General features: G+C 41.3%; 3 protein-coding genes across 19 annotated transcripts; 2 read left to right on the top strand and 1 right to left on the bottom strand.

The window, feature by feature from the left end:
- Window positions 1–8,535: 8,535 nt before the first annotated feature.
- On the bottom strand, window positions 8,536–33,658 carry ARMT1 (acidic residue methyltransferase 1). 5 transcript variants are annotated; one of them, XM_055535986.1, is made up of 6 exons: window positions 33,520–33,658; window positions 29,561–29,666; window positions 28,861–29,105; window positions 22,247–22,412; window positions 21,433–21,472; window positions 13,661–14,295 (listed from the first exon to the last, which is right to left on the bottom strand). In XM_055535986.1, the coding sequence occupies exons 1-6, from the start codon at window positions 33,558–33,560 to the stop codon at window positions 14,288–14,290; spliced, it is 606 nt and encodes a 201-aa protein (XP_055391961.1). In that variant the 5' UTR covers window positions 33,561–33,658; the 3' UTR covers window positions 13,661–14,287. The 5 variants fall into 5 exon arrangements, with proteins under 5 accessions (XP_055391963.1, XP_055391961.1, XP_055391962.1 ...); XM_055535987.1 differs by having other exon boundaries at window positions 13,661–14,292; XM_055535988.1 differs by lacking the exons at window positions 21,433–21,472; window positions 22,247–22,412 and adding an exon at window positions 8,536–8,614 and having other exon boundaries at window positions 14,176–14,295.
- Window positions 33,545–68,226, top strand: RMND1 (required for meiotic nuclear division 1 homolog). Of its 9 annotated transcripts, none has more exons than XM_055535977.1 (13): window positions 33,582–33,658; window positions 37,583–37,636; window positions 38,777–39,291; window positions 46,618–46,726; window positions 48,882–48,957; window positions 51,506–51,545; window positions 53,546–53,646; window positions 55,562–55,668; window positions 56,604–56,668; window positions 57,407–57,483; window positions 59,828–59,948; window positions 67,406–67,522; window positions 68,009–68,226. In XM_055535977.1, the coding sequence occupies exons 3-13, from the start codon at window positions 38,785–38,787 to the stop codon at window positions 68,048–68,050; spliced, it is 1,362 nt and encodes a 453-aa protein (XP_055391952.1). In that variant the 5' UTR covers window positions 33,582–33,658; window positions 37,583–37,636; window positions 38,777–38,784; the 3' UTR covers window positions 68,051–68,226. The 9 variants fall into 9 exon arrangements, with proteins under 9 accessions (XP_055391959.1, XP_055391952.1, XP_055391955.1 ...); XM_055535975.1 differs by lacking the exon at window positions 33,582–33,658 and adding an exon at window positions 33,973–34,103; XM_055535978.1 differs by lacking the exon at window positions 33,582–33,658 and adding an exon at window positions 36,579–36,648.
- Window positions 68,227–78,746: 10,520 nt separating this feature from the next.
- On the top strand, window positions 78,747–107,957 carry ZBTB2 (zinc finger and BTB domain containing 2). 5 transcript variants are annotated; one of them, XM_055535969.1, is made up of 3 exons: window positions 78,747–78,882; window positions 98,965–99,149; window positions 105,182–107,957. In XM_055535969.1, the coding sequence occupies exons 2-3, from the start codon at window positions 98,977–98,979 to the stop codon at window positions 106,551–106,553; spliced, it is 1,545 nt and encodes a 514-aa protein (XP_055391944.1). In that variant the 5' UTR covers window positions 78,747–78,882; window positions 98,965–98,976; the 3' UTR covers window positions 106,554–107,957. The 5 variants fall into 5 exon arrangements, with proteins under 5 accessions (XP_055391944.1, XP_055391945.1, XP_055391947.1 ...); XM_055535970.1 differs by lacking the exon at window positions 78,747–78,882 and adding an exon at window positions 79,303–79,425; XM_055535972.1 differs by lacking the exon at window positions 78,747–78,882 and adding an exon at window positions 93,025–93,097.
- Window positions 107,958–108,672: the final 715 nt, after the last annotated feature.

The raw sequence follows: 108,672 nt of genomic DNA, 5'->3' as shown, positions 1-108,672 counted from the left end.
GGGGGACGGGGAGATTTGGAGATGGAATCCACTGGAATCTGAGGTTACCAGCCAGGCTGAAAGCCCAGTGAGGCCTGAAGGGCAGTGAGGAGATAAAGCAGAAGGAGGAGGAAAGAGAGTTCAGTTTAGGACACATTTAGCCTGAGGTGCTGATAGGGGTAGGCAAACAAATATTTTGTAGTTTGGGAACGGGAAGCCCTGGGCATGTCCAGCTTAAAGCAGAATTTCCACCTCATTCTTCTATCATGTTACTATCCTGAAATATGTTTAGAAACCTGGCATGCTGAGACAGACGTTCAATAAACATGATATCTGAGACAAGATTGAAATGCCTCATCAGTAGCTCTGGGAAGACATTAAGATCTGTATCTCTGGCACTTGGGCTTTTATTTTGGAACTTTCTTGGGGTTTTGGAAGTTTATTTCTCTGGTTTCTTATGTTTGTTTGCTTGTTTGTCTTGCAAATATACAAGCTTCTCATAGGAAAAATCTATAATAAGATAACTTTGGGGACTTTCAATGTGTTTAGAAACCTGTCCAGAAAGCAGTCCTATAACATTTTATTTGTCTTAAGATTTTTTTCAAAGGTTATGTTTGATTTAAATATTTTCCTCAACGGCTGAATGAAAGGTTGCCAAATGCTGCAAACTGCTTTAGATATCCAATACAAGATAGATGCCTTGGTGAAAGACAGACCACCAAAATCTAATACGTTTATCCTTCAAGTGACCACATTTAAAGGTTTTTTCAACCATTCTCGGTCCTTTCTTAGACTTGTTTCAGTTGTTTTGCTGATTTCTATTTTATCTCTCTAATAATTAGTCCTTTTAAAAATTAATTTTTATTGGAGTATAATTGCTTTACAATGTGTTAATTTCTACTATACAGCAAAGTGAATCAGCTATATGTATACATATAATTAGTCCTTCTTTAGGAATGATTATCATTTTACTAATTCATCCTGAAGCAAATCCCTGTCCCTTATTTGTTCTAGTCTGAAAACACTCTCTCACTGTCACTTCCAAAGATCTTTATAAAGTTTCATACCATTTATTTTTAAAGTCTGTTTTCTTTTCCCAATACTTAAAACTGTTTCCAACATATTTTTTACCTAAAATAAATGTGATCCATTTTATAACTTTATGATAGGCTAAGCTTAGAAACTACTGAGAGCTCACTTTATAAAAAACAACCAATTCAAGGACCTTCGGTTTCAGCATTAAAACCAATGACAGACTGCTCTTTTTAATAAAAAAGTAAAATCCTTATTCAAAACTTAAAGTGCTTTAAAAAATATTTTAGCCAGGTAAAAAGAAGGTTCTGGAAAACACCCATGATAAATATATATTTTCCAGACTCACGTGATTTTCATTTGATTTTAAATTCAACATATTTTATTGATAATTCAATTTTAATCTGTATTTTTTCAACTAATCAAAAAGATTCACTGTACATAATGCCATCCTCCAAGGCCTTGCTGAAGCAATTTTTCAGTTGTAAAGTTGCAAGCTTAAAAGAGTTTAATATTTTAGGAAAAATTTGGAGGGATTAATCAGGCAATCAATGTTAATATTTTTCTACCCCAAGGGGAGAATGAACTTACTGGCAGATCGTCAGAAGAACCACCTCATCATGTGTCTCTTTATAGGAAAAGTGTCAACCAGTCAGAAGGATTTATGAAGTCTGAGATGAAGCAAGAGCCTAAGGCCCTCTTTTGCTCTCTCCTCCACATTCCCTTTGCAGCTATGGGTCTTTTCGTAAGGTCTTTCACTTTTGGCGTTAGTGTTCCAGAAAGAGTTAGGAGTCAGGATTCTTAAGAAAGTGGTTTACTTAGGAGTGCTCCTAGGACAAGGAGGCAAAGAAAACAGGACAGAAGAGAACAAGCTACTCAAGCATGTAGCTGAGCCCGGAAACTAACTTCCCACTTTGATGCCAGGGGACTGGCTCTTTGTACCTGTTACCTCCTCCCCCTGCCCCATCCCCAGATCCAGTCTCAAGTCAGCTATCCATTGGCAGGAGGTCAAGTCTCCAGCAAAATGGACAGGATTTCACAGCTGACAAAGCAACTGTTGGGGGGAAAGGGAGATCTCAGCTAAGAAAAGGGATTCCAGAAAGGATCACATCTTCAAATGCACGATGCAGTTTTGGAAATAACTCTTCAGTCTTTCTCCTTTCTCCTTTCTTGTTATCGATTGTCTTAGACTGGGTTTTAAGGAGCTTTTTTTCTGGGGGGGGCGGTGTTTTTTTTTAATCTGGGCTTTTATACCAACCAGTCTGCTTCTAATCCATTTTCAAGCCAACACAAGAATTACTTTTTTTTTTTAACTGCAATCTGATGATTCCCTTGTTCTAAAACTTCAAGGAAATCCCACTGTTTACAGGACTCGAGGAAGAGTTCTTAACGTCAGACTTTTTTTTATACTTTTCATAGGTTTGTTATTTTTCCTTCTCAAATCAACTTCTCTGGGTATTATTGTCCTCTTATTACAGGTGTAGAAACTAAAGCTCAGAGAGAGAGCTTGCTCACAACATAAATGTCAGTACAGAGCCTCCCTGGGGCTCGGTGGGAAAGAATCCACCTGCCAATGCAGGAGACATTGGTTCAATTCCTGAACCTGCTACATGCGGTGGAGCAGCAAAGCCTGTGCCCCACAGCTGTTGAGCCTGTGCTCTAGCGTCCAGGAGCCGCAACTCCTGAGCCCACTTGCCCTAGAGCCTGTGCTCTGCAACAAGAGAACCACTGCAGTCAGAAGCCAGAGCCCCGCAACTAGAGAGTAGCTCCTGCTCGCGGTAATTAGAGAAAAGCCCACAGGCAGCAACCAAGACCCAGCACAGCCAAATAAATAAATACAAATTTTAAAATAAATGAATAAAATCGGCTTAAAAAATAATTGGCAGTACAGGTTTTTCAAGTGAGGTCTCTCTGTCTCCAAGTTTGCTACTCTTTGTAATAGATATTATCTAACAGTCAGCATTTCTCAAAAGTTGAACTCATCCACTCTGTCCACTGTGTTTCTCCTGTGCAACCTACCTACAGTTAAGGCTGCTGTGTATGGTTGATCAGGCTGTACACTGCTCAAGGGCAACACATTTTAAGGGGTACTCTTTGAAGCAGAGACATTTATGCTATTTGGAAATATCTTTGTATTTTTATCACACTTTAAAATTTTTTGAAGATGGGAGTTTTGTACATTTATTATGAGAGTTATTTCAACTGATAGAAGTAAAATGTCCTTTTAAAAGATTAGATATGTACTAGCTACTTTGGTCTATGAAGGAGAACTTTGATAAGTGAATAATACCTAAAACAGCTTGGGTTTCTAAATAAGAAGCTTGTTTTCTGACACACTGATCAGTTGTATATTTAAGTTTTACAAATACAGTCAGTCCTATTTGTAGATTCCATATCTGCAAATTCACCTATGTACTGAAATTTATTCACAACCCGAAAATCAATACACATGGAGCTTTCTCAGTCATTCACAGACATGCACAGAGTGGTGAAATATTTGAATTAATGGCAAGGCTATGCTCTGTCTTCTTGTTTCAGCCCTCAGACTGTAAATAAGTGTTATTTCTGTGATCTATTTAGTTCCACTTTTTTTTTTTTTGCATTTTTGTGCGTTGTGTATGTGTATATGTGTGACTTTGTTATTTTAAATGGCTTCCAGACATAGTGCTGAAGTGCTTTTTAGTGTTCTTAAGCCGATAAGGCTGTGACGTGCCTCACAGAGAAAACAGCATTTTAGATAAGCTTCATTTAGACATGAACTACAGAGTTACCCAAGGCTGTTGGCCATGAGTTCAATGTAATGATTCAATAATATATATTAAAGTGTCTCTAAACAGAAATGCACGCAAAACAAGGTCATATATTGATCAGTTAATGAAAATGCTGTGACGAAATACTCATGGAAACCTAAGCCTATATTTTCCCTGGGAGCAGTGGATCAGTATTTGCTAATTCAATGTTTAAAATGACTTTATAGACTATAACTACTGTGAAAAACAAACTGAATTCCACTGAATTGATCAGTGATTAAATTTGACACTCACACTGCAGTTTATATCATCTGCTGTTTGTTTTTGAATGGTATCTTGTAGTTTTTGATTAAAATCTACATTTTCATTATGACAACTGTCATTAAATAATTTATATTTAATAATGCAATAATTAAATAGGATAAGTCAAATGTACTTTCTGCCAATTCAGTTACATGACCATGTGATATGAATTTTTTAATAATATATTCTTGTTAAAAAATTATTCATCTGAAGTAAAAATAGATTTTCCATAATACTCTATAGGTATAAAGTTTTCAAAATTTATCATACATGATGACATGATGAAAAAAAAATCTGTGAATCCTTGTTATTTTTTTTTCTCATATATTTTTTAGTCTACCTATATTTTAAACTCTTTGGGGATGAAAAAGTGAAACAAAGAATAAAAATGAGTTCAAATATTTGCAGCATTTATCACGTCTTCTAAAAACCAGGCCAAATGTTGCTTCAAAAAATAATAACTTTTAAGTGCATTTGTTCTGTGTTTATTTGGCATGATTTTAAAAATAAAATGGGTGTTACCAACAAAATAATGCAGGGATAAAAATTTACTGTGCATGAAAGCATCAAAGAGATTATGAAATTCTTTGAAGAAAAAGCAATGGTGTTTATGAAAATATTTCTGGTAGTTACACAGCAATATAATCTCTAAAAGAGAGATTTATGATGCTGAAAGAGTATCACTGCTGTAATCACTTCAGTTAGATATATTGCTTTTAAAATTAGTTAGATATATTGCTAAAAAATTTTTTTAAATCTACATATAGCTGGCAGATTTTTCTCAGATAAAAACAGCCCTCCTTCTTGGTAGCTGGAAGTAGCAGACTGATTACCCAGTGAAGCTCTGTAGGGTCAAGCATTTTTCTTGCTTTAATGAAATTGGCAATCAGTAGATACATCTTTGATTGAAATCAGATTATAAATGAGATCTAGTTCTTTTCATATATACGGGGAAGAAAGCACCAGTAAAGTATAAACTTGTGTAAGAAATCTTGTCCTTTTTTAAAAAAGTACCAAAAGTCCTTGAATTTATCTCTGGCCTTGGAGGCTTTCAAACAAGGGTGAATGGACAGACCCTGGAATCAATCTGCCTAGGATAAAATTCTGGCTCTGCCACTTCGAGCTTTGTTTTGAACTTGGGCTAATTCCTCTACCTCCTTGGGCTTATTTCCTCATCTGTATTATAGGGGTAATAATAATTCTTAATCCATGGAGTTGTGGCAAGGATTACATAAGTTAATACATGGTTAGATAACATGACTGATTCAATGGACATGAATTTGAGCAAACTCTGGGAGATAGTGATGGACAGGGAAGCCTGGTGTGCTGCAGTCCATGGGGTTGCTAAGAGTCCGACATGACTTAGCAACTGAACAACAAAATGCCTAGTATAGAACCTGGGACAAAGTACAAAATAACTGTTAGTTCTTGGCATTATTTTTCTAAAATACAGAGAAGAACATTCCCCCACAAGCCACTGCAAAAAAGGACTGGAAAAGCAAAGGGTTTACACTTATGCTAAATTACTCAGAACTTTGGAAGACCATTGGCTTAATTTTTTTTTTCACTACTCAGCATATAAGAATAAATTCTTAAAGCATTTTCATTTCTTTTGGAAATTTTGAATTTTAGAAAGGGGTTGTAGGTAGAAACAACAGAGGCACCTCATTTCTAAGAACTTAGAAATCAATTGACCTCAAGATATGGAAGCAATCAAAATGTCCATCAACAGATGAATGGATAAAGAAGATGTCATATATATAAAGTTTATATATGCTGCTGCTGCTGCTAAGTCGCTTCAGTCATGTCCGACTCTGTGCAACTCCATAGACAGCAGCCCACCAGGCTCTCCCGTCCCTGGGACTCTCCAGGCAAGAACACTGGAGTGGGTTGCAATTTCCTTCTCCAATGCATGAAAGTGAAAAGTGAAAGTGAAGTCACTCAGTCGTGTCTGACTCTTAGCGACCCCGTGGACTGCAGCCTTCCAGGCTCCTCCATCCATGGGATTTTCCAGGCAAGAGTACTGGAGTGGGGTGCCATTGCCTTCTCCAAGTTTATATATATGTGTGCATATAAATATATACAAATTTTGTATGTTTATATATATTTATTTATACAATGGAATACTGCTCAATCAAAAAAAAAAGACTGAAATTTTGCCATTTGTGGCAACATGGATGAACTTGGGGGGCATGATGCTACGTGAAATAAGTCAGAAAAAGACAAATACTATGTAATATCATTTATATGTGGAATCTAAAAAACACAACAAACTAGTGAATATAACAAAAAAAGAGGTAGACTCACAGATATAGGAAACAAATTAGTGGTTCCCAGCGGGTAGAGGGAAGTGGGAAGGGACAAAAGAAGGGTAGGAGATTAAGAGGTACAAGTCATTAGGTATAAAATAGGCTGCAAGGTTATCATTGTTCAACACAGGGAATTTAGCCAGACTTCAAGTGGAGTGAAAGGCAAAGTGAAAGTGTTAGTCACTCCATTGTATCCGACTCTTTGCGACCCCATCGACGGTCCCAGCCGGCCAGACTCCTCTGTCCATAGAGTTCTCCAGGCGAGAATACTAGAACGGGTTGCCATTTCCCATTTCAGAAAATCTTCCCCACCCACGGATTGAACCAAGGTCTCTGGCATTGCAGGTGGAGTCTTTACCATCTGAGCCACCAGGGCTTCATAAATGGAGCATAAGCTTTAAAAATTGTGACTCACTATATTGTACACCTGTAACTTATATAATGTTACTGCATACTAATTATAGTTCAATTTTTAAAAAAATCAGTTAGCCTCATGTGATTAAACCAAAGCAGAGATACGCAAAACCCCTTATAAGGACACTATTTTCCCAGCCAAGACAGACTGTAACTTAATTGAAAATAGTAACAGATATGAAGAACATGGTAACCACAAGAGAGGTTATTAATAATCCCACAGAAGCTCAGGAGAAGACAGTGAACCCCAAATGTCATGCCCATTTGATGGCTTTATTTCTCATCTAAGTTAATAAATAGGTTTTCAAGGTTTTAGAGTTCAAGAGTCTAACCTCACCACCTACAAACCTATGGACACCAAGTACCTCCCAGAGACCTGGCCTTCTCTCAGGACCATCATTCATCCATAGGACCTGTCGGGTGCTGAACGCAACAGAACCCTGTTGTCACAGTTCTGTTTAGTCAGGATCACTCTGAGGCTTCCCTCATAGGTCAGTTGGTAAAGAATCTGCTGCAGTGCAGGAAACCCGAGTTCGATTCCTGGGTCGGGAAGATCCTCTGGAGAAGGAAATGGCAACCCACTCTAGTATTCTTGCCTGGAGAATTCCATGGACAGAGGAGCCTGGCGGGCTACAGTCTATGGGGTCTCAAGAGTTGGACATGACTGAGTGACTAAGGCTTACACACTCCAAGACAGCTATGAAAATATGAATGCAGTACTTTGGGAGTTTTTGCTCCCATGTGTTGAAGTTCTTGAAGCACCAATGTTAAATATTCCATCAAAAATTATGATAATTTACCAAACAAATGTTCCATGAAAAAAAAAAATTGACCTTCAAAAGCAAATGTGGCTTCTAAATTAAGCAAAACCCCAGCTTCTTCTGGATCTTTAAAATGTCTTTATTATTTTGGAAAATCTTATGGCTTTGGGTGGGGGAGTGTGGGATTTTCCTGACCCCATTTTAGACATGCTTTGGGTTTCTTTTAAAATGATGCCAACTTTCTTTCAAAAAGCAACAAATAATTCTTGCTAATAAAAAGTTTATAAAAGTGGAGTGGAAAGGCTGTTCCTTTTACGCTCTGGGCCTTCAGTATCGATTCTAACTTCCTGCTGAGGTTTTCTCAAAAGTATTCAAAAACATTTCAATGATTTTTCTGATTCAGACCAGGCTAGATTTTATTACCAATTCGATTTAGCCAACCTTATGCATACATATAAAGTTATCCTCATCTACTTTTCTCAACAACATCATAAAAATAAATGAGTCTAATTTTTGGAAAAAGATTATAATCTTCTGCTGATTCACAGATTTGACCTCAATTAAAATACCCTCTTTATAAGCTTGCATTGTGAGTCGTAAACTACCTTGGTCTATAAAACCCCCTCTAATAAAAGAGAAAGAGAAGGAAGCAAGTTACAGGAAGTTGAGTCTTTGCCTAACCATTTTTTAAAGAAATGAACTCCTCAGCCTTTTCAAAGACAGATGTCTCTTGAGGTGGTTCTGAAATACTGATTTATGAGTTTAAACTGCCTTTATTTCATTTGGTAAATTAGCCACAATTACTTAATACCTGCTCTTGATACAGAGTGGTGATCAGACTATTCAGTGAATTCGAAAGAATAAAAAGTATGTAGGTCTAATCTTGAGGACTTTCTGGTTAACAAGGAATGATGAGTTGCAGAAAAGAGAAAAACCATAAAACACAAACCACAGTTAGTCACCAAGCAATACTGCAAACATGGTATGTCCTCAACGCTGGAGTCATAAACATATTTGATGGTAGGTTGGGAAAGACTGCCCTAGGCAGGTGAGTCTTCCCAGAACTCTGAAAGGTAAAGTGAGAAAAAGTCAGAATTATCCCAATTCCTTAGCACATCAGGCTTCAGCCATTTTGTAACATACGTGTGAGCAGAACTCCCTGAGTCAGTCCTCACACATCTCAGTGTTCACACACAGTCACAAACACTCAGACATAAATTCAGGCTGATTTGTCCCAAGATGAAAACATAAACACAAGGCCCAGATTTATGTTTTCCAGTTTTTATATCGTGATCATGTATGTGTCCCGGACAGGCTAGCTGTCCACCAAACCTGGTTAGGTGTAACTTTGAATTTCTGGCCTTTGGTATGTGGGCAGAAGTAAAGTATATCACCCTCAGGTTTGGTCCATTAAAACCTCCTGTGTGATGCTGTATGCTCTCTCTTCCTCTGTCTTCTGGCTAAATCCTGAAATCTGAATGAGCTCCAAAACCACAAATTGAACGAGGTAGAACCTCCATCAGCCTGGATTCCTGAATGTCTGCAGAGAACAGATCACCCCATCACCTCCCTGCCACACATTCCAGCTAATTGGACTTCCCTTTTGTTAAGCTGTTGAGCTTTGGGTATTTACCTGTTATAGCCAGCATAACCTTACCTATAAAATGTCTAATATTTGAAAACAAAAACAGATATGTAATCCTGATGAATTTTGATGGGAAGATTAGAAATTTATGAAAGAAGATGTATTATGAATTTATTTTCATTTTTAAAAGTAAAAAATGAACCATTTGAATGGCAAATAAAACAAAAACTCTAAGTGTAGATATAGTTAGAGGAAAACACAAAATGATACAATTATTTGAGGGGGAGAATTTTTTTATCTGGGTCAGATCTGTAACACAACTAGCTGTGCCCACCCGCTGCCCCCTCCCCTGCCCCTCTCCCACCAATGCCCTGGGGCCAAAATAGTTTCTGTCTAAGCCTCTTTATTCACTAAATAAGTTTTGAGAGTAAGGTTTCCCACACAGTAATCCTGCTCCTCTTCTTTTTCCTGTGTCACACCTCACTCCAGTGAAATTTTACAAGGAAGCAAATACGTAAAACAGATCATCTTGGCTCTGCTCTTGTTCAGCTGGCAGTTGAAAACACGGCTCCATGCCCAAACTGCTCCTGGTACTCCTGGAAACACCTTAACAAAGCCCCAGGGGTTTTTAGAAGTACAGTTTGAAAGCCACAGCTTACATTAATTCAACTGCAAAGTATTAGGTACAGTCAGACCAAGTATCCTTAGTTTCCAGAATTTATATTGCCCTCATTGTTGGTCAGTTTACCTGTATTTTTAGAAATTATTTTCCAACCTATGTAAACTCTTAAGACAGTAAACACCATTTTCCTCCAAAATATTTCTTTACATTCATCTTTCTTCCATTTTTCTGTCATCAGCCGAGTTCAGGCCCACATTACATGACTCCTTTGCCTCAGTTTCTCCCTGCTCTCCCACATCCATCCACACACAGAGTGTATTCTCTGTCCATGGGTAAAGAAGAGTTTATCCTCTGTCCGTGGTTAAAGAAGGTCCAAGATCAGATCTGCCTGTTCAAATGGCTGTCCCTGACCACTCTGTATGAAATAGGCTCTTCTCCTTGATGTCAAAAATATATCACCTCCTGACATCAAACCACTCCTGGGCTTGCTTGTTTCCCCTCACTTGGATTGTAAACTCTGGGAGGATAAGGATTTTATTCTGTTCATGACTTCATCCCAACACCTAAAACAGTGCATAGCACATATTTATGGCTCAGCAAATGATTCTCAGAGTGAATAAAGGAAGCAATTCCCTCAGAGATTCGACTCAAAACCGTTCAACTCTGCTCAATATTATGTGCCAGCCTGGATGGGAGGAGGGTTTGAGGGAGGAGAGGTCCATGTATATGTATGGCTGAGTCTCTTTGCTGTTCACCCGAAACTACCACAATGTTGTTAATTGGCTGTACCTTAGAACAAAATGTTTTTGGTGTTAAAAAATATGGAAAGAAATAAAGTTTTGCTATAAGAAAAAAGACCCATTCAGATCCCAACATTATTAATGCACAGCTCCCTTTTGCTGCCTTATTTCCTGTCTCAGAATCTCCTGGATGACTCTCCAGGAATCACAATCTCCATGTTGACTCTCATAGCAACATGCATGAATCTCAAAGGCGTTATGTTGGGTGAAGAAGCCAACCTCGAAAGGTTTGTATTGTATGATCCCATCTATATGACATTCTCAAAAGGACAAAACTACAGGACAAAGAACAAGATCTGTGGTTCCAAGAGTTAGGAGTTGGAGTAAAGCTGAATATAGAGGAACAGCGCGAGGGAGTTTGGGGGAGATGGAATTGTTCTGTGTGTTGATTATGGTGGTGGTCATGGATCTATACATGTCCTGAAATTCTTAGACTTGTACTTCAAAGGAAAGAAAGTTGGCTATAATTTTTAAAATAAAATAAATAAATATGCAAAAAATATTGTTTAGTCCTTTGGACCCTAAGATCCAGAGAAACTGAGTTTTTGCTGTTCCTACATCTTGCTCTGACTTTCCTGTCCTCTCCCATCCTCTTGTGAAACCTCCATTATTTCTATCACCTCCTTTCTGTCTCTCCCTACCCAGACTCTCCACATTGAAAATTTCCTACCACAAAACTGGGTTTCCCTGATAGATCAGTTGGTAAAGAATCTGCCTGTAATGCAGGAGACCCCAGTTAGATTCCTGGGTTGGGAAGATCCCCTGGAGAAGGGATAGGCTACCCACTCCAGTATTCTTGGGTTTCCCTGGTGGCTCAACTGGTAAAGAATCCTCCTGCAATGTGGGAGATCTGGGTTCGATCCCTGGGTTGGGAAGATTCCCTGGAGAAGGGAACTGCTACCTACTCCAGTATTCTGGCCTGGAGAATTCCATGGATTGTATAGTCCATGGGGTCCCAAAGAGTTGGACACAACTGAACGACTTTCACTCACACTCACCACAAAACTGCCAGATTGATTTTTCTAACACATGCTTTTTCCCACTTCCCTCTTCAGAAACTCTCAATGGCTCCATATTGCCTATAGCAGTAGTTTCCAAGACTCTTTCTCCTTTTTGCCAATGAATCTTTGTTCAATTGGAAACTTTTTCAGGAGTCCTGTGTGTAGAACAGACCAATTTGGGGATTTCCTTGGTTCACCTAGCTGACAAAGGGTGGGGTTCTAGAACCCTACTCAAGTGCCTCCCAGGACCTCCCTGGTGGTCAAGTGACTAAGACTTCACGCTCCCAATGCAGGGAGCCTGGGTTCGATCCCTGGTCAGGGTCCTAAATCTCACATGCCACAAAGATCCAACATTCTGCGTGTGCCAACTAAGATCCAGCACAGCCAAATAAATAAATAAATAATAAATATTGTAAAATAAGCAAAATAAAATCACAAGTCAATGCATTTATAGCATATACAAAAGAGTGCCTCCCCATCGCTCCTTTCTTACACCCAAGCCCAAGTCCCAAAGTACCTCCCCAGAACCCCAAGGGCTCTCAGAAGCACAGGTTGAGAACTGTGATCAATAGAACAAAGTCTAACTTTTAGGGAGACACTTCTGATCTCTGAGAAACCTCACTATTGTCCTGAAGAATTTATGGGACCATACAAAGAACAGGAGACTTTAGAGCTTTTGGGTTCAAGCCCCAATCCAGACACTTACTAGCTGTGTTGAACCTTGTTGAACCTCTTTCACCCTTCGATCAAGTTAAGGTAATAATAACCTATTTCATAACGCTCTTATGTTGATGTGGCATAGTATGTGAATTCTTTGGTAAAGTACAAAGTGCTTTGTAAAATGTATGAGTAAATGTAATGTAATGAGCAAAATGTGGAGTATTATTATTATGAGAGGCAGTGTACGTGGTGGCAAAAAGTATGGATTTGGGCCTATCTACCTTGTTCAAATGCAGGTCCTGTTACTTGCTACCACTGGCAAATTTCTTATTCTCTCAGAATCTTATATCTTGTGTGTAAAATTAAACATTTTTAGCATCACTTCCAGACATGAAAATCTCCAGAGGAAGACAAGGGCTACTTCCTTCCTTAAGCCCCCTTTTAAGCACAATCATTGGAAAAGGGAGTGGTACCAATACAGCAAAGGTTCAAATAAGAAGATGGCTGTGCCAGGAAAAAGGAAGGAAAAATGACTTTTGTACTGTCTTTCAACAGTCTCAGCTTCAGTTTCTACTTCTGGAGTCCTGTTGCTCAGTCAGACTTCTAAATGTAGAAAAATATTCCTTCATTCCATAAAGAATTTCTGTCTATAGTGCCAGCAGTCTACATAAGGGAATTTTTCAATCAATTCTTTTAACTGAAAATAAATTGCATCCTTCAGTTCTTGCTCATCAACATATTTAATTATATTCTCATGATTTGTCTTAAATTCCAAAATGGTTAAGCTTGCAAAAGCACTTTGTCATATTCAGTAGGTAATTGACCTGCCTGATATGGAGGTGGGAGTTAACCATCTTACAGACAGGGATCAAAGGGAAGTTAGTCTTTCAATGGGTTATACAGAAATTAATAGAAAAAGAGTTTTCCATGAAGAAAAAAATGACATATATATTAACAAGTAGGAAGAAGGACTCTTGAAAGTACTTTGCACAGCAAGGAGATCAAATCAGTCAATCCTAAAGGAAATCAACTCTGTATTGTATTGTATGTATTGGATGTATATCTGTATGTATTGGAAGGACTGATGCTGAAGCTGAAACTCCCAATAATTTGGCCACCTGATGTCAAGAGCCCACTCCTTGGAAAAGACCCTGATGCTGGGAAAGACTGAAGGCAGAAGGAGAAGGGGCCAACAGAGAATGAGATGGTTGTATGGCATCATCAACTCAATGGACATGAGTTTGTGCAAACTCTGGGAAATAGTGAAGGACAGGGAAGTCTGTCATCCTGCAGTCCATGGGATCACAAAGAGTCAGATATGACTAAACAACAAAGAAAGAAAGAAGTAGAATTTTCCACAAAGGTAAAATGCCAGTGTTTGTGCAAGAGTAAATAGGATTATCCTGCTTTGGTGCACGGCAGAAAAAACAATTAGATCAGAAAATCATGGAGCTAAAAGGAAGTTTATTGCTTATATTTGAGAACATTAAGTAACAGAATAATTGAGTGCCAGCTAAAAACTACATAATTAATTAGTAACAGAACTGGGACTGAAATTCAGATTCCTTGTCCAAGTTACCTTCTCTGAACAAGAACCCAACTCAATAAGGAAAGGTATCTGATGTGTCTCCTCTCAGATCATCATTATTAGGGTTTCAGCAGTTTAAATAACACTCCATTTGGGAACTGATGAGAAAGGAAATAGAAATAAAGAATCAAGGCATAATCTTACAGGTTGATATAAAACTATGGTTTGCTTAATTTTAAACAACTTGTCCATAATGCTATCAAAGATGAGGCAAGAGTTGGAATAGTTTATCCGAACAGATTTGGGATTTCACCAAGACAGCAAAACAGTTTTTATATCATCCCTTTGGTTGAAAGAATAAGCCAGTTCATTCTCGATAAATCACTTCCATCTGGTCATAAGAATAATTTCCCTTCAAAAGAACTACCCACTGGTTTTCAGCTGGTTGGTGGCCTGAAACATGAGAGGCATCCTTTTCATCACTGGATTTGCTGATGTTCAGCTCTTTGCACCAAGAGAAGGCTTCCTTTCTCAATGTGGTGTTCAGCCTACTGTAAAATTCCATAAATTCATAAGCATCCAAATGATACAAAATATAATGATACAAGAAAACAATCCCCATTCCCACCCGCCCTTGTTTTAGATGATTATTTAAAAACATTATCTTTCACTGGATTTTTTCCTTTTCCTCCCGAGACTTCAACATATTAATAACTCACAATGTGGCTGATCATCCACACAATCTCCTGGCTCAAATTGTCATGGATGGTATATATTTACTCATTTTTAAAAAGAATTTAATTACATGGTTACAAATTACGGGAAAGGCATAGTAACCTGAAATAAAAGCCATACTTGATTTGTGGAGCCCAATAGATCGGAGCTTGAATTTTGTCTCTGCCATTGACTAGTTGAGTAGCCTTGTGCCCAGTTACTTGAAATCACTGAGACCTGGTGGTCCTATATAAATAATGGAATAAAAATCTTTGCCTCTGGGATTTTTATGAAGATATCATGCCACATTATGAGTAAAGCACTTAATCCTGTGCCTGGAACATAGTGCTCCATAAATGGTATCTTTTTTTTATTATGGGCTTCCCTGATGGCTCCAGAGAAGGCAATGGCACCCCACTCCAGTACTCTTGCCTGGAAAATCCCATGGATGGAGGAGACTGGTAGGCTGCAGTCCATGGGGTCGCTAAGAGTCGGACACAACTGAGCGACTTCATTTTCACTTTTCACTTTCATTGGAGAAGGAAATGGCAACCCACTCCAGTGTTCTTGCCTGGAGAATCCCAGGGAAGGGGGAGCCTGTTGGGCTGCTGTCTACGGGGTCGCACAGAGTCGGACACGACTGAAGTGACTTAGCAGCTGGTGGCTCAGATGGTAAAGCATCTGCCTGCAATGTGAGAGACCTGGATTCGATCCCTAGGTTGGAAAGATCCCCTGGAGAAGCAAATGGCAATCCACTCCACTATTCTTGTCTGGAAAATCCCATGGAAGGAGGAGCCTGGTAAGCTACAGTCCCTGGGGTCACAAAGGGTCAAACAAGACTGAGCAACTCACTTTCATTTTTCTGATTACAATGCATCTATAACATGCTTGCTATTCACTGATTGTCAGTCATTATTATAAAATTGGGAATACTTGTCAAAGAAATTTTGTTAAATTCTGCTTCTTGCTTCATATTTTAAACAGCTCTTTCTGATTTCTGATTTTTAAGATCTGTAAAACATTTTAAGGTGAGTTCTAAATAGGAAAACATTCCAAATACTTTTTCATTTTTTTTAATTAAAAAAAAACAAACAAACACACACACACACACACACACACAAAAGCCTTGTACTGATAGATTAAGGATGACTCATTCCATGTGCAAATGTGAAATCTTTTCTTTCTCATTAAGGACCCCTGGAAGAAATCAAGCTGGACAGTAGAAGAATTATATTAAGTGAAGTCTGAAATGGGAAGAAAAAACACAGTATGATGTATCTCCTCTTCACTTCAAAAACAAAATCATGAAAATAAACCCACTCATGTCTTTCACCAACTTTATGAAAAAGAAAGAAAGAAAACTGAGGTAAAAGTTAAAAAAAAAAAAAAAACGAGAGCATGTATTGTTAACTTTTTTGGGTCATGAACTTCTCCAAATAAAACATCTAAATTTTTGATGTAATAATAAAGCAATAATTCAAGCTAGTGGAAGCAACCATAATGTAATATGAAAAGACTTGTGATTTTTGCAGGTGACAAAAGCACAGATACTGCAAATATTGCTGAAATTTACAGCCAATAATCAATACTGAAGGAAATACTACTTTTCAATTAGAGATTAATAAAAAGAAAGATGAAATTTTTTTTCAACCAAACTTACAGGTCACCTGAATTCTATCCCTGAAACCCTTGAATCCCAGTTGCAGAATTTCTGCACTGGGGATATACGAAGCCCAATGTTTATCTTCTTAAATGTAAGATAGAATTGAAATATTAGCTCCTTTAAATTTTCTGAATTATGGTAAAAATTAACTTGCTGTTACAGTTAAGAAAACCAGTACAGTTTTGCTTCTTCAAGCAAAGTTTAAGTGAAATGAAAAGCAATTCTTTTTATTCTCTTACAAAGTTTTTTCTAGTGTGACTTTTCTATGTTGTTGCTGCTGCTGCTGCTCCTGCTGCTAAGTCGCTTCAGTCATGTCCGACTCTGTGAGACCCCATAGATGGCAGCCCACCAGGCTCCCCTGTCCCTGGGATTCTCCAGGCAAGAACAATGAAACACTATTTCTTTTCTCCACTTTTTCAGAATTTTATTTTCAAATTCACCTATGTTGATATACTTCTATGATTAACCACAGTAACATTTGGTTACAAACATTACATGTAACAAAATTTTAGCCAAGAAAGGAATGAGGATACAGTTTTGTTGTCATTGACCTTACTGTGTTTTACCAAATCCTTGTTCCAGGATAATGATTTTAAAGTTGAAACCACAAGAATGTGTGTAGTCAACAATGAAAATTATACTCTGCCAGTTTTTCTTCCTGAAATCTCTGTACTAAATAGTACAGAAGAAAAATCCAGCCACTTTCCAATGCTAATGGATCTCCCCCTTGTGCCTAAACTTTGTATTGAACTCAAGCAGGATTGAAAGTCATCAGCATATATTGTGAATTTTTTAACGAAAGGCAAAAAGTGACTTTGCTTCTCATATAAAGCAATTACTCATTGTTGAGAGTTTGGGCCTAAAAGCTAAATACAAGCCTAAGAGAAGCAATTATTTCAAAGGACTAGAATAATTGGGTGGCTTCAAGCAATTCTCAGTAACTGAAGACTTGCAAATCTTGGTACTGGTTGTCTGAAGATGTTCCTATCAGCTTCCTTAATGATAGCAAAGATTTTGGACAATCTATATAGCAAAATAAAATACAATCTAGCTATATCATGAAATGTTTGCAGTCATTAAAAATCACATTTTGAAGAATTAACAAATGGGAAACTGGGCACAATATAATATTGAAGGTATAAAGCAGTATTCAAAGATGCATACACTTGTGCAAAACTCCCAATTATATAACATGGATTTCTTTATTCATTTAACAAGTACTAACTGATTTCATTGATTAGACTTTCAAGTAGACCCATTTCATCCTTCAGATTTCAATTTAAATAGCATCACATCAGGGAGATAAGAAAATTACTTCAAAGGCTAGAATTTGTCACCTACCAGCCACTCACTGAACAGCTACCCCGTACTCAGTATTCTGTGTGAGGGGAAACACGGCGGACACAGTCAGTGGCTGCCCCTCAAAAATGTACAACTAATGGAAATCAACATTTTAGAAGTGTCTTCCATAAGAACAGATTTTCCTTTCTATATTTTAAAAGGTCTGAGAGTGGGGAAAATGTGACCCAGCAAAGAAGAGCAGGAAGGTAGAACAAGGTCAATGGTGGTCTCTGATGAGATGGCTGAGAGTACATGAGGCTCCTTGTAATTTAAAGATGAAGGGAAGAGGTCAGGGTTCATGGAATATTCAGGCGGCCTCTAGGGGGTGCCAGACTGTTGATAGCTTTCAGCATGACTCCCCAGGGAATCTGGCTTTGCGATTGAATGTAGTTCAAGTTGACCAGAAATAACTTCTCCTTTTCCAGTAAAATTGTGAGAATGTGACTTAGGTCATGGATTTAATAGGAGACCAAGGATTGTAAATCAAATATTTATGAGTCCCAGATCACTGTTGATCAATATGAGTCCCAGGTCATCCTGCTATCCAAAAGTCTTCCATTCCTCTACCAGGAAAAAATTATGACAAATGAGGGCTTCCCTGGTGGCTCAGAGAAAAAGAATCTGCCTGCAATGCAGAAGACTGAGGTTCACACTCTGGGTCAGGAAGATGCTCTAAAGAAGGACATGGCAACCCACTCCAGTATTCTTGCCTAGAGAATACCATGGACAGAGGAGCCTGGTGGGCTATAGGCTATGGGGCCACAAAGAATCGGACATAACTGAGTGACTGAACACAATATCAATTATTTAAAAACGGGGGAAAATTTTTTTTTGAACAGTACAAACCTGCTTTTTCTTAGAAATGTAAAAAATATGTCTAGGCATGGAGAAACACCAAAATCTTAACAGGAGTACTGGTGGTGGTGGAATAATGTCATCATTTTTCTCATTTTCCCCCCGCCTTACTCACTTTCTGTAATGTCAAGGTATCGTATCAAGTATCAAGGTATCATACTGTGAATGTCAGACACTGCATGGGCACTTTACCAAGGTAATAAAGCACGCATGTGTAGAAGTAGTCAGTCTCCTAGATGCCCCACACCCCAACTCAGTCCAGCAAAAATAGTCAAGAGAAGAGGGGAGAAAGTTTTGTGGAGTTAGAGGCTTGAGAACAAGACTCAGTGAGGGCTTGGGCAGAGAGAGTTATTAGGAAAATGAGCAGGAGAGGCAATTTTAATAAATCTAACTCTGAATTGTATTTTCAATTCACCCTAGGATTTTCTTAAAACCTAAGTAGAGTTTGAACTACATTGGTATTGCCTTTTGCAGTGGGAATTTCTTTTCTAGAAATAAAACTTTGAAGTTGAATAACGTGGATTCTGGCCATTAAAGAGTTCAATAGGATTACTGCATTTGTATCAAACACCAAAATGCCACCTCAAATCCGAGAGGTGGGTCATCCCAAGAAATCTTGTTCATTTGCTGTTTAATCAAAAAGTAACATAAATCCATGGAGTATATGTGTGCATGAGTGCTCCTCTGTACCTATGCCAAACACACAGATGCTCAGTTGTGTCTGACTCTGCGACCCCATGGACTAGGACCTGCCAGGCTTCTCTGTCCATGGAGTTTTCCAGGTAAGAATACTGGAATGGGTTGCCATTTCCTGCTCCAGGGGAATCTTCCCAGGCCAGGGATCAAACCTGTTTCCTGTCTCCTTCATTGGCAGATGGACTCTACCACTGGCCCGTGTGTGATATAACCACCATTTTCTACCTACCTATTTACCTACCCTTCTTCCACATTTTTATTGTAATATACCTATAAGATACTGGATCTGTCTTGTAATATACCTGTAAGATACTGGATCTATATCTTGCTGGAAAAGTGTTGCATGAAATTTACAGACTGCTTTATCCTGGAGTTACTTCATCCTTAACCAAGTATGTTACTGTTAAGCAGTGGAAGCAATTGAAGATGCTATTTCGGGAATGTTTTCCAAGACCACTGAGCTCTTCAGTGGAAAATTCACCCTCAGTTGACCTCAGAGCCTCAGCCTCCTCCTACATGCTCCTCTGTACCTATGCCAAACACACAGAGGCCAAACTTGCTGGGGCAGAAACAGGTGGGGGACAGGGAGAAGACTCTAGGCAGAGAGCCCTGTCTTTTAGGCTGGATGAAAATGGTCTGAAAGTAGACTGTGGTCATGGTGGCATAACTGTGAAAATACTAAATCTTAACAGGAACACTGGGGGTGGTGTACTAGGGGTACACTTTATAGAGTTCATCTTTAATCTTCCTTTCTTGCCCTTCCTCCACTGAAAGATAAAACTGATGAGATTTTTTATACAATTTACAATTCATTTTATTATTCTGGTGCAAGAAAACATGTCCAGATTTATTTTCAATTTCAGTTGCAAAACAAACTGACCTGAAATTTACAGTGATCGCCAATAAATGTGTAAGATTATAAAAAGTGAATTAACTCATTGGTAGTACAAAGTCTACACAGAAGAATCTTTCCTATCTAATGGATTTTTTTTAAGACTGCACAGCAATTCTGTTCATTTAAAACACATATGTGTTAAAATAATGTATTTCAGCTGATTATGGATATCACAAACAGAATGTAAAGATATTACATTTCCTCAAGTACTGTTTTATTCTGTTCAATTTTGAGTTTCCAACCTCCCTTTCCACAGATCAAAATATAAATGTGTGCAAATGATAAATATGGAAATGAAAATCCAGTAACAAAATTAAAAATTCTAATAACTTATGAGGTAAGTTTTACTTTCACGTATTCAGGTATCCATTAAGAAATGCCCCTCTTTACAAAGCATATTTAAGATGTATATTATATTATCACTGAGCCCTTAGAGCCCCAAATCAAGTAAAATTTCATGCCTCCTAGAATATTAAATACCATGCAGCATTGTATTTTTTAAAATGTTAACTTATAAAGCAGAATTGACTTCTATTTCTGCCTAATTAAGTTCATTAAAACCATCTGAAATGATACCTTTGACTTGAAATAAGTTACTGAAATTCCAACATCAGTGTTAAGTTATCTGTAACCAGTGCACCTAGCCCCAAAACAATGTAGTGGGGCTAAGCGTTCAAATGAGAAAGCATCGGAGAGTGTACAAATCACCACCGAGAAGCCAAGCTTCCCAGAGGTTTGTTGGGGCTGCCGAGTGTCGGTCAGATCTTTCTACACAACTGAAAGTTCCTACACCAAGTCAGAGTGGACCATCAAACTGAAACACTCCGTATTTCCCAGTGGTCAGCCAGTTGGGCTCAGAAGCTGTGAGCTGTTCACCTTGCCCGGGCTGCAGACCAACCTGAACCTCAGCCTTTAATGTTCTGATGCTGCACAGAGGTGCAGGGTGGAAGCCACTCAACGCCTCATGAAATGGAACGGTAAACTCCCATCTTCTGTCACCCATCAGCTTCCTATAATTCAAGTCACCCTTGAAGAAAATTAAATGAGCCTTTTGTAGTGCAGCATGTAAATCAGGAGCGACCTGAGACATTGCACTGAATTCATGAGGCAGAGTCCAAAATATATGATCGAGGTAAACCCATCTGCCCGTTTTAATATGGTCTTCCCAGTCAACCCCACATTGGGACACCCACTTATTATTAGAATGCTTTAGTTGTTTGATTATCCAATTAAAATCGTGTAGAGTAGTATCAGAAACAAACCATGGAATCGTTTTCCCATAAAAATGGATTTTAGTTGCCAGTTTAGAGGACAACAAGAAGTCAGCTAATACTAAGTCTGTAATAAGTTCAAACCCAGAATTATCCAGAACAATATCCACTCGAGTAACAGATTCTTTTTCTCTTGTTTTCTTGCAATTGCTTAGCAATGACCAAAGACGATCCATGTCGTTCACTAAAATGAAAGGTTTTAGGTCTTCCAATGAATTCATTATATTGGTCTTCTGAGAAATATGTTCCCCACCTGATAGAGACAGATCACACTTATTTCCCCACAGTGAAATCTGAAAAAGAAAAAGCACAATACATGTACCCTTCTTTTGAATAACCAATAAAAAAAACTCTATTACGTAGGACATAATGGGAGGAGGGGTGGCTAAAAATGTTCATAAAATTCATTTCTACAAAACTCAATATAAAATGTCCATCCAATCTACATTTTCTCTAATAATGCTGAATAAAAAAGCTGTGGCCTCTACTTTCAAAGCATATCCAGAATCTGGTGACCTGTACCACCTCTGATGCTATCAGCTTGGTCCAGACCTGAGTCGTTTCAGTAACAAAACTACCTATTTCTACCCTTGTGCCTTCAGTCTATTCGCAGAAGTAATTCTTGACCTAAGTCATGTTGTGTTACTCCTCTGATTAAAACCTTCTAACAGCTTCTCATTTCAGCATGAGTAAAAACCAAAGTCCTTGCCTTTGCTTCAATGCACCCTGGCTTCTATGGGGGGGTCCCTGCAGCCCCTCTCCTCTCTGCTCCTCATTTCCTGAAGCCTCTTCCCCCACAGTGTCTCCCTGCTGTTAAATGTATACCAGTTTACTTTTCAACTGTTTAAATAAACAGACAGACTCAGGAGAGTTACGTTTTTCTTAGGTCAATATTATTTGATCTCTCATTAGACAACATGAATATGTAGCCACGGAACATACATCACCACTGGTCAAAGTCAACTTGAGAGTAAAAGTTGCTAAGAAATTAGAAATCTACACATAAATGATCAAAATTTGTCATTAGAATAATTAAATATTAGAATAATAAAAATTATTATATTTACCTGAAGAACTTTAAAAAATTCATTTTTCAGTTGATTTTCATCTAGGTCTTCAATAGTTTTCCTCAACTCTTGCAGATGAGTACATAAGGCAATGACAGATTCCTGAGATTCGAAGAAATTTTGGTCTTTCAATTCTTTAAATATATCAAAGTCATTGATTGGTGGACTAAAACAGGAAAAAAATAATAAGTGAAACATTTCTATAACTCTGTATCTTTTTTAAACATTTGAGTAATTGCAGTTTTTTAAAGGAAAGAGAATAGTAGCAACCCATCCAAAAAATTAGTGGTGATTTTTATTAGGTATAACACAGACAAGTTACACAAAAATAATCAATTTACATTAACGAAATAAAATTAAATAAATTATGCAAAAATAAATACCCAAACTCATTTTAATTAGTTGTCAAATATACTGGAAGTATTAAATAATTATAGGGACTGTATCCATAATTATTTATCCAGTGGGTTTTTAGGAAAAAGGGGAAAGAGAAACAGAATTTCATGACAGTTGCTTTAGTTTAACAAACATTTTTACGGGTGCTCAGTGTGGCTCAGGCTCCAAATAACAAACATATGGATATAAACAGAAAAGTTGAATATAATACAGTAATTGTGAAGGAGTCAAACACAGAACATTACAGGAACCCAATGACTACTTGCTATAAAGCAGACAGCACTAATGTAAATCTTATTGTAATGACAACTTTTGATCATTTATGTGTAGATTTCTAATTTCTTAGCAACTTTTACTCCCAAGTTGACTTTGACCAATGGTGATGTATGTTCCACGTCTACATATTCATGTTGTCTAATGAGAGATCAAATAATATTGACATAAGAAACACGTAACTCAGAAGGTATACATACTAGCATAACAGACTTTACAGAATCTGATCTTCAAAATTAGCTACTTTTTCCAGGGGTCTTCTACCTTAGGATAAAAAGGCAATATGGCAGATGCAATGGGATTCATTAAAATTAAAATCAAAATCAAAAACACACCAGAATTTACACACCCCAGTGATGGCTGCCTCCCTCCAGATAGTGAGTCAGCCTGGAAAGCTACACCCTTAGTCCAAGAATGCTGCCATTGCTCGAAGCACTTTTGGAATTCCTCTTTGGGGATTTTCCTCAGAACCTGTTATTAAATGTCCTGTCGAAAACGACGAGTATTTTCATGCTTTGGAGTTAACTTGTTTTTGGAAACAGCCAAAAGTCACTCACAGCAATTTCAGTAGAATGAAGCATGTAGATCAAATGGAATAAAACATTTTTGGTCAGAAATGAGGAGTGACTAAATAATAATGAGACTAATCTCGTTTTGAGGTTTGTCAACTGGCTCTGAAAGAAGTTCAAAGAATTAAAAGACTTTTTTAGCAATGGCAGCATTGCTGAAATGAATCAGTCTCTCAAGGTGAGGTAAAGGGATCAATGTATTTGGATGCATGGGTTCCACTGTGGTGGTCAGCAAACTGCAGCTTGCAGGCCCTCTCTGGCCCACTACCTGTCCTGTATGATCTGCAAGCTCAGAATGGCTTTTTTGAAGAGTTGAAAAAAAATGGAAAAAGATTTTGTGATACACGAAATTCCAAGTTCAGGGTCCATAACTCTGCTGTTCCTTCAGAACACAACCACATTCACTTACATACTGCCTACGGCTGCTCTGGCACGGCTGAAGCTGAGGCGTCTGAGAGCCTAGAATACTGACCGACTGGCCCTTTCCAGGAAAACCTGCAGACCCTCGTTTGGCCTCGTGGCACTGATTGTGGGATTTCTGCTCCCCAGCCAGGAACTGAACCTGGACCCCTGCATTGGAAGTGCAGAGGCTTAACCAGTGGACTGCCGGGGAAACCCCTTGAGACTTGCTCCTTACACTTTAAGAGAGCAAACTCACATAGCTATAAATGATTTCAGAGAACTTAAAATGTTTGCCACTTTAGAATCTACTAGAGCTGTATGCATTGGCAACCCACTCCAGTGTTCTTGCCCGGAGAATCCCAGGGACAGGGGAGCCTGGTGGCTTCCGTCTATGGGGTCGCACAAAGTCGGACACGACTGAAGCGACTTAGCAGCAGCAGCAGCAGCAGCAGAGCTGTATGTGTGTACACACTTGACCCAGGGGTTCACTCCTAAGTATATACCCAACAGAAATACACACAGATGTTCACCAAGAATATGTGTTTGAATGTTTGGGATCCAAAGGCAGCGTGTGGGGGCCTAAATCTGCCTTTTGATCTGACCACTAGGGACACAGCATATTCCAGTAAAGACTGCTGAATACTTAAGAAATATGTACTATTCAGCATGTATATCACACTTTAATAAAAGCTTAAAAATGTCTGCCATTTTCTTCGTATTTTCATTTTTCAGTATCTGAAGCATACTTAAATTTTACATATAGCTAAAACTTTGAATCTTAATTTAATTTGCAGACTATTCAACCACTTAACTCTAAAAAACCCAAACTATACATCTTGACAAAGAAAATTCAAAATATGTTTCAGTGTAAGGGGCAAAGTCATCAGAAACATATCTTAAACCTAACGTGTACTTTCTGTGCATGTGTGCTAAGTTCCTTCAGTGGTGCCTGACTTTTTTTGATCCTATGGATTATAGTCCACCAGGCTCCTCTGTCCATGGAATTCTCCAGGCAAGAATCCTGGAATGGGTTGCCATTTCCTCCTCCAGGGGATCCTCCCGACTCAGGGATCGAACCTCCATCTCTTACATCCCCTTCATAGGCAGGTGGGTTCTTTACCACTAGTGCCACCTGGGAAGCCCCTATGTGTGCTTTGGGATCCTGTAAAAGCTAGAAAGATACCCTGGTGTCTCAGAGGTTAAAGCGTCTGCCTGGAATGCGGGAGACCTGGGTTTGATCCCTGGGTCGGGAAGATCCCCTGGAGAAGGAAATGGCAACCCACTCCAGTACTCTTGCCTGGAGAATCCCATGGAGGGAAGAGCCTGGTAGGCTACAGTCCATGGGGTCGCAAAGAGTTGGACACGACTGAGCGACTTTCCTTTCCTTTGGTTACTCGGGATGGGTCACTGACCCAGGATAGGAATTCTTCATATAAGAAACCTAACAAGTTGGACACTTAAAAACTACTTCAAGGGCAGGGATAAATTAGGAGTATTTGTATGCAGGTCAAGAAGCAACAGTTAAAACTGGACATGGAACAACAGACTGGTTCCAAATAGGAAAAGGAGTATGTCAAGGCTGTATATTGTCACCCTGCTTATTTAACATATATGCAGAGTACTTCATGAGAAACGCTGGGCTAGAAGAAGCACAAGCTGGAATCAAGATTGCCGGGAGAAATATCAATCACCTCAGATATGCAGATGACACCACCCTTATGGCAGAAAGTGAAGAGGAACTCAAAAGCCTCTTGATGAAAGTGAAAGTGGAGAGTGAAAAAGTTGGCTTAAAGCTCAACATTCAGAAAATGAAGATCATGGCATCCGGTCCCATCACTTCATGGGAAATAGATGGGCAAACAGTGGAAACAGTGTCAGACTTTATTTTTTTGGGCTCCAAAATCACTACAGATGGTGACTGCAGCCATGAAATTAAAAGACGCTTACTCCTTGGAAGGAAAGTTATGACCAACCTAGATAGCATATTCAAAAGCAGAGACATTACTTTGCCAACAAAGGTTCGTCTAGTCAAGGCTATGGTTTTTCCAGTGGTCATGCATGGATGTGAGAGTTGGACTGTGAAGAAGGCTGAGCGCTGAAGAATTGATGCTTTTGAACTGTGATGTTGGAGAAGACTCCTGAGAGTCCCTTGGACTGCAAGGAGATCCAACCAGTCCATTCTGAAGGAGATGAGCCCTGGGATTTCTTTGGAAGGAATGATGCTAAAGCTGAAACTCCAGTACTTTGGCCACCTCATGCGAAGAGTTGACTCATTAGAAAAGACTGTGATGCTAGGAGGGATTGGGGGCAGGAGGAGAAGGGGACGACAGAGGATGAGATGGCTGGATGGCATCACTGACTCGATGGACGTGGGTCTGGGTGAACTCCGGGAGTTGGTGATGGACAGGGAGGCCTGGCGTGCTGCGATTCATGGGGTCGCAAAGAGTTGGACACGACTGAGCGACTGAACTGAACTGAACTGACTGATATGATGATGATGCCAGCTTTTGTCTCTCTAGATAAGAACTTTGTCCTGATTTTCACACTGACCTAGGCAGCTGAGTGGTGTGAAGGGGATACATACAGGATTTGAGCAAAATAGACTTGGATTCAAATACAGGCTCTCCTGAGTGACTTGAGCTACTTGATTAAACTTGAGTCAGACACGACTGAGCGACTGAACTGAACTGATGGGATTAACAGATACTTCTACTATACATAAAATAGATAAGCAACAAGGATTTACAGTATAGCACAGGGAACTATAGTCAATATCTTATAATAACCTATAATGGAAAATAATCTAATATATGTATATACATATACACACACACATACACACATACACAGAAATATCTGAATCACTTTGCTGTATATCTGAAACTAACACAATATTATAAACCACTGTACTTCGATTAAAAAAACAACTACTTCAGTGCTAGTTCCGCTGTAGGACAGCCCTTCTTTGTACTACCTGTAACCTGAGTATCAGACAAATACCTAGATCTTCAAATATTTGCCTAAGAAATCCCCTTAGGAGAGTTCCACACCCCTGACTCACTAATATTCTCCTTTCTGAACTTCAAGCTAAATGTTGCCTTTTATCTATCCCTTTTATCAAGCTATTCCTGGACCAATGGTTAGCAGTACAGGCTGGGCAGAATCTCTCTGGAGCATGGAAAGAAAAATCTATGTACAGGCCCCACCACGGACAAATAACACCATTAGGATTTAATATAACAATTTCAAAATCTGCATATTTAAAAACAAACCAAAAAACTTTTGCCCAACTGGGTGACAAACAGCTAGGTTTGTAAGCTTCTGGCCTAGATTTTTCACTCTGAATTGGATCCACCTCCAAAAACAGAAACAGCATTCCTTTTACTTCTCTAACGTTTGAACTCCTCCAAGCCTATTCAGGGTGCCACTCAGTGTTTCAACACTTCAGCAGCTTTGTCTGATACATGCATATTTTCCAGAGTTATGAAACCATCACCCGGAACATCAGACTAACCCTAGTCCTGAAAAGATATCCAAATGCACTACTTGTTTGAGGAGGGGGCTTATCTGATTTGCACAGACCAGGCTCCAATACTGGTTCTACCAGTTACTCACCACGCAGCCTCGGAAAAGATACTAATCTCTCTGAGCCTCAGTTTCCTCCACTGTAAAATGGAAACCATAACACCTATGTCACTGGGTTGCAAAATAATGAGAACTGAGCTGGTATTCAGTACATGACAGAGTCTAGTGCTTGCTAGTCTTTTGCTTGGGTCTGTGTGCCAGGTAATATGCTGTATTTTTAGTGAGTGTATTCTGCTTTTAAAGCACAAGACCTAAAACACACTTATTCAGCAAATACTAAAATAAGTGTGACCTTATAATAATTTATAAAGATTAAAACAGAAAAAAAAATAGACTCAAGTTTACGCATGTTTCCCTAAGTAATCTTTTTATTTTACTTTCAGTGCTGGTTTAAGTGTCTTCAAGTATCCTATGCTATGTTGAGGAATGGATACCAAAGGATTCCTCTTACCCAGCAAATCTGTATTTCTGTAACCTGTGAGCTAAAAGTATGATCCACATTACATTTTCTTCTGCTCCGTAAAGCAGTTCTCTATCATAATTTTCCTAGGGAAAAATTAATTAGTGTAAATAACTATAAAAAGTTATTCTGGAACATGTGTTTAACTTTTTGAGTCCTTTACTAATCTAGCCATTAAAAACAAGAGTGGAAAATTAAGATAGTGCATCAGAACAATGCAGTTCTGTTGACTGTTCTGTTGATTTCTTTTAGCAAATTAATTCTGACATATTATCTATTTTTAAAAACTAAACATATGCTTACTTTGTCCGTCTTGATTTTTTACATAAATAATTATTTCAAATTAACATTTTTTTGCTTATTAAGAACAATTTGTTGTATTCTTCAAATTAAATTTGAAGAATAATTTTTTATTTTTATATAGCTTTTAACTAATTAAAAGTTCTTATAAGAACTTTTTTATAATTAAATTTAATTATAAAAATTAAAAATTATAATTTATAAATTATTAATTATAAAAAATTAAACTTTTTATAATTAGTTCCTACTTCAGATATTCAATCTTAGGTCTATTCTAAGCAAGTGGATAATAACTGCCAATAATCAATTACAACAATAACATTTGCAGAAATATCTAACAGCACCATTAATATCTGCTGAACTGAATTCAGGCTTCATTTGGCTTTTATTTTAAAAATTACCATTTTAGTCACAGCCCTGGTCGACACCATGGCTGCAGCCTCGTGATATCCTCAACAGAGAACCCAGCTGAGCCATGCCCAGACTCCTGACCTATGAAAACTCTGAAATAAAAATATGTCTTGTTTTAAAAAATAAATAAATAAATAAAAAAAATAAAAATTACCATTTTATAATTTTAAACAAAGCATAAATTATCTACATTTGTTATTTGATGGTTACAAACTTACCTTTGGATAATTGCTTCATGAATTCTACGATACATGTAGCATTCTACAAATAGCCACGGTGAGAGAAACCACCTTGGTTTCCCATCACTTTCACTTAAAAGACTCTGTTGATATTCTAGGTACTGATTCCATATGTCAGTATCAACAAACTTTTCAACCAAAGGAACAATCGGTTTATCTGTTTGCAATTCGTTCCGTAATTTTGAAAGAAGAGAAATTGCTTTCTTTTCAGCTTCCAGGCCTTTCTGTAAAAATATGGGCGGGGGGCAGTTTATATATATATATAATATATACACACACGTGTACGAGTAGTCTACACTAAAATCAGTTTATATGAAATTATCTTATCTATAACTATAAATATATATATATGTACACACATATATGCATAATTCCTCTAGGGTAACAAATTTTTATGGATCTAAATTTAAGAAGGAAAAAATAAAACATTTCAAAACTACAATTTATGTCTTTCACAAATGAATAAACATTTAAATTTAGAATTCTTAAGTTGAAAAATCAAAGAACACAAACAGATCTCATTTCGACATTATCTTGCCTTACCTAGTCTGCCTTTTTTTTGAAGTTTCATGTTATGAACTTATCTCCAGGTGAAATGACCATTACCACATACGGAAAACTGCTTATTGTGTTTGTTAGACTTAAACACAAAAGAATTACGTAAAAACACAATTCTTACCTCTCCATGTTTCTCGAAAAATTCACTTTTATGTCGATGCAATGTATCAATAGCTTTGGTTAAGATCTGGGGTGATCTGTCTTTAACTGAAAGATATGCAAATGATCTAGAAAAGAGTCACACACACAGCAGATTATTCAGTAGCATTCACACTAGAAGACTGTCATCTTTCAGTTTTTGGAACACCTCATCTAAATTTAAATTCTTTTGCAAACAACTCCTGTAAAGTAAACCAGCATTGCCCAACTCCTGGAGCAACTCAAGAAAATCGGAAAACCTCTCTGAGAGTGTTAGTTGCTCAGATGTGTCTGATTCTTTGCAACCCCATGGACTGTAGGCTCTGTCCATGAGATTCTCCAGACAAGAATACTGGAGTGGTTAAGCCATTCCCTTCTCCAGGGGATCTTACCCACCCAGGGATCAAACCTGGGTCTCCCACATTGCAGCCAGATTCTTTACCATCTGAGCCACTAGGGAAGCCTGGAAAACCTCTCTGGTGTATCATAAAAACTAAGCATGGTTTGTGCCTCAAATCTCAGACTATTCCCTAGAGTGTTTAATCATTCTTATCCTTCTTATTGTATTCCTTTTCTTCTCCTTAACCAGAAACTAGTCTAACAAAGTGGTAAGACAGAAACAGAATTATCCTAAAAGTCAAATAGGCTTTCCTCCTAGGTTTATTATTTACTAAATGACCTTTCCTACCTAGAAAGGTGAGGCAATGGATGTGAAACTGCCTGAACCACTTTGCAGTGCAGAAGTATGCAGGGCAAGACATTTACACCCCTGCTTCTCCTTGTCTATATTCCCAGCCAACATTAATTCTTTTCAAAGGTTTTTCTTGCTGCCTTCTTTGCTTCCCCAGTAACTCCTTCCATCCTCTCTGACCCTAAGCAAAATTAAGGCAAGTTACCATCTTGCTTTCCCAACCAGAAAATGAGAGATTTTTTTAGAAGTGTCAGAGAATGAAGAAAGCTGGAGATGAGGAAAAATCTGAGTATACCTGAATCAAAAATTAAAGATATTCTTGATTTTAGCCATACAAAAATCAAGATTTACAGATTATCATTGTATGTATTATTAGTTTAAGGAAATACATGGTCCGGAGAGAAAAAAAATTTAGCACTGTGAAGTTTTTAAATAGAAAGCACAAAACAACTTATCAGTTCATTTATGTCTTCAGATCACCAGAGACAACGTAAAAACAAAGACAGTTGCAATACTTCTGCCCAACTCTCCTATGCTAACTTAAATCTGGGATCATCACACTTGTAAAATCTCAAATATCTTATTCCAATTTTCAAAAATAGGATTATATGTCCTGAGTATTTCTTCAAGAGCCTTCCTCAAATGTGAACCATAAAGCTTAAAGGAAAAAAATTGCAAAAATGTTTTCTGATTCTGTGGGTTTTACAGTGAACGGGTTTTAATATCCATGAAATGAAATGAAGTCGCTTCAGTCGTGTCCTACTCTCTGCGACCCCATGGACTGTAGCCTGCCAGGCTCTTCTGCCCATGGGATTTTCCAGGCAAGAATACTGGAGCTGGTTGCCATTTCCTTCTCCATTGGATCTTCCACACCCAGGGATTGAACCTAGGTCTCTCACATTGCAGGCAGACTCTTTACCGTCTGAGCCACCAGGGAATAGTAACTGCTCTGATCAGAATTTAACTTTTAACAATTACTACTGCTGCTGCTGGTCCTAAGTCACTTCAGTCGTGTCCGACTCTGTGCAACCCCATAGAGGGCAGCCCACCAGGGGCCCCCTTCCCTGGGATTCTCCAGGCAAGAATACTGGAGTGGGTTGCCATTTTCTTCTCCAATGTATGAAAGTGAAAAGTGAAAGTGAAGTTGCTCAGTAGTGTCAGACTCTTAGCGACCCCATGGACTGCAGCCTACCAGGCTCCTCTGTCCATGGGATTTTCCAGGCAAGAGTACTGGAGTGGGTTGCCATTGCCTTCTCCGAACAATTACTACTAAGTCCTTGGAAAAACTGAAAGAACACTAAATCAATTGACATTTGAATTTTCCAAAGCAGCAGATACAAAAAGTGACAGTTCTTTGAGATTTTACTTAGTTAAGTGTTAAGTAACTCAGTCGTGTCTGACTCTTCGACCCCATAAACTAGGCTCCTCTGTCCATGGACTTCTTCAGGCAAGAATACTAGAGTGGGTGCCATTCCCTTCTCCACGCTGCTGCTGCTGCTAAGTCGATTCAGTCCTGTCCGACTCTGTGCGACCCCATAGACGGCAGCCCACCAGGCTCCCCTGTCCCTGGGATTCTCCAGGCAAGAATACTAGAGTGGGTGCCATTCCCTTCTCCACGCTGCTGCTGCTGCTAAGTCGATTCAGTCCTGTCCGACTCTGTGCGACCCCATAGACGGCAGCCCACCAGGCTCCCCTGTCCCTGGGATTCTCCAGGCAAGAACACTGGAGTGGGTTGCCATTTCTTTCTCCAATGTATGAAAGTGAAAAGTGAAAGTGAAGTTGCTCAGTCGTGTCAGACTCTTAGCGACCCCATGGACTGCAGCCCACCAGGCTCCTCCATCCATGGGATTTTCCAGGCAAGAGTACTGGAGTGGGGTGCCATCGCCTTCTCCGCCCTTCTCCATGGGATCTTCCCAATTCAAACCCAGATCCCCTGCATTGCAGGCGGATTCTTCACCATCTGAGCCACCAGGGAAACAACTAGAAAGTATTGCTATTTTTCTAGCTACTGCATTTCCTCATAGGTTTATATCTCCAAGAGTAACGTCTCAGGTCCAGGGACTTGGATGAAGGCAGATATACCTAGGACTCAAAATTTAACGATGCAGACACTCCCTATATTTGCCTGAAGGTGAGTACAATCTTAAATTCAGGGCCTAAGGTGCTTCTCTAACCTCAATCCATTGCTGGTACGGTCAATTTTTTCCAAGTGTTCTTGAGTTTTGCAATATTTTGCAGTAAGGACACAACTCAAATGTAAATTGGGCCTTCCAATTTGTATTAACAGGTATATCTGTATGCAATCTTTGACTTTTAAAAAAGCAAGACGGTACAGTCGTATCCGACTCTTTGCGACCCCATGGATGGTAACCTACCAAGCTCCGCGGTCCGTGGGATTTTCCAGGCAAGAATACTGGAGTGGGCTGCCATTTCCTTCTCCAGGGTATCTTCCCAACCCAGGGATCGAACCCGGGTCTCCTGCATTGCAGACAGACGCTTTACCGTCTGGGCCACTAGTTAACAGATACATTTGTATGCAATCTATGACTTTTAAAAAAGCAAGACGGTACAGGTACAATGGGATTACAAATTATAATGGGATTACAAATTAATCCGATTAGCGAAAGGAAGAAACATACTTCTCTATAGATCTCAGATCCCTAACTTTTGCAGAGAGCTTTAAGCATCCCCCTCAAAAGGTAGGTTTATTAAATATGGTTAGAGGCACGCGCTGCAACACTTCTGAAAGGGGGCATAACACGCTCAAGACAGTCATGCGTGAGTTAAAAAACAATAATAATAAACAGTATCGAACCACTTTAAAGACGCATTAACTGTTCGATACAAATTAATGCAAGGCAACCAACATCCCCGAACCGTCACTTGTAGAGAGAGGTAGGGGTAAACCGAGATTTCCAGTCGGGATTCGCAGTCCGTTCCCGTGTAGGCAGGCAAGAAGCCACGAATCACACCGCAAGAAGGAAGCTGCAAAGACAGTCCGAGCCTGGAGCCCGGCGAGCGGCCGCCTAGCCCTCGCCTCCCCGTGAGCCGTTATAAACCGAGCCGTGGCCCCAAGGGAAGCGGAACCCGGCGGCGGACTGGAACTCGCTGGCGGCGGAGGAGCAGGCGCTTCCAGCCCGCCTCCGCTTCCCTCCCCCAGTACCCACAGGTTCCCCACGAGGCTCAGCTTTCCGCTGCAGCGGGGAGAAGGAAAAGGAGCCGAGAGAGTGGCCGAGGAAAGCGACACAAACCCTACGTCCCGCGCAGACAGAGACGCCGGAGGCCCCGCCATCGCCGGATTCCGCGCTCCTGACTCCGACGCTCGGGTCTCACCCGCCGCAGGAGAGGAGGCGGTGCTCGCGCGAGGGAGGAGCCGAGAAAGCGAGGGAGGTGGGTTAAAAAAAACACTTTTGAATGAGGAAACTTTATTTGGTGCCTGGCTAAGAGACAAACAATGGCCGGCTCAAGGACCCGGAGATATCTTCCGGGGACGAAGGCGGGGACAGCTGAGGGCGACGAGAGGAGCGGAATCAGGAAGCGGGCGGAAGGCGGAAGCAAGCAGGGACCGGGACGTCTCAGAGACCAGGGAGCGGCTCGGGTCGCGGCGGCACGGGTCACGTGGTCCTGCGGTCACGTGGACAGGGCGACTCACGCTCCGCTGGGGCCTGGAGCCCTGTGCGCCTGCGCAGTGCCGGGCGCTTGTTGGTACACCGGTCGGGATTGGGACTGGCTGCGGGGAGCGCGCCGGGCTGCGGTTGCTGCTCGGTCTCTTGTCTGCGGCCGAGCCGCGGAAGCTCGCGCGCCCTGCGCATCCATCTTCTCGTCCAGCCGAGAGGTTAGTGCACTGCCTTGTTCTCCGAGCTTGTATGGTCCCGCACAGCGGTGCCCGCCTTTGCTGCCCGCCGCCCTGAATGTCTTGGGTCACATGTTTCACCGGGACCGCGGAGGTCCCCTGCCTGTTACGGTGATCTTTGGTCGACTTAGTTGGAAGTAAAAAGCATTCCATCCATAACACATATGAATCCTTTTTTTGAGCCAGTGCACAGCGGTAACTGCAAAGATCATTTTGAGCAGCTTAAGGAGTTGGAAGGCATGCTCCCAGATTAGCGCCTCTTAGCCATTGAATTGTAGCCTAGTTGATACAGTTTTCTTAGTTGGTGTGTTCTTAGAAGTAGGAAATGCATCCAAGAAATTGCATATTTAGGGATGCATGTTTCTGAATATTTCATTCAGAAAATATGAGTTGCATACGTACTGTGTGCTGGGCACTCTGGTCACAGTAGACACAGCTGAACAGAAGGCAACTCTATCCTCAAGGAGCTTATATGCCACAGGAGAGAGAGACAAAAATCTTTCCTCTTCTGTTTCTTCCCGTTATAGCATTGTGACTACTTACTGTATATTTTGTAGCATCAAGACTATATATTATAGCATTGTGACTATTTATTGTATGTTAGTGGTTTACCGCATATATTATCTGTCATCCCCACTGTGATGTAAGTTTCAAAAGACAGGGATTTTTGTCTATTTGATTTTCAGCTGTGTTAGCAAATAGAACAATGTCTGGCACATGGCAGGAACTCAGTTCATAACTTGTGTGAGTTAATAAAGTAAGAACACGAAGTATTAGTAAATGATGTTAAATGCAGTGAAGAAATAGAAAGTGGAGAAAGCTAGTGCTGCTGTCCTTTTTTTTTTTTTTTTCCCTTCTTTTTAATGATTCTTTTTGCCTATGCTGGGTCTTTGTTTGGGCTCCTCAACTTCTTTTCCCTGCAGCATGTGGGATCTTAGTTCCCTTATCAGGAATCGAACCCAAGTGTTCTGTATTGCAAGATGGATTCTTAACCACTGGACCACCAGGGAAGTCTCTGGTGTGCATTTTGAATGAAGTGGTCCAGGAAGATGTCACTGCCTAGGAGGCATTTGAGCAGAGGTCTGAAGGAGGTGAGGGAATAAATAGGTTTACAGACACCTGGGAGAAGAGTATAAGGGTAGTAAGTGCACAGATCCAGATGCCAGAGTGACTGGAGCAAAAGGAGTGAGGGGGAAAAAGCTGTAGGAGACATTAGAGTCATGATAAAGGCCAGAGAAGGGAGGACCATGCAGTCCACGTTAAGGTCTTTGGCTTTTATTTCAAGTGAAGTGTGAGGCCATCATTAAACTTTACAAAGATGGAAGATAGAATCTGACTTTGTAAATTAGTAAATTTGGCTGCAATATTCAGAAGAATGTGAAGAACAGAAGCTGGGAACCCAATGTGGATGCTGTGACAGTAATCCCTGAGCAAAACAGCAGCAGGGACCAGGGTGGTGGCCAGGTTGTCGAGGACCGGTCGGAGCCAAGCCAGTGAGACTTGCTGCCGGACTGGGTATGGAGAAGGAAGAGAAGCGCCCAGGTGGCCTGCAGGTGAGGGGCCTTAGCAAATATAGGATGTATTTGCTGCTTCACGAGTCTGGGGAGACTGTGGGAAGAGTAGGATTTGCAGGAAGATTTCAGAAGCTCAGTTTTGAGCCTGTTACAGTTTTCATGCTTGTCAGAGTAGTTTAGGGATAAATATTTGCTATTTATCAGTGTGTAGGTAACTATATCAAACTGTGAGATTTGGAGGAGATCAATGGGAGCTGGGAATGGAGAGGAAATGTGGCCCAAATTCTGAGCTTTGGTGCGTTACATTCTTGGAATGGGAAACCAGCAGGAGAGACAGAGGTGCACCCGGTGAGGATGAAAAGTGGCGAGTGAGGTAGGGGGTGGAGTGGTCCGCTGTATCCCATGTTGCTGGTCAGTGAGGGAAAACGAAGGCTGAGAAGTCTGATGCAGAGGTCATTGCTGGCCTTGACAAATGGGTTTTGGGAAAGTGTTAGCAATGAAAGCCTGATTGGAGCGGGTTCAGGGATATCAGAGAAGAGGCAATGAAGACAGGGAATAAAACTGCTTTTTTAAAGATATTTTAAAAGGGGCAGGTTCTGCCTCCCAAATACCACAGGGACTCATCCTTGTCCTCATCCTTTTAAAGGGAGATAACATATATGCAGTGATTTCAGTGTCTCCTTTGGAATTAGAAAGGCCAGGGACTTGCTTCCAGCTCTGCGTTGCTGACTATAAGCAGTCCGCCCCAGTAAGCCTCCGTTTCCCCTGTGAAGTACCTCACAGGATTGTTGTGAGGTGAAGCAGAGGATTTGCTGGGTACCAAGTACTCAGGCAGCAGTGTCTTAGTCTCTGTCAGTTCCTCCTCTACATTTTAACTGCAATTATGTTTCTTAGATGTGTATCTGACTGTGTGCATCTTTCGTGAAAAGCTCTGCCTTCTCCCTGGTGGTGGAAGCTCGTTAGCATCAGTACTCAGGATCCAGCCGCTTCTGCCTCCCCTGGAGCTGCACGCTGTTTGTCAAGTGAACTGTGTACCTGGTGGGGGTGGAGGGTGGTGACTTGTTGATCCCTCTGCCCTTTTGAAACCCAGTTCAAATGTCACCTCTGATAAGCCCCATCCACCCACAGCCAGAGGTTCCTTTCTCTGCACCTGAGAGCAATTGATAGGTAACTCTGTTATGTACTCATCACAGTATACTTCCCCCACTAAAGGGTGAGTACTGAGATTGTTGTTACATATCTGTATTTCCAGCCCCTAGCATGTTACTTTGTTAAACAGTTGTTATTGATTTCCTACCACTGCTGCTGCTAAGTCGCTTCAGTCTGTCGGACTCTGTGTGGCCCCATAGACTACTACAAGCTTACTCTTTTTTTACCTGCTATGGGATCTTAGTTCCCCAACTAGGGATCCAACCTGTGCCCCTTTCCACTGAAGTGTGGAGTCTTAACCACTGGATGGCCAGGGAAGTCCCTCCAGGCTTACTTTTAAAGAACAAATGTTTTAAACTGTGTAAATAAAAGGGGAGATTATTTATGTACAGTATTTCTATTGGGTGTGTGTGTATGTGTGTCTCACAACCTTTAGTTCTACTGCCATGCCCAGCCCCACCCTGAAAAGCATGTTCCCCTTCAAGAATCAGCTTGAATCTTTCTGGGAACCTTTCCTGACTCTACGTGTAGACTTAGGAGCCTTCTATTGTAGTTCTTTGGTGGGGCCTAGGGCTGCTCCACTCAGTTATAATGAGGCGTTTGCACAGTTCCCTGACCAGGAATCAAACCCATGCCTTCTGCAGTGGCAGGGCAGTCTTAACCACTGGACAGCCAGGAAAATCCCTGAATACATTTTGAATAAAGGGGTTTAGAAGTACTAGTTTCATTTTAAATAGTTGATATGCTAGTAAAGTAAATGAAGAGATCCTCATTACTCTTTTTTTTTTTTTTTTTGAGGTCCTTTTCATGTCCTTGTAACCCTCCAGAAAGAAGGCCAGAAGTTGACTACAGGTGATGGAAACATTAAAATTTATTTTTTTAACCTTTCAGTAGGCTTCAGTTGGAGAAGGAAATCGCAACCCACTCCAGTATTCTTGCCTGGAGAATCCCATGGACAGAGGAGCCTGGCAGGCTATAGTCCGTGGGGTCACAAAGAGTCGGACACGGCTGAGTGACTAACAACAACACACTTCAGTAGGATGTATCTGTTTTGCAAATTGCTTTACAGAAATATACCTGTTACCCAGGAAAACATTATGTGTGTTTTTTTAATTAATTTATTTTTTAATTGAAGGATAATTGCTTTACAGAATTTTGTTGTTTTCTGTCAAACATCAACATGAATCAACCATAGATGTACATATGTCCCCTCCCTCTTGAACCTCCCTCCCGCCTCCGGCCCCATCCCACCCCTCTAGGTTGATACACAGCCCTTGTTTGAGTTTCCTGAGTCATACAGCAAATTCCCATTGGCTGTCTATTTCACATATGGTAATGTAAGTTTCTGTGTTACTCTCTCCACACATCTCACCCTCTCTCGCCTCCCCTCCCCCCATGTCCATAGGTCTGTTCTCTATGTCTGTTTTTCCATTGCTGCTGCTGCTAAGTCACTTCAGTCATGTCCAACTCTGTGTGACCCCATAGATGGCAGCCCACCAGGCTCCCCCGTCCCTGGGATTCTCCAGGCAAGAACACTGGAGTGGGTTGTCATTTCCTTCTCCAATGCATGAAAGTGAAAAGTGAAAGGGAAGTCGCTCAGTCGTGTCCGACTCTTAGCAACCCCATGGACTGCAGCCTACCAGGCTCCTCTGTCCATGGGATTTGCCAAGCAAGAGTACTGGAGTGGGGTGCCATTGCCTTCTCCATTGCTGCCCTGCAAATAAATTCATCAGTACCATCTTTCTAGATTCCATATATATATATATGTTAGTATATGATATTTATCTTTCTCTTTCTGGCTTACTTCACTCTGTATAATAGGCTCTAGATTGATCCACCTCATTAGAACTGATTCAAATGCCTTTTTATGGCTGAGTAATAGTCCATTGTGTATATATACCACAACTTCTTTATCCATTCATCTTGTATGTATTTTTTTAAGTTGTTTTTTTTTTATTTTCTCAACTTGAACTTTGAATTCTTGTCTTTTAGCTTGGGTTATGGTAATGTCAGCCAGACTTCTCAGAGCCCTGGCTGGATCTCGCCATATTTTGTCAAAAGCATGTCAGTGCCAAAGACTTATTCATCAAATGTTAAAACCACTTAAGGAATTTGAGACTGCAGCACGCACAGCCCTGACAAGAAATCAGAACTTGGATTTGTTCTTTCCTGATGCAGCAACTGGTGGTTTGAATAAGTCTCAGATCCTGCGGATGAACCAGAAAATATCAAATACAAATGTACTCCCTCCATTCAACACTGCGTGTTGCCAAGATGGAAAAGCTCACCTTCCAACCAGGAACTCTGTCAGTACTCACAGGAAAGTGACTCACAAACCAAATCTGCTAGGTTCTAAGTGGTTTATAAAAATATTAAAGAGACATTCCTCATCTGTGTCCACGGAAACAGTTTCTAAACAAGACTTTCCGCAAATCAAGAGACCACTGAAAGCTTCGAGGACCAGGCAGCCGTCTAGGACCAATCTTCCAGTTCTGCCTGTGAACGAGGTAAAAACACGGGTGGTGGTAGCGCCTCTGTTCTCTGATGGTCTCCCTGAACCCCTGTGTGTCCCAGCTCGGCCTCCCTGCCAGCATAGGAGAGCACCTGCTCAATGCTGCTTTCAGGGTCTTTGAAGCTTAGTAGCACAACCTATTGGAGAAGTCGATGGCACCCCACTCCAGTACTCTTGCCTGGAAAATCCCATGGACAGAGAAGCCTGGTAGGCTGCAGTCCATGAGGTTGCTAAGAGTTGGATACGACTGAGCGACTTTACTTTCACTTTTCACTTTCATGCATTGGAAAAGGAAATGGCAACCCACTCCAGTGTTCTTGCCTGGAGAATCCCAGGGACGGGGGAACCTGGTGGGCTTCTGTCGGTGGGGTCACACAGTCAGACATGACTGAAGTGACTTAGCAGCAGCAGCACAACCTGTTACCTCCAAAAGGAATCAGCATCGTAATTGGAGGAATTAGTGGTAGATATAAAGGGCTTCCCAGGTGGCTCAGTGGTGAAGAACCCACCTGCCAATGCAGGCGACACGGGTTTGATCCCTGGGTTGGGACAGTTCTTGGAGGAGGAAATGGCAGCCCACTCCAGCATTCTTGCCTGGCAAATCCCATGGACCGAGAAACGTGGCAGGCTACAGTCCATGGGGTCACAAAGAGTTGGACGTGACTGAGCAGCTGAGCACGCACTCACCATATGTATAAAGGCAAAATAGAGGCAATTAAATATAAAAAATGTAGTTTATAAAAGGATTAGTTAGTGGCCTAAGGAAATTTTGGAAAAGATTAGTATTAAGTTCACTTTAGGAATAGTGCTATTAAAAAGCCCCCACTTAAAAAAAAAAAGTCAAACTGTAGAAATTCTATATTAAGTTTAAGAAAAAAATTTTAAGTTAACTGTGTAGACAGGTAAGCACTTCTAAGCTGATGATGACTGCGTGGGAGCAGGTGGCAAAGGACGTGGCAAGTTAGAATTGAAAAAGCAGAGTCAAGGTCTTTGCTTTTTATCCTTTGAAGGTTGAAGGGGGTCCCTGTTATGAGGTTTATGGGAATTTCTCTACAATTTGCTTTTCCCCACTAAATGGTAAATATTTAAGGTGAAGATCAAGCCCTTCATTAACCTGTGTATCTTGCATGATACTTAAAACTATTCCTGATACTTAATAAATGTTTATTAAACTGAAAAGGATGGAAGAGAAGCAAAGGAATCTTAGCTGTCTGTAGTCATCAACATTAAAAATAGGAGTGTCGAATATTTAAAATTTAATGAGACATTCTGAATCTATCAGAAAACAGATTAGGGTCGAAACAGGTTAAAATTTCGATTTTGAGAAGTAGACCTTGAGCATTTAATTTGGTGGGTTTTTTTGTGTTTTTTTTTGTGTTTTTTTTTTTACTGTGAGGTTGACTTCCTTTAAAAATGTGTACAGGCCTTCTTGTCATATCCTCAGGTTGTAGAGTTAGGGGCTGATTAGTGTTAGTCACTGAGTCGTGTCTGACTCTTCGTGACTCTGAGGACTGTAGCCCGCCAGGCTCCTCTGTCCATAGCCTAGCCCAGGCAAGGATACTGGAGTGGGTTGCCATTCCCTTTGACATGGGATCTTCCTGACCCAGGGATGGAATCTGGTGTCCTACATTGCAACTTCTTTACCATCTGAGCCACCAGAGCTCGTAAATGATTTTTATTTTGGATTCTAGCTTTGTTTACATTATTGTTTTGTTTCTTTCAAACCCAGGATATAAAGGGTGGGAGTTTGGGATTCATTATACTCTCACCCTTTTCTTTGTAGCTCTTGAGTTTTTAATTACATTGTTTCACTATGTGATCATCTGGGAAATTTAGCGTGTAAGTAACTGAAAGAAAATTAAGTGTAGAAACCTGAATTATAGCAGATCAAAAAAGGAGGATCAAGTCCCTTTTTTCTTTTGTTATATCTGGCAACCCAGAGCAGGATCAAGTGTCGAATGAAAGAAAGTCTGGCAGAGTCAGAGATGTCACTTTTTTTTTTTTAATATTTGTTGGTTGTAAATTATCAAAGAGACATGATTTCTTTGGGTTGTCCATGGACTTGAAAGCAATTTTCCTAAATTCCGTTTTTTATTTTTCTTTAGAATTTTTTTTTTTTCTGTTTCCAGGAAAGGATTTGAAGTAGATTTTCAAAATTTAGTGCTTCCATTGAGGTAATAAAAGCATTACATTTAAAACAGAGCAAGCAGCTGACATGAACAGAGAAAGAGATATTATCAGATACCTGATATGCATAATCCAGTTGAATGTTTAGTTCTGAGAAGCCCAGTGATTAAGGAAAAAGCAGGAATCCTCCTGGGTTGTACATTTCATGTTGTCTAACAAGAGAAAAAGAAAAACATAAGAATGTCTTGCGAGAAATAACTTTTTTTCCATCACCAAATTTAAGGCATCATTTGTTTCCCGGGCCCTGACGTAGGACATGTTACATAATGTAGTAGCTGTGACTTCAGTTTGAGTTTTGCAAAAACAGAAACAGTATGTTGTTTCTCTGGAAGCACAGGAAAATAATAGAAAATCTTTTCTAAGAGGTTTTCTGAAGTGATCTGAGGGACTGTGATTTTGGAGCATTATTTTCTAATGATTTTAAAGGTGAACATAAACCATAGGTAATAGACGCCCAGGGCTGCAGACTAGCTTTTGTCTGCCCCGAGTATTTGTCTGCCCCGAGTAGTGGGCCCCTCCATTTTCTCGTGGGCATCACGGGGCTGGCCAGTCCCCTGTGGTGGTGGAGCCCTTACCTGCACTCTGGACTGAGTCAGGAAAGGACTCTACTTTGTACCAGAAAGAGACACGCTTTGTCTCGTTCCCCACGCGTGTACCTGAACTCACCCTCTACCCGCGGCCGCACGCAAGCACCTGAAACGGACTGCATGAGCCTACTTACTTACCTTCTATGTCGGCGTCAGCGCTTCACCTGGTCCCATTTGCAGAGATCCTGCCCTGTTAAGAGATTCAGCCTACATCCCATTGGCTCATCATTTATCATGACAGGGACAGTGCTCCTGGGTGGTCTGTCCTGTTTTGGAGGAGGACGATGCTTGAGGGTGAGGGCCTCCCTGAGCGGCGTGGACGCTGGCTGAGGGGGGACACCCAGTGGTGGCCTTCAGGCTAGCACCGCAGTGTGTTGTGAGATTAACTAGTGGGTGGTTAGTAGTTATTTTTCCCCACTTCGGTTTGCTTGTGTAATGAAATAGAATCAATGCGTCACTCACGATCAAGGTACACACAGTTCTGTGATGTGTTCGTGTCAGTTATTGGTGTGGGTGCCTGTGTATGGTGTGTATGTGAAAGGGCTTCTTTGGGTTGTACAACTCACCATGGGTTGTAGTCAAAAAGCTTAAAAGCTGAAGCCTTATACTGTGCTGTGCTGTGCTTAGTTGCTCAGGCATGTCTGACTCTTTGCAAGGCTATGGACTGTGGCCTGCCAGGCTCCTCTGTCCATGGGGATTCTCCAGGCAAAGATACTGGAGGGGGTTGCCATGCCCTCCTCCAGGGGATCTTCCCAACCCAGGGATCGGAATCAGGTCTCCCGCTTTGCAGGCAGATTCTTTACCATCTGAGCCACCAGAGAAGGCCATAAGAAGCTTTATAGTAGTAATGTAAAATATATCCGTTTTATAACTTTGACCTGTAATCTGTACTTGATCTTAGCCAAAAGGCTGCGAAGCGATCACCTATAATCTGTATATAACAGGAAAACGTACATTTTTTACCCCCTAGTAACATAGAAGTAAGATTACCAAAGAAAAAAAACCTTAATTTTTTTTCAGTAAAAGAACGTGAATAAAAATAAACTTTCTTTTTCAAGAAAAGTATTCCGTCAGAGTGTGTGATATTCTAAAACAAGAATCATATATAAATTTCTAGCCCCATCTGCTGGAATATGTTTTCTGTGACCAGAAGAATGAAACACTAGACACACAGTGGTTTTCTTGGCTTTGGTTTGGTTTTTGTTTGTTTAACATTTTAAAATAGAAAGGCTTAAATTTAAGTCATAAATCCAAGAACAATTTTAGGTTGGTTTGACACATTTATTTAAGAACAAGTTGTTGGTCCCCATCCTAGAACCTGGAGTTTGCTATACGTTAGTATTTGTATTTGATGCCCCAAAAAGAATGGTTTATTATTTTAAAAAATCCAGAAAAAGACATGTCTGAAAGTGAAAACTTCTGGCAGAGTAAAAGCATCTTTAAATGATGGGGGTGGTTAACGTGGAGATGACACATACTCTTTCCCTTTACCAAATGGATTTAAATACAGTCTTGAAATCAAAAAGCAAAGGAAATAAAACTCCCCAAAGATAGGTCTAACAGGTCAAATTGGTAAACCTTGTGAATCATTTATTCATAGAAGATTCGTAACTTAAACCGACTCAAGTCCCAGATGTTTAAGGAGGATACAGAAAGTAGCGTGGCGAGCCATAGAGGTTACGTAATGTTAGCTGAGCCATAGGCTGCGTGACACTGGCTGGAACTTTGAGCCAAACTAAATAGGAGATGGCGAGAGAAGGGAAGGTGACCATCTTCAGCAAATCTGCAAAGATCCTTGGAATGACTAAGTAAAAACAGACTGTGTTTAAAAATTTATAACCTGACTCTTTGGAGCTCAGCACATATTTTCTCATGGAAGTAGTGACTGAGTGCTTTGACTTATGCCATTTTTGAGAATGTAAAACAGTGTAAGTTTTTTTTTTTCTTCTTCTGTTTTTTTAGCACAGATGGGCCTGATCAAAAACAAACGTGATGGCGAAGCAGGCGAGAGACAGGAGGGAGTGGGAGGGACAGTGTCAACCGAAGAACCCGGGCCCCTCCTCGACCCTGGTCAGTTACTGCCAGGTGCGAAAGATGCTAGAAGTCTGGATGTTGTGTCAAATGGCAACTTGTTGTTGATAATTTGTTGAGACCTTGAACACACTATGTGGGTGACTCTTAAGTTGGATAGTTCTCCCCAGCTGCCAGCATAAGGCTCTGATGCTAGAGACAGCCAGCCAGTGCCATTTCCAGTACAGTAATGGAAAGACCCTCCACTGGACTAGCTGGTGATCTTCTCCTTATCTCCTGTCTCCTCCTTCATGCGTCCTGCTCTTCCCACTGCAGCCTAAACTAAGCACATCAGCTCTAGCGGCCCAAGAAGGAACTCTGACGTCAACTGGATGCCCTGGGATTTTGTGTAGCAACCTTTTGAAGTTTGTCAGGTTTTGCAGAGTAGAGCTTGCCTGCTGTGGCCTTTCCTGAGGCCTCTTACCTGGGGGGATTCCTTTCTTTCAGTCACCTTAATCTCATATCCTGCCAGCTCCTCTTAACTCCACAGAGCCTTAAAAGAACAACTAGTGCCCGCCGTTCTAAATCTTAAGCACAGAACCTGTGTCTGGACTCCAGTAAGCAGCTTTCATCTGACCGTACGAATGCGTGTGTTTTTGTCACGGTGCCTTCTTACGTCTGTAATGACTGGGAATCAGGCTCATCAGATACGTGCAACTGGAGGGTCCCACATCCATATATCTCACATTTGGCAACAATTTCAGCTTTTTTTCCCTAACTGAGTGAAAATCAATAAGAACACTGTTTTTCTTCTGAGTGGATAGTTTACTGATTTTAGGTTTTTCAGGTCCTCCATGTATTCTTCTGGTGCTTTTTAAACCACACGTTAGAACAGATGGAAGAGGCAAAGCAGAGTGAAGTCATTTCTTGAGAAGGGGCCAGGAGTTAGGTAACAAAAGTAGGAGGAAGGAAGGAATGTATGTGCTACTTTTCTTAAATTGCATACTAGGAATGTAACAGAAAGGGAAAGAAATTAGGAGCCAAGATGAGTAAATCTTAGGAATAAATTTTGATGTAATGACTCATAAAACTCTTTTGACCAACACTGGGCCAAAGCACCATATGTACCAAAGACAGTAGACTCACTAATGTTCTGACAGGTGGATACTAAAATATAAAATTATGAACAAATGAAAATCCAGATGTAAACTACTTGATAGACTTTTTAACCCCCTTGCATTTTGATGCTTTAAGCATATATGTCCCCGGTGGCTCAGACAGTAAAGAATCTGCCTGCGATGTAGAAGCCCCGAGTTCTATCCCTGGATCAGGAAGATCCCCAGAGAAGCGAATGGCAACCCACTACAGTATTCTTGCCTGGAGAATCCCATGGACAGAGGAACCTGACGGGGCTATAGCCCATGAGGTGGCAAAGAGCTGGACACAGTTAAGTGACTAACACAAACGTGTATATCTGTGCTCTAATTACAGCTGTAACAAATGTTGAACATTTGTGCTTGTCATGGTTCTGAGCAGTTGACATTCATCAGCTTGTGTAAACTTCACAACAACCTTGTTACTCTGATTTTTTTTTTTTTTTAATGAATCTAATTCTGTGCCTGACCTCTTAGCACCTCTACCTCTGCCCGTAGCTTTTGAATTTTATTGACCACATTCAATGGTGAGGAATTTATTTTACATTCTATGTAGTGACCCAGCATACCTACATAGACATATATGTGAAAGAAAACATCATAAAAGTTACCCTGACTATGAATTATGGACTCTAATATTTTCTATTTCATTCTATTTTTTTTTAAGCAGGTTTGGGCCAACTAAATCAACATCAGGAGTCACTGATAGCTTGTGACCTACAGATGGACAAAAACACTGTGTGCTGGGCCATATGCTTGCCATGCGTGTACTGTACAGACACAACATAAATACCTACATGTACACACAAGTGAGAATCCTAGTGCAGAAGCCAAAGCACTCACCTCCAAACCTGCATTCATTCTCAGATTTGGAGAACTTTCAACCAGAGTGAAGTTAACCAGAGCAAAAACATCTGTAATTCCTTTGTAGAAACAGACTAATCTCTGCCTGTTCAAGGCTAGTGGCAGATTACCAAATGACCTCAAATAATAATGCTGCTGGGAGCAAGAGCCATGGAAACTCAAGGTTGGACAGACTTTAAATAGCATTTCATCCCGGCGCCCATAGAATCCCTTAATCCTCTCTCTATCTTTTGTTCAGTCTGCGCTTGAAGCACAACCGGTGGGGTTGGTTCCATTTTCATCTAGGCCATTTCATCTTTTTGACTAGCAGGAGAAAGTTCTTGCATAGGTTGAGCTGAAATCTGCCTCCCTGTGATGTCTTGTTCTCCGTCTTTCTCACATCCCTTGTCCGAATCTTTGAGATGCTTGGAGAAAAGGCTCGCCTGCCAGCTTTGCAGCACAGAGTCCTCCTCCCTGTAGCGTGACAGCCCTGTCAGGCGCCTCTTAGTAACCCATGTCATGCTCCTCTCCCTGGTGCAGGACCTGATGCAATGCACTGCGTTTGCAACCGCAGATGAGTACCATCTTGGAAGCCTCTCTCAAGATCTGACGTCCCATGGATACGTTGAAGTGACAAGCTTGCCTCGAGGTACATCTCCTTGAACCAGGGGCCAAGTATGTTAAAATGTATTAGAAAGTAATTTTCCTATGATAACTGTCTGAAATACATGTTTGTTTAGGTTTCATTTTCATTTTAAACAACAGTATCATAAAAGGGGTGTTAAATCTCTTTATGCAGATGACAAAGATAAGATTAAAATCAGTATGGTTTATTCAGCTTTATTTATAGAATCAGTCTTATTTGGGGTGATCAAAGGCCATGCCACTTCATTTCTGTCACATTTAAAAGTTATTAGTATTACAGAAGAACCATAAAATTAATAGAAATATTTAAAACTAACAGAATTAGTTAAAAGATAAACACAATATTTAAAAGGAGAATTAAACTGAGGGTTGTAGGGTAGTGTGAGGAACACTTTGAGAAATACATGAAAAAATAAGTGACTTGGAACACTTTGGAAAATTCATGAATTGACCTCAAAGTAGCAAAAATAGTAGGTGGAAAACCTCGCTGCTACAGAGAAAATTTTTGAAAGTCACTGCCTGTAAGAAACAGTTGAAATGTCATGGTGCTCTTTGGCCTTGATGATCTGACCAGACTATTTGGTGGCAGAAAGAAATATAACTGACTTAGAAAAACAGCTGTGTCCAGGGCCCCCGAGATGAAAACTTGCCCTGGGGTCTTCTTGGCTGATTGCAGAGGCTGTCAGCAGTGAGGTCTTGTGCCTCACAGACTTGGCTTCTCACACCATGCCCTGGATCTTGCCGGTTTCATTTGTGGTGTTCTCCACTGTACGTGCGAACCTTGCCCTCCCTCCATCGATGTAGTATCAGTACTCAGGGAAGTGTGAGTGCGCCGAAGTTTAGGATTTGGTCTCCACCTGAATCCTCCATTCCCCGACCTCGATCAGGAACTCTAAAGATTTGAGGATCCTAAGTTTAGGCCAAGAAATTAGACAGCAATTTGCATATTAATATTAGTATGTTTATTAATTGATAGATTAATGTGTTACTTATCATTTATGATAGAATATTTATTTATAGTAAATACTACTAAAATAATATACAAAGTAACTACTTATGGGTGAATATTTATATATGTATATATTTATATTTAAAATGTTAAAATATTTTAATAGCTACCGATGACTGCTGGGGTGGTTCTTGTGATTGACTTTGAAATCAGATGTGTTTTAAAATGGCAGGTGTCTTTGTCTCTGTGTGTTTTCTATTTTCCACACTTTCTACAATATAATTTAAAATTCAGCAAAATTTTGAGCAATTTGAGAATATTAAAACTATATTATTAATAAAATTATAAAGGAAGAGAATATATTGGTCCTCAACTTTTATTTCCAATTATTTATAAAAAGTTTAATTCTTTTTAAATTGAAGTACAGTTGATTTCCAGTGTGTTAATTTCAGCTGCAGAGCAAAGTGATTCCATTTTATATTCTTTTTCTATTATGGTTTATCTTAGGATATTGGACATAGTTCCCTGTGTTATTTGGTAGGACCTTGTTCTTTATTCCTTCTGTATAGAATAGTTTGCATCTGCTAACCCCAGGCTCCCAATCCATCCCTCCTTCACCCCACTCCCAAATTCTTGAACCATAGTCGTACTGGAGCTGACACTTTAATAATTATCAACTGGACTAGTGATTACTGAATCAAAATGGGCAAGAATGAGTTTTAAATAGCTCTAATAATAGTGTCGGAGAAGGCAATGGCACCCCACTGCAGTACTCTTGCCTGGAAAATCCCATGGATACAGGAGCCTGGAAGGCTGCTGTGGGTTGGACACGACTGAGCGACCTCACCTTCACTTTTCACTCTCATGCATTGGAGAAGGAAATGGCAACCCACTGCAGTGTTCTTGCCTGGAGAATCCCAGGGACGGGGGAGCCTGGTGAGCTGCCGTCTATGGGGTCGCACAGTCGGACACGACTGAAGGGACTTAGCAGCAATAATAGTGTCACAGGTTGTTGAATATTTTGTTCAAGTAATTTCCTGTGGTCTTCTCATTTTATCATGTTAAATACTTTCAGAAACCTTAGTAGAAAGTGTGACTGTGTTGCAGAGCACTTCATGGTGTGTGGAGAAATGATCACAAGCACTTTGTTGAAGGTGACCCTGAAACCAGGTGTCACCTTGTGACATAGCTTTTTGCTCTTTTATCACAGATGCAGCAAACATTCTGGTGATGGGTGTGGAAAATTCTGCAAAAGAAGGTGATCCTGGTACAATATTCTTCTTCAGGTAAGACAGGAGAGCAACCGCAGTGGGAGGTGGGCTGTGTGGCCAGGTAATGTGGTCCTTAAAGATGCAGGTATACCTCATCTCTTAGCAGTAAATGTGTTCAGGATTTGTGATTAAAATTTATCCTTTGGCTGTTATTTGAGTAGGAGAGTTTGTTAGTTTTAGGCATCTGCTGGTAAATCCTCTTATAAAGCAAAGAATTCCCCACCCTGCCCCAGGGAAGATATCAGGGGTTTTTCATTCCTTGTGTTCTAAGTTAACTTTCAGCATGTCATCTTTGTATCATCTGTGCACGTCATTTATACCATGCATGATTCATGACAGTAAAGGGTGCACTTAACATGTTATCAGAAGAGAGCCTTGGACAAGGCTAAAGCAGGAACCACTGTTGGAAATAATGGAGCTCTGCAGGATGCAGGGATGGAGGGAACCGATGGCCTCCCCCACGTTCTGGCCTGCCTGAGAGCAAGAGGCTGAAGGAGGCTCAGGTTGAGGTCATCAACAGAGGCCCACTCGGGTAACTTGGAGTGTGCTTATCTTTATATATAAATCTGGGTTTTCATTTACTGAGAACATGTAAGCATGGTGTTTCCCATTCAGCTTCAGGGCTCCTTCTCACGTATACATGCTACCTGCCCTGCTGTCTTTTCTTCCTTGCCATTTTCTTCCTTTTCTTTCTTCTTCCTCTGAAACTCTTCAGCTAAAGTTTTAGACCACCTTACCTCTCCAGAGACTTCAGCCTGGGACCCTGCCTCACATACATGCATTCCTTTTCTCTAAAGGTTGTTTTAACACCAAATACTCTGGAGCAGCTGAGTAGGCATGGTGATGATAGTAGAAACCATTTAAAATCATCTCATGTTATCCTCGCAACACTTGAAGAGGGTCTTCCCCCACCCCCCCATTTTGCAGCTGAGGAAACCAAGGGTCAGAGGGATTGAAGTGAATTACCCACAGTCAAGGGACTGATAAGTGGCAGGACAGAAATACATGGAGCATCCATAAAAATACAGACTTTGGTGAAGTTTCTTTGGTCTTAGTTCTTACAATTGCTGATAACTGGCAGCCCTGTCTTTGTGTCTGTGGGTGATTCATAATTGGGTTCAGCATTTAGTCTGAGTAGAATCACATCCGTTTGACTCGAGTGAGGAATTTGGATTTCTGAGGCACCCTAGGTCAATGCCATCCAGTAGAAATACAATGCAGGCCACAAGTGCAAGCCATGTACATAATGATACATTTTTTAATAGCCTCATCTTTAATTAAAAAAAATAAGATGAGTTTAATTTTGAATAGCACTAATAAGAACATCATATATTACCTAAAATTAATTTTACTGGTGCATTTTATATAATCCAGCATATTGAAACTATTATCATTTCTACATATAACCAGTCCACAATTGATGAGATTTATATTCTCCTTTTCTTACCAAGTCTGTGAAACCTGGCACGTGTTTTCCACTTACTGCAGCTCTCAGTTTGGACCAGGCCTGTGTGAGGTGCCTGTTAGTTACACGTGGTCACACAGGGCTTGAGCCCCATACCCTGCAGTTCCTGCGACCTCTCGTCTGCCTGGAGGCGCTTCTCCGAGCTAGTGCTCTGGCTGCTTCAGTACCTTCTCCAGTCAGCGTCCTGAGACCCTACCCTGGCCTTTTGCCACAGCTCACTCACTGCCTTGTCTCACTGCCTGACTTCTTACCCCACCACCAGTCTGTCTGTCTGCATCTCTGTAGGCAGGATAATTTGACAGTAGGTAATTCTGATCACTACACTACCCTGCTTAAAATTCCACAGGATTTGACCAAACTCCTGATCACAGCAGGAAGTTCCTTCCAGGGTTGTCTCTTACCACCTTTGTCTCTACCCGCCCTCATCCACAGCCACTCACACCACTAGCTCTTTTTTCTGCGACATCGCATTCCTGCCTCACACCTTCTCCCGGAGCTGGGGTGTTTCCTCTGCTGTATCTCCTCCTCTCATTTTCTCGTTCAGCTTTGCTAGTCTTGTACGAACGGTGTCCCTCCAGTGTGCACCCACGTAGATCCTTCAACTCTTAGAACTCAGATTGCCAAGAAGTTCTTTGTATTGGGTTGGCCAAGAAGTTCTTTGGGGTTTTTCCATAAGGTGTTACTGATGTATATGTCTGGCCGAGTCCCTTTGCTGTCCACCTGAAACTGTTCCAGCATTGTTTGTTAATCGGCTATACCCCAATACAAAATAAAGAATTTAGAATTTTTTTAAAAAATTGAATCAGGTTATGAAACAACCTAGATACGTGAAATTATGTAGTATTACAATAATTGTTACTCTGCAAACCACTTGAGAAATCCATGAATTTTTGAGAGGCCAAGTTTTTTAATCAAAAGTTCAAAAAATAGCTTTTGTTTATCATATCCATCCAGGGGCCATCATGTCAAATCCATAATAAATCATATTTTTTTAAATTGGCATTCTAGATACATTCTAGAAGCTACCTAAAGCATGGCTCTGTGTGTGGCCCTGAAGAATGTATTCCACCTTTAACCAAGTTTATTCTTTTAAATCAGGGAAGGAGCTGCTGTGTTCTGGAATGTGAAAGACCAAACTGTAAGTATAAATACAGTGCGAAAGCATTAAAACTTAGTTTTCTGAGAATAAATTGTTAAGTAGCCCTCAATAACCGGAGCCATTGGATGATAAAATGACAGGTCATCTTCAGTTTCTTTGCTCAGCATTTCGTGATGTTGATCCTAACACTGTCGTCTTCCAAAATTGTCATTTTGACTACAGGTTACCTACATTTTCCGTTCTCTGGGCACACACTGATTTGTGGGGAATCAGAAGAATCCCTGCTACACTGCAGATAGAAGAAGTGTACTTCTCACATGATAGCCTACAAATGAGTAGTGTTCACACAGTTAACTGGAAGCTGGCTGCCCTGAGTTTTATTTTAGATCAAGATCAAGTTTTCTAGAACATTTTCACTCACTGGAATTCATTTCTTTAATATCCCAATCAGGATTTGTTTAATACGGCCTTTTCAGAGGCAGTTTGGTAATACACATCAAAACTTTATGTTTAACTCAGCAATTTTACATCTAGAAAGTTATCCAAAGAAAATAATCACATTATAGGTGATGAATGATATACAGAAATGTTCAACACATTATTTACAATAGCAAAAATGAGAAATAACCAAAACACATAAAAAGAGAAAGCTTGTTAAGTAGATCTGTAGAATAAAATCTACTGTCCATCAGGTAGAATCTAGCGCTTAAAAGTCATGTGGGGAAGAAAGCCTGTTCCTGGGGATTGCCTGGTAGGCTTCCCTGGTGGCTCAGATGGTAAAGAATCCACCTGCAATGTGGGAGACCTGAGTTCGATCCCTGGGTTGGGAAGATCCCCTGGAGGAGGGCATGGTAACCCATTCCTGTATTCTTGCCTGGAGAATCCCCATGGACAGAGGAGCCTGGCAGGCTACAGCCTGTGGGATCTCAAAGAGCTGGACAAGACTGAGCAACTAAGCACAGCACAGCACATGATACAGTTAAATTAAAAGAGCAGGTTACAAACTATAACCGATATAATACCAGAGCTGTACTAAAAGTGTGCTTCGTACAATCCCAGCTTTACTAAAAGGAGGTACCCACACATATAGCAGGTGGGAAGAAAGACTGAGGAGAAAAGAAACTGAGGAGTGGTTTCCTGGAGAAAGGAAATATAGGCGAGCAATAGATGTAAGAAAAATGTAACCCAAAATGGCTATTTGAAGTTGCAAAGATGTAAAAGGCTGACAATACTCAGTAATTTTTTAAGAATGCTTTAGTAAATCTTTGGATTCTAAAACTGGAAATCCCGCCTGCCACAACTAAAAAGAGAAAGATTCCACATGCTGCAACTATCGATCCCGTGTGCCACAGTGAAGAGTGCCATCCTGCGTGTGTGTCTTTTGATCTAACAGATCCTGAAGAAGTATTTCCACAGGCCCCGAAGATACTTGCATCAGGCTGGTGCCTGTGACATTGTGTTAGTGGAGAGGAGAAAAAAGTCCCCCATGAATGGATGTTTAGAATGGTTAAATCAGTTGTGGTTCCTCCATTAAGGAGAATAGCATTGAAAATGTTTGTATGTACAGTACCATCCCATTTATATAAAAAGCAAACTAAACATACATATATTTACATGTAGGGGGACGTCTGGAAGGATATGCACCGAGTTTAATCATGATTACCTTCGGGGATTAGGAATGCAGGAGAATAGAGAGATTATCACTTTCTATTACTGTGTTGTTTAAATTTTTACAGGTGTTTTACTTAAACATTTTTTGTGTGTGTGACAGTTTAAAGAAAACAAGCCGTAATGTTGCCATGTTTCCTCTGGGCTGTGGGAGATTGGTTGTTTCTGTTTTCCTCTTTAAGGGCCCCTGTGTTTTCCAAATGTAACAACAAATGGATGTATCCTTCCAGTTAGTTTAGCCTCACCATGAGTTTGCTTTTTCCTTAAAACCTGAAGAACAAAACAAACATCATTAAATGTAATTTTTAAAATGTTATAACCTTCACTGAGGGGGTCAGGATAATTTCAGGTTAATCTTCCTTTTCTTCTAGATGAAGCATGTGATGCAAGTTCTAGAAAAACACGAAATTCAGCCCTATGAAATTGCGTTGGTTCACTGGGAAAATGAAGAGCTTAACTACACAAAAACAGAGTAAGCACCTTTTTATCAAATTTATGAAACAAGCACTTGAAATAACTAGGGAAAGCAGTAGAGAAGATCAAGTCTTTATAAATTTGGAGACAAATTTTGAGAAAAAAAGTTACTAATACAAACAGAAAGCCAAAGCAATTAATATTAGTGGACAGACAATTTTTTAACTTCTCAGGCTACCCATAAACTAAAACAAGTAGATAGTATAACCCCAAAATAATGTTTCCTAAATAGCCGAAATCAGTAAAAAGTAGTGTGCCTTCGTCAGAATGAAACTGTCAAATTATTCTAGTAGCTTTTTTTTCTTATGTAAATTCTTTTTGCCTTTTTCCTGTTGATTTTGAGTATAAAAAGTATTAAGTATAATGAGGGGATGCTGTAAGGGAACCACTCACAGGAATGGAGGTACCTGTAAGAAGTGGGGGCCTGCTGTACCTGCTCAGGTCAAAGGTATGGGGAGACAGCATCCTGGCTGATTTTCCTGTCCCAGCAAGGGTGCAAAAATGGGGAGAGATGTTAGGGTGGAGAGAGCAGGCAGTGGGAACAGGATTAAAAGGTCTTTATTCTCAAGGAGGTCCCTACCTAGTGGAATGTGAGAGTTGGGGGGAAAGTCTTGGTGCTGAGCAAGGAAGCAACACAATCAGAGCTTTAGGGAAATTTGGAAGAGACACCAGCTATAGAGAGAGTAGATGGGCTAAGAGCAAGTGCTAATTGCCAGCAATGAGCTTTCCTGTATCATTTTATCTGACATAGTCACGGGGATTGTGGCAAACCAGCTTTCAGGTGAGATTCAGAGACGCTGGGCACCTGACTTATGAGTGAGGACCCAGGCCCACGGTGGGTGCAGAAGACAGCGATGGTGTGAGCCGGGGACGTGACAGATGAGGAGCCAGTAGAATTGTTGCTCATTTTATTCATCATTAAGCCCAAGGCCTTGTGGTCACGTTTCCCAGCAGTTCCCCTCCCATAGTCGTCCTCCAGACCGCACTGTGACTTACTAGGCATTATCCCCCACCCACCTGTAGGTGTGCACACATGCACACCCATCTCACAGTCTCTAGAGATTCAAGTGCTTGGCTCTGGATCCTGGAGTCAGATTTGGTTTCATCAAGAGACTATCCTTGCCTCCACCAATGCAGTGAGTGTGTGAGTCCTTTCTGTGACCCAGCTGCCTACTGTCTCACTGTGTGGGCCGAGCTCCTTCATAAAGCATCTCATCAGCTCTGCCCTCTGTCTCGTGTCTTCTGTTTTTCCCCCACCTGAGGCGTTTATAGTGGATTCTGCCCCCTCCCTCCCTCCTCATCCAGCTCTCTTTGTCCATCTCTTCTGGTCTTTCATCTCTCGCGAAGGTTTAGCCTGTCCTTTTCCTCTTTGCTTATGATGCTTATATCCCCAAATTCCCTTCCTTCCCTACCTCCCCAGTCATTCCAGAATTGTCTACATATGCATCTTAATTTTTCATAACTGCCCGGTCTCCCTCCACATCCCCACCACATTAGCATCATTTTAGATTATACTGTGTATAGTTAGACATTCAGCATTTCTTCACTTAACAAGTTATTGTAACCATTTTCCCTTTTCTACTAAATATCCTTTCAAAACACGCGTGTTTACTTTTGTGCCGAATTCCTGTAGATGAACTGTTCTTGCACACTCAGTTTCTTTCCTGACTTCTTACTGTTAAACATTTGACCATAAAAAGTTGTCTGTACACAGATCTTTCTTTGCATCTTTCATTATTTCCTTAGGATAAATTCCTAGAAGTGGAATTACTTGGATCATAGGGTATGAGAACATTTGTGAGACTCTTGATACAAGTTGCCAAAATGACCTCTAGAAAGATTATAAGGTGACTTTTTCGGAAGAGAGAAAGTACTTTTCAAGATTTAGAAAATGCTTTTTCTTTTTTCCTTAGGGGGCAGTCAAAACTTCACAGAGGGGAAATCCGGTTAAATTCAGAGCTGGATTTAGATGATGCCATTCTAGAGAAATTTGCTTTCTCGAATGCCCTTTGCCTCTCAGGTAAGTTACTGCTACTTATCAGAGAAGGTATCACATAGTGTTCATTTCATCCAGGAAGTTAAAAGATTTAGTAGACTTTGTCCTGTTTTCACAGAGTACTTCAGCAAGGCCTTATAATTCCTATTTCTTTTTTTATTCCAAAAGAATATATATATAGAGAGAGAGTATAAAATACAGTATCCATGCTACAGTTATACGTTCCTTATTCATTGTATTGATAAAGCTTACCTGTCCAAAAATACTTTTATATTATTGTTGTTGCTGCTCTTATCATCACTCCCTTTGTTCTCTCCACTTCTGTCTGAGATTGCTGGTCTTAGGCTGTCTCTAATCCAGGCAGAGAAAGCTCAGTCTTGTGTGATTGGGCACAGGCCTCTTTGTAGAAAAGTACACCCTGGTTTCTCACAATAATGGGACAGAGGGTCACAGTGGCTCTCAGTTTTTCTGGAAAGATCCATACACCTGTATGAAACTGCAGAGGTTCTCCAAGAAAGGTTCCTGCCACCAGTCTATACCAGGCTGCTCGTGCATACCAGCCAGGAGGCCTTAGGACTTCTGAGCTATACCCGCTGCCCAGAGGAGCGGAAGGGAAGGCCAAGAGAGTCTGGTTCCTGCCCCAGCTAAAGAGCCACCCTTCATTCCAGGGCGTAGCTCATCCTCTGGGCTTCTGAGATGCAGTATGAGAAAATCAGAGATTTTACTCAGTGTAGCTTTGATCTGCCATCAGAGCTTGGAAACTGACTCACTTTCTTCTAACTCTTTCTACGTATTGCCCTCTTTTGTAATATAATACGTAACTGTTCTAAAATGTCAGTTTCATATTTTTGGCCATCTGCTTCTTAAACTATTGTTAAATGGCAGTGAAGGTACTATGCAGTTTTGCATTTTGTAGAAATGTGATGATAAATGTTCAATTGTTAATCTTTTTTCTCTAGTAAAACTTGCTATCTGGGAAGCATCACTGGATAAATTTGTTGAATCTATTCAGTCGATTCCAGAGGTAATTATACCAATTTTATGCTTGTTTTCAAGGATTGAGTTCTATTGGGGAAAAATACAAATTTCACACTATAATGATGAATTTAGAAGTACAACAGACTAGTAATGAATGGTAAAAAGCTACACTGAATTTAAGCAGGGAAAAAAAAAATCCAGTTACATATAAAATTATAAAGTAAGAAACCTTTTAAAACTTAAAATTCAAATTTTGTGTGTTTATTAGTTGCTCAGTCATGTCTGACTCTTTGTGACTCCGTGGGCTTGTTGCCCACCAGGCTCCTCTATCTAAGGAATTTTTCAGGCAGGAACCAACCCAGGAATTGAACCTGTGTCTCCTGCATTAGCAGGCAGATTCTTCATCACTGAGCCATCTGGGAAGCCAAAATTCAAAATAGCTTTCATTTATGGTATACTTTTAATGTAACTGAATTGAAATGAAATGTTTCCTGTCAAGGAAATTGTGACCACTTTTCTCGATTCAAGAAACAAATGTTTTGACAAGTTATGAGAAAAGTAGCAGCATGAAAAATGTGTCTATAGTTATACCAGAATTTCAAATTACATATGTTAAAAATCATGCCTGCTGTAATTTACTTTGTTTTTACTATGGAGGAATAGTCATACTTGGGAAAAGAGCCCCTGGTTTTTCAGTAAGAGATTAGGAATGTACATCATAGAACATGCTAGTGAGAAGGGACACGTGTGTATGTATGTATGTATTTCTCCCCCTCCCAAATAGGCTTTAAAAGCTGGGAAGAAAGTGAAACTATCTCATGAAGAAGTTATGCAGAAAATGGGTGAACTCTTTGCCCTAAGGTAAAATTTTCTCTGTAAGTGATATACTTCATATATTCATATATTTAACAATCAGCAGAAAATATCCCCTCACAGTCAAGAGCAAGCATTTGTACCTTAATGGGAATTGCAGCTGTTTTTATTTCATTCGTTATAAGCATGAACAACTCTGACCCATTAGAAGCAGCTGGGCTGTGTTAGGACTTTACTGGAAGAAATTCTGCCTGTGCAAGAGAGACCACAATTAATCTACAATAAACCTCCATCAGAGAGCACAGTAGGTGTTCTCTGGAGGTGGAAAGACACATTCTAGGATTTGAACAATGGGAATTCTCAGTACAAGTCTGTCACTGCATCATAACTCTGAATAGACCAAATTGCTACAGCAAAATGATGTATCATCTTTCGCTGACTCTGAGACACCATAAGATGCCATAGGAAAGTGAAAATGCTACCAGCTAGCATATGAGACAATGCTTTTTTAATCACAATTTTAATTTTGCGCTTCCTGAACTAGCTCTTTTAGTCTTATTTAGATGTAGATTTATCACATTTTATGTATTCCCAGGCATACATAAAAAGGAAAACATGAGGGAAGTAAGCTGTCTAAAGCAATGGCAGCTGAGTCCCAACTGCCACCTGTAAGACATCATCACTTTTAAAGATGCCTCCGTTTTCAGAGATGTTAAAAATGGGAAGAACAGTGTCTTAAAACTGATGAAATACAATAGTGCATCATTTAAAGTTAAGTTAAATTAAAAAGCCTTCAGTTTATTCTTGTAGTTTCCCTAGGATTTATGGAGTGAAACATCCTGAATTTTGGTGTTTTTCTCACCAGGCAGCATTCTCGGTGCTTCGGCCCTTCTGTGTGTGGGATGAGTGACTGGGGTTTGTTAGTAGTGTCCCTAAGGGTTGTTGTTCCACGTTTTCCTTAGATATTAAAACTTGGCCTGGTGAGGAGAAGGGGGCCAGCGTTCCATCACCCATGCCTTCCTCACAGCTCAGGGACCCTAACTCAGGACACCCACAAAAATAAAAACCCCTATGTCAGGAGCATCCTGCAGCCCATGTAAAGCCTCGAGCTCGCTAAGAAGTGGGATACAGAGACTTCTCTCTCCTCTGCTCTTAATGATGCGAGCAGAATTCCATATAGTGAGTTACTATATCAAAACTCAAAAATTAGGACTAAATATGTTTAGGTTTGTGAATAGTTTCTATAGGGCCTTACTGTTCTTATCCTAAGTTTTCTTCTTTTTACAGTAAGAGTGCTTATGTGTTATTCAAAGGAATATGGTGAGTCTATGAAAAGATATAGTAGAAATGTGGCAGGTTATATCGGGTGAGAAATTAAGTCATAAATTACAGATGTGGTACGATCCCAACTTGTAGACAAATAGCATAAATATTCATATGCATCTTGATGTGTATACATACTACCACACATGTAGGTGTGTGTGCACATGTGTGTGCAAAGAAGCAGATCCTGAAGGACAACAGCAGGCTGTTGGCAGGGCCTAAAGGAGTTGAGTTGTGGTGTTAGGGTAAAGGGCCTACCAGTGTTTTCTGAGTTCTTCTCCAGGGTTTTTCTTTTTTATAGTGAAAAACTATTTATGTGTTACTTCTACAATGTAAATTTTCTTTTAAAAACAAGCTCAGGCTTCATATGTAAAAGGGTAGAAATAGAGAATTTGCTTATCCAGTGTTTGATCAAACACTGGAAGGATACTGAGGAAACCAGTAGTCATATGAATACCTATCCACACACACCCATGCGTGCATGTGTAACAAACTTGAATGAGAAAAGAAGCTTCAGATTTTTTTACATTGGGTTTTCTTTTATCTGCTTCATAACTGTCAGTGTAAATATTGAATTAATTGGAAATTTTTTTGTTTACATGTTTCTCAGAAGTATTAAAAGAATCAGCATTCAAAACTGTTTTTATAAAATGCCATACAAATAAATTAAACATATTTACAAAACAGAAATAAATTCACAGACACAGAAAACAAACTTGTGGTTACCAGTGGGGATGGGGGAGATAAATTAGGAGTTTGGGATTAACATATGCACACTGCTGTATATAAAATAGGTAAACAGCAAGCTCCTACTGTGTAGCATAGGAACTGTACTCAATATCTTGTAATAACCTATAATGGAAAAGAACTGAAAGAGAATATATATATAGAGAGAGATATATGTATCTGTGTATGTATAATTGAATCACTTTGCTGTACCCTTGAAACTAACAACATTGTAAATTAACTACAATCAATGAAAAAATATCTCCAAAAAAGAAAGAAAATAGAGACCATGATTTTTTAATTCAAGATACAAATTAAAAGTTATGATTTTTCTTTTTTTAAGACACCATATAAACTTGAGTTCAGACTTCTTGATCACTCCTGATTTCTACTGGGACAGAGAAAATCTGGAAGAACTTTATGATAAAACTTGTCGGTTCCTCAGCATTACTCGTAGAGTTAAGGTATGTATTTTGCACTTCTATTGAGAGAGAAAGACACAACGTCACCTCTAAGTTGTATGACAGTGTGAAGAGAATTTTTTAATTACGTAAACTGCTTTTGGAGAAGTGTCTCTTTTGACTTCTAGACAGATCTCTAGATTTCCTGCTCTCGTCCTGTGTACAGTTTTCAGCTTTCACGTCAGAGGATATTCTGAATTTTACTCTAGAGGCTCAGTAAGACTGGTGAGAGTCTGGAGGCCTAGTAGTCCAGTAGGAAGTTTCTCATCAAGTTTCAAGCAAGAGTTTGTGAGGTCCAGAACTTTACTGGCAACAGCGAGAATAAGAATGAAACTTTTAAAAGAATCCTTTAAGACAGATGAAGTGGTCGGTATGGGGAGGCCAGGGAGAGAGTCAAGTAAGGATGACTGGTGTTTGCTGTGGGCAACAGGTAGAAAGATGGCAGACGTAGAAAGGTTGGGGGGAGGAGGAGGAGCCACGTTTGAGGTATGTGGAGAGCACAATAGCAAGAGAACAGCCAGTTAGAACTGTCATAAGAGCATTTAGAAGCATGGGAGCAAAGTTGAGGAGAGAGGCAGCTGATGCAATGATGGACGTGGGTGGAGGTGGTCATGACGGAGGTAAGCCCCACGGCCGGAGAGAGTAGAAAACACACTGGACGTTGGTATCGTGTGCGCGCGTAGTCCTGCGACATTTAATCACGTGTAGATCCAGGTGACCACAAGGTCTGGATACAGGTCTGTCCTGTGACCACAAAGAACTGCCTTGCCTCCTTATAGTAACACCACCATCTCTCCCCCACCGTCCCTAACCCTGGGCAGTGACTAATCTATTCCCCAGCTCTGTAATTTTGTCATTTTGGGATTGTTATATAAATAGAACCGTACCGTGTGTCTTTTAAGATGGGCTTTTTTCAATGAGTGTAACACCCTTGAGATCCCTCCAAGTCATTGTCTGTATCAACCCCTGCCTTCCTATGAGCTACCTAGACATTTGGAGGGGGTTCCATTTTGATTCATCTGTATCATTTTTTAGTATGTCTCTCTGCATAGGTATTTGGTGGTTGCTCTAGGTAATCCATTATGCGTACCTTTATCACAATCCACTCTTTTCAACATTTCGCCAGATTAAATCCTGTAGGGAAACTGTACATGTATATCCCTCTACTCTCCACTTTGAGAACTTCATCAATGTTTTAGTTTTTGCTTCGACCATCAGCATAATTCAGAAGACTCAAGAGGAGAAGGAAATTCTCTCATATTTACTCATATTTTATTCTTTCCTTTGTTCTTTTTTTTTCTTCAGTGATGTTCTAAGATTTCTTTTTCTGTTGTTTGCTTTCTAATTCAAGAACATTCTTTAGCCATTCTTTCAGGGTAAGTCTGCGAAAGCATAGTCTCTCTAGTTTTTCTTCATCTGAGAATACCTAGACTTCCCCTTCATTCCTGAAGGATCTTTTTTTCCCTGGTTGAAGGATTCCAAGTGACAATTCTTTTCTTTCAACACCTAAAAATTACTGTCCCACTTTCTTCTGGCCTTCATGGTTTGAGAAATCTGCTCTGTCTCTGATAATCTCAGATCTTTAGTTATACTCCAGTGAGTCTTTGGGGCTCTCTTCTCTTTTTTTCTAATCTTTTCAACAAATGGTGCTAGAACAATTGGATAGCCGTATGTTAAAAAAAAAAATGAGCCCTAGTCTTGTCTTTACACCATTTCTAAATGAATTAGAGTCCTTTAAATATAAAAGGTAAAATTATAAAAGCTCAGAACGAAAATATAGGGAAAAAGGCCTCATGACCTTGGGGAAGGCAAAGATCTGTTAGGACCAAAAAAAAAAAATCATGAACCTTACAGAAAGAATTTGATAAGTTGAACTTCATCAAATCTAAAACTACTGGTCTTTGAAAGACACTCTTTAGAACATGAAAGGGCAGGGACTTCCCTGGTGGTCCAGTGGCTAAGACTCCATGCTGCCCATGCAGGGGGTCTGGGTTGGATCCCTGGTCAAGGAACTCGATTCCACATGCTACAACTAGAGTCTGCATGCTGCAGCTGAAAATCCCTCTTGCCTCTGTGAAGACTGATAATCCCACATGCCCCAGCTAAGTCCGGGTGCAGCCATATAAATAAACATTTTTTAATTAAAAAATAATATGAAACGGCAGATCACAAATATATTGAGAATATTTCCTCCCACAGGTTGGAAGGAAATATTCTCAATATATAACCTGACAAAAGACTTGTCCAGAATTCTTTCCGCTTGAAAAGACAACTCGGGTTTTTAAATGGGCAAAAAGATGTGAACTGACATCTCACAAAATATGTGAGTGTTCAAACGAACGTGAGAAGATGCTCAGTGTTACTGTGCGTCAGGGAAAGTGCAGATGAAACGTGCAGCGGCTGTCACCACACACGCAGTAGAACGGCTAAAATTAAAATACTGCCAATCCCACGTGTCAGGAGGGATGTGGAGCAAATGGAAGTTTCATACGTGACTTGTGAGCATATACATTGGTACAACCGCTCTCCAGAACAGCCTGGCATTTCCTCAGAAATTTAATCGTGTTAACTGTATGATCCAACGATTCGATCCTGAGTATTTATTCACGAGAAATGAAGACATATATGCTTACATTGATTTGTACCTGCATCTTCATAGCAGTTTTAGTCATAATAGCCAAAAACTGAAAACAATGAAATGGCCACTAATAGGTGAATGGATAAAGAAACTGCGGGATAGCCATGCGGTGGAATACCACTCAGCAGTAAAAAGCAATTACCGATCCATGCAACAGCATGGATGAATATCAGGATCATTATGCTGAGCGAGAAGAATCTAGACACAACAGAATACATGCTACTATATTTATAGGAAATTCTAGAAAGACCAACCTGTAGTTACAGAAAATAGATTAGTGGTTCCCTGGAGCCGTAGATTTCAAAGGGGCACAGGCATTTGGGTGATGGAAATGTCACTTCAGTACTTCTATGGTTATATATCTGTCAGAAGTCTTCAAACTGTATATGCTTAGAATGGAGACAAGGGCACTTTATTGTATGTAAATTATGCCTCAAGGAAAATTTGGAAATAAAGCCTCTTTTGAGAATTCTTTAATGACATTAAACAAAAGCATCAACCTTGCTGAGCAGCAGTACTTACTGGGGACGAACTTGAAAGTGCTCAAGAGTTACAGCTCTTAGATGTCTCCCCTTGTCCTCTGGGAATGAATATGTTTGGTGGAACCCTGACTGTTGGGACGAAGTGTACAGATTATTGCCACCAAGCAAATGTAGACCTTTTCTGATAAGCAGCCTGTAGTGCTGAGTTGGGGTCAGTAACAGTTGCTGAGCAATAACGAAGATAAACCAGCTGCGTGGCTAGTGTGAACTCAGACATCCTACTCCCAGCCCTTCATTCTGTTTCCTTCCTCACATCTTGGCATCCTTTGATATTGATGCCTGCGGTGTCCTTCGCATGTCCCTCGTGGACAGGAGTACGGGAAAAGAGCCTAGGATCAGTCACTAACAATGAACGTGGTTTGAGCAGGAAGCATCCTGCGTGTGTAGCCCAGAGGAGAAGCAGAAAGACAGGAATGTCTTTTAGGAACTTGGGATGAACACTACATTCAACATGAAAGTCACAGCCGAAGATGAGAAATGTCAACACAGGATCAATCATGAATGTAGATGTGAAGTGACGAATCAGCTAGCTGGAAGAAGATCACAGAGCCAAGTAGGAAGGGAAACCCTGGAGAAACTGCCTCTGCATCTTCACCAAGCAGCCGGAGTGGATATCCTAAGAGGGCACCAGGGCTCACCAGGGACGCTACTCCTCTGAGTGGGTAGGCTTCCTCCATGCCCACTGTAGGGAAGTCGACTCTGCAGTCCAGGAGCAGGTGGGCAGGGTCCCTTCAGTCCCACTACTGGAAGAGTCCTGGAACATGTCCATTCTGTGGTATTTTTAAGAAAAAAAAATTTATGTGAGCTCTATGCAGCTATAATGCTGATTTCTGAATCCTTAACCAAGTACCCAGGAGAATGTATGCATTGCACTTAAATCAGTGCTGTAAACAAGTGGAAAATAATTCGGGTAGTGTCCTGAAGAATAAAAATAAAAATATGTTTAAATTTGGCACCACCTGCCTCTCTGCTTCTGCAGTACTTTGTTTGCATTCCTTGGGAGCTTCCCTGGTGGCTCAGATGGTAAATAATCTGCCTGCAATGAGGGAGACCCAGGTTCGATCCCTGGGTCGGGAAGATCCCCTGGAGAAGGGAATAGCAACCCACTCCAGTGTTCTTGCCTGGAGAATCCCGTGGACAGAAGAGCCTGGAGGGCTACAGTCATTGGGGTTGCAGAGTTGGACATGACTGAGCGACTAACACACTTTCTTGGGGGCAGCAGTTCACACACCAGGTCATATAGGTTTGGTTCCTGGTAAGAACCCCCTTCCCACCTTCCCAGTGTAGTTCCTCGAGGCAAGGAGAGAGCACATCCTAGTGTGTCTGCCTCTTCTGACAAGGATGTTAATTTAAACTCCATCTAAACTTAATCACGTCCCTTGGACTGCAAGGAGATCCAACCAGTCCATTCTGAAGGAGATGAGCCCTGGGATTTCTTTGGAAGGAATGATGCTAAAGCTGAAACTCCAGTACTTTGGCCACCTCATGCGAAGAGTTGACTCACTGGAAAAGACTCTGATGCTGGGAGGGATTGGGGGCAGGAGGAAAAGGGGACGACAGAGGATGAGATGGCTGGATGGCATCACCGACTCAATGGACCTGAGTTTGAGTGAACTCCGGGAGTTGGTGATGGACAGGGAGGCCTGGCGTGCTGCGATTCATGGGGTCGCAGAGAGTCAGACACGACTGAGCGACTGAACTGAACTGAAACTTAATCACCACCCCCAAAGACCTCATCTCTGGATACCATCACATTGGAGGTTAGGGCTTCAGCATGAATTTGAGGGGACAAACCATCCTACCCATATTACCAGTGGTCCCCGGAAGTCCACTTTAATTTTTCTTTAGAAGCTAAAGGACTTCCCTAGAGGTCCAGTGGTTAAGACTGAGCTTCCTCTGCAGGGGGCACAGGTTTGATTCCTGGTCGGGGAGCTAAGATCCTACATGTTGCAGGGCAAGTAAGCCCACACAGTACAGCAGCTGAGTCTGTGTTCTGCCAACAAGAGAAGGCTATGTGCACACTAAAACTGAAGCAAGTCTGAGCGCTGCCACAAAGACCTAGTGTGGTCAAAATGAAAAGAGTTAATGCTGCTTTTAAAAAAACTGTAGTTTGAGAAATGCTAAATTTAAGACCCAAGAAGGAAACCAATAAGATGGTGTTTTATAGACAGAAATTCAGGCGGAGCAGTTTAAAAGGGAAGCATTGTGTTTACAAATAGGTTTTGAAATGTTTGCCAAAATTTTGGTGATATCTTTAATAAAGATGTTTGTCTCTAACATCCAAAGAAATAAATAACAGTAAAGCAAGAAATTCAGACAGAGGAGAAATTGAGACTTTTATATTTGACTTATCAAAAAAGTTTTTCTTAAATCAGTCTTTCTTAAAATGTGGGATACATACACTTGTATAAGAGATGAACTTAGGTAACATATGGAGCCTGAAATAACATGTAAGCATGGAAGCAAGTAACACTTGTGTTCCATGTTGAAGAGAAACACTCTAGTTTGGCTTTCATGTCTCTTGACTGGCCCTCTGATGTGTAAGCTCACACTTCCCAAGCATCAGGCCCAACTTTGTGCAGCCAACACCATTTCACATCATGCAGATTTTCTGGGTTTTTTTTGGCAATGATAGTTTCCTTCTGAAATAAACAGAATTTCTAAGTCTTTGACTTGAATGCAGTTGGCTAATGTGTATCACAGAAGCAGTGATGGTGGGATGGAAACGACCCAAGTCCAGGAGACATCTCCACAGACCATCTGGGCACGATCATGCAGAGTGCAGAGCTGGAAGGCAGGAGGGACAAGATCAGGACTCTGGGAACTGTCATCCACATTCAAGGGGAGGTCCGAGAAGTCTCAGAAAAGAAGATTGTCGGAGGCAGAATTTGGTCCCTAGAGGAAAAAAGCCAAAAGGAAGCATGTTTCCAGGTGTTCTCAAACACTTTGAGTTAATTGAGGTCTTGTAATCTAACCAAGAAAGGGTGTTAAAGTTACTCATGAGACATCTGAAAGTTTCAGGGGAGTTGAGGTAATATCTACAACTTCTAAGGGCTAAACTGGGTGCTGAGGAAGTGGAGGAAGAAAATGTCTTTAGTCAGAGTTGAAGGAAAATAGAAGAGGTTGGGTCAGCATTTTGAAAAGAGAAGCAAGCTTAAGGCTGAGCATATTTATAGACCAAGATCAGGCCGCCAGTAGCAATAGGAAGAGGAAGGAGGCGGCACTGTTCTAAACATTTATACAAAGTGGCAACTGCGGGGTGCCCAGGGAGTCTGGAGGAGTGGGCAAGCGCGTGTTACCAGTGTGGCTCCAGGTGTTCCCCGTCAGTGCTGTCGCGTCCTCTTCTTTGTGACCCCATGGACTGTAGCTCACCAGGCTTCTTTCCATGGAATTTTGCAGGCAAGAATACCGGAGTGGGTTGCCATTTCCTACTCTGGCGTTCACTCTCACGGTTTAATGTTCTGTGCAAAATCGTGGTAAATACGGTGCACTAGCACATTTCAGTCAACCCAGACACGCATCTGTGATTTGTCTCGAATTTCCACCGACCATACCTGCACTCTCGGCATATGTAACTCAGAAATTATCAAGTGGAATCCAAAAACTATTTTTTAAAATTTGTCTTCCAGGCTCTGTAATTTCCAAAGGAAAGTGAGCTAGATTAAGGAAATATACCTTGTCAGCGGTCACATTCAAGGCTTTAATCCAAGAGTCTGTTTTCTGTGACCCTCAACCAGCCTGTAGGGTATCAGAAGGCAGAACCTAGAGCGTCTGCAGTTAAGCGTTAAGAGCAGTGCCATCTAGCGGTGATGTGTAGCAGGTCAAGTTTTGCGTTCGGGAATTTTTGACAGTGGGACTTAGAACAGTTTTAATATTGTAGATGGTAATCATTGTTTTTGCCATCTTCAGGCCATACTAAAAGAATCATATTTCAAGTTTTCTTTTATTAACTGATTAAAATTTACCAAGGGCAGTGATGAAAAACTAGGACTCAAAAACTTTTACATCTTCCATCAAAATCTTCCGAATATAAGAGCTTTGGTATGCCAACTATTTTTTGCAGTCACATCTGTGCATTACAAAATGTCCTGGTGGATTCACAGAAAGGAGACAGGTAGCACTGGCAGGTTGCCTTTGGAGAGAGCTGAGGAGCCAGAATCGAAGGGATGATTTCTCACCGCATACCTATTTGAAACTCGGAAATCTGAAGCAGGCAACTGTTATCTTCAGTGAGTTCGTTTAAATACACAGGGTACTTTCTGAGATTTTTACTGCTGCAGGTCATGAATGAAAAGCTTCAGCACTGCATGGAGCTAACAGATCTGATGCGGAATCACCTGACGGAGAAGAGGGCACTCCGCCTGGAATGGATGATTGTCATCCTTATTACCATAGAGGTAAGTTAAAACTTTCTTGAAAGCAACTTGACAGAAGATAATAGCAGGAAAGAACATGACTTTGTCCTAAATACTTAAAGTCTGTTTGCAAATGAGGCAAGTTGCAAGTGACTGTGGTAATATGTTGAAAATGCATTTAAGTATTATTTTTGGAAAAGTTCCACATTTTATCTGGCTGTGCTGCGTGGCTTGTGGGATCTTAGTTCCCTGACCAGGGACTGAAAACAGGCCACGGCAGTCAAAGTGCCAAATTGTAACCACTGGATTGCCAGTAAACTCCCTCATTCTGAGACGGCATTTAGAGTTCTCAATGTAAATGTGTAACATACAGCCCAGCAGCAAGTGCTTATGCCTCAGATGTGCAGCTGCCCAGTGGGATAGACAAAGTTGTTCTTATTCCAGGAGCGTTTCTCATTAATCACAATCAGAAAAGTCATCTTAAGTCTGTACCAGCGATTTGTCCTAATACTTCTTTTTATTTGTAAGGTACTGTTTGAACTGGGACGAGTATTTTTTCTGATTAAGTGATGACCAAAGGAAAAGTATCGTTGCAAGAGATACTCGAGTTCTACAATCAAACATTAAGTATTCATCTGCTGAGATATCTTTTAATAGCTATTTTTTTTCTTAAATCAAGGAATTGTTACAATGATCTTTTTCAGTTTCTAGTATTGCTGCTTGAATAAAAACTATGAAGAACCCAGCATCTGGGTCTATAACACTGATAATTTGAAAGGATGTTATGTATTTTAAAGAGCTTTGGATAATCTTGGTAAATTTGGGCATTACTCCTAACCTACCCCAAGGAGTCCCAATCTTGGCCCTAAGAAAACGTAACAAAAACTCCAGTTCTGAAATACAGAAGATAGGCTTTAATGGCAGAAATTAACTTTCCATCCTGTTTTTATGTAGCATAATGAGTCTGCTCACTGGCACTTTCCTTTTATTAATCCATACTTTCCATCCTTTCACTACCAAGTTAGTCAAAATATCCTTCCCACAGAGGAACTTTTTCTCACTCTTTAGGGGAATTTAAAATACCAGGTACAAAGATTTTAATATTTATATGCTATCTTGAACTGATAAAAGTCCTTTTTATCTTCAGCTTATGTTTATGCATATTCCCGCCTGCCCTACTACCCTCTCCATCACATGAATTTAATGTTTTTTTTTCATGTTATATACATATCCAGAGTATTACTATTCTAAATTGGGACACTGTCACTTTAGGGCTTAACTGCTACACAGTATGCAAGAGAATACACATGTATCTGACCCTCACTGATGAGTAATATTTGCTGGAATAGTGTAGAGTTGCCTATCCTGGTGTGTCTCAGGGCACTGCAGGTATCAGTCTTGAGTACCACTAAGTGCCTATGCCAGGGGTACCCAAGGACTTTCCAAGCAACATGGACATAGATAGTTCAAGAACTGCTTTCTAGATCAGGTTCCACACATAAGTACATTCATAAAAATGTTGCACCTATGCTTACACCTCTAAGGAGTTTATTGAGCCTGCTTTCCATTTTCCCATCTCACAATGTACAGAAGGCATCTCACCCCTCTTCATTTTAGTTTGATCCACTATATTTTAAAATCTTTACGTATATTTAACCTGCATTTAAGGACTTCCCTAGTGGCTCAGCAGTAAAGAATCCACCTGCGATGCAGGAGAAGTGGGTTCGATCCTGGGTCAGGAAAGATCCCCTAAATAAGGAGATGGCAACCCACTCCAGTATTCTTGCCTAGGAAATGCCATGGACAGAGGAGCCTGGTGGGCTACAGTCCATGGTGTTGCAGGAGTCTGGACAGGACTTAAGTGATTAAACCACCATCGTCAACCTGCATTTAAAAATTCTTTATAAAGCCAAACAAGGTGTTTTTGAAAAAACATTGATTGGGTTATCTCTATACTCTTTGTTTCAATCGAAATGCAAAATATTAAAATGGTCTGTTTCAAATGTAAAGTCTTATAAGAGATTCATTTCCATTTCAATGTAACCATAGAGACAGACAGACACTGGGAAGAAAAGAGAGAATGTAGAAACTGTTTATGATTGCCCTATGTCATTTTTGTACATAAACCATGATTACGCTGAAAAAAAAAAAAGAAAAAGCCAAACAAGGACAATTTGGAATACTGGTCAACAGAACTTTCTTTAATGGAAACCATGTTATCCATCCCTCCATCCCCCATTAAGAGGACACTTTCAATAAAAACTTTCCCTTAAGTATCCATGTGTACAATTTGGGTCAAGTGTGTAATAAAATTTTAGTTAACAACAAAGAAAGCACAAACATTTAGTGCATTATGGCCATGGCAAATTAAAATTTAACACTTCAATTTATACACAGTTACAAAAAACGAGATAACAAAACCTTCAAACATAAAAATTTATTAGGATAACATTTTGTGGGGGAAGTATAACACAAATACAGTCTTTCAAGAAAAAGGAACATTTAATCACTTCTGTTTAAATGGATCATGATGGACATCATTATGGTATTAAATTCCACTAAAACATTAAAGATTGATGTTATAATCTATATTATTTATTATATGACTTATAATAGTATTTTTTAAATATCAATATTCATGTCAGAAATTATATCTTTTCAAGTATTTAAATTTATGATAAAAGCTTCAACCTAAGTTATTAGGAGTTTTTAAATTATTTTAGGTTTAATACAAGCAAAATAGTTTTTGAAGATCACAGCTTCTCTCAGAACAAAATGTCCATGAGATTATACTAGAATATTGAGAGCCTAAAAAATATTGATAATATTCATCAGTGGCTCTGGAAGCACTCCTCAAAAATGGCACCAAATTTCTGTCACAGAAGCTCGGTGGTTAAGACTCACCTGGGTCTGAGTCCTCAGGCCACACCACCTAGCAGCAGCATCATGCTGGGCGAATCACGGAGCCTGTCTGGGCCTCTCTCACTTGTAAAATGGCTGTAACAGTAGCGCTACCTCACAGGGCTGCTGTGAGGGTTAACGGAGTTAACCAACCTCAAGCTATGAGAGTTAACTGCTAGCACATCTGGGTAAAAACCCACATAAGACCCTGAGATTAAATGAAGAATGACTCAAAGCCCCAGCATCCCCCTCGGAACCCTTGGTTAAGGAACATGTCCGAAGCTTAAAGTGCAAGCTGCGTCCACATAAAGTGCTTCATTTAAATACAAAGCAGTATCTTCACTGTTTAAAATAAACTGTCTCTTCCATGCAAACCCAAAAAGACCTTTTCAACTCTACTCATCTTACATATACCAGGTGGTATTCTAAATTTTTGACAAAAATCAACCATATTCATTTATTTTTAATGGTTGTCTACCCCTTAAGAGCAGTTTTCCCAAATAGGGTCCTCAGGCTTTCACAATGAGTGATTCCTGTGTTCCACAATCAGAACCAGGTTGCTGCTGGGAATTTTTTTTTTTTTTTTTTTTTTAACTCCTCCAAGGAAGAAATCCTTAGGCTCACTCAACTCAGAGCCACTAAGTTAGAGCCTAGTTATTAATTTCTACTCAGGTTTATAGATAGATTTTAAGTAACTGCATCTCAAAGACTTGATTCTCCAATCCAACCCATTTTCTCAATAGATAGATTTTAAGTAACTGAATCTCAGAAGACTTGATTCTCCAATCCAACCCATTTTCTCATGCTATCTCCTGCCTTTATCAAGTGTGTGTGTGAGAGAGAGAGGTGTGCTAGGAGAAGGTGGTTAAAGATGAGAGAGAGAGGGAGGTTTTATGAATACTTCCAATCCAAATCTGTTTTTACTTTTTGGCTCCCTCCATTGCTTCTGAATTGCCATTTTTTAAGGAACAGATAAGGTCACTATTCCAAACTCTCTTTCCTCAGCAGAGCTCTCCTCCCACAGGCTTAACAGAACTTTTCAAAGGCCACATTTTTACTCCTTTTGCACAATTTGAAAGAAACATTTCCTTAAAACAGATTTAAACATTTCCTTCCAAACAAAATGTTTCAACATCCCCTTATAACAACAGGCTGGAAAGCATGGGTGCAAGCCTGTAAAGCTTACAAAGCTAGTCATTCTTGCACAAATTCACCCAGGACTTATTCGAAAGTTATGACATGCAACTCTGGACTCCCATATACAGTGATAAAACATTAAGGGCCCTACTTCCATTTCCATGAAGGCAGCAGGTAACAACTAAGCAATCTGCTTACCCTATGAAGAAATCTATAGAAGAGATGGTATGAAAAGCTAAGAAAGGGGAACACAATATCTACATCAACTGAAGAACTTCAAATTTTACTTCAGATTTAGACCTCACTATGTGAATTGAAAAACTCCAAACAGAAGACTGTGGGTTAAGTATAAAATTTGACTTTTAATTTAGCTTCTATACATGAGACTTGCAAATCTGCTTGTCATCAGTTTTTTAAAACACCACTAACAGAAAAGTTCAGACCTGGGACTTCCCTGGCGGTCCTCCCACACAGGTCTGATCCCCAGTGGGGAAGCCAAGAAGACCCCACATGCCTGCGGTGGGGTGTAACAAGTTATCAAATACCTGATGCCTCACTAATGAAATCTGAGCTGTAAACCTCAAATTTTCTTCATGTGGCCCTTTTAGATCCTGTGTTCCCTGGCCCTGGGGGATCCTGGGAGGCAGCCAGGCTTTCAGCCTTAAGCTGGGGAAGGCCTGGGCAAAGCAGCCAGCTGTTACCTACCTTCACACCACATTTTGTAAATTAATGATGTTTTAACAGCCACTTTTTCTCAAATTAGGACTGTGCTACAACTCTACCGATCTGTAAAAAAAATTTCCCCTAAACCAACCAGCTTCATAAATAAGATGATACACAGACAGTTGTCACCAACTGGGGGAGCAGTTTTTCCCTATAAATTTCATCACTGACTTCACTTTCAAACATAAAAACTCCAGTCACACAACAATTCTATAAGCAAAAATTCAGACTTGCATTTTTTTGTTTTTTTAAAAGAAACATTTCAAAACCAACATCTTTAAAAATCAGTTGTACTATTAATATGTTACAACTTTTTATGACTCACACAGCTGGCTGAAATCAGTCTCAAAAGACTACATGATTCCATTTATATAACATACTAGAAAAGTGATGAAGGAGAAATCAGTGCTGCCAGGGAGGAGTAAGAATGGAGGAGGTTAGCATGTAAAAGGACTGACTGGGGGGGGGGGGTGGTTTCTAAAGAGAGAGAACTGCCCCGTATCCTGAGTGGGTTTACACAAATGTAGACAAACTTCACAGACCTGTACACCAAAGAGGGGAGGGGGGGCAGTTACCTTTACTGTAAGATAACTCAAATTTTTTTCAAATCAGTGATTATTTTAAAACTTATTAATGGTCCTATCATTTACTAAGGCATTGTGCGAAGTCCCCTTAAACACATATTTTTACACTCACACAACCCTGTATTATCATCCCTATTTTAACAAAACAAAAAACTGAGGCTCAGACATTAAATGCATAGGACATCAAAGGCCAGGCTGTGTAAGGGACAGAGTATGATTCCAACCCAGATCTGACTCCAAAGTCTAAATATTCTTTACCACAGTAACGTATACTCCCTTCTGTCTATTCGTAAATACCAATCACTCTCTCCCCCAATGTCAGGCAGCTATTAAGGTTTCTCCTATAAACATGCAGATGAACAAAACATGACTCTGTAGCAGCACTGTCCAACAGAATTTTCTGTGACAAATGTTCAATATCTGTGTGGTCCAATATGGTAGCCTTTGTGCCCATGTGACTATTGAAGCGCATGTGGTATGGTGACCTTAACCTACATGGCCACATTTAGCTAGGAGCTATTGAAATGGACAGCAAAGTTCTAGAGAAGTAATTTACCAAGAGCAGGCATGCTCTTGGTAAGAAGCAACTTATCAAAATATGATGCCAACTTGCCAACCATAAAACAATTCAGGCAGATGTATACTGAAGAATGCACAACCCCATACACCTCATAAAACCCTATCTTCTCTTTGAAACATCCACTCACTCTTTCAGTTTCAACACCAGCTTCACCGTGCCAGCAGAGCACCCTGCACCTTGTGTATTAAGTATATGATTGTATTCTCCCCACTGAACTGTGGGTATCTAAAGAACAGAGCCGGCGACTGACATATACACAAGCCATATGTGCCACCTATATCCAGAAGCTTTCTACATTTTTCATTCAGTTCTGGTGGGAGAAATTATCACCGTGGGTCCCTTCAACTACAAAGTCAGTTCTGCAGGTACTTGAGCACCAGCAGTATGTATGAAAGAAGTCCCTGTAAGAATCCTACAGTGTGACGGGGGATACGACACGTAGGTAAACAGACACCAAGAAGAGTAATTACAGGGGTATGCACAATCAGTGCTTTAGGGCAGAATTCAAGGGTCAGATGCCCTGGTTATAAACTGCAAAGCGGTCTAAGAAGAAAAAAGCCACTATCCAATTCTGTAAGAGCAAAAGTGTTAAGATGATTTACTATATCCCCATGTATTAGAAAAGCCTAATGGATTAAAAAAAAAAAAATTCAATGCAGGCCTTGGTAATTTCTCCGGGCTTCACTCACACTAGCAACGTCAGGTCCTCACCCAACTCCTATACCAGTAAGCCAAAACCAGTCTTAGAACAAAGCACTTTAGGCCAAAAGTTTCCATGAAAACGTCACAGCAGAAAAACACAATATAGTCTTCTTTACATGCACACCCTGATTATCCTTTAGTTTTAACATTGTCTTTTAGGTCCTGGAAATGTGCTAACTGGAAGTTACCCAGCACAGTCTCACAGTCAGTAATACAAGAGATAACAGTAAAGTAGTTCAAATTCATTTAGTAAATTTTCTGTTTCCTCTAAAATCAGCTGGGATGGGGGTACTGGTATGAGCAGCCTGCAAATCCATAAAGACATCAAGCATTATTCAGAGGCCAAATAAATTGAAAATATAACCACAATCGCATATAAGGGTTCAAGCTGGAAAACTAGAGAACACAAGTTCTACACTATAAACTCTTTAGGCAAGGTTTTTTTTTTAAAAAAGGCAGCCAATTTTCTCACCTCTATCAACACACAGATTATTATTTTCTCATGACAAAAGTAAGAGAAAATCTGTTTAGTTTTCCTAGATTGAATGGACTTGACTAATTGCTTGTGACTCTTTCCTCAAATTTTAAGAGTGAGGAAGGAGCGAGACTAGATGCCCTCAGAGAAAACCCTGCCTTTATTGTTACTTACAGACCGACTTCAGCAGGAACTCGGGTTCATCCTGATCCATCCATAAACAGGAGAAATACAGAACTGTGGTAATTATTAAAATGTCATAAATTCTGTGATACTCTTCCCTTTGGCTGTGGGCTGGACCAAGTGACCTGATTTTAACTAACAGCCTGTGGCAGGCTTGATGTGGTTTCCTCTTTACTCTTGCTTGGGTCCCTGGCTTTGGGGGAAGCCAACCACCACCCTGTCAACAGGACACTCAAGCAGCCCAACACAGAACTGAGAACTACCAAGCACTAACCGGCTTGAGTGTGAGCCACCTCAGAAGCAGATCCTCAGTCAACACCCTGACATTAAAAAAAGCCAAACACACCTCATCAAAGACCCTGACCCAGAACTACCTAAACTAAAGTACTCTCAAGATTCCTGACCCACAGCAATTCGGAGATAAACAAATATTTACTATTTTAAACCACTAAGATTTGGGGTAATCTGTAACAGAAACTAATACTAAAAACTAAAATATTAGTGTTTTTCAAACTGTGCACCCTGATCCATTTGTGATTTATGAAATCAATTTAAAGCACCGTAATCGGCTATTTTTTACAAAAAATCTAACAGAAAAGGCAGAAGAATATATACTCAAAATAACAAGTACTATTTCCTAAAAACTGTTTCTTTACAAATATGTGTATTATTGTTATTTAGTCGCTAAGTCATGCCCAACTCTCTGCAACCCTACGGACTGTGGCATGCCAGGCTCCTCGGTCCATGGGGTGGGTTGCCATTTCCTTCTTCAGGGGATCTTAAACAACCCAGGGATTGACCAGTGGTCTCCTGCATTGGCAGGCAGATTCTTTACCATTGAGCCACCTGGGAAACCCATTATGTGTATACCAGGTAGCACTTAACAAAATTTATTTCTTAGACCCACAACCGAAAAAGTTTGAAACCCACGTGCCTACAATAATAGATTTTAAACAACAACAAAAAAATTCCTAAAGTATAGGGAATCCTTGAAGAAATATAGTCTCAATAACAACCAACTATAAAATAAGCATTTTCTATAAACGTTTTAACAAAAACAAAATAGGAGACACTCAAAATACATTTTTCTGACTGATATGTTAAGCCTGTAAACACAGAAGGTGTGGTATCTACCCTAGCCTTATAAATCTAGCACATAAAAAAGTATATTGTTTTTCTAATTTAAGAGATTACCCATGGGACATCCTTCAAAAAAGTGTGCAATAAAAAAGCTTTGGGATCTATCCACATGTACTATTTCCTCTTAATATTACTTTCATCCTCAGTGTTAAAGGAAAATCTATCTTCAACTTGAGTGCACACAAATTTCTGCCCCACCCCCTGGAAAAAAAAGTGAAATACAGTACTATTAAATTGCTCTCTGCCCACTGTCTCACTGGAACTATTCTCTTCAGAACACAATCAAGTGTATTATTTCTCTGGTTGCACCTCAGTATAACATATACCAAAACTTTTAGCAACACAAGAGTATGCAGAATATTTATGCATAACTTCTGATGAATCCATTCAGATTATTTTCTTGCACTGTGATTTTCTTTGAGGTAAAATGTGTGAAATTATTTTTGAAACCCTAATTGGCCAAATTTATTTTCAAAATGCAAAATAAATCAGTACACAAAGTAAACAGATGACTTATTTAACTCAGGGCATTCATGGCTCTCCCACAACCAGACTGACAGCTTCCCTGACCTAATCCTGACATACACTACACTAACCCTTCTCTGCAAGAACTATGTTTGCTCCCCAACCTTTGCATTTGAGTCCATCTAAATGTTTCTACTTCAACCAGTTGCAGAAAACAAATATAATCTGTATATTTTCCTTTTAATGCTAACACTTGATGATGATGACTAAAAAATAATTGGCATATTTGGCAAAATCCAAGTACCTATGATTATGCCTTCAAAGAACTAGCAACAAAGCAGTCCACTTCTAAGTCAAGAGCAGCATCTTTGAAAGATAAGACTAGGATGCTCCTGACAGCACCTTCTCTAGGAAGAAGATTCAGAATAAGCCCTGAATTTATTTCTATACAACTATATGGAGTAATACTGGGAAACTATCTGTTGATCTTGAGAATAAGCTTTGTTACTCTGACTGAAGGCCAAATACCTGAGACACATTGGCAAGTTTCTGCCCAATGGCTTCATCTGAAACTTTAGCATTAATTTTGTCCAGTTTTTTCTTTTTCTTAAATCAGTTCACTCTCCCTGTGAGCACTCATCAGACCATAAATTTGAAAGTTCAGTCTTATAGTATTAAGAAACCAAGATCAAAATCACTTTAGTTTCCAAATGAGATGAAACAGATTTCAACTGCAGAGCCTATCCCAGGACCCCACATGCCAGTCTAACGGCCAACTTTTGATGTTTAAGTGATAGTGCACCAGAAATACTTACACCAGGGTCAGAATTCAGTTTTGCAAGGCAAACATTTAGCCACTCACCGAGTCATTTATCTAGCTGATCAAAGAATGAGAAAGGTCAAGGCAGGTATGTACTAAATCTATTACTCACTTTTGGACCACTGAAGTTATACAGCTGTGTATCGTCTTCAAGAAAGAAGAAATTAGTCATCAGTAGCAACAGGTACAACCCGGTTACCAAATCACACTCAGCAGGGACACTTCTGTATGTTAAATTAATTCTGTATTAAGATAGTAAGCTTGCCTCAAGTATTTTGTGAACAGGGCACTGTGTGTAGGTCTCGCTACATAAAATAAACCAAAATGAGTTCCACATCAAATCAAGGAGCTTATAATCAGGAAAGCATGCTTTAAAACCAAAAAGAAGCCTAGGGAACTGCTGCCTCCATTTCCAAACAGATGAAGCCATAGTCTTAAGTCTTCAAACTCCTAGACATGTAAAAGAAATCATTAAATGCATTCCTCAAAGGACAACATCATACTTCTACAGATACAAATAAAATTCTAGCAAAAGGGCAATGACGCAAAAGTAAATCTTAAAATGTTAAAAATCACCATCAAACAATATTAAATTCCATGCCTGTCTAGTTGCCATGTTTCAGGAACTCCCTGTTAAAAAGATTTCAGGACCTCTAATAAATTTGACAGAATGGCCAACTCTAGAATCCACTCGAACAGTATCTCAGAGACCAAAAGTTAAGAATCTAAATAGTTCCTAAGTAACAAACATGCTTTGCAGACTTCGATTTTTCTGCAGACTTCGATTTTTCTGGACCAAAGCTTCACCAGCTAAAACCCAACTGCTGCCACAAGCATCAAGTTAAATCCTAACAGAAACGTCTCACACTCAACCGGTAAGGAAGCAGTTCTATCTCCAGACACACCACAAACAAGCATTTCTATTCCACCTTGACTTCCTGACTACCACTGGCGATCTTTTTTAAAAAAAAAAAAAGAGTATTAATAATTCCACAATGAGCTCCTTGATTCATTCTCAAGTCCGTTGCAAGACTTAAGGTTTAAAACGTATGCTAATTCGGGGAGAAGAGGGACAAAGGTGCGGGCAGAGAGATGTCAAGCAGGCCGCTCGCAGAAGGATCCTAGCATGAGTTCTCCGAGCCTTCCCGGAGCATCTCCAGGAGCGTCCTACCTAACGCTTTATGTAAACATGGGGCTTGTGACTCAAGCCTCCAGCCCCAATAGGTGGAGAGAAGTTTCCTCGCCTCGGCTGCACATGGTTTGCAGAAGTTTGGCTGGAGCGTAGCGCGGAGCCTGGGTGGGAGCGGCAGCGTACTTAGTGCTGCAGGCGGCGGCGGCGGCGGCGGCGGCAGAGCAGCAGGAGGCGGAGGCGGGCGGGGGGAGGGGAGGCGGCTGGTGGGGGGGGGCGGAGGGGGCTCTTGCCGCCACAGCTCTCTCGCCGCCTCTCCCCCCCGGCGGGAGCCGCTCTCAGCCTCTTTGCACTAGTCGCTCCGCTCTCTCGGTCATGTGACCTTAACGTAACCGGACAGGAAAAGCCCCGCCGCCGCCGCGCCGGAGACACCGACCGCGGCGGCAGCAGCAGCAGCAGCGAGAGGCAGAAGCGGCGGCGGCGGCGGGGAGCACGGCCAAGGCTGCCCAGCGGTGCCTCCTCCACACCGCCCTCCCTCCCCGCCGCAGCAGCACCGGCGACAGGTAAGCGCGCACCGCCGCCACCTCCCGGGGCCGGTGCCCACGTGCCGCCCCCACAGCCCAGGCTCCGGGAAGGCGGAGGGCGGGGGCCACCGGAGCGCGCAAACGGTTCCGGCAGCGGCGGTGGCAACAAAGAAGACGAATGACCCCCACCTCCCAGTCCCGGGGCTTCGGGTGAAGGCAGGCGGAGGGCCCGGGCCACACGGGGACCCGGTTCTGGGAAGCGAGGGCGAGGGGGCACCTCGCGGGAGCGGGGGCGGCGGCGCCTGGCGCCGGGGCTCTGGCCGCCTGACAAAACCATCCCCCGGAGCCAGGCGGCGGCGAGTCGGCGGCGGCTCCATCCGGGGCTTTGCGGGAGGGGGAGGGGACGGAAGCCGAGAGGGCGGGCGGCGGAGCGGAGGAGGGAGGGAGGAAGGGGAGGGGGGCGATTCGCGTTCCGTTCCCCGTCGCCGGTCCCTCCCTTCCCACCGCCACCGCGAAGCGCGTCCCGAACGGCGGCGGCCGGTGAGCGTCCCGCGCTGGAGCCCCGAGAGGCGGGCCCGTCAGGTGCGTAATCCTTCCGACGCCTCGCCGCCGCCTCCTGTTGCCGCCGCTGCCGCTGCTTCTTCAGCGGCAAGGCCGCGAGCTGCGGAAGTGGGTTTGGGGGAGGGGAGCGGGGAGGGAGGGGGAGGGGAGGGATCCGGTCGGACCGGAGCAGGCCCGGCCTCTCTGGCGCTTCTCCCAGCTGCAGCGGCTCCTACAGCTGCTGCCGCTACTGCTGCGGCTCCGCCTCCCCGCTCGCGGGCGGGGGCGCGCACGCGCGCTTCCGGCCTCCTCGGGTCTCGCGCTGTCTCCCGCTCTCGCGCGCGCTCTTCCCCTCGCCCTGTCTGGCCACCTCCCCGCCCCCGGCGCCGAGCTGTTGCGCCGGCCGGGGCGTTGCGCACGGCGTAGGCGTCGGCATTGTGTTAAACTCCGCGGGACTTGGGCGAGCGCGCGCGCGCACGCGGGACTGAGGGTGGCGGAGAGCGTGAGGCGCGGCCGAAGTGCGTCGCTCCTCCTCTCCCCTCCCCTCTCCTCCATCTCCCTCGGGGCTGGGGGCGGGGCCTGAGTGCCCGGCGCCGCGGCCCCGCCGGGCCCTCCTCCGGTCCGGGCGGTCCCGCCCCGGCCCGGCCCCCGCCTCTTGAGGCGGGGCGGAGCGAGGCTGACTGGGCGGCCGTTGGGCCGCTCTCGGGCGGGCGGGGAATGCGGGCCTCCTTGGGCGCTGCCCGGTGCCGCCCGTTGCGGCGTCTGCAGCCGGTGTGGGCTCGCTGAGCGGCGGCCTCGAGCTTCCGCTCCACGGGCGATCTGCGCCACGGATAAGCCGAGACTCGCCCAGGGCTGCGCTGTGGTTTCTTGGCTGCTTGGCCTTGGGCCGTGAGACCCGCCTCCGAGCCGCGCTCCCCGCAGATGGGGCCCTCACGCCCGAATAGAGCTCCGCGGAGGGGAGGTTGGGGCTCGGAGGCTGCTTGCCGGGGCCAGAGTCGTTTTCTCTGTGTGGCGAAACCCCCAAACCATGAATTTTTAAACAAGGCTGCATAGACTGGTAATGGCCGAAAATGCTTTAAGAAGCAACGTTGTTGTCACTTTTAGCTGGTAATGAATTAAGAGGGCAATGAAGAAGGCAAGGGCAGCAGAGCAGGCAAGAAAGTGATTGGGTGGAGTGAAAATGCAGTTACTGCTACGCCATTTACTGCACGAACTTCATCTGCTGAACTCCTAATTATGCCCTAGGGAAATAACCCAGGCCCGTTGCTCCCCCCGCTGTCTGCAGTGTTCTTTAACTCTTCATCTTACAGCCCACTTAGAGTGTGACTCTCAAAAGTCTAGTCGTTTTCATAGGTTATTGTTTTAGTAAAATAAAGCATTAAAAGATCGGTGCCCCGGGGCTCAAGCAGAACTCTAAGGTGCTCTGGATTTCCTTAAATGGGCTGCCCAGTCCTCTCTAGGAGGGATCATCTGTTTTGACCCTAATGGGTCACTGAAGTAGGGTGTAAATACCAACATCATTTTTAGTCTGAGGGGCTTGACATTTTAATAGAAAATCAGAATTAAATTTTAAACCCTCATTTCTCTGATTTATTACAAACCAAAATTAATTGTTAAAGTACCTTTTTATTTTGCATTCCAAGTAATCTTGTGTGTCTAGGGCGTTTTCAAACTGCTAAAAGTAATTTTAAAGATGCTTGTGACTAATACTACATTCCTTTAAACTGGGCGTTTCTCACTTAATTTGTGGTTTGTAGAAGTTTGTTTTCTAGCCAAAGAATTGACCTGTTACTGAAACCATCGCAAGATCTCAAAGTACAAGAAGTGGTATACCAGAGGTATTGGTGTCACAAGCAGTCAACAGTGGAGTCCTGGTACAGGGTGGCAGATAACCACCGCTAAAACTTTGCTGCACAGACCAGCTGCCTGCTTGCCCATTTTAAAACTTCTCTTCAAAAAGAGTGTAAATAAATTGTGCTCCCCAAACTCTTCTACTGGAATCCTCCAGCAGCAGAGAATAAACACTAGATGTATTACGTCACAGAATAAATCTGCCACCATGACCATTTCTTTTTTCTCTGATGATTAATAGGAACTTTGCACTATCTTCCAAAACCTGCACTTTTGTAATGTAAAAATTTTATTAAATAATATAAAATTGTATTTACCCAAAGAAGATATGTTACCCTGTATACATGGCCCTGTATAGGGAGATGTGCTTTCCCCGTCTTTGGAATCATGGACCTAGAAGCAGGGCATGAAGGAAACAGCTAAGGCTGGCATACAGCCTTTGCTTGGGATCAGCTTTGTTGATGTTGGAGACTCTCCTGCCATTTCTTGACCTGTGTCTTGCAGCTTCACCCCTGGACCTACTTGCCTTTCTCTTGAGTAACTTTGAACCTTTGAACAAGCAGTGCATTGCCACGCCTTCACAGTTAGGGAGGAACTGCTGGTCAGCTGGAGACTTTACCATAAGTTTCAAAATACACCTGACAAAGGGGCATTTGTTACTTTTCCTACTTCTATATGATCTTTGGGTCATAAAGCATGGCCCTGAAAATCAAAAAGAGAATTGCAAATTGTTTTTTCCTTGAAGGAAAAAAAAACTTTTAACATTCTAACCATTAAATCAACACTTACTAACCTTTTTAATGCTCAAGTAGGTTATAATTTTTATTACCAAATTCAAGATAAATAATTAAATATTACTTTGAATACACAGTAATAAGAGTCAGTGTTTTACAGTGCTAATATGCCCTTAAGAGAGGAGTCAGTAGCCATAGAGAGATCACTTATGAGGAGTTGGCTGTCCAAGAAAGATGGTTAAGACCTTTTTCTTTTTGTTTTTTCTTTTTTTTTTTTAACGCAAAGGCCAAATTTGAGACTTGCATTTTAGGCTCAAATGCATAATCTTCTGCTCACATGCATCAGGTTTGTTTGCGTCATGTGATATTCACACATCAATAAAACTGCAGAAAGATAAGAATTTGTAAAGCACATTACTGTATCTGGCTAAGTACTGATCAAACAAATTTTTTCCTTTACAAGACAACTTTCATGTACAGTTTCTTTAGTGTGCACTCCTGAGTTCTGCATGAAGCAAGGGTAAACATCAAAACTGTGTGAGAACAATATCAACATATACACACGTTTTCCTACACACCACCTAGTCATTTAGATTCTCCAAGTCCCTAACGTGATTCTGAACAGGGATTGTCTTAAATGCGGTCTGCCATCCCCTGTGAATCCCTAGGATCTTTTTTCACGTTCCGAGAGGTCAAAGCTATTTTCATATTGGTACTAAGATGTTACTGGCCTTTTTCACTGTTGACAAAATGTGTCAACACTGGGGAAGTCTGCATAATTCAAATGAGCTGACATTTTCCAAATGACCAGTGGATGACATTGTCTTGAATGGGTAAAAGATTGATTCAAAGTGCAAGACACAACAATGAATTTTACCATAGTAGAGCAGGAGAATTTCATTCATTGATATACTTTAAGATCCCACAACTAACCTTTAAGAAACTACTGCTTGTCAAGTTTTGGTGTAATATCAAAGAATAATATCCACAATTACCTGAAAAGGCTATTAAATGCTTCTTTTTTATTTTCAACTGCGTATGTGTGTGAGACTCGATTTTCTTTAATACTCAACCAAAACAGACATAACAGAATAACTGGAGAAGCAGGGTAAATGCAGAATCCAATTGTCTTCTATCAGAGATTTGTAAAAATACAAAAAGATACCACTTCAAATTAAAAAAAAAGCCACTTCACTTTTTTTATTCTTTTGGAAAATATAATTTTTTTTTTCCCCACAAAAATGTGTTGTTTATATTAATGTGCAATGGGCTTATTATTGGTATGTCTGATTGAATTAATATTTTTAAATTTCTCAGTTTTAATTTCTAATATAAATATCAATACTTATTTTCCATATAAACAAAAGCTCTTTGATGTACTCAGTAATTATAAAGAGTATGAAGGTTCCTGATGCCAAAAATTTGAGAAACCTTGAAATAAAATAGTGAAGTAAATTATTCCATTAAGACTGATCTACAAATACATTTGGAGCTCCTTTCTGAGGAGGTATATATTCTGAACTATCCCTATAGGTGATTCTATTTTCCTCAGATTTCCTCAGATTATATTTCCTAGTCATGATACAGCATATGAAAAAGAATGGCAGTCTACTTTGGGATTACTAGAAGCAAATTAAATTAGGTTTTAAATTTTGCTGCATGGTCATATTAGGTTTCCTTAAAGTTGATTGTAGCATAATACCTTTAGAACTATCTCTTTAATATCAACTCTTTATCAGCATAAATCTCTGACCTGCTTCTCCTTGATACCCAAACCATCCATGAACTGCCTCCTTCTGACCTTAACTTATACTCAAATTAAAAACTAATTTTAATGTTCACTTAAGCAAAATACAATTTTAAAGAAATATTTTACAAGTGCCTTGCTATTCAAAGTCAAAATAAGTGCCATTGGTTAGTGTATGTCCCCTCTTTTTGTAATTTCTATGGTGGATTAACTAAAGAACTCTTAAGAAAAATATGCCAGTCTGTCACCACAACTAAATAAGATACATTTCCTAGCCTTGAAATACAGTTTTAAAATATATTAAAATTCAAACAGCTAGCCGCATTCAAGTTTACTTTATAGGCCTTCAAATATTAATTATTAATAATACTAATTGAAAAAGCTATTTTTTTCCTCCTGGTAAGTGGTCTAAACTACTTGAAAGAATCAATCTTACTTGTGGATAGTGCTTTTCTGTTACTGATGTGTCCTGTGCATTGCAATATTCATTTATGCTTCACTTAAATAAAATCAAAGACTTCAGAGGACCCTTTCAGTGCCCTTGAAATGGGTAGTCTAAGTGATATTTAGTATCTTAGAAGGGCTGTTATCTTTAAAAAGTGAATCATCAATTCCCCAAAGCTGCTTTGGTCTCCTGTTCTTATACCAAAAATGAAGGAGGACCTTGAGTTGTCAGAGTATAGTGTGATTATAGTCATCCCATTCAGCTATTTCTCCAAAAGATGAGTAACTTAATGATCAGCCCACCATGTGTCTATGTGATGGCAGCTAAAAGTACTGGTCATCTAGGTAGTGTCCTATTTTCAGAGTGATTCAGTGATAAAAGCCGAAGCATTAAAGTGTTATTAATCTGTTTCAACATACTGTGTCTTACAGTCTCTGAATTTACTTAAGAAAAAAACCACTTGTACAAATATACATAATAGAGAAGACATTCTATGAAACCCCACTTTTAAGAATTGACTCTCTCTAATTTTCTTTAGTTCCTCTACTCCCAATTCTGATATGGTAAGACAAATTATTTTTTATTTATTTGTTTAAGTTCCATTTATAGTGTTGAATGGGTGGGGGCTTTATTTTATAGGTCTTCAGTTTTACATCAGGTTGTTGGCCCTCTGTGACTGGGACTGATGGTGCTGTCACTCACTAGAGCCAGACATCCTGGAGTGAGAAGTCAAGTGGGCCTTAGGAAACATACTACCAACAAAGCTAGTGAGGTATTTCAAATCCTAAAAGATAATATTGTTGAAGTGCTGCACTCAATGTGCCAGCCATTTTGGAAAACTCAGCAGTGGCCACAGGACTGGAAAAGATCAGTTTTCATTCCAATCCCAAAGAAGGGCAGTGCCAAAGAATGTTCAAACCACCATACAATTGCGTTCATTTCACATGCTAGCAAGGTATTGCTCAAAATCCTTCAAGCTAGTCTTCAACAATATGTGAACCAAGAACTTCCAGATGTTCAAGCTGGATGTAGAAAAGGAAGAGGAACCAGAGATCAAATTGCCAACATCGGTTGGATCATAGAAAAAGGAATTTTTTAAAAGTCTGCTTCTTTGGTTACACTAAAGCCTTTGTGTGGATCACAAGAAACTATGGAAAATTCTTGAAGAGATGGGAATACCAGACCACCTTACCTGCCTCCTGAGAAATCTGTACACAGGTCAAGAAACAACAGTTAGAACTGGACATGGAACAATGGACTGGTTCAGAGTTGGAAAAGGAGTATACCACCCTGCTTATTTAACTTGTATGCAGAGTACATCATATGAAATGCCAGGCTGAATGACTCATAAGCTGGAATCGGGATTGCCAGGAGAAATATCAATAACCTCATATATGCAGGTGACACCACTCTAATGACAGAAAGTAAAGAGGAACTAAAGAGCCTCTTGATGAAACTGAAAGAAGAGAGTGAAAAAGCTGACTTAAAACTCAACATTCAAAAAACTAAGATCATGATGTCCAGTCCCATCCCATCACTTTATGGCAAATAGATGGGGAAAAAGCAGAAATGGAGACAGATTTTATTTTCTTAGGCTCCAAATTCACTGCAAACAGTGACTACAGCCATGAAATTAAAAGACACTTGCTCCTTGGAAGAAAAGCTATGACAAACCTAGACAGCATATTAAAAAGCAGAGACATCACTTTGCCGACAAAGGTATATAGTAAAGGCTATCATCTTCCCAGTAGTCATGTATGGTTGTGAGAGTTAGACCATAAAGAAGGCTGAATACGGAAGAACTGATGCTTTCAAACTGTGGTGCTGGAGAAGACTCGCGAGTCCCTTGAACAGAAAGGAGATCAAACCAGTCAGTTCTAAATGAAATCAACCCTGAATATTCATTGGGAAGACTGATGCTGAAGCTCCAATATTTTGGCCACCTGATGCCAAAGTAGTAGAGCTGACTCATTGGAAAAGACCCTGATCTGGGAAAGATTGAGGGCAGGAGGAGAAGGGGGTGGCAGAGGATGAGATGTTAGAAAGCATCACTGACTCACTGGACATGAGTTTGAGCAAACTCCAGGAGATGGTGAAGGATAGCGAAGCCTGGCGTGCTGCAGTTCCTGGGGTCACAGAGTTGGACATGACTTAATGACTGAACAACAACAGAGCAAGGTAGTATTGTGTTAAGAGTGTGAAATTTATTCCCAGAATACCAGGGTTCAGTGGACCCCTGTTAGGTTACAGTTTTAACGTCTTTGAATTATCATGTAGTGATTTAAGGATATGACTTCTGGATTCAGACACACCTGGCTTCTCCAAAGACTTTGTGACATAAATCAAGATTTTGGAGCTCTGGGCCAATATCAGTATATATACAGAGACCATCAAGTTCTCTGTGTCCCGACTGGAGTGTCTCAAAGTATCTCATTCCCAACATGTCTGGATCTAACCTTGTGATCGTCTCCCACAAAACTGGGTTTCTGCCCATGTGTCCTCCACTGGGGAGAATCACATGACGTACGCAGTTACACAAGTTAGAAATCTAGGGTTTGTCTAAGATACCTTGATTCGGCCCCCCCTCCCACCCACCTCCGTTTAATCCACCAATCAACCAGTTCTATTGATTTTTTTAATCTTCTATGTTTTAAATTCTGTCCATCTCCCTCTGTCTTCATCACCACCATCCAATTTGTCATCTGTCATCTAGACAACTGGAAGACCTCCACTCTCAACCACTTCTAACAGGTCTCCTCTTGCCCCCGACTCTGCCAACACCCCCCCGCCATTTGGTTAGCCCTCCAGCTGCAGCCAGAATGATATGTACATCATAGGCAACTGGTCATGTTACCCTGCTTCAAGTCCCCTTTGGCAGCTCCTCTTGCTCTTAAGATACGGTCCAGAATCCTTAACAAGACCAGAGTCTCCCACCTCACCTGCTTCGTTTCCTCTCTGGCTCTTTGCCCTTCAGTGACATTGACCTTTTTTCTCTGTTCCCCAGTTCCATCTTGCTCCCTCCTATCTTAAGGCCTTTGTAAATGCTGACCCCTTGGCTTGGGATACTCTATCTTTGCCCAGTTAACTCTTCTCATTCTTTCAGTTCAGTTGCTCAGTCGTGTCCAAGTCTTTGCGACCCCATGGATTGTAACACGCCAGGCTTCCATGTCATAACCAACTCCCAGGGTCTACCCAAACTCATGTCCATTGATTCGGTGATGCCATCCAAGCATCTCATCCTCTGTCCACCCCTTCTCCTCCCACCCTCAATCTTTCCCAGCATCAGGGTGTTTTCAAGTGAGTCAGCGCTTCACATCAGGTGGCCAAAGTATTGGAGTTTGAGCTTCAACATCAGTCCTTACAATGAACACTCAGGACTCTTTAGGTTGGTCATAACTTTCCTTCCAAGGAGTAAGCTTTTAATTTCATGGCTGCAGTCACCATCAGCAGTGATTTTGGAGCCCCCCCAAATAAAGTCTGACACTTTCCCCATCTATTTGCCATGAAGTGATGGGACCGGTTGCCATGATCTTAGTTTTCTGAATGTTGAGCTTTAAGCCAACTTTTCACTCTCCTCTTTCACTTTGATCAAGAGGCTCTTTAGTTCTTCACTTTCTGCCATAAAGATGGTGTCATCTGCATTTCTGAGGTTAGTGATATTTCTCCAAGCAATCCTGATTCCAGCTTGTGCTTCCTCCAGCCCAGCGTTTCTGCATATAAGTTAAATAAGCAGGGTGACAATATACAGCCTTGACGTACTCCTTTTCCTATTGGGAACCAGTCTGTTGTTCCATGTCCAGTTCTAACTGTTGCTTCCTGACCTGCATACAGATTTCTCAAGAGGCAAGTCAGGTGGTCTGGTATTCCCATCTCTTTCAGAACTTCCACAGTTTATTGTGATCTACAGAGTCAAAGGCTTTGCCATAGTCAGTAAAGCAGAAGTAGATGTTTTTATGGAATCCTCTTGCTTTTTCTATGATCCAGCAGATGTTGGTAATTTGATCTCTGGTTCCTCTGCTTTTTCTAAGACCAGCTAGAACTTCTGGAAGTTCACGGTTTACATATTGTTGAAGCCTGGCTTAGAGAATTTTGAGCATTACTTTACTAGCATTTGAGATGAGTGCAATTGTGCAGTAGTTTGAGCATTCTTTGGCGTTGCCTTTCTTTAGGATTGGAATGAAAACTGACCTTTTCTAGTCCTGTGGCCACTGCTGAGTTTTCCAAATTCGCTGGCATACTTAGTGAAGCACTTTCACAGCTTCATCTTTTCAGTTCAGTTCAGTTCAGTCGTTCAATCGTGTCCGACTCTTTGTGACCCCATGAGTTGCAGCACGCCAGGCCTCCCTGCCCATCACCAACTCCCGGAGTTCACTCAGACTCACGTCCATCGAGTCAGTGATGCCATCCAGCCATCTCATGCTCTGTCGTCCCCTTCTCCTCCTGCCCCCAATCCCTCCCAGCATCAGAGTCTTTTCCAATGAGTCAACTCTTCGCATGGCCAAAGTATTGGAGTTTCAGCTTCAGCATCATTCCCTCCAAAGAAATCCCAGGACTGATCTCCTTCAGAATGGACTGGTTGGATCTCCTTGCAGTCCAAGGGACTCTCAAGAGTCTTCTCCAACACCACAGTTCAAAAGCATCAATTCTTCAGTGCTCAGCTTTCTTCACAGTCCAACTCTCACATCCATACATGACCACTGGAAAAACCATAGCCTTGACTAGACGGACCTTAGTTGGCAAAGTAATGTTTCTGCTTTTCAATATGCTATCTAGGTTGGTCATAACCTTTCTTCCAAGGAGTAAGCATCTTTTAATTTCATGGCTGCAATCACCATCTGCAGTGATAGGATTTGAAATAACTCAACTGGAATTCCATCACCTCCACTAGCTTTGTTCATAGTGATGCTTCCTAAGGCCCACTTGACTTCACATTCTAGGATGTCTGGCTCTAGGTGAGTGATAACACCATCGAGATTATCTGAGTCATTAAGATCTTTTATGTACAGTTCTTCTGTGTATTCTTGCCACCTCTTCTTAGTATCTTTTGCTTCTGTTAGGTCCATACCATTTCTGTCCTTTATTGTGCCCATCTTGGCATGAAATGTTTCCTTGGTATCTAATTTTCTTGAAGAGATCTCTAGTCTTTCCCATTCTGTTGTTTTCCTCTATTTCTTTGCACTGATCACTGAGGAAGGCTTTCTTATCTCTCCTTGCTATTCTTTGGAACTCTGCATTCAAATGGGTATATCTTTCCTTTTCTCCTTTGCTTTTCACTTCCCTTCTTTTCACAGCTATTTGTAAGGCCTCCTCAGACAGCCATTTTGCTTTTTTGCATTTCTTTTTCTTGGGGATGGTCTTGATCCCTGTCTTCTGTACAATGTCATGAACCTCTGTCCATAGTTCATCAGGCACTCTGTCTATCAGATCTAGTCCCCTAAATCTATTTCTCCCTTCCACTGTATAATCATAAGGAATTTGATTTAGGTCATACCTGAATGGTCTTGACTAGACGGACCTTTGCTGGCAAAGTGATGTCTCTGCTTTTTAATATGCTGTCTAGGTTGGTCATAACTTTCCTTCCAAAGAGTAAGCATCTTTTAATTTCATGGCTGCAGTCACCATCTGCAGTGATTTTGGAGCCCAGAAAAATAAAGTCTCACACTGTTTCCCTATCTATTTCCCATGAAGTGATGGGACCGGATGCCATGATCTTCATTTTCTGAATGTTGAGCTTTAAGCCAACTTTTTCACTCTCCTCTTTCACTTTCATCAAGAGGCTTTTTATTTCTTCTTCACTTTCTGCCAATTAATAACAATAATCATTTACAATTACTTGTCCTATTCCAAGCCTTCTTAGTACTTTACATGTATTGCCACTTTTTTTTTTTTTTTTTTTTTTGACATCCATGAGACTTATTTACAGATTCCATGAGGCAAGTCTAGACAAGGCTATGGTTTTTCCAGTGGTCATGTATGGATGTGAGAGTTGGACCATAAAGAAAGCTGAGTGCCAAAGAATTGATGCTTTTGAACTGTGGTGTTGGAGAAGACTCTTTGAGAGTCCCTTGGACTGCAAGGAGATCCGACCAGTCCATTCTAAAGGAGATCAGTCCTGGGTATTCATTGGAAGGAATGATACTGAAGCTGAAACTCCAATGCTTTGGCCACCACATGCAAAGAGTTGACTCATTGGAAAAGACTCTGATGCTGGGGATTGGGGGCTGGAGGAGAAGGGGACAACAGAGGATGAGATGGCTGGATGGCATCACCAACTCTATGGACATGGGTTTGGGTGAACTCTGGGAGTTGGTGATGGACAGGGAGGCCTGGTGTGCTGCAATTCATGGGATTGCAAAGAGTCGGACACGACTGAGTGACTGAACAGAACTGAATGGTCTCATGGTTTTCCCTACTTTCTTCAATTTAAGTCTGAATTTGGCAATAAGGAGTTCATGATCTGAGCCATAGTCAGCTCCCAGTCTTGTTTTTGCTGACTGTGTAGAGCTTCTCCATCTTTGGCTGCAAAGAATATAATCAATCTGTCTTCGGTATTGACCGTCTTGTGATGTCCATGTGTAGAGTCTTCTCTTGAGTTGTTGAAAGAGAGTGTTTGTTCTTTATGGTCCAAATCTCACATCTGTACATGACTAGTCTAGTAGAAAAATGATGGCCTTGACTATATCTCTTTTTTGGCAAAGTGATGTCTCTGCTTTTAATTCACTAGGTTTAATACGTCTAGGTCTGTCATACCTTTCTTCCAAGGAGCAAGTGTCTTTTAATTTCATGGCTGCAGTCACTGTCCACATGCTTTGATTATTAATCATTATAATTAGCAATGAAACAAATAGTAAGAAGACAGTATACTGTGGTATTGATCAGGATTAAATTATGTGTGTAAAGATCAGATCAGATCAGATCAATCGCTCAGTCATGTCCGACTCTTTGCGACCCCATGAATTGCAGCACGCCAGGCCTCCCTGTCCATCACCAACTCCCGGAGTTCAGAGACTCAAGTCCATCGAGTCAGTGATGCCATCCAGCCATCTCATCCTCTGTTGTCCCCTTCTCCTCTTGCCCCCAATCCCTCCCAGCATCAGAGTCTTTTCCAATGAGTCAACTCTTCGCGTGAGGTGGCCAAAGTACTGGAGTTTCAGCTTTAGCATCATTCCTTCCAAAGAAATCCCAGGGCTGATCTCCTTCAGAATGGACTGGTTGCATCTCCTTGCAGTCCAAGGGACTCTCAAGAGTCTTCTCCAACACCACAATTCAAAAGCATCAATTCTTCGGCGCTCAGCCTTCTTCAATATATCTAGGTCTGTCATACCTTTTCTTCCAAGGAGCAAGTGTCTTTTAATTTCATGGCTGCAGTCACTGTTCACATGCTTTGATTATTAATCATTATAATTAGCAATGAAACAAATAGTAAGAAGACAGTATACTGTAGTATTGATCAGGATTAAATTATGTGTGTAAAGGGTTATTATAAACTATAAAGCACTGTTAAGAACATAATTACTAGCATGAAGAAACATGAGGTGACATTTTAAAATTGAAAATTTCTTCCAAAATACAGCACACATTAAATTGATGAGAATTTGAGGTTAATCTAGGAAAAATAGAAATTGAACTTTTACCCCAATCACCCAACTAGTCAGGGGCCAACCTGTGATTAGAACTCAGCACTCTTCTTTTCTCTAAACATATAGTCATTCATTTAATGAATACTGAACACCAGAGAATATGCTTAGGCACATGAGATAAAACAATAAATGGTAAGACTCAATGCCAACTTTCCAAAAGCATCAGGCAGGTTCATGGTTCCTCTGGAGGCAAAAAGACCCTCCAGTCTTGAAGGTCAGGGGAATTTTGAAGAGGACAAGTAGAGGTAGGGGAAGGGACAGGTCGTCAGCAGTGGGTCCCTCTGCAAGGGGCACATTCCAAGGCCCAGTTCCAACTGCTCCCATCTCCTGACCATGAGAGTAGAAATCAGGTTGCTGAGCTGCTCAGCTTTGAGAGCAAGGCCTGTGAGCAGTGAGGGTTATGTACTGTTAGGAGCCCAAGAATGGCCTGGGCATTGAGGATCTTCTGGGCAAAGAAAACTGCAGCTCATCTCCCAGTTCATCCAGAATTCCCCAAGTGAGTAAAATACATCATTTTATTTCCCTTGTCATCAACACACTCAATGAAACTGGATTTGTGATAATGCTTGGACTTTTAGAACAAATGGGATACTTGATGATCACTTGGTAAAGACCACTATACGGACAGTCTTGAATCCAGAAAACAATTATACATAGCTTAGTGTCATAAAGTAACATTTTATGTTGTAATTTTTTGCGTATGTTCCATGTGTTGAATACAGTACCACTGTCCTGCCTCTAGAAGTATATTCTGTCATTATGTCCATCTTTTTATGTAGAAAAGCCCTCCATCCCTAATAGGTATATGAATATTTGATATATTTTCTTGCAAAATAAAGAGGGAGCACACTCTGTCAGACCCCCAGTTTCAGGATTGGTTGGTTGGTTTTTAGTAGGTCTGGGCAGCCCAGAAGTCTGGAAACCAGTAGTTGAGATTAGCACTAGAGCATGGCGTGCAGAGTGAGCAGTGGTGGGGTCATCTGGGGTCACGCAAGCCACGCTGAGGAATGTGGCTTTCATCCTGCAAGCCGTGGGGAGACTCAAGAGGATTTTCAGCAGGACAGTAACATCAGATTTGCCCTGGGAGAGACAGTTCTAGCTAACCTGTTCTGTTTGGATAAATGGGAGAGGCTGGAGCTGGAAACAGGGAGATGAGCAGAGAGGTAGAGTTAAGGCATAGGGTGGGATGAAGAGTTTTAATTGGCGGCATGTGGGTATCTGACCAACATGGGTTCCTGCCTTGGTCAAGGGGTGGCTGATGGCGCCATGCGCTGAGCTGTGGATACAGATGGAGTGGGTTTGTGTCGATGGCTTTTATTGTCCTTTGGGGATTTGAGCTGATTTGCCTAGTCTGAATTTAGGGCTCAGCCCTAAATTGGCTGTTCAGGACAGCCAAGTGGGAGTGGATTGAATCACCACGGAGAGTCTGCAGAGAAGCAGGCTGTGGACCAAAGGCAGAGGAGCATCTGCAAAAGAGGAACCTTGATGGGGGTTAAAATAGAATAAATAGCCAGAGGTGAGAGGAAAACCAGAGTGTGTTGTCCTGGAAGCAGGGCCTGAATATTTATGGAGCAGGAGGGAAGGATATTAAATGCCGCAGAGAGGTCGAATAAGCTACTCTTGCATCGGGCTGGGGAAGAGGCCCTCAGTGACCCTGGTGGGCAACGCAGGGCAGCAGGAGTGATGCGGTTGGGTGAGCAGTCGATGATGGGAAGAGCAGATGTCCATTTCCACAAAGGGAGGGTAGTCTGGAGCAGAGCCAGCCCATGAAGACGCTCAGTCCTCAGCCTACGCGGCATTGTGCAAGTAAAGCCTCATGGAAACGATTATGAAGGGGACCGCTGGGGCAAGAGCAGTACTGTCAGCCGGGCCGGGATGGAGGGGGGCCCAGTGCCCCATCCTACCCTCTTTTCTCACGCTCATTCATACACGAAAGAGTCGGGGTGGGGAGAAAGACGTTTTTGGTCTCTAAGATTTTAAAAAATTGATGCATATGGGTTTTTCCCCCAATGTGAATTATGAACATATGACACATTTTCTTTGTTTTTCCTCTTCTCAGAGACTCTAGACACGTGTTCTTCCTTCTGTATTTGAAAAACACTTTCAGTTCTTTTTCTATTTTAGATGGTCCTAAATTGAGATCCTAAAATAACTAGTAGACCCTCTTTAAAAAGAAACATTTTGCAGTTTTATCATAGTTTTATTATCTTCTGAATAAGATACTTACGTTCGTCTGTTGATGGAATGAGGTGGGGAGCCATACGTTTTGTTACATTGAAGAGATGATATATACTCATTAATGTAATAACCCCAAACCTCAAAATCATCCTGTAAAATATTGATAAATTTGGTGAAAATTTTATATGTCAAAAATTCTCTAAAACAGAATCAAAAGAAAGTAAGAAAAATGTTATCATCAATATCCATGACAGAGGGCTCATTTCTTTATATAGAGTTTTATAGTTCGATAAGGAAAAAATAAAATAACCTGATAGACAATTGGCAAAACTTATGAAGAGAAATAAGAGGAAATAAAAATATACTTCAATTCATCAAATTCATAGAAAGTAAAAAGTGATATTGGCAAAGAGTCTTTAAAAAGTGTTAATACCCAGTGTTGGCTAGAATGTGGGGAAATGGGTAGAGTTGGGAGTGGACGAATGCTAGTGTGTATCTTTAATATTTGAATCTCTTACAGCAATGTTTACACTTTAAAATAGCCATTAAAAATCTCCAATTAATTTTAAACTAACATACTTGTATGTAGTATGTTCCAACAAATCAAATGAATTCCAGTTTAAATCCCAATTCTTGTATTTATGGATTCAGTAATCTTAGGCAAGCTACCTAACCTCTCTAAGCCTGTTTCCTCTTTTGTAAAATGTGGGTACCATTCTGTACTGAAGTGTTAGTTGCTCAACCGTGTCTGACTCTTTATGACCACATGAACTATAGCCCACCAGAGTCCTCTGCCAATGGAATTCTCTAGGCAAGAATACTGGAGTGGGTAAGCCATTCCCTTCTCCAGAGGATCTTCCCTACCCAGGGATTGAACCCGGGTCTCCTGGATTGCAGACAGATTCTTTATTGTCTGAGTTACCAGTGGGTAGCAGGACCTCACATAGCTCAAGTTAGTGTGAAAATAAATGAATGGCATGAAGAGAATGGTTAATGGTGAACATTCCATAAACAATAACCTCTTATTGCCATCAAAAGATAAATAGTAATTCCTTACCATACTTGTCAATCAAAGCGACACCCAAAGCTGCCTGAACGTGGATGTGTTCATGATCAGAGTCAGAGGCCATGATAAAGCAGCTCAGCCCAGTTTTCTCTAAAAGGTAGATACTTTTTGCAGAGAAGGGCAAGTTAGTGTTCTGGCACTTTTCAGAGAACAGCTTTGAAGACTAGTTTCTAGAGTTCTATCCTGGTCAGATTAGAGTGTGTTTCTTCATCATCGCAGTTACTTTGCCCCCTGGCAGCATCTCTGGCTTTCATCGTGAGCCTCATGCTTTTTCTCTGTCTCTTCTTCCTCATCTTAGTGCTTTTGGCTTCTCTGACATGTGCAGAAGACACTGGGGAACTAAGTTCCCTATCCACACTATCAGTGTTCACGTGCAGGTGAGGCTATAATCCAGGTCTTCACACTCAGGAGCTACAGCCAACATGGTGGCTCTCCTGCCTCTCCTACTTGGATCAAGCTCTTGATAGAAAACACAAAACTTGACATTTTGGAGTCTTGCTTTGTGAACCAGATCAGTCTCTTAAAGTGTCATTCCACTTTGCTCGTTTATTTTAGGGCACACTTGTCAATTTCTGAATCTGCCAGATCATCTCTAGAACAGGAAGGAGGTAGGGGAGTTGAGCACCAGCTGAGCAAGAACCGATGTTTCTGTTTCTGTTTTTGTCTTTAAGTTCATTGGTAACTCTTTCTCCATGGTCACTTTCCTGATTCTGAAGTTAAGCATCGTAGTTTTATCCATTTTTAATCTAATTAATTAATGTGTGATGAGCTTTTCTCTTTCAATTTTTTGAGATAACTGTGGATTCACATGCAGTCGCAAGAAATAATATAGAGAGATCTCATGCACACTTCACCCAGTTTCCTCTAATGGAACCAGCTTCAAAATTCTGCTCCCATTATAAGCAGGGTACTGACATTGACACAGTTGAGCTGCAGAACATTTCTGTCTCCACACGGCTCCCTCTGTTGCCCTTCTACAGCCAAACATCATTGGCCTCCTCTCCTCTTGCCCCTCCACCACTCACCTGTTCTCCATTTCTGTAATTTTCAAGAATGTTATGTAAATGGAATCCTACAGTATGTAACCTTTAGGGACATAACTCACCCAGGTTGCTGCATGTGTGTGTACTTCATTTCGTCTTAAGGCTGAGTAGTTTCCTGTGGTTTGGGCATACCACACTGTTTAACTGTTTAACTGAAGGGCATCTGGGTAGATTCTAGTTTTTGACTGAGGAATAAAGGTGCTGTGGATATCCAAGTACTGGTTTTCGTATGAACCTAAGTTTTCATTTCTCTGGGATAAATGTCCTTGGGTACAATTTCTGGATAGCATCATAGTTACATACTTAGATTTAAAAGAAATTGCTGTTTTCTAGAGTGGCTACACCATTTTGCATCCTTACCAGCAATGGTATGAGTAGTCCATTTCTCTGCATCCTTGCCAGCATTTCCTTGTTGATATTTTATATTTTGGCCACCCTGACAGGCATGCAGTAAGTCTCACTGTGGTTTTAGTTTGCTTTTCCCTAATTGCTACTGAACATCTTTTCACGTGTTATTTTGCCATCTGTATATCCTCTTTGGTGCAATGTCACTTCAAGTCTTTCTCCCATTTTCTAATTCAATTGTTTTTGTACTATTGAGTTTTGAGAATTCTTTATATATTCTTGATATTAGTCCTTTATCAAATTTTTTTCTCCTAGTCTTTGGCTTACCTTTTCATCCTCTTACCAGGGTCTTCTTCAGAACAACAGATTTTAATTTTTCTTGTTGTTATTTAGTTGTTGTGTCCAACTCTTTGGGACCCCATGTACTGTAGCCCACCAGGCTCCTCTGTCCATGGGGTTTCCCAGGCAAGGATACTGAAGTTAGTTGCCATTTCCTTCTCCAGGGGAGCTTCCCGACCCAGGGATTATACCAGAGTTTTTTGTGTTGGCAGGCACTTTCTTTACTACTGAGCCCCTCTGGGAAGCCCTTTTAATTTTTATGAAGTCCTATTTATCAATTTATCCTTTTATAGGCTGTATGTTTGATGAACCCTAGAGCCTCTAAATTTTGTCCCATGTTTTTCCTCAAAAGTTATAGTTTGGTGTTTTCCATCTGAATTTGTGATGCATTTTGAGTTATTTTTATGTAAGATATGAGACAGATTAAAATTCTTTTTCTTTCTGTTTTCCTTTTGCTTTCTTTTTCGTCTATGAGAGTCCATTGGATCCCACAGCATTTTTGAAAATTGTTCTTTCCCCACTGAATTATTTTTGTGCCTTTGTCAAAGATCTACTGTACATATTTCTGTGGGTCTGTACCTGAGTTCTGTTCCACTGATCTGTCTGTTTATCCCTCTGTCAGTGCCGTGCAGCCTTGAATACTATAGCTCTGTAACACCTCTCAAAATTAGACTGATTCCTCACGCTTTATTCCTCTTTTTAAGCACTGTTTTAGCTATCCTAGTTTCTTTGCCTTTATATAAACACTTCAAAGTACTCTCGTCTATATCTACAAAAAAGTCTTGCTGGGATTTTGATAAGAACTATAGCAAAGCCATATATCAATATAGAAAACTGATTTATGTCTTCCTAAACATGTCTACATGTCTTCCTACAGCATGTCTCTTCATTTATTTAGATCTTTGATTTCTTTCATGAGCCTTTTCCAATTTTCAGTATACAAGTCCTATACATGTTTTGTTAGATTAACATTTATGTATTTCATTTTTTTGTAATTGTAAATGATTTCTAATAAATAAATTTACGTCCACATGTTCAGCATTAGTATATAGAATTACAATTGACTTATATGTTTATCTTGTATTCTGTGGCATGACAAAAGTCATTTAATAATTCCAGGAGGTTTGGTAGATACTTTGGGATTTCCTATGTAAAAGTCATGTCATCTGCAAATAGGGACAATTTTATCTCTTCCTTTCCTGTCTGTAAGCCTTTTATTTCCTTGCTTGCTTTATTGTGCTGGCTAAAGCAATTATATTGAATAGTATACTGTATTGGATAGTGGGAACAGACATCCTTGCCTTGTCCTCAACTGTAAGGAGAAAGCGTTTGCTCTTTCTCACCATTAACTATGTTATTAAGTATAATGTTGATGTATGTGTGCTTGGCTTTTATGAATGCTATTTGCCCATGGGAAGGAGCAGTTTCCTGATGCAATGTACTCGCTCCCCCAGAAGCAGTTCCCTTGATACAGTTAGATTGAGGCTACGTGGTTTGCTGGAGTGAAGGAGGAATAATGAGCTTAGAATTTTGAAGATTCAGATTTAAATTTTGACTCCCCACCCCGCCCCCCACTATCTGACCAGATGGCCCTGGCTAACTACTTACCCTTCTCGAAGCCCATTTCCTCCTCCACAAAAGAGGGAGAAGAGCACCTGTCCTGTGTCCTAACCCTTGAGGAATAAGGGATGTGGGGGTTATTAGAGCCCTGCCAAGGCTTCCCTGTCTACACAGCAGGAGCTGGAGTATTGCCCAGACTTTCTGAGATCTTTCTGTCTTACTCTGCTGTGCCCCGACCAGCACCTTAATTTACTCATCTCTCTGGAAGGTTTGACAACTTCTAATGGATCATTAGAATTTGCATTTGAAATCTTAAACTCAAAGACCAAAGACCCAGAAATGTTTGCTGTCTGGCAGGCTGACTGTTCAAGTCTGGCTCCTGGTTCCCACACTTAAACCATCTGTATAAACTCGGGCAAAGCATGCAGTCCCCGAATTCCCCATCAGTTTCATCATCTGTAAGATGGGAGAAATGATGGAACTACTTGCCAGGGCTGTTGTGAAGACTGAATTTATATCACGTTTCTAGCAGTGCCTGACCTATTAGCCGTGATCATTACTGTTGGTGACTATAAGGACACATACTGATTTGTGAACCACCTTTCTTAAAAAAAAAAATTGTTTGCCTTGCAGATTTTTTAAAAAATGGATTTGGCCAACCATGGACTTATTCTCCTGCAACAGTTAAACGCTCAGCGAGAGTTTGGTTTCCTGTGTGACTGCACGGTTGCCATCGGCGATGTGTACTTCAAGGCACACAAATCAGTTCTTGCTTCATTCTCCAATTACTTTAAGATGTTGTTTGTCCATCAGACCAGGTAACTAACGTGGTTGATAATAATCTAATGACTGTAGCCTCTGACCTTCCACGGCCCTCTTTCCCACTGAACCTGTTCTTTGCCCTCATCAGGACCATGGTTCTCCTGACCTCTCCCTAGGCTCCCAGTCCCTCGTGACCTCACCTGCCTCAGGGAGCCCCTCCACCTCCAATCAGCCGCACTGGGGCTCCCCCCGCCCAGTCCAGATCAGCAGCCTGGGGTCCACTAGGAAGGCAGCGTCCTCCTCCAGCCCTGCCCTGAGTCTCCCCTTCCCCCTACCCACAATTGGACTTTGAGTATTTATCTTTAGTCTCCTAATGAGAAGCTTGGCAGCATGAATTCCCACTGTGCCCTTCTTTTCTCCCCTAAAATGACTCCATCTCCTTATTTTTTTTCTCCCCATCTGTCCTGTCTTCAAGAAAAGAGCCCCTGGTTTCTAAGGAAGACGATCCTCCTGCTGCCCTTGTGTTCCCAGGTTCGCCGTAGTTTCTATTCTGCATTTTTCATTTTTAACTGGTGCCCTCCCGGGCATCCCCGAGTCTGTGAAGGCTCAGCACTTCGGCGACACTGCTGTCCCCTGCCTGGTGGCGCTGCTTCTCCTTGTTGCACTGTGACAGTTCTCCAGAGGGTGACCTGTGGCCTCACTTCCCCACTCCTCATCCTGCACTCTTTGTCTCCACGGGGACTGCGGTTTCCACACCATCGCCCCACGGCCCTCATTTCTCCCAAGGTCATCTCTTCATCAGAACCCCGCCGTCCTCCCAGTCACTGTTGCCCGTGTCCTCTGCAGCATTTGCGCCTGTTTCCTTCCTTCTTCAGGGTTGTCGTCTGCATTTTGATGACTCTGAATCCCCCTTGTTCTTCTGCCTTCTCCATAGGCGCCTCCTGCAGTTTTGGTGAGTTGAGTCTCCTCGCTGCTCTCTCTGCCTCTCCTGACGGGCGCTTCTCTTTTCCTGGACCTTGCCTATACTGGAAACCAGTTCACAGCCCTGGCCTTGCTCTTTCTCTGTCTCCAGAACTCTTTATTTCCCAAGGCCCCAAGCTGTCTGCTGGACATCTAGAATTGAATATCCTCTTTTATCTCATTTTGCATGACTACAGCTGAATTAAGTCTGCCCAGAAGTGCCTCTGGCTTCTCTATTTTATTTTTTCATCTTCAAGTAACCCATACTTAAAGTCTCTCTAAAACTGCCCCCAAATCATGTTTTCTTCACAATTACCTTTCACATTTGTTTTTTCCTTCCCTTCTCACTTCCTTTTCCTAATCATTTTCCATATTACTATCAGATTAATATTCCTAAGCACTGCTTTGATTGGCGCGTGCCTTTGTTTCAGAACCTATCAGATTGTGTTATTCTTTTGATTGGAAACCTAGAGGACACTCATCACATGTCAAAGTAGCACACAGATTCTTCTTTCTGTCTTTCAAGGCCCAGCAGGCAGGGAGCCTGACCTCCTTCCAGCCAGTTTCTGAAGGCACCCCCTCAGGACACTCCATCCCCCACTGGAACCACACTTTGTTGGCCTTTGCCCACTCCCTGAACCATAGTCCGTGGCTGTAGGTCATCTCCATGACCCCCACCCCCACCCCTCCAACAATCAAGTGAGCTGAAATGATCAGGCAATCAGTCTTTTCCTCTCTTACGTCTCAGAGCACTTTATTCATGCCATTTTGTAAGAGCAACATATTTCCCCTTTGTTGTTGTTACTTGTGTCCTTGCCTCCCTTCCTTGTTTGTAAGATGCTGGAGGGCATTCTACAACTATTTTGAAAGTCACAGCCTGTAGTTCACGGATTTGTGTATAATAGCCACTTGATAGATGTCTAGAGGAGCAGAATGGGTGGTTAATAGGATTAATGGCAGGTGGAGGTTGCTTTATCTTTCGACCCTAAGGATGCCCCCTGTTCCTTTATTGCTAATGGATACCGGAAGTCTCAACACAGTGAATTAAACTGTCTTGCCAAGGGGCCGGTTTTCATTTTGAGGAATAAAAGAATACAATGTAATGATTTTTAAATATTTGCAGGAAACTGACTGTAAGTGTAGTTACTCAGTCACTAAGTCCTATTTGACTCTTTGTGATCCCAAGGAAGTGTAAGTGTAGAGCAGTGAGCAAATACCATTCTAACAAAGGAGTGTGGTATCGGTGCCCGAAGTTTAAGCAGCAGTGTGGTATTGCCCTGGAGCTGGCATGTACTGTTTGCGAAGGGAGAATGCTTAGGCAAAGACCAGAGCCCTGCTTTTAACTGCTGACTACTGTAGAGATGCTGAAGTTGAAGCTCCAATACTTTGGCCACCTGATGCAAAGAACCGACTCATTGGAAAAGACCCTGATGCTGGAAAGATTGAAGGCAGGAGGAGAAGAGGGTGACAGAGAATGAGATGGTTAGATAGCATCACTGACCCAATAGACATGAATTGGAGCAAACTCCGGAAGATACTGGAAGACAGGGGAGCCTGCGGTGCTGCAGTCCATGGGGTCACAAAAAGTCGGACGTGACTTAGCAACTGAACAACAGCAGCAACTGTAGGGGGACCAAGAATAGTTTTTCACACAGAGAGTGTTTTATGTCTGCAGTTACCACTAGATGTCTCCGCTTTATGGATGCTTCCTAAGAATAACTTCTGATAGCTTCTCACATTACTTTTTTTAAAACATTATTTTTAAATCTTTATTTTCAAAGTCTTTTAAGCCCATCCTTTACTTTTTAAAGGGTCTAGTGAAGGAAAGATTAAAAATGTAAATGACTGTGAAAGTTTTTAGGAAGGGCTTATAGCTTGTGCAAAAATTGTATTTTTCCTCCATAAAAGTGTTACGTCCAACATACACCTGCAAACTAAACCACTTACGTGTAAGTATATTGTAGACAGCTGTTTCCTTCCTCAAAGCCTGGGACATGACCAGAGTGGCCTCGAGCAAGCCGAGCAATTTGACAGGAGGTCTGGCTGCCTGGGAGGGATAGCCATGGAGGACACTGATGGCTGGAATGTGACATAAGGAGCTTTTTAAAATAACTTTTTAAGTGTCTTGAGTGTGTCTATGTGCTTCTGCTTTAAGAAAAAAAAGATGAAGATGAACAAATCAAGATAAATTGGTGTCTGGAAACCTCCCCGGGCCCTGGGTGCTGACCACAAACCCCAGGGTCCCACTGCTTTCTGCCTGGGGCTCCTCACCTGTCCCCCGGGCCCCAGAGTTTTTCCTCCCTGTAAGCTTGGCTGAAGTGTGGACGGGGCCTCCCCAACCCCATCCCTTCTTTGCCCTCAGAAATTGCACAAAGTTCATTAAAATTTGAGAGGCTTACTAACCAGTCACCTCCATTCACAGTCAATAGACAGAGGACAACTCAACTTATACAATAACCAGTAAGGGGAAATAATAAAATTTACAACAGAGTTTTTCTGGAAAGGGACCCCACTAGGGATTTACCTTTCATGGAGGCTGAAACATCTAGCCAGGCTTGGGATTTCCGCCATTTTTCTTTGGCATGGAGGCAGGGGGACTCACCATCCTTCCTCCTGATTGAAGGAACATTCCATCCCCACAGATGGTAACATTCCCCGGTGTCTGGGCAGTAGAGAATTCTGACCCGGGAGGCATGGGTTCAAGCCGGGGACAGGAAGATCCCCTGGAAGAGGAAATGGCAACCCACTCCAGTATTCTTGCCTGGAGAATCCCATGGACAGAGGATCCCAGCGGGCTACAGTCCATGGGGTCACAAAGAGTCCGACACGACTGAGCAACTGAACACACAAGTCCCCACGGAACAAAAGGCGCCCTTTGGGCTCCTGGGGGTGATTTGCATCTTTCAAGGCCTGTGGCTTCCCATTCTCTAGCCTCTGCCCGGCCCTGGAAAGATTCCCCGCCAGTTCAGTCTTTAATGCGAAGTTGACTGTTTACATTACGAAAGTTTTCTTCACCACACCAAATCCCTGAAGGTTTATTTTGAATATTGAATTTCACTAGGGCATCTCAATATGTTCGACTATACACAGAATATTGTTGGCATTTACCTTGGCTTAAAGGAAAGGACCACCTGCACTGGCATTCCTATTTAAAGGAATATAAATAATTGAAAGGACTATAAAAAAGTCTCCAAATAAAGACATGAGTGATCTGTGTGTTTTTAAAAAGTCACAAAAACTCTTTGCCTTTCTGTTGTCAAAGGGGTACTAGTTTATGCTTGATCTTTGCTTATAAAGAATATATTCTATAAAGCCTTCTATACTTTATAGTCAGACATTTTACACATGATTATTTGTATGCAGGCATCTTGAAATTTACACACATTGATGGTAATACAGTAATTATTCAAGTATATTTTATCACAAATAGCTTTAAAAGCCATTTAATAGTCACTTGCCTCCCCCTTTTTTTAGCAGAATAAAATACTAAATTTAGAAGAGATTATACTGTTACTATTTTAGCATATTGGAAAATACTTAGGATAAATAGCTAGAGGACCCAAAAAGAGTCATAATAGTAATAAGTGGTATAATGAAAAATGATTATAAATTCTAAAAGCATTCAAGGCAAATGTCTTTGAGGTTGAAAAGTGCATTGTCCGCAGAATATATTCCCTCGGTAGGTGACAGCACTTCACCTCAGGTAGATCTTGCTCTCTCATCGATTTATGGTGATTGTCAGGTTTTATTTACTGATGATTTAGGGAGGGTTCTCGGGAGCTTTTATTACTGCTTGAATCTGCACTCTGTTTCTAGGATGATGCAAACACTGAAGTCTGCAAGGTAGACCATCAGTTTGGCCACAACTCCTTTTGGTACCTTATATAAGCCACTGAACCTTGGGGAATCTCGGTTTCCATATCAATCATCATTCCAGATCTGCCTCTTCTACACAGGATTGTTTTAATGGTCCAAAGAATCTTGGTGTCTTGGCTTAGAAGTTAGACTCAAATTTAAGTCCCACCACTTACTAATACTGATACTGAGCAAGGTATAAATCCCTTTGAGCATCAACTCCTTATCTGTAAAGTGTGAATTGTTGAGTCACTCAGTTGTGTCTGAGACCTGGTGGATTGCAGCCCACCAGGCTCCTCTGTCCATGGGATTTCCCAGGCAAGAATATTGGAGTGGGTTGCCATTTCCTTCTCCAGGGGATCTTCCTCGCCCAGGGATTGAAGCTGAGTCTCCTGCATTGGCAGGCGGATTCTTTACCACTGTACCACTTGGGAAGCTCTAAAATGCAAATTAATGGCAATTCAATGAGAAAATGCCTATAAATCCCAGCTGCAGTTCCAATGATGAGGATGATTATATTTGATAAACAACTGAGTTGTCCCATAGCTGCTTTTCATGCGATCCAGCGATACTGGGATGGTGATCAGACTCCACTGGAGCTGGAATGTGGCTCGCCTTCCTGATTATTCCCAGGTCCGCTGCACTCTGCCTTTCGTGCTGGAGAGATCAGAGGGGTTCAGAGCAGGAACAGATTTAGTTTTTCTTACTTTTGTGGTCTTGCTCTTAGGCACCAGTCTAACCCCCCTACATTATGTTGTGTGACTCTTATCTTAAAAGATCTGTTGAGCTCCAGATGGCATTGAATCAATATAAAGTCCTAGACATTTAGCTGAAAGATATGCACATCAGGGATTCTTAACCATTTACTGGGTCATGGGCCACTCAGCAATGGGTCCTCTCCATAAAATACAGTTGTTTATAAATGATATAATTTTACATAGGTTACTAGGAGAAAGACTACTTCAAGAGTCTATGAGTTAAGATACCATATTTCTTTAACATGAATTACCCTTTCTCGGTCCTTTAAAATATCTTTATTGTATTCCTCTCTGTTCTATTAAGAAGCCTATAAGTTTTAGAATTAAATTGCATAGGTTGCCATTGAACACCCTTTTGAGTGTTCCAGTTCATGAAACTCACAGTAAGATATGGGAGATGGGTCTTGTTTCATTTGCCTCCGTAAGAGCCCTCCTGGTTTTTCCCTCGGGTTTTATGGAATCACTTGAGTCACGGACCGACATCCACTGACAGACTTTTCTCTTGTCTCTTTCAGTGAGTGTGTCCGCTTGAAACCCACCGACATCCAGCCGGACATCTTCAGCTATCTCCTGCATCTCATGTACACAGGGAAGATGGCGCCGCAGCTGATCGACCCGGTGCGGCTGGAGCAGGGCATCAAGTTCCTGCACGCTTACCCGCTGATCCAGGAGGCCAGCCTGGCCAGCCAAGGAGCCTTTTCTCATCCCGACCAAGTTTTCCCACTGGCGTCATCCTTGTACGGCATTCAGATCGCAGATCACCAGCTAAGACAAGCCACCAAGATCACCTCGGCGCCTGAGAAACTTGGTCGAGAGCCGCGGCCGCAGGCAACCCGCATGAGCCAGGAGCAGGGGCCCGAGGCCTCCCAGCTCTCCCAGCTGCCCTCCAACCTGAGCCAGGTGAACCGGACACACATGACCCCCTCAGACCCGCTGCAGACCTCGCTGTCGCCCGACCTCGTCTCCACGCCCGTTCCTCCCCCGCCCCCCGGGGAGGAGACCAACCTGGAGGCCTCCTCTTCTGACGAGCAGCCCGCGCCCCTCACCATCGCCCACGTCAAGCCGAGCATCATGAAGAGGAACGGCAGCTTCCCCAAGTACTACGCCTGCCACCTGTGCGGGCGGCGCTTCACGCTGCGGAGCAGCCTGCGGGAGCACCTCCAGATTCACACGGGGGTCCCCTTCACAGCCAGCCAGCCTGGCGAGAGCCGCGTGCCGCTGTCCCTGTGCAGCAACGCGGCGGACCTCGGCAAAGACGCCATGGAAGTGCCAGAGGCTGGCATCATCAGCGACAGCGAGCTCCAGCACATCTCGGACTCGCCCATCATCGATGGGCAGCCGCACTCGGAGACGCCGCCGCCCTCGGACATCGCGGACATTGACAACCTGGAGCAGGCGGACCAGGAGCGGGAGGTCAAGCGGCGCAAGTACGAGTGCACCATTTGCGGCCGCAAGTTCATCCAGAAAAGCCACTGGCGGGAGCACATGTACATCCACACCGGGAAGCCTTTCAAATGCAGCACGTGCGACAAAAGCTTCTGCAGGGCCAACCAGGCGGCCCGCCACGTGTGCCTCAACCAGAGCATCGACACCTACACCATGGTGGACAAACAGACTCTGGAGCTCTGCACGTTTGAGGAAGGCAGCCAGATGGACAACATGTTGGTACAGACGAACAAACCCTACAAATGCAACTTGTGTGACAAAACGTTCTCCACTCCCAACGAGGTGGTTAAACATTCATGCCAAAACCAGAACTCAGACGTGTTCGCCCTGGAGGAGGGGCGGTCCATTCTCCTGGGCAGTGGGGACTCCGAAGTGACGGAACCCGACCACCCGGTGTTGGCTTCCATCAAAAAGGAACAGGAAACAGTGTTGTTAGACTGAATGTTACTTATCTTTTTAAAAACTCATTTTTACAAAGACTCTCTTACTTCCCTTCCCCCAATTCAGAACTCTTGTTCTCCATGGCATGATACAGAGAGGTCCCGGCCCCATTCCCCGCACCCCTCCTGCCCCGTCCCCAGCCCCTCCTCTTAAAGGCTCTGTGCATTATAAACCTGGAACATATTTCTTTAATTCAGGGGATATTGGAAAGATAATGGTCAGTAGTACTTATAAGCTCATAGACTTGGAGAAGTTTTAGATGATTTAAAAACCTACTTGGAACTAATGAAGGGTATATAACATAACAAAACAACTCCAATGCAATTTGGCAAGCTAAAATTATGACTTTCCCTGGGTAATAAGTCTCCCTTCTCAGAAACACAATGTCTGAAAAATACAGCATGCTTCTTAGAGATACAGTGGGGCTCTGTAACTATGCAAAATCTAGAGGTGTGGGGAAACTTCAAACCCAAGAAAACATTCTTAGTAGCTATCCTCCAGGTGTCTTATTTCAGAATGCATCCTTTGAGATTATGTCCGGTTAGGAAAAATCATTAGTTGAGAAATCTACTTGAACAAAACACAAAAGAGAAAAAGTAATAATGTGATGGCAATCTTAATTTTTGGGTAAAACATGACAAGCTGTGGGTCTGTGTGTTTGGAAGAGAAAATGCGTGGATACTTGCTGTAAACAGGTGAATTAATGCACATGCCTTATCTAATTGCTGGCTTTTTTCAAAGCTGAATAACAACAAAATATGTGTTTGAGTTTCCAACAAATTTGTTGGTTGTTTTAAAAATCAGACTTGAAAGTACCATTCTATAGATTGTCTTTCTGAATAGAAAACAATATGCCATTCTAGCAGTTGCCAGTGGTAAATTTGTTTTTAGCACCAGTCAACTGCTTTTAAATCAGTGTGAGTATGCAGGGGTGGGGGAGAGATACAAGAATATGCATCTTACAGGGAAAGTTGTGAGCAAATGTAGGAACTTTAATGACTTTAAATGTTAATGCTGATAGTTTACTGGCAACATTCACTGAAGCATCAAAAATGGCAGAGAAAAATCAGGACAAAAAATTGCTGTTTGGGAAAAAGCTTAATTTTGATGTTTAGTCTCCCATTTAAAAAAAAAAAAAAAACACCTGAAATTTCCTCCATTGGCCTGAAAGCAGTAAAAGTTGTCCATTAATCTTCCTTTAGGCCAATAACAGAATGGTCTCACAGGATAAAACAGGAGCCAGAAATAAGGACCGAAGGGGAAAGGGAACAACAGTTAATAACTGTGCTGTACGTGTATGTTAAAAACTGAATATCCCGTCATCCTACTTCATGTATAGTTGTGTTCTAAGATTTGTAAAGTTTTTATACATACTTTCATTGAATAAACATTTGATTAAATGGGTATATGATTTTATCTCTGTATTACTTTGTCTGCCAAAAAAAGAGGCAGGAAGGGTGATTAGAGAACATTGCCCGAGTCACTTTCTTACTGTATCTCCTCTTGTACCTGCTGAACTCTGGGCAAATTCCCCTAACCTGGGGAGCACCTTTTCTATTTGTAAAATGAAGACAGTAACTGCACTGGATCATAAAACTGTGAGACTCAAACAAGTAAACAATATAAGAAGAAGCTATGAAGAGTCAAAATTTGACCACAAGTTAGTCTGGACATTGACTTATTGAACTTTTTTTTTGTTAAAGGAGGAAAAAAGAGGTCAAAGTGTTTGCCTAAAGATGACACAAATACAGGCTATATCAACCTAGATTATTAAATACAAATAATCCACTGATTAAAAAAACTACAGTAGTCCCTCCCCACTTACCCTCAGTGGATACATCCCAAGAATCTGAACAGATAGTACCAAACTCCATAGAAGTTATGTTTTTTCCTATACATCCATACTTAAGTTTAATTTATAAATTAAACAGTAAGAAAATAGCTGAATTGTTATTTTCACTGCTCTTGTGCTTTGGAACCATTTTTAGTAAAATAAGGGTTACTTGAGCACTGCTGCACTCTGACAGTGCATCTGATAACCCAGATGGCTACTAAGTGACAACGAGCAGAATACACTGGGCAAAGGGATGATTGACACCTGGGAGGGGTGGAGTGGGCT

Source organism: Bubalus kerabau, chromosome 9 (assembly GCF_029407905.1).
Source record: "Bubalus kerabau isolate K-KA32 ecotype Philippines breed swamp buffalo chromosome 9, PCC_UOA_SB_1v2, whole genome shotgun sequence".
Lineage (NCBI taxonomy): Eukaryota > Metazoa > Chordata > Mammalia > Artiodactyla > Bovidae > Bubalus > Bubalus kerabau.
The sequence above is the reverse complement of the archived record's forward strand: the minus strand, read 5'-3'. Positions and strand labels throughout refer to the sequence as shown.

Bases quoted from the DNA above. Each gene is read 5' to 3' on its own strand.
- ARMT1 (XM_055535985.1), bottom strand. From the start codon at position 33,560: ATGGCGGGGCCTCCGGCGTCTCTGTCTGCGCGGGACGTAGG. The intron at 29,667-33,519 runs GTTTGTGTCGCT...ACTCTTTTCTAG, and splicing joins CTGTCTGCGCGGGACGTAGG to ATCATTTGCATATCTTTCAG. The intron at 22,413-28,860 runs GTAAGTTTGTAA...TTCCTGTTTTAG, and splicing joins CATGAAGCAATTATCCAAAG to TCCACCAATCAATGACTTTG.
- RMND1 (XM_055535977.1), top strand. From the start codon at position 38,785: ATGGTAATGTCAGCCAGACTTCTCAGAGCCCTGGCTGGATCTCGCCAT. The intron at 48,958-51,505 runs GTAAGACAGGAG...CTTTTAAATCAG, and splicing joins GGTACAATATTCTTCTTCAG to GGAAGGAGCTGCTGTGTTCT. The intron at 53,647-55,561 runs GTAAGCACCTTT...TTTTTTCCTTAG, and splicing joins CTTAACTACACAAAAACAGA to GGGGCAGTCAAAACTTCACA.
- ZBTB2 (XM_055535969.1), top strand. From the start codon at position 98,977: ATGGATTTGGCCAACCATGGACTTATTCTCCTGCAACAGTTAAACGCT. The intron at 99,150-105,181 runs GTAACTAACGTG...TGTCTCTTTCAG, and splicing joins TTGTTTGTCCATCAGACCAG to TGAGTGTGTCCGCTTGAAAC.